The following is a 114360-nucleotide window of genomic DNA, read 5'->3' on the forward strand; positions in this document are numbered from 1 at the left end:
TGTCTCAAAATTAAAAATAAATAAATAAAGAGGACTGGGAATATTACTCAGTGGTAAAGTGCCCCTGGGTTCGATTTCAATTCCCAGTACCTAAAAACAGGTTCATTCACTACATGAATTGTTGAGACTCTTAAGGGTGTAATCAGAAGTTCGCCCTGTCCCCTGACCCCTCATCTCCCCATCTGAATGCCAATGAGTTGTTGAGACACTGGGTGAACTGTCCAGTGAAACCTCCCATATTCTGGACCTGCAGGTTGTCTTTCTTTGGTGCCAGCATGTCCTTTATGAGGGGTGCGGGCTATACCTCTATTTAGTCAGGTTTCACTTTAGGCAAGAGACTTTATCAGGCGATGCTGACACCACGCGCTGTGTTTCCTCAGGGGACATGTCGGGTCTGGTGGCTCACTTTTGGTGATTCTAAGACTGATGAGGGGCTTCTGGGACTGACAACCTGTGCTCTACTATGAAGACTTCCCCTCAACCTTGTATCCAATAGTTGGATCCATTGAAGATAACTGCCATTTTATTATGGGTTGCCAAATGATGATCTTCCAGTTTTGGGGGGGATGGGGATTGAACCCTGGAGCGTTGTGCCCCTGAGCTACATCCCCAGCCCTTTTTATTTTCTATTTTAAGACAAAGTCTCACTGAGTTGCCCAGGCTGGCCTTGAACTTGATGTCATCCTGGCTCTTGACATCCTCCTTCGGAGCCACTGCGATCACAGGTATGTTTCACGGTGCCCGTGTGATCTTCCAATTTCTACAATTCCTTTTTCGTATTTTTTACTTATTAACTGGAATTCTGTAAGTAACAACTCTCACCTGGTGTGAGTAATCAGTGGCTCCGGAGGCTGAGGCAGGAGGATTGCGAGTTCCAAGCCAGCCTCAGGAATTTAGCAAGGACCTCAGCAACTCAGTGAGACCCTGTCTCTAAATAAAAATACCAAAAAGGCTGGGGACGTGGCTCAGTGGTCGAGCCCCCCCTGGGTTCAATTCCCAGGACCAAAACAAACAGGGAAAAAAAACCTCCCCCCACCAACCAAAAAAAGAAAGACAGACCAGCGAACTGTGGCACTGTCCCCTATCAGCTAGGACAATCTGATATCCTGAATAGAGTTCACACTGAGAGAAGGGACAAACGTTCGGTTCTTTCTTTTTGTTTTTCAGAGTTCCGAGGGGGGGTCTCCAGCCAGGGTGTTCCTCCTGTTCCTCCGGCTTTCTCCTTCTTTGTAGCTCCCTGCTCTGAACTGATACTTTTTAAACATTCAAGGTTCCCAGGGCGACATCAGTCTCTTTGACGTTCAGATCGCCCTGTTCCAGGGGGGAGGAACCCGTGTCCTTTTCCTTCTACCTGTTCCTGGGTATCTACTTTCTGGCACAAGACGTCCCAGGATCGGCTTGTTCCGAGTATGTCCTGCCCTGGGACTGGAACCCACCTTCTTCCAGGAGCTGGGCACCACGAGATGACCTCTGGTGGTTCTTTGTTTCCAGGCTGCTTTCCCCCAGTGCTGGGGCCTCACATGGTAGGCAAGGACTTTTTTTTTTTTTTTTTTTTTGGACAGGGTCTCATTGTGTTGCTCATCTTGTCTAGGACTCCTGGGCTCCGAGGGTCCTCCTGCCTCAGCCTCTCAAGCAGTGGGACTAGGGAGCAGCCACCAGGCTTGGCAAGCTTCAAGGATCCATGCGCCCTCTCTTCTTCCTGTTCCCCCTCCCTCCCTCCCTCTCTCTCTCTCTCTCTTTTTTTTTCACTTTGGAGACAAGGTCTTATTAAATTGCTGAGACTGGCCTGGAGCTTGTAAAGGTCCTGTTTTAGGCTCCTGAATAACTGGGATTACGTGCCTGGGCTGTGGTTCCCAGCTACAAATCACATGTCTGACAGAGGACTGATGTCCCAATAAGAGAAAGCTTTTTTGGCTGGGGCTGTGGCTCCGTGGTGGAGCGCTGGCCTAGCATGTGTGAGGCACTGGGTTCCATCCTCAGCACCACATAAAAATAAATAAAATAAAGGCCCATGGACAACTCAAAAAAAAGTAAAAATTTTTGTTTTTTTTTCAATTTTTTTAGTTGTAGTTGGACACAATCTTTATTTAAAGATATCTATCTTGAAAGAAAGAAAGAAAGAAAGAGCACTTTTTATAATTCAATGACTAAAAAAAAATAAATACCCAATTAAAAACAAAGAATTTGAATTGACATTTCTCCAAAGAAGATACACAAATGGCCAGCAAATACATAAAGAGATATACAACATCATTAGCCATCAGGAAAATGGAAATCAAAGCCATGATAAAATTAACATCATAATCATTAGTATTGGTATGAGGATGGCCTGAGGGTATAGCTCAGTCCTAGAATGCTTTCCTTGGGTGCATAAGGCCCTGGGTTCAATTCAATCCCCAGCACCAAAAAAAAAAAAAAAGTATGGCTATGATGAAAAAAGATAGCAAGAAGTATTGGTGAGAAGGAGAGCTGTTGGAGCCTGAAGACACTGCTATTGGGATGTTGAAACTATGTAGCTGCTGCAGGAATCTGGCAGTTTTCTTACAAAACTAATAATTTGACCAAGCACTAATTCCATTCCTTAGATATATGCCTAAGAATATTGAAAATAATGTTTCTATACACACACACACAAAAACAAACAAACAAACAAACACACAAAACACACACACACACACACACCTTTTTTGTTGTTCTTTTTGGTACTTGGGGTTGAACGCAGGGCGTTTTACCACAGAGCCACATCCCACACCTTTTTTTTTTTTTTTGAGACAGGACCTCGCTAAATAGCTGAGGTTGGCCTTGAATTTGAGGTCCTCCGGAGTCCCTGGGATTACAGGATTCTGCCATCTTGCCTGGCTATTTAAATACTTTTAAGAGGACGTTGAGGGCAGTAGTATTCAAATAGCCAAAACGTGTAAACAGCCCAAATGTCCACCAACAGATGGATGCATTAACAAAAATAAGGTCCAGCCATACTCTAGAATATTATTCGGCCTTTCAAAGGAATGAGGTGGCAGGACATGGTGACCCACGCCTGTAATTCCAGCTATTTGGGAGCCAGCCTGGACAACTCAGCAAGACCCTGTCTCAGAATACAAAATAAAAAAGTGCTGGGGATGTAGCTCAGTGGTAGCACAACTGTGTGTCAACCACCCGAAGCAAAAAGAAAGAAAGGAACCCTGATACACGCTACCCTTGGATGGACCTTGAAAACCTTATGCTCAGTGAAAGGAACCAGATACAAAAGGCTTTATTTATCCGACTTCATTTATACGGAATGTCCGGAATAGGCAAATCCACGAGCCAGAAGATCAGTCAGGGGTCGCCAGAGGCTTGGGGTCGGGGGATGGATAATGACTGCTATTGGGAATTTCTTTCTTTACGAAAAGATTCTAAATTTGGGCGATGGTTGCACAGCTTTACGAATATACTAAAGCCACTCAACTCTACAGTTTAGACCTTGCTAAAAGGACAGACTTTAAAATATGTAAATTATATCTCAATTTTTAAAACTTTCTTGGGCTGGGCGTGTCGCTCGGTATAAAGTGCTTGCCTAGCGAGAGTGAGGCCCTGGGTTCCATCCCCAGCACCGCAAAAAAAAATGGAAAAGAAAATTTCTCTCGAGGGTCACGGAGGAGGCCCCCAGGTACTGCGGCCCCACCCCTCCTCTGGTTGCCCCGCGAGCCTGGGGAGCGCCGACAGCACACGAGTGCGCAGGCGCCTTTCCTGGGTAGGCGGTGCGGAACGGCTCGCCCCGCCCAGGCAGGATGACTCCGCCCACCTCTCCGGCCTGCTCCGCCCACCCGGCGCGCGGCGGGCCGGGCCGGCGCGGGTCTGCGCATGCGCCTGGAAGGCTTACTGGAGCGCCTGTCGTGGCCGGGTGGAACTCAAGGGGCGGATCCCGCTGCCCTCCGCCCGGAGGTGGCCGCGAGGCCGGTGTCTTACCGCTTTCTCCATTACTTGTGCCAGGTAGCGCCGAGGCTAGGGACGTTTTGCTAAGAGCCACCAGAAGCGATCACCGCGTGTCGCCGAGTGACCCTCCCAGATCTCTCGAGCCACCTCCGTGGTCCCTGGAGTCCACTGGGCGCGCCGCGGCATCTCTGGGCTCGAAAACCTGATGCCCAGCGGAGGCAGGACGAAGACCCGGAGCAGCCGGAGCCAAGTTTTCTCCTTCCACGCCGCTCGGTAGATAGTTAACGCCCTGCAGGCCATGCTGTCTGTCCTGGTCACTCAGGTCCCCCGGCTTGGCACAAAAATAGCCGCAACTAGAAAGGACACTGAAAATGGACTTCCGTTTAATTCCTTAAAGTTTTACGTGTCGTGAAACATTCTTTTGATTTTTTTCAACAACCTAAAATATAAAACTTTATAATTAGTCTGCTCCACTGGCCCTACAAAAAAAACCCGGGCCAGCAGAGTTTGTCAACTCCTGCCTGAGACTGGCTTGGGATGGGCCGCCCTTTAGCCTTACCTTTTGTTTACCAAGGACAAGTCGCCTAAAGTCCCCACAGAAGACTCTACAGAGCTGAGATCCCCTTCCCTGATTCAAGGACTCAGTGAGAGGTGACATGATCCTCCTCTGGCTGGACGGTCTTTGCACTGAAGGCGTCTCAGTGGTTGACCAACCTCAGAGGAAAGGAACTCACCACCTCAAGTCCAGCGCAGTTCATCTTTGCAATTTTCTCATAATCCCATTTTATTTTACTTCGATTGATTTTTTTTAGGGGGGTAGAAAACGTAATTCCTTTAAAATTTGTTTTTAGTTTTAATCGTGGTAACTGGAAAACCTGATTCTTTTGATCACAAGTTGCCGGCTTGGAAGCTTTGCATTTCCACCATAGTTGTAGCTGAGAACTGAAAGGACTGGAGGACAGATGGCCAGGTCTGCCTCTGGGTCAGCCCCTGTAACAAAATCCCCCTTCTCCCAGTTAGCCTTGCTAAAGGGCAGACAGTGGAGAGCGGGCATCTTGCAGGCACAACTGACATGGTACATTTGGTATTTGTGGGATTGCAGAGTGAGGTGTGAAGTCAGGATTTAGGCCATCACCACAGTGGTGCATTGTGGGAGACACTCCCCGGCTGGGTGCTGAGGCGCTCAGTCGCAGAAATGTGGCAGAGCTTTCCCCACCCTTCTTGGGTGCGAGGGTTGGTGTCCCGTGCATGGGTGTGTCTTGCCACAGCCCCATGGGTGGAGCTACGCTCACCTGTTCCTTTGTAATATAACCCCTTGCCCTGTTTAGGATAGAATCTTCCATGGAAGTGCCTTGTGTGTGTCCCCTTCTCTTACTGTGCCCTTGGGTGTGGCCTACCCAGGTGTCAGTCAACCTGCTGACAGTGGACATCATGAAGATAGACTCAGCCCCCTGAAACCTGACCCCTTGCCTCATTTGAATAGCTTCTCCTCAAAAAAGGGGTCAGCGCGTGCTCTTGCTCTCTCCTTCTGTGGACCCTTAAGGTCAGAGGAGCTGTCATAGCACCCCAAAGAAAAAGGTACTTGTGTCTCTTGTGGGGTTATTTTGCGCAGCGCAGTTAGGCCAGTTTACCTGGAGTGACCCCTGAGCCTATTACTCGCTGAGAATAGAAATATGGCAGTGCATGTCTCAGCTGCTGGGGAAGATGAGACAGGAAGATTCCAAGTGCCCCAGTAACATCAAATACATACATACATACATAAACAAGCAAAACTCAATGTTTTATTAAACCCAGTATATTCGAAACACTAAGCATGTAAGAAATATAAGACATTTACTTATTGGGGTGCTTTTTTTGGTGGGGGGGGTAACAGGGAATTGAACCGAGGAGCACTTAACTACAGAGCCACATCCCCAGCCCATGTTTAATCTTTCATTTTTAAAAGTATTTATTTTTTGGAGTGTAGATGGACACAACACAATGCCTTATTTTTATGTGGTGCTGAGGATCGAAGTCGGGTCCCGCCCGTGCTAGGTGAGCAGTCTACCACTGAGCCACAATCCCAGCCCCTAATCTTTCATTTTGAGACAGGGTCTCACTAAGTTGCTGAGGCTGGCTTTGAACTTGTGATCCTCCCACCGCATCCTCCCATGTACCACCAACACCCAGCTACAAAACAATTATTTTTATTATTGATTTTTGAAATCTTAACTTTTCCTTTTTACTGTTTTAAAGCTGTTGATGGACCTTTATTTTATTCATTTATTTATATGTGGTGCTGAGATTTGAACCCAGCACCTCACACATGCTAGGCAAGTGCTGAGCTACAACCCCAGCCCCTGCAAAACAATTATTTATAAAATGTCTTGATTTTTTTCTGCTAAATCTTCGACACCTGGTGTGCATTCTGTATTTACTACATCCCATTTGGACTAGCATTTAATAGTGTGGTGTGGTTAGCAGCTACTATCTCAGAAGGCGCTGATTTAGACCAAACGAAACAGGAAATATGGAGAAAAGAGCTTAGTGTGTGATTCCAAGACAGGCGGTGGCTGCTTGACCCTGGGCCTTGTGGGTGACATTCATGAGCCGTCCTCAGTCACCTGCCCGCCCACCCCCGGCACACAGGGTTCCGGTCTTACTGGAGCTCTCTGAAAGGTGGGCAGAGTGAGCCAGATCCTTAATGGCCTGGTGGGCGTGTGAGAATGTCACCTATATGTCAGCGTGTGCTCTTCTGTCAGCGAAGCTCAGCTGGTCTTGCTGGTGGACACGGGGCAAGATTCAAGTTGTGGAACTGGGGGTTGGCGATGGGGACCCAAGCTTGGTGGTGGGTGTCCTCTGATCTCTGATGTTGGGGAGAGGGGTTGGAAGGAGAGGCAAACCCAGGGGAGGAGCAGAACACTTTGAACACCTACAGCTCAAAGCAGAGGCACTTTCTTTCCTAGGAGACACAGGAGTCCCTCATGTAGACCTTTCAGATGGCAAACTTTCTGGACACTTCATTCATGGGCAGAGAAGTCTTTTTCCTTGGATTCTCACCATTCCCCATGCTACCACACTCACGGGCATTCTGAGCCCTACAGACTCTGCACCGGCTGACAGCGGGGACACTGGAGTCAGGAGGCTGAGGCACCCACCCTCACCCTTCTCCTCAGTGGCTGGCTTCTCAGCTGTGAGGAGGGGAGTCCAGACTATAGACTCCCCAAACTTAGTCTATCTCTGTGTGTGTGTGTGTGTGTGTGTGTGTGTGTGGTGCTAGGGACTGAACCAAGGGCCTCATGTGTGCGTGCTGAGTACTCTACCACTGAGTACATCCCCAGCCCATTAATCTCCCCCAAATCTTCCCCAGACCCCAGCCACACCTGGTATTGTGGGGCAGCCTTCTGGGTACCTCTGTCTACCTCAGCCATCTGAGCCAATCCCTCAGGACCCCCTGCTTCCCAGAGTGCAGCAAGGGCTCTGTACTAGGGGTAAAGAGGAGATGAGCGCTTGGTGGTGCACACACCTGTGATCACAGCTGCTTGGGAGGCTGAGGCAGGAGGACTACAAGTTCAAGACTAGCCCAGACAACTTAGCAAGATCCTGTCTCAAAACATAAAAACGGGATGTAGCTCAGTGGCAGAGCACCCCTGGGTTCAATCCCCAGTACCGAGAATAAACAAGCCAACAAAAACCCAACTAGGAGGGGTTCATAGGGCCACAAACAAACATCAACCACCCAGGATTTTTCCAGGGCCAGGATCAGACGGAGTCATCTGAGAGGAAACAGCAAGGTCCAGACGCTGGGCTCAGGGCACATGTAGTCAGGACGGGCATCAAGGAGCCCGTGGCTCCAGAGGAAAAGCAGTTCCACACAGGCTCAGAAGGCAGACACGCAGATCAGAAAGAAAGAGTCACATGGGCTTGGTCCCATTTATTATAAAATGACAATAAACTGATATAAAAAAGATCCCTGATAGCCCCTGGTGCGCCCACAATGGCGTGTCTCAGAGCACCCCCAGAGTCCCTCCCAAGGTGCCTCAGGCCTGGAAGGTCTCAGATTCGAAGGTCCCCAGCCAGAAGGGCATTGTACCGTGCAGGTGTGAGGGGCAGGTAGGCACCTACAACCTGGTCCAGAACGTAGAGGGGGTCAGACAGGGTGCTCGGGTCGAAGCCCTCATTCGCCATCCGAACCTTCTGCTGTTTGAAGGTCTCGGTGGTGGCCAACGATTCCTGCAGGAGGAAGGGCCCACAGGTGTGGAAGGAAAGTATCCTGCCCAGTCAGCTCGGGTGAGTGTCTGGATTGGTTAAGGGGCAAATCCAGGGGCAGGGCCATTAGATAAGGCTAAGCCAAGAGGTGACAGGGAAGGGAAGGTCCAGGCCTGGGGGGGGACAGGGAGAGGGGCCGAGGAGCGTGTGTCTGGGACGGCGCTGTTCGTTTCTTCAGTGTCTTCCGTGGGAGCCCTTTGTGGAGTGCAGGAATCACCAACTGTTGTGGTTTTGGGGGGCGGGGCTGGGCGGGAGTGGCGGTTACCTGAAGCCTTAGGAACCGAGGCCGGGCGTAAGGGGGCAAGTTCTCAGAAACGTGGGTGTAGAGCTGCCCAAGGTCTAAAGCATGCGGGGGACGCAGAACCAGGGCTGCCATCCCAGCCCTGCCTTCGTGCCCTGGAGGGATAAGGAGCGGATGAGCCACCCGCGGCCGGCCACCAGGAAGGCCTCGTGCTTCTCGGGGTGACGGGCCGCAGGACGCCCCCACCTTCCTTGCTTAGGTACCTGGCACAGTGACTCCGTAGACATTCACCTCCTGAAGGAAATCCAGGGCCTCAAAGACCTCCGCCACCTCAGTTGTGGCCACATTCTCCCCTTTCCACCTGTGGGAGGCAGAGATCTAGAGCTGGGAGTCAGATCAGGGCTGGGGAGCTTGATGGGGAGAGAGAGGTCAGAGGTCAGGTACCAGACTGTCGGGGACTGAGTGTTCGTGAGGTCTGAGAACGAGAGGCTGGATGGGAGTCCAGGTGAGGCAGGAGTTAGGGGGCGGGCTGTCCGAGCTCAGGGTCACAGAGATGTCCAGGGTAAGGAGCCAGCTTATGGGAGATACCTGAAGGTGTCTCCAGTGCGATCATGGAAGCGGAGAAAGCCTTGGTCATCACAGACCAGCAGGTCCCCAGTGTTGAAGAAAACATCTCCAGGCCGGAAGACGTCCATCAGCAGCTTTCCCCGGGCCAGCTCTGGCCCCCCGGCGTAGCCCAAGAACGGGGACTGCTGGCTTACAGGGGCCACCAGCAGCCCTGGCTCACCTGGCAGAGTCAGTGGGGTCAGGAGTGACTGTCCACCTCGCCCAGAGCGTCCTGGCCCCTGGCCCTACCCCATTCACCAATTCTAACCCTCCTTCACCACCACCACCCACCCCACCTGAGCACAAACCTGGAGATGTGGCTACACAGTGCCCCTGGGCATCCCGAACTGGCTCCCCTGTGGTGACATCATAGCGAATCAAAGAGAAGGGGAAGATGTGCTGGGGGAAGGGAGACCCAGCTCGGGGTCATTCCAGTGCCTGGGCCTCCCTCCCGCCAGCCTCCCCGTGATCTGTGGGGTTCCTCTCACCTTGTAAAGCCAGGAAGCACGTCCCACAGCACCGCGCTGCCCCGTGTAGTTGAAAGTGGCCACGTTGCCCTCTGTCAGTCCGTACGTCTCCAGCACCTGCAGAGGCCCAAAGCGCCGCACAAAACGCTCCCAGGTGTCTGGGCGCAGGCCGCTGCCCACTGCCAGCCGGACCTTATGGCCAAGTTCTGCTTTGCTCTGAAACGAGTGGGGGAGAGGGAGGGGTTTCACACCCAAACGCCAGTTCCCCAGCGCGAAGCCCCTCCCCTGTGACCTCTTTCAGAGGCCCTAAGCCTCAGGTAGCTTAAGCCATCTTGGGCTCCTTGTATGCCACGCCCACTTCCTTCTCCTTTCCCTCCAATTCCCAGACGACTGTCAGGGTGACCTGGCCAAACGCACCGGGGGCTGGTTGACCAGGTATCGGCACAGCTCCCCGATGTACTGGAACACCGTCACCCTGTGCTCCTGGCAGTCCTCCCAAAACTGGCCAGCTGAGAACCTGGACTTCAGCACCACTGTGGCCCCTGCCGGAAGCAGGAAGCGAAGAGGGAAGGAGGACAGGTCACTAGCTGGGCCAGCTCCCTGGGAAGAAGCCGCAGGGAGAGCCAGACCTCTAGCAGGTCAAGGCTCCAGGCACATTCCTTCCTTCCTGCCCATGCCTCTGAGAGGCCAATACCCTTCTCCGATTCCCAGCCCCAAATATTCCACCCCTGTACCCGGGCTCAAGTCCCACCCTCTTCTATGCCCTTTCTTAGACGGACTGACAGAACCCTTGCCCCACTTTGTCCCTGAGTCTGGAGTTCTGTGAATCCTGTGGTCTCCCTGGTCACTCAGTCTGTAGGCAGAGCATGAAACATGGTGCGTGTCCCCACTGTACCAAGATCTGGGGAGAGTGTGGCCCTGCTCCTCCTCCCTCTGGATTCTCTGCCCTCAGAGCTCATCCCCGGGAAGCATGCGACAGCTGACACTTAATAAACATCTGTTGACAGAAGGGCGGGGGGCTGACCGATGCCCAGGCAGCCCACGATGCCCAGCAGGGAGCCAGACATGTGGTAGAGTGGCAGGGCGAGGTAGATCACGTCCTCCGGGTGGATACCGCACAACTGGTAGAATCCCTGGCACTGTAGGATCTTCAGGTGACTGATCCGAGCAGCCTTGGGGAGGCCTGTGAGGTGGTGGGAGCCGGGTGATCAGGGGAAGAGCTGGGCTCTGAGTCCTAGCTCCCCGTTTTCCCCTGTTGGGGTCAGAATCAGAATCATCAGAAATCAGAGGGCGGTCCGGCCATCCAGGAGATGTGGGTACTTTGGGGAGGTGAGGAACGAAGAGGGAGTGGGAGGGCTGGAGAGAGAGGAGGTGCCCCAGGATAGGTGCCCCCTCTAGGAGACTTGAAGAGGTGCTCTCGGGGCTTAGGAGGTCCCAGTTCCTGTTCCCAGACCCTCCCTCCTCTGCCTTAGTTTCCTAAGGTAAGCCCGGTGTCCAGCCCTCACCCGTGGTGCCAGAGGTGAAGATGTACAGGCACGTGTCCATCGTGTTCTGGGGGGCAGAGAGGTATCCCGGCAGAGGCTCATCTATTTCGGCTGCTGCCTCAGCCAGAAAATCTCTGACTCCAGGAAGACGGGTTTCAAGACCCGTAGCCCACAGGTGGAGCCCCATGGCTCTCAGGGCCGGCAGGTCGGGCTCCAGGGACTCCAGGAATTCTAGAAGGGGTAGGAAAGCACAACTCGGCGACTGTGGAAACTTTCCTACGCCCTGGCCAATGCTCCACATCTGTCGCACCGCTCTTGGATGAAGGTGAAGGGCAGGGACATTCCATCACGGGTCTGGGACCTGAAGCCCCACTCCTTGGAATTGTTCTTGGGGAAAGAGATTCAGCACCATCTGTTCCAAAACCCACGGACTCAAATCCCACTCACTTCTGAACCCCAGGGAGACAGTTCGGCGGTTTCCCAGGCCCAGAGACAAGACCCAGCCCTCACCGGACTCCAGACATGTCCCTCCTGGGCTGGCCCCGCCTCGGTCAGTTCGGCGCTCCAGCCTTACCTGGCGCCAACACCAGCGCGCGCGCACTGCAGCTGCGAAGGCAATGCAGCAGGGGGCCCCGACGCAGGGCGGTGGGCACGAAGGCCGTGCACAAGCCGGCCTTGGCCAGCCCGAACCAGAGCCACAGGAATTCTGGGCTGGCGGGGAGGAGAAGCGCCACGGTCGCCCCAGGTGCCAGAGGGGCCATGGCTCCTTCATCTCCGGCCACCCCATCCTTTGGAGGCGCCGCGCTGCTTCCGGCTGCTGGGTCTCCTGCCCACGGGCTCCCCGCCGCCCTGACGCCTCCGCCGCGTCCCGGGTCCCAGCCCTGCGCGCGCAAGAAGGCGCGCGCAGCCCGGTTACTCTCACGTTCCGCCTGCGCGTAACTAAAGCGCCGCGCGCCGTGAATGAGGAAGGTGTGCGCCGGGCGTTGCCGAGCCAGTTGCGCGAGGCGCCAGGCCAGGCTGCAGCCCCCCTCCGGACTTTCTGGGTCGGCGGCAGCCGCAGCCAGCACACGAGCTCGCAGAGCCCTTTTGCAGCGGAGGGCGCGCACCGTGAAGGCCAAATCGGCCGCGAGCCAGCGCAACTGCGGCCAGAGGTGCAGCTTCAGTAGCAGCAGAGGCAGCAGCAGGAGCAGGGGAAGCAGTAGCAGGGCAGCCATGGTGCCCTCTTCCTTTCCTCGGCACCGACCGGCCCTAGACGCTCACAAACACCCCTGATACTCCCTCCGAAAAACTGGGCCCGCTCCTTCTTGCTCTGGGACCTCTCCTTTTCGGGAGCGCGCGCGCGTGCGCTGGCACACGCCCCTTCCCACCCAGCCCCCCACCCACCACCAGCAGCGAGCTGGCCCCGAGCGGAGGGGTGGGGGAGCGGCCCCCGGCCCTCCCCACAGCCTACGCCCCGCCCTGGGCGCGCTCCCTCCCGGCAGCTCGCACTGCGCGCCCGCACCCTATCAGGTCTTGGGCGGTGTTGTCCTTCCCTCAAGTCCCAGGGTTGTGTGTTCCGCTTTAAATTCTTTCTCCTCTTGGGAGGTTTAGGCCACTGGCTGGACTTTGGAGTCCCGGCCTGAAAGCCAGGGCGTTTAGACCGCAGTCCACCCTTCAGTCAGTATTGCTCATTTTCACCCGTGATGGGGGAGGACACCACTGCTCCTTTCCAAAGGCGACCGAAGAACTTGGCCCCTGGCCCATTCTGTCCTACAAGTCCAGGCTCGACAGCCAGTCCCTGCCCATCCTTCAGCGGCAACCCTCAGGGACGGGTGGGGGGCTCCAGAGTTAAGTAGGCGAAAGGTGGAGGCCCAGAGGGCTCGATTTCTGGAGGGGATATGGGGGAGACTCCTCCCTTTGGGCAAGGGTACAGTAACTGGGGCCAGCAGCGAATGCTTTCCATCCTGGTTTTAATTGGGGCAGAGGAAACTCGGGAAGGAGGGAGGAAGGAAAAAGAGGCCTCTGGGGGTTTAGATTTTCAAAGGAAGGAGTAGCAGTTCTGAGGGGGAGGAGAACCTGGTTCTGTGAAAAGGCAAGTTTTCAGGGTGTCCGCAGTGAGCCCAACCTCACTCCTCTCTGCCCAGCAGGCCTCCAATCTCCGAGGGCAGCAGAGAAACAAAGCATAGCCAAGTAGCTCTTCTGCTGTTCATGTGGACGGAGGTGAAGGCGGCCCCCCAGACCTGGCATTTGGACTTCTCTCTCCCAGGCACACCTGTCTTTCAGGTCGCAGACTGGAAGGTCCCTCCCGGATAGTGCAGCTGACAAGCATGCTAACTTAATAAATAAACTGAAATACCACAGACAATAACTTTGGAAGCCTTTTTTTTTTTTTTTTTTTGAGACTGGTAATTGAGCCCAGGGTTCATGCATGCTGGAAAATTGTTCTGCTGATGAGTTCCATCCCCGGCTTGACTAAATCTCTAGTGTCTTGAGGAACAACCGGCAAGGGCAGACCTCAGCCTGCAGGGAAATGGGGCCTCATCAGTTTCTGACCTGGACAGGTCAGTGTCTGGCTCACACCTCCAAAATGCAGGATGGGAAGGGCAAAGTTCCTCCTGCGGGTAGGCAGGGCAGGAAGGGAGAGGAGGGAAAGCTGTGACAGTGGGCAGGCCACCAACAAGGGCACCAATTAAACTGAGACCACTCTACATGCACAGAGTAAATGTGACTCCAATTCCGGCACAAAAGATCTTCTGGTTTGTTTTATTGTCATTTAAAAACAATTTTTTAAATGCGATTATCTCTGGAGGGAAAAAAGTCAAAAAGAAAAAAAAAAAAAAAAAAAAGCAAAAACAGAACCTAGGAAACCAGACCATTTGACAGTTCTGAGGAACTTGCCTCTGGGACTCTCCTGGGCTGTGGCCCAGCCTTAGGTGACAACTGCAGATCAACCCAAGCCTCCTGGGCACAGTCCCTTTCAGGTTCCTTCCTGAAGGTTTATGGCATCTGCCTGGAATAGTGGCCACCATACCAGGTCGATGCCCACTACACACTGGTGTGGAGAACGACCACAGAGCATGTGTTCAGAGCCAATCCAGAACCCGGGGAAGCAGGAAGCGGACCCACAGCCAGCACCTGCTCTCGTCCTAGCTTCTCAGCCCAGCGCCCCTTTGTCACGGCCCTTCTCTGCTAAGCGTTCTTTGGGAGATGGGGAGGGGGCTGAAGGAGGGGCAGGGAGCTGAGCAATTCCACCAGGGTCTGGTCTGGCACAGCCTCTGGCTGCCATGAGACCCAAATGTCAGTGGAAGTGGCAATGTGGGGAACGGGAGGCCCCAGGACAGAGGGGCAGAGGGGGGCTGCACGGCAGCTCCTCAGGCTGGTGTCAGAAGCAGCTCATCCTTTCCACTGGGCAAGCTCAGGGCAGGGAGGGCATCTTCCCTGTATCTCCCCAGCCCTGTTACCCTTTGATTCACCAGGGGGAGGGCAGTCCAATTGAGGGTAGGATGGGGAGCATAGGATCTCAGTCACTGTCAGAACCCACGGCAGAAGACCCTTTTCGTTTCCGCTTGGTGGGCTTTGGTTTTGTGTCTTCTTCCTCCTGGAAGAGATGGGGATGGGGAGAAGGGAAATCACTAGCTGGGCAGCTGCCTGCTGGCCCCCATTCCATCCGCCCCATTGCGCCCCTCCCCATGGTGCTGGACGGGGTCTCACCGAGGCACTGCTGGAGCCCGACTCTTCCTCAGTATTGGGCGGCTGAGTGGCATTCTTCCGACTTCGAGGGCTAGACAGAGCTGCCTTTCGCCGGCTCTTGGGTGGCTTAGTAGACGAGTCCTCATATTCCTCTGCCAGGGAGAAGAGGTCACTGAACCTAAGGGGAAGGAGAATAAACTCTCAGAGTGGAACATCCTGACCCCATGGCCACCTCCCATGCTGTTTTCTGCCCACAGGCCTAGGTCTATTTCTCTTATCAACCTTGGGGTTTTTTTGTTGTTTTTTGGCGGTGCTGGGGATTGAACCCAGAGCCTTGTGATGCAAGAGAAGCACTCTACAACTGATCTATATCCCCAGCCCAACCTCAGGGTCTTGATGGCTATTAAGCTTGTGTCCCCAGTGGGCCTCCTCTCCCCTAGGCCTTCTGCTCGCTACTTCCCAAGACCAGAAGTGGAAGGAGCCTCACTTCATCTTGTGGGCTTCATCACAACTTGCTTGGACATGCTGCAGTGCCTGGAGGATTGGGGTCTGGCTAAAAACTGGAGGGAGAAGGAAAGGAGAGCAGGGAAGAAAAATGATTAGATGTCTGGGAGCTTATTAAACCACACCAAAGCTTGTTTCCTCCCAAGAGTTTGGGCTCTGGTCCTGCCCCTGCCACCCGCCTGGCTTTAGGGGCGTCTGGGCTGGGCAGCACTCCACGCACTAGACCCCAAGAGGGTGAGAAGCATACAGTTCTGCTTGGTGTTGGTCAGGTTGAGCCGCAGGTTGTCCAAGTGCTCCAGGATCTGCTCTAGAGTCAGCTGGGCCAGCTTGCTGCTTGAGCTTCTGAGACTGCACAGGGAGGTGACAAGAGCTGGTCTGAGCCTAAAGGGAGGGCTCCAGTCGTGTGACACCTCCACCTCACCGAGATCCCTCCTCAGGACAGCGGCAGTCCATTCCCCAGGGGAGATGGGAGGGCTGGGTGTGCTAAGAAAGGTGTGCAGCTGCAGGACACGATGAGAGGGGAGTAGGAGCCACACTGGTCCTATAGGCCGCATGGCTTCAGACCACTAGATGTCACCCACCAACCGTGGGCGGCAGTCACTGTAGACTGCCCTAGTGATGGCCCGCTGACAGTGGGCAGGAAACAAGGACCACATCCCACCTCTGCCTCTTGCGAGGGAGGCTATTGTTCTTGATGAGCAGGGACTTGATGTGCTCTGCCAGCAGCTCATCGTGCTTCATGCACCAGTGCCGCAGGATGCTGGTGGTGAACTGGTCGTCGGGATGACAGGGCCGGCTCAGGACCATCTTTACCATCTCCTCACTGGGCCTGGGGGGGAGCAGGGTGCTGGATGCTGTGCCCACACACTGGCCTTCGGAGCCGCTTATTTACTACTGATTTCCCGAATCTGAGCCTCCCTACCCAACCCAAGCCTGGCTGTCGCTTCCTACACTCACATCCCTCCCCCACTTCTCTTTGGGCCAAGGAACACATGGCTGCACTCTCTGCAGAAGCCAGAGGAGAAGTGAGATTATTCTGTTTGATGGTGGAAAGTGTGCAAGTATGTGTCAGGAAGGAGGCCCAACAAACTCCTAGCTTCCCCAGAAGAGTCAGGAGGGAGACTAAGAGACAAAGGACAAGTCTGTGGTCCCCTGACCTGCTGGAGCTGGGGGTAAGCCTGGTATCCAGGTTGAGGGAGGGGCAGGAGAGAGGTTTCCAAACTTCCCACTTCCCCAGGAAATTCTGTACCATTTCTAGTGTCTCAGGAGAAAAGGTGGAAGGAAGACAAGAAGGTAGGAAGGAAAAGACACACAGCTGTGGCCCCATTAGCCTGGGGATGGTGCTAAGTTGCCTGTGATGGAAGAGGAGACTTCTGCTTTCTTGCCCTCCATGCCCCACCCCTGGCAGGGGCACAATGGGCCCAGCTGGCTCTGCACTGTGTAGGTTAAGGGAGAGCATGGGTGTGAGCCCTCTACTCTGACCCTTCCTCCTCCTGGATTAGCCTGTGGTGGCCTGCAGGAGCATGAGGGAGGGGAACATGAGCCACCAGGATTAGAACTGCTGTGGTAGCAGGAAACAGGGATGTCCGGTCCCCACCTCTGAGGACAGTTTCTGGTGGGCAGGGGGGGTAAAGTCAGAGGAAGCCCAGATCCCAGGGGACTGCTTATTTGTAAGTCACACTGGGGGGAGGGCAGAATAAGCAGATGTCAATAATAGGAAACAAACATGGCAAAAGGAGCAGGACAGAGCCCTTTATGCCACAGTATCTCTTAGGACATTGGGACTAAGGGCTAAGAGTCTCTAAGGGTAGAACTCACTTTTCTCTTCGGAGCTGCAGCAGCAGGCAGGACAGGGCCTCTGGGTGTTCTATGGGGGAAGGGTACAGGCTGCTCAGAGGAATGTGTTATTCCACGAATGGATCTGGGCACCTCTCCCACACCCCCACCAACAGCCACTGGAAGACCAAGGACAGTCCTTGACGAAAAGCCAGGAAGAATCCCCTACCCTGATCCTAATGCCAGAGGCATCTGAGCCACAGCCCAGGGGCCAGGCTCAGGATGGACCTGCAAAGCTCATCTCCAGGGCCCAATGACCAACAGTGAGCCTGCTCTCTGCACCATGGTGGGAAGGAGCAGGGCTCTGGTTCACCCTAGAAGCTGGCGGCCTCAGCCCTACCCCAGCTGCACTGGAGGTCTTCTCCCATCTTCAACCCTACTCACCCTTGTATTTGAGGTGCTGCAGGATGGGGATTATGGTCTCCAGGGGGATGTTGTGGGCCAGGAAGAGCTGCCAGGCACAATACTGCTCAAAGGTTTCCCAGTCTAGGCTCTGGACTGGAAGAGACAAGAAACCTCCATCTTTCTCTCTCTTACACACACACGCCCAGCTAACTGGCTATCAGCACTCCAAATAGGGACAAGATAGGGCAGGGACGGCGTAAGGGGAGGGACAGTGACCTTAAATCTAGGCCCTTGCCCTTTCCACATGACACTTGATTTCAGTCTTCACAGGGCTTCTGTATTCCCACCCACCCTGAAGTTAGAGGGACAGAGGTAAACCTTTCCATCTTATGAAAGAGACCAATCCAAGACCACATAGCAGGTAGGCTGGGGTGGCGTGCTACCCCTCCACTCCCAGCCCCAGAACCAGCGTTCTTGTCACTGGAAAACACATAGGCCGACACTCTCTCCTCTCCTGGGCATCTAAAAGGTCTGGTCACTTACTGAGTATGTTGAGGACTGAATCTTTTCGAAACATGACCAGGTTCCCCATCATCACATGGCAGACCAGCTCCTGGAGCTATGGAAGAGGAGGGAAAAGGCAGAGTCATCAGCTCTAAAAGAGGCCAGAGGCCACTGTGAAGGGAGAGGCATGATGCCATGAAAGCTACAGTCTCTGAAGGATGAAGGGGCTGGTCAAACAGCAACCAACTGAGTAGTAACCCTGGGCCTATTCTGGGGCAAGAACACTTGTGGAAAACTATTCACACCCTGATGGCAGAGTGAAAGGACAACTTTTCCTTCTGGTCTTACTTAGTTTAGCCTTGTGGGTGAAGGACCTGGGGGGCCAGGTTCTAGACCTACACGTGGGCAGGTAAAGGCAAAGAAAGGTGAACTGTTGAGTGCTAATTTCCAATGAGCAAACAGGAGAAAAAAGGATCCTTAGTCCAGGCATGAGATGAATCCCAGCATCTCTTGGGGCCCTATGCATGGTGGAAAAGACAAGTAGAAATGATGTGATGATTTTCATTCTGAGCCAAGGGGAAGGCCAGTTGAGAAAAAAACAAAAACAAAAAAACCCCTCACCAAGTGTGATGGTGCATGCCCGTAATCCCAGCAATTTAGGAGAGTGAAGCAGGAGGATCAAAAATTTGAGGCCTATGGCAATTTAGTAAGATTCTGTCTCAAAATTAAAAAAAAAAAAAAGGTTGTCACTCAGCAGTAGAGCACCTCTAAATTCAATCACAAGTACTGCAAAATAAATAAATAAAAATAAATAAATGAGCTGGACACAGCGACACATGCCTGTAATCCCAGTGGCTCGGGAGGCTGAGATAGGAGGATCAAGAATTCAAAGCTAACCTCAGCAAAAAAGAGGTGCTAAGCAACTTAGCAAGACCCTGTCTCTAAATAAAATGCAGAAGAGGGCTGGGGATGTGGCTCAGTGGTCGAGTGCCCCTGAGTTAAATCCCTGGTACCCACCCGCCCCAAACAAACAAACAGCAACCCCAGCAGAACTGGCCTTTGATCTGCACTTTTCCTCCCCATCCTCCATGGCCTAAAGTACGTCCAACTGCAGCCAGGAGGCAGTGTGCTGTAGAGCATGGGCTCCTGCCTGTATGCCTGAACAGAAAGCAGAGGCCCTGATTTCCTCAGTCCTGCCTTCTAGGCCATTCTGCAGATGCCAAAGTTCCATGTTCACCTGTGCAGAGTCAATAACAGCCACGATCATGTTCAGCAGCTCCCCACTCCTCAAGGTTTCATCTGGAAACTAGATAGAAGAAGAAGAGGGAAACTAGAGGAGTCGTCCAGGGTGGGCCCTTGGCTTTCCCTTTACAACTCATAGACCTTCCTGACCACAGGCCCAAGGTCTGGCTAAGCTGGCCAGACATGAATCCTAACATAAATCCCTACAAGATCCAACAGCTATGAAGCTGGGAACACAACCCTTCAAATGCCACGTTTGTTATCTGTGTATGCACACCACAAGGGGTGTGTACAAGGAGAGAAGTGGGAAAAACCAGAGCTAACCGGACATGCCAGCTGGCTCTAGGTGGGAGTGGCAACAGAAAAATATTTATACTCCTGGCAGCAAAGAAATCCAATTCATCAGCATCTCAAGACAAAGAGAAGGTGCAGAGTGAGTGTATCTAGGGGCTTGTGAGGGGTGGGTAGGGGAGGGAGAGTCCAGTCTAGGAGGGAAGGACAAAAAGGGGGTGTGATACCCCACCCCCTGCCCCTAGTGCATGGCTGAGATCCTAGTTCCTCTGGTTAGATCACACCCGGAGTCCTCATTTCCCTCTTCCTAGGAACTTCTACCAAGAGGAACAAGAGTTGATACCTCCTCCTCCATCCCAATTCTGAGAGAAGACGTGAATGAACTGGGGGAAATGAAAGTGAATCTCTGCTTCAGGAGCTCTGGTCTTCAGGAACCATTAGAGAGCATCCAAGAGTGAGCCATCACAGGGCGAGAGCGTGGGACACACCAATATGCATCTGACTGGGGGACCTGTTCTAGGTCCAGATGATGGGGCTGAAACCGGGAAGCCAAGTATATGGGTCCACACCCCAACTTAAACCACAGTTAAAACCAAAGGACAAGAATTCTCGGAGCCTCAAAAACTATTCAACTTTTAACAGAAAGCACTGGAATGAAGAGAATTAAACTGTGAGAAGCAGTGGCCACTGAGGTCAGAAGGGGTTGTATGTGATGTTCAGAGTGTACACCAAGGTAGGTGGTCACTTGTGAGCCCCCTGTACTACCCGCGACCATGGATAAGGATGGACACACTGACCTCTGTGTAGATGGAGGGTGTGAGATGGCATAGCAGCCGCACATCGTCCTCCTGGCAGGCCTTCATGTCCATCATTAGGCAGGTGTGCAGGTCACCCAGCTGGGTGGCCTGGGCAAATGACTCATACAAGTTCATCTTCCCAGCGGCAGCTTTGCTGCAAAACCAATTGGGCCCAAGTCAGTAGCCGGACCACAGCACCAGAATTTGAGATGTTCTGAAGCAGTCTGCTCCTACCCTGGAATGCCTTCGTCTCTCCTACATGCCCTGTGCTCATTTGTCCCCTTTTATTTATTTATTCCTTCCTGCCTTTCCCAAGGGCTTGACAACCTAAGAATCAGGAGACACTCTTGCTTCCCCATCTCTTCCCAGTACCCACATAGGGCTCTGAGATCAATGAAGCTACTCACTGCCAGAGTGACAGGAGAGGGAGGACTAGGGTCAGGTTAGAGACAGCTCTCTTCCTTCTGGGTTCTATCCATGAGGACAGTACCAACTCATACCATACACAAAACTTCACTCAAATGGCTAATAGGCTTAACTATAAGAACAAAAACCACACAACACTTAGAAGAAAACAGGAGCAAGTCTTCATAATACCAAAAACAAGTGACAAAAGGAAAAACAGATTTGACTTCACAAAAATTTAATACTTTCGTGTTTTTTGTTTGTTTTTGGTACTGGGGATTAAACCCAGGGGTGCTTAACCACTGAGCCACATCTCTAGCTCTCCCCACTCTGTTCTTTTAATGTTGACACACAGTCTCACTAAGTTATTTAGGGCCTCACTAAGTTGCTGAGGCTGGCTTTGAACTTGAAATCCTCCTGCCTTAGCCTCCTGAGCTTCTGGGATTACAGGAGTGTGCCACTGCACCCTGCCACTTTGGTGTTTTAAAAGGGTTATCACCAAAGAAGTGAAAAGAGGGGCTAAGGTTGTAACTCAGTGGTACAGCGCTTGCTTATTTATTAGCACATGTGAGGCACTGGGTTTGATCCTCAACACCACATAAAAATAAATAAATAAAATGAAGGTATTATGACCGTCTACAACTAAAATAAATAAATAAGTAAATATATATATGAATAAATATAAAAATTATATAAAGTGAAAAGACAGGCTTGGAAGGTGGCAGGTGAAACTTAGTGCTAGAACATGAGCTCAGCACACGAGAGGTCCTCGGTTCAATCCCCAGCACCAAAAAAATAAGACAACCTGTATCCATATTATTAGAATATTATGTGCCTATAATCCCAGCTACTCAGGAGGATGAGGCAGAAGGATCACCAAGTTTGGCTCAGGATGGACAATTTAAAGAGACCCAGCCTCAAAGTAAAAAGGGCTGTGGATGTAGCTCAGTGGTAGAGTGCCTACCTGGCATGTGTGGAGCCTGTTCAATCCCCAGTACCAAAAACAAGAAAGAGAAAAAAGGGCAGCAATAAAAAGACAAACAACAGGGTTAAAATCGAGAAAGACTAAGTATGGCAGTATATGTGTATAGTCCTAGTTCCCTAGGAGGCTGAGGCAGGAGCATCTCTTGAATCCAAGAGTATGAGCTTAGCCTAGGCAACAAAGAACCCATCTTAAAAGAGAGAGAGAGAATAAGGAGGTTTCCTTAAGAGTGATGAAGTGTTTTAAGTTACACAGCAGTGATATTTGTATAACTTTGTGAGTACCCTAAAAAACACTGAATGGTACACTTCAAAAGAGTGAATTTTGGGGGCTGGGGTTGTGGCTCAGCGGTAGAGCACTTGCCTAGCATGTGCGAGGCCCTGGGTTCGACCCTCAGCCCCACATAAAAATAAATACATAAAATAAAGGTATTGTGTCAACTACAACTAAAAAAAAAAAAAAAAAATTAAAAAAAAAAAGAGTAAATTTATGGTACAAAAATTTATACCTCAATAAAGCTGTTATTTAAAAAAACAAACACTTAGCATGCACAAGACCCTGGATTTACCCCTAGCACCAAAACACATGGAAGGTGCTGGTGAAGAGAGCCAAGGGAATCGATGTGCAGGGGAGAAAGGCTGGCTCTCCAGTAGCTTCCCGACACCCACCTGGCCCTCAGGTAGTAGAGCAGGTGGTAGCCAATCTTGGGCTGCTTCTGATAGAGCTCAGACAGAAGGTCCAGGAGCAGAGAGAAGCTGCTGTTGTCTTCCTGCATCTGGCACAGGTTCCTGGAGGTGGGGGAAGAGGAGAGGCAATACCCAGGGAGGCTCTGCCCACTACAAACCTCCTCCTCTCTGGAAACAGAGCCGTGTGACCCAGGACAGGGACAAATGTGTGCTGTAGGGAGAATGGAGGGGAGAGCAGTTCCTCTTACCACTGGGTGCTTACCTGAATATCAGGTAGAGAGGCTTCCCTACAGATTCCTCCAGGGACCTACGAAAGAAGGGTCACACATGAGAATCCACAGAAGAGGAGGGGCAGCTGCAGGCAGATCACAGGGGGACCACACAGAGGCCAGACACCAGCCTGCTCCTATCCTACCCAAAAGGCAAACTTCCTGTGGCTCCAGAAGCTTGGTAGCAGAGAAAACAAGTTCCCAACCTGGAAATCACAGTCTGAGGCTATCATTATCACAGAAAGGGAGATTCCTCTCTTCAGGGGGAATCTAGGATCCAATTCTACTTGAAGAAATAAAGGTTGGGGCTACTGGCCCAGCAGCAGGGCTGGAAGGACAGGGCAGGGATACTAGTCTACAACTCCAGTACACACAGGGTCCAGCAGGCAAAATAAACCCTCATTTTCAATCAGTACACATCAGGAATCAGAAAACCAAGTGAATAGATTCTTCTTCTCAAGTCTACAGCATGGTGCCTCTTGGGCTTGGGTTGTAAGAACATATTTCTGGCTCCTGAGGCCAAGGGCATCAGGGAAGATGAGCCTTACTCCTCTGTGACCTCCTCGGGCAGCACCTCTCCTCGGAAGTGGGCCTTGAAGAGCTCTTGTAGACAGGAAGCAAGGACAGACAGCTGTTCTGAGTCGAAGTCTTCCTGGGTGGTAGATAAGGGAAGGAAAGGATATCATGACCCAGGTCCAAACCTCACTGTGCCCACTGTCCCCACTGCCCCAGAGCCTCTGAGCTTATCTGCTTCCACCTACAGGATCAGCAATTCTCCAGCCCCCCTGAGAGGGACTCTTCTAGGGGAGAGGAAGGAGGGAGTCACATTCCCAGGGAGACACCTGCATGGGGAGCTCTAACTTGGACAGCTGGGCTCCTTCCTCCCTAAGGGCGTAGGTTCCTCCTCACCTCCAGGACCTGGTCCACAATTTCCTGCATGACCTCACACTGGGCCTCTGTATCACTGCAGTACAGAAGTGAGAGGAAATCCCAAGGACATAAATGATAGCAGAAGGCAGGACACAGAGAACACTATACACGAGCACTCAAACGAACAGAGACAAAACAAAGGAGCTCTATGTAAAATCCCAGCTTGGGTGAGGGAGGCAGAATTAGGGCAGAATTTGCTGTTTTCTGGGCAGAGGCCCAAAGAATAGGGAAATCCCCATCCATCCTACATGTGTTCTCTGAGGCTATTATCCTCAGAACCTAGGGAGTAGGAACCAAGGTGTTAGAGTACAGGCCAATCCACTCCCTGCCTGTACTCGTACTCCCCAACATAAGCTGCGGAAGACATCACTCATGAAGCTTCAGCTACCTTCCCATATACCCCATCACATTGCTCTCCAAGCCACATCATTCTGCCACACCTACTAGGCACAAGGGAGAAAGCATGGACTGGACATCCCCCCACAAGGTGAGGAGAAGGGTCTGTACCTACCTCCCCTTCTGTAGCTGGAGTACTTTGTCCCTTAGGGACTCATCCAACTGGTCGAGGTAAGGGGTGATATCAACTGGCTCCTCCACAACTGTCTCCTTAATAGGGTGGAAACGAAACTCTCTCTTCTTTCCTGAAGGGAGAGATTTAGAAGTCAATTTGCTCAAATGCCAGCAACACAGAGTCCCCTTAAATCATCTGTTCCTTCCCCACAGTCCTTGGGGACTGTTTACTCAATGCTGTGCAAATTCATGATTGTATACATGTCCTAGCTCTTACCCACAAGTGGGCAGGAACCACTTATTTTACCTCGTAAGTTAAATGCAGGGCTTACACCCTGAGTCTCATTCAGTGATGCTGTTACCAAGACGGACTCAGGCGGGCAGAGATGATAGGACAGAAAGACTGCAGACAGGCTGCTCCTGGGAAATGACCCTCCCAGGGCTGTCACAATCCTGAGCCACCTCCTGTGCCATCCTCACCTTTGCTGTTGAGATCCTCCTCGTCATCACTGAAGGCTGCCTCAGCATTGTCGTAGCAACTCTCATCCTTATCTGACAGATGGTTATCCATCTCCATGGAAACTGGCTCTTCAATTTTGACTTGGGAGTAAAGAGAGAAAGGTATCTGATGGCCTCCAGTATGTCCCAAGCTTCTGGGAAGGGGAGGCTGGAGTGTAAGTGGGAGAATACAGAGTTTATGTGCTAAATGGAACACTGAACCTGCAAGGACAAATCTCTTGTCCTTACAACCTTCTATGACCTGTAGGGAGATGCTGCCAGGAAAAGGAACAACACAGGACATGAATTTTCTATCCTTAGCTCAGGATGAGTGGAGACAATCTCTTGTGCTCTTTAATTTAAAACCAAATTGGGAAGTAGTGCTTGGCTTAAGCCCTGATCCCAAGACAAAAAGTATGTGGGGGATGGCTGGCAGGGAAATGGCAGACTGGGACCTACTGTGCAACCTCTCATCAGGGGCAAGGGTGGAGGGATGGGAAGAGAGAAGGGATGGGTACAGTGAGACAACAAACATTCCATGAGGGCCTCTACTTACTGGAGAGAAAAAAAGGGTTAAGAGATCAAGACAGATGAGGGAAAAATCAAGTAAGATTTGATGGAGCGAGAGAGAACCAAGGGAGACAACACAGCAATAATAAAAAGAGAACACTGAGACAGTGTTAAGAGGAGAACTCCCCAGGGACAACATCACAAACAGGGCTCTAGTCTACACCTTGGATGGCTTCATCCTTCTTCTAACACAGATGACAGCAGGACTACCACCATACCTTCCACAGGTGGGGAGGGTGAGCTGCAGAATTCAGGAAATTTCTCTCTCAGCATGGCCCGCAGCTCTTTATCCAATTTAGGGTTGTCAAACAGGGGAGCCAAGTGTCTAATGGGAAACATAAATGAAGGTCAACATCAGAGTTCCTCATTTCTAACTCAACATGGAGATAAAGAGTGAGACCTAGGTCCAATCAGTAAGACTGGGACATCCTCAGATCCTTCCAAGGGGTAACGGGAAAGGAAGGCATTTGAAGCCCTTTGTAATATAATGGCAGGAGAGAAATTCCTTTGAGACTCAACAGGACATATGCCCCGTAGTTTGGGGGTGGGGGAGAGGAATCCAGTACTTGTTATACCTGCCAGGGGAAAGGGTCAGCAGTGTTATGGCAATATCTGGATGTGCCTGACCCAGAGGGGGCTGGACCTAAGGAAAAATGGGAGAACCCCATACCTCCACCTCCCTACATATAAACTCCTTACGCCAAGACCCGTTTCTCCACAATGTGGTTGAGGGAAGAAAAGACACCCTGCCGCACATGGCCTTCCAAAGGTGGATAGAAGTTGGGAATGATCTGGAAGGAAAGAAGAGGAGGGAAGAATGGCACAGGACTCTGAATAGAGTGTTCTGCTGAACTAGATCTAAGAAACTGCTTTGGTTGTGGTCAGGGAACACTGGGGTAGTATGTCTGCAGAGGAATGGAGCATATCTGACTATTTCAGGCTAGGCAGTTGGGACACTTACTGGACCCAGCTGCTTCTCAAGGAGACTAGATTCTACCTTGAGTTGTCATCCTACAATTGAGAAAATCATGGAAACAAGGGATGATCCAACTGGAGCAGTGGTAATATGAAGGGAAGCATTCACTGAGTTGACCACTTCTGCTCCGGACAAGGGGGCCAGGAAAGACTCCATCAGTGAAAGACTATGGATACAGATGTAACTCTGCATCCAGGAACTGGGAGGAGAGGGGGCTCTGGCACTTACACGGCACATGAAGTCCAGGAGTGTGGCAGTGATGGCTGGATGGGGCTTCATAGAATGATGCATTACCAGGATGGCTGGCTCTAGAGAATGTGGAATTAAAGGGTTCCCCCCCCACATCAGACTTTCTGTTTCCACATCCACAAAATGGGATGTCAACATATACTAAAAGGCTCTGGGGAGTGCTCATTCCTATCGGGCAGCTCTGAGAGCAACCAGTCCCCCAACTGTTCTTAGCCCTCATTCTTCCTTCTTGTCTTCAGCATACAGCTTGAAGAATGGAGGTAGGAGGAAAGGAAAAGCAGGACATGGCACATCTTTTCCTCTGCCCAGGCCCTTCCCACCCAGAGCCCAGGGATGAGGCTATGGGGAGAAGGGAGAGGGTGGTGATTGCTTAGCCTCACCAAAGCAATTTTCTGTCAAGGAAGAACTGATGAGGAACAACGGAACTGCTCCCAGATAAACTGCTCCCACTCCATGCTGCCCTCAGATTTATGACTGCTGTCACCAGGACGAGGCAGTGGGGCCTGAGGAAGGGGAAGGTGGTGCTGCCTGGTCTGGGGCACATACCTATGTTCATAATGCTATCCTTGTCTGGACTAAAGAACAGCCAGTCGTAAAACAAAGCCAGCTTGGCATTAGAGGCAGCAACATTGGACTGGAAAAGAGAAGGACAAAAATAAAGGGCTAATTTCATCAACCGTCTCAATTCCCTTCTGAAGCCCAGGGCAGATTCCAGGGCTTACTTTGTTGCTGCACCTGTGAAATTCAGGTCCTAGTGAAACGTGGTGGAGCCCCACGATCTGCGTCTGTGTTACATGTGAGCACGAGAACCCTGTGGTCTTACCAACCAAGGGGATGGGACTGGTTGGGATCCTCACACACCCAGGAGGATATACCTCTCCTCCCCTAAGGGACAACACTTAGACTTAGGAGTTCACTCATTACTTCTGAGTCAAGGCAATACTCAGATGGCCCCTGGGCTGCCCTTGGTGGGCTCCCCCGCCCACATTTCTGAAGAAAAGGCCCTCTAGGAATAGTCTTTTGTCATATTTGAATCAGTACATTCTAAGGATCTAATCAGAGAAGAAAGGGGAAACCCTGTCAGAAGATGTCAGAGAATGGATGGTTTTCCATCTCAACACAGGAAGGAAAATGCTGGGAAGGAAATGGCTCCTTTATCCGAAGCTGATGCCAGAAGCACGGAGGTGAGGGTCTAAAGAATGCAAGCCCTAACTTTGTGGTATCCAGAAGCTCAAAGGAAAAAGGCAAGAATGCTTCAGAAATCCAGGATTTTGGGGGTTAGTAATAAAGAGATAGATGGACCTATTGAATCCCCAACCCAGATGAGAAATAATGAGTCTAACAAAATTTCTTGAGACACAAAGGTAATGGAATAAGAGCCTAAAACATTTGAAAGACAACAGTGAAAGAAGGGTCCTTATGGATCAAATGGCCCTGGAGAGTCCAGCAAGAAGCATGGAAATACAGAAGGCATCCTTCACTGTCCAACATCCTCTACCCTGTGGCCCAGCCCCCTACCGTGCATGTTGTCAGGAGCCAACCAATGATGGCCCACCGAGGCAAGATGTCAGAACTCAGCACTTCATTAGAAGGGTGGACTACCCCACAGATGTAGCGAATGAGGTCACAGCGCAGAGACTGACTGTCTGGGGTTGACAAATACTGGCGCTGGAACCAGTCTTGGTATCTCTTTTGTTGACCAAACCGCACCTGAGGAGGGAAAAGTTAGAAAAAGAAACTTGGAAAGCAGGGTGGAATCTATGAGCACTGTTAAACTCCATGTTTGACCTAGACCTTCATTTCTTCCTACAACTTACTCATTAGCTCACACTGTCTCTTGAGTGTCTTTTCCTTTTGGGGTTATTTCATGATTTTAAAAAGTGCTCTAAGTCTTTCTAGGCTGCCTTGCATGTCATGGGTGCATTCATTCTCAGCCCTGACCTGATGCCACATTTACCCCCAACAACTGTGGTCTATTTTTGGCTCCTTGCTCCAACACTGGTCACTGAAGATTTGGTCCTAAGTATAATCTTTTCTTATTTTCTGGAGCCTACTGGACAACAAGGAATGTTCCTTGAAAGCAAGAACTAAACCTGTTCACCATTCAGCACTGAGTGCTTCCTGCCATCCAGCAACCTAACAGGACCATTATCCAAGGCACAGACTCTAAAACTTCTAAACAGACCCAAATGGTTATAAATAGCAAAAAAGGAGGATCTGTTTTCCTCCTCTATTCCCCTGTCAGAAGAAATCCAAATGGCAGAAAGGTAAACAAAAAGTTACACTCAGACCACACTTCACAACAAAACTTCCTGCAATGATGGTAGCCATGAGCAGTTCAGATGTAGCTTCTGCAAACAAGATACTAAATTTTAACTAACTTATAATTAAATTGCAAAATATGGCTAGTGGCTATTACAAAGGACACCAAAGGTCTGGACAGTTCTCCTAGGTAACTTGGGGATCCAAAAGTTGGCTAGGGCAGTGGTTCTTTATTTGATCAGATTCCATCTATAACATGTTCCTCAAGCAGTTTTACCACCGTTCAGCCATATTTGGACACTAAAAGGTCATAGCTACCTTGAAAGCTCACAGTTTCCCTGGAAGAACCATGGACAGAATAAACATTCTCACTCTAAACTTTAACAGCACAGTTCACACTTGCATATAATTCTCTGCATAATGGCTACTTTAGATAGACTGAAAGCTTCACAGAGCTAGAACTGCATCTCTCTTATTCAACCCTTATCTCCAATTCTTAGCACTGAGCACAGTGTATAGGCACAGAATTAACAAAGGAAAGAAGCCAGTAGCCATGTGGATAAGGGCTACCACTTAGCTACCACTCTGTGGATCAGTACTCAGTAGTAACAGATCTGCAGACAGAAGCAAGAAGCCCAACTAGCACCTGCAATTCCTCTTCCTGTTGCAATAGGTGAGCTCACCCGGGATGTCATGAAGAGGAGCTTAGTTTCCATATCTGGGGTTAGACGACATGCTAGGAATTTTCGGGATGTTCTTGACTGAAGAAGCTGTAGGATACCTGAGCCAAGTGTTTTAGGGAAGAAAAAAGAGAGAAACCTGAGAACTACGGAATGGCAGACAGATGGGAAAACTGGGCCAGGTACTGATGGCCAGTGGTCTTGCTCATGAGGCAATTCCAAGCATCAACACAGATGGGGATTCTAACTAGCATCTGTGCGTTTTGTCCAACCAACTACATTCCTGTTACATTAATTCCCTTCCCCTGCTGGTTTTACAGAGTCCCCTACCCCCATCATTGCAATTGGCATCAGGTGGGAAAATTAAGAGAAAAATATGGGAAACTCTAGCTTGTCTTCCTGCTCCTGATCCTTGCATGGATGTGATGTGGCAGCATAACCATAAGCTCTGGAGTCAGGATAACCTGATCCAAATCCTGCCTGTCACTTACACTTGAGCAAATTAACCTGTTTGAACCTCAGTTTCTTTTATTTTCTCTCTTTTTTTTAGGGGGTGATACTGGGGTAGAGAACCTAAGGGTGCTCTACCACTGAGTCACATCCCCAGCCTATCTATCTATCTATCATTTTTATTTTTTGTGGTGTTGGAGATTGAACCCAGGGCCTTGTGCATGCACTGGCCAACTGAGATAAGCACTGTACCAACTGAGCTATATCCCCAGCCCAAGCCCTTTTATTTTTGAGACAGGGTCTTGCTAGGTTGCCCAGGCTGGCCTCGAACTTTCAATACTCCTACTTCAGCCTTCTGAGTCATTGGGATTATAGGTGTGTGCTACCATGTCCAGCTCCGTTTCTTTTTTTGAACCTCAGTTTCTTCAACTGTAAGGGAAATAAAATACTCATAATCTAGAGCTGTTCTAAGGTTTAAATTACATACATATGCCTAACATAGAGGTGACACTCAAAGTAACCTGACATGTTTGATGTAAGAATAGTGCATTATCAGGTAGCACCAGCACTTTCCCCACTTCTCAGATTCTAGAAGAGTGCTCTGTAGGTGTGCGTGCATATGTATGAATGTGCTTTAGAGGTGGGCCAGGGAGCAAAGCTGTAGAGTTATTGCTCTGGGAAAGGGAAAGGGACATTAAAAGGACCATGTCAGGGGAAAGAACACAGAGACTCTCTCCCCTAAAGATGATTTTGGCCAAGTTGGATCCTTGGAATTAAGAGGCCAGACTGCTTCCAGGGAGGGGCCATCTCTTACAGGACTAATTCTAGCTCCTCTGCTGACTCAGTCTCATGGAGTTGACCTCTGACTCCCTGCCAGACTCACTGAAGACAAAGACTGGTCATCAGCTCACCTCCTGAGCCAAGGAGCTTCCAGGAGAGGAAGAAGATCATAGTTCTCACTATTTTCTTAGGAGTAATGATAGCTGGAGTCTGCCAAGCAGGGACTATCTAGGAATCACATAAATTGTTCAGTACGTCTGCGGTTCCAATATCTAGCTGTACTTGGCAAAGCTTGCCCTGCCCCAAACCTTCTCTGATTGCCAAAGGCAGTCCTACCCACCAACCTCTGCCCTCTGAATATAGGACATATAGGCTAACTTGCCATCTCTCAAGGACAAGATGCCCAAGGGCTTACTTACCTGTAAATTGAGGACTCAAGGCCTGAGGGTTATGGATAATATCTTTCCAAAGCAGTTCAAATTCTGGTATCCTAGCAACATTCTGAAGTAGTCTTACAAGATCCCGGCCAATCATCAAACATTCCATGAACTTGATGTGAGGAGGTGAAGGAAGTGGGGACAGGAAAGAGAATAAAAACACAGACTGTTTACCTTCTGGAGAGAGGACAAAAGAACAGCATGTTCCAGGGAGGGAAGGAAAGAAGGTTGAAGGGACTATGTGATTTCTTCTAGAACCAAGGGATTGGTTCCTAGCTGTTTATGGAAGAGAGCTGGAAGCTAGGGACTGATACCAAGGAAGAAAAGTTACTGGGAAGTGCTGAAGCCCTGCTGACTTTCACACTAATCTATTCCCTTCTCCACCCAGAACTGTTCTGATTTAGTTCAAAGAGACTAAGATTCCAAAACTATTGGACAGGCAAGTGGAGCCCCAGACACCCTACCCCAAAATTCTTGTACAACAGAACCTCTTGTGGTAATGGAAATGATCTACATTTATGCATTCCAAACAATACCATTAGCAACATGTGGCTAACGTAATTAAGGAACTTTAAAATCTGACATTAATTAATAAATTACCAAATGTAGTCAACAGCCATTATATTAACTTAATTCTAGGATCTCTCTCTTGGGAGATCTGATAGCAGACAATTCATAATCCCACATGACCATGGCAATTACTTGGGTAGGTGGTAGGATGACAGAACAGCTTAAGTGGGTATACAAAAGAACAGCTTGGGTCTGTTGTACAACAGTGTCCTTGACAGTGACCAGGAAAATCCCCAGGATGCTAGCATTTCTAGGAACAAGGGTTATTCCACACTGATTCTCCCTCCTTAGATTCTACTCTTATCTAAGGACAATGAAAAATGCTAGATTTTAAACCACTTCCACATCTGAAAAGGCATCTCCAGTCCTGGTGCATGAAACCTATAGGGGCATCCCATCCTGGGTCTCATTTCCCCATACTGATCTTATCCTACTTCCTCACCCGTTCCCGAAGCAGCGAGATGCAGAAGTCCACCTCCTTCTGCCGCAGGGCCTGGAGCTGGGCAGTCCCATGGTGGTCAACGATGAGACGGAGATATGTGTAAACAGCCATGGCAATGAGGATGCTGCTCTTCAGTACCCACTCCCTGCAGGAGGGAAAGACACTGCACCTGTACTCTGTCGTAGACCTACGCACACTCCCAATCACCCACTTAAACTCGGCTCCAGCACCTCAATAATGTTTGATGCTCACACACTGGGAGGAGGTTCTTTGTTTTTTTGCTTGCTTGCTTAGGCTGTTATCTCAAAACTATCAACTAGCTAAGAGAAGGACAACTTCCTAATTTTCTCTATTTGGCAACCAATAAAAATAGATGCCAAAAGGAAAAAAATCTTTTCTTACCATGTAACCACTTATGTAGCTTCCAATAAAATAACTTTGTACATTGACTCACCTATTCAAACATTTACTGAGTGCCTATCATGTGCCAAGCAATGTGTGAGGTACTAGGGTCAGAGATGAACCGTTTCTCCCAGTTCATCTGTGGGGAAAGTTCTGTTAAGTCAATAGTTCTTAAGTGTGGTGCCAGGATCTCTGGGGATTTCCAAGACCCTTTTCAGGACCAGGAGTTCTCAGAACACACCATGCTAGCCCTTCTGTCACACTTGTCACTAACAGTTTACCACACCACAAACCTTTCCCTGAGTTGCTAGCTGCTGACCCCACCCTCAGACAATGAGTCACCTGCTCTAAATCATAATCTGAAAAAAGAACCTGATTCTGGATGGCAAAGCTCATTTTCCCAGGAGTTTTAGAATTTCCCTGGGGAAAACAGGGTAATGAAAGAATTACTTGTTCCCTGCTGCTTTAAAAGGGGTAGAGAGAAAAACACAGTGGGAAGATTCCTAAAATCCCCAATGCTGTTTCTTGTGCTACTTCTGTGGAGTAGTATCCGCCAAGCAAAGAGTTTGTAATGGCTTTGGCATCCCTGCTGGAAGGCCAACTGGAGGAAGACGACAGTGAGTTTAATTAATCCAACCAGGCAACATCCTGATTCCGGAAATGTGCTCAAGTCACCTAATTAAAAGAAGCTGGCATTTTCCTTTCAAGAAAAAAAAAAAGAAAGAAAGAAAACACTAGCCAAGGACATGAGCCCTGCTCCCAGTTACCTTTTACCCCTACAGCCTGAAAACATTTGGAAGGGTGTGAGAAGGAAGGTATGGAAGAAGATAGTTTAAACTTTGAAGTACTATCTTTTACCAAAAAATGTGAGTTTCTGGAGAGTAGGGAAAGTTACCAAGCTGTTATTTGACACCTATATGGGAAATTCAGCTTTAAGGCAAGGGGACAGGATACATCTGGAACCAGGAATAAAAATGAGAAAAATCGCTTTTCAAGAACATTATTAACAGGAATGACAAACATATCTGAATTGTAGAATGGCATAAGAAAGAGAAAGAGGGATGCAAGTGAGGCCTTCTAATCCAGGACATTAAATAAATACTGATATTTGCTGGGTGCAGTGGCGCACACCTGTAATCCCAGCAGCACCAGAAGCTGAGATAGGAGGATCGTGAGTTCAAAGCCAGTCTCAGCAATGACAAGGCGCTAAGCAACTCAGTGAGACCCTGTCTCTAAATAAAATACAAAATAGGGCTGGAGATGTGGCTCAGTGGTAGCATGCCCCAGAGTTCAATTCCTGGTAATCCCCGCCCCCCGAAAAAAATAAATATGATACCTAAGAGAAGCAGAAACCTGGCAAGAAACTGTTAAGATCTTGCCCGTGCTGGTGTCATGTTGCCAGATTCAGTGCAGCTGCACATCTGTGCCAGGGCACTAGGTGGCACTGCACAGCTGGCCTGCGTGGCTCTCAGGCTTGGCAGTAGGCAGCACAGGGTCATGGCTTTCATAAGTGTGAATCATGGGGGGAGGTCCATTCTTTGAAAATGTGGACAATATGAACACTATCAGCACTCTCAAGAATCTTACTACTATGGTGTTCTTATCCAGAGAGACTCAAAAAATAAGCAAAATGAAGACTGGGGCCACAGGACCAAGGAGGAAGACCTCATTCCCAAACAAATTCAGAAATGGAATAGTCCTCATAAAATTTCTGGTCCTTCAGTTTGATGAGGAAGGGAAAGAATCAGCCAGAAAGCCCTATATGCCTCTCTCTACCACTGGAGGCTCCAAGCCCTCTATGGGGGATCAGGATCTCTATTACCTCCCTACCCCTGCTGCCATCCGAACCACTTCAAAAACAGTGTATGTTTGAGAAGTTTGGAAGGGAGAAGAGGTACCTGCCAAGCCTGGGTGGCTGGCTGGTCCCACTCTGTTGAGCTCATTCTTCCCCTACCTCCCCTCCAAAGATAAACATTCCAAGGAGGTCTGGATCAAAAATAAACCCTTATCAGATGAAACTGGTTTTTCCTGGGCTCAGAAAACAGGCCCTTCTTTCCCACTCCTTTATCCCTTGGGCCACACTACAGCATTAATTTCTTTACTTGCCATCAATATGGTCGCCTCCCCCACTTGATGCTGGCTTCCTCCTCTCTAACCTAAGGTGTTTTAGGGTCACACAGTCCTCTCTTCTCCACTTCCCACACTCATATGCTTTCTGGTCATATCTGGTTCTTGCCCCACCCTTCACGATGGACTCTACCTCTGCTCCGTGAGGATATCCAGAACACTTTCTGCCAACCAGATATTTTTGGCTGTAACATCTCCACCTGATTAAAAAAAAAAAAGGAGGGGGGGAAGAATCAGAATACAGTAGCTCTAATTAGCAACTTAGCTAATCCATCTCTTCACTCATCTTGCTGGTCTACCCTGTTATCCCATCACTGTTATCCTGAGTGTTAGGATAAATTGTCTTCTTTTCCATCCGATTTTTTAAAAATTCCCTTTGCCTCCAGAGAGAAGAAGAGAAGGGAATGTTCTGAATTTTTCTTTTCTTTTCTTTTTAATATTTATTTATTTATGTATTTTTTTAGTTTTAGGTGGACACATTATTTTATTTTTATGTGGTGCTGAGGATCGAACCCAGTGCCTCATGCATGCTAGGCAAGCGCTCTACCACTGAGCCACAACCCCAGCCCCTGTTCTGAATTTTTCTAGAAACCAGAGCTGTTGCTTTTCCAGACTGGAAACTTGAGTGGGAACACGCTGGCCCTTGAAAAGGAATCCCATGGTTGGAAAGAAAGGATGATGTCTCAAAAAGGGCCTGAGAGGTGCAGGCGGCTGGCAACAGCTGCAGTCCAGCATCTGGATGTCCCCTGTGCTCAAGCTCACAACAAGCCAAGGGTTTCTTGTTTCCAGGTATCAGTCTTCAGTTCTTGCTATGGAACTTCCTGGGGCAGAATTAATATGCAGCAATGCCAGACCAAAGTCTTGGGATAAGAAGTGGGAGCTAGGAGGCCCAAATAGGGAAGAAAGTGCTGGAGAAAGGATAAAAATAACCAGCACAACACTGCTATACCTTGCACTAAGTCCCAATTAAACATTTCGATGTTCACATAGTCACATATCACACAGACAATGGTTCAAACACACCAAACAGGGGCATCAGTGTTATATAAAATCCTAAAGAGAAAGCCAAGCAGCAATGGGCAAATAATGAGGTAAAACAGGAGGGTAGTTTTTTAAACACACACACAATCTTGAGAGTAAAAGAAGAAGCTCAGGCAGGCCTCTTCCATATTCATTGGCTCAGACAGATGTCACCAATGCCAAGATGATAATAAAACCTAAATGTCAGGGTCTGTTCTGTAACATCCTTTGTCCCTCAGACGGGTCCCAATCAGTTGTCATAATTATTAGGGAGCAATTGTTCAGAACACAGGGGTGGAGCCAGGGAAGATGTCTAGATTTCTGAAAGCATAATAATACAGGGATGAATTATTTCCCCTTAATTTTCTCCTCATTCCTTCCTGATTCAATATGCCACAAAAACCCAGAATGAAGCCTGGCTAAAATAGGTCAAATATTCTGCTAGGCTTTAGATTTGACAGGAAAGAAAACAAAGCAAAACTTATTGCTTCAAAAGGGCTCCTGTGATTTTTCAACCAATTTCTTCCTGAAACACATGAAGCCAGATGTCTGTATCAGAAAGAAAGAGCCTAAGTAACCCAGGAATCAGGTTCCATGGGTGCTTAATCAGTCTTTATTGCCTAGCCTTAGTCTCTGGGCTCCTCTCCTTTCTTCTTAAATATTTTTAGTTGTAGATGGATGCAATACCTTTATTTATGTATTTATTTTTATGTGGTGCAGAGGATCGATCCCCGAGCCTCACAGTGGGAGGCAAGCGCTCCACCACTGAGCCACAACCCCAGCGCTCTCTTTCTTCTTTATGCTCTTGACTTTCAACTCACCTGCAATCTGCTTCATAAATGTCATGCAAACACCATCAGCTCCCAGAACCCCACTCTTCACTAGTTCCCGTACCAACCACACCAACTAGAGAGAGGAGAAAATATGAAGAGCATGAACTGTGAGTTTGAGAAAGGAGCTAACTTAACCATATTACAAATTAGGTACACAATGGTAGGGGTATGTTGCCTCAATTCCTCCTTCCCTTCTCTGTAAGGGATCCCCCCCCACGGTTAATGTCTTTGAGCTGGATCCCTTCTTATTCTTTTCTTTTCTTTTTTTTTTTTTTTGATGTTAGGGACAGAACCCAGGGCCTTGTGCATACTAGGCACACACTTTACCACTGAGATAACGCTCCCAATCCCTGGATCCTTCTTTTCTTCCTATTCTTACCTGAGTTCGGCACGTATCCTGCAACTTTAGGTACTTCTCCATAAGTATTTGGTTGATTTTATTCAGGACAATATTCATGCCATCACGACTCACCAGAGCCAAGTCTCGGTAACACTGCAAAAAGCAAAGTTTGTGAGCAATTAGTAAGTTGAGGAAAAGGTTCCTAAGCCCACTCACAGTGCACCTCTTGCCCTCTAGTCTCTTAAACTTAACACCAGTGAGACACCAAGTAGCGATGAAACACTTTCCATTCTGGATATTTTCCTTCCACAGGGCTCCTTTATCCCATATCTACCCCTTGGTCTGTCACACAGGGTGGGGGGAAAGCACCAAGCAATTCTCTAATAAGACTGGAAAGCCTGCTGGACAAAGCTCCTAGTCCTATCCCTTTCCCCCTTCCTCCCTTCTCAGGAAGTATCCTACTGTTTGATGCCACAAGCTGAGCTAAACCAGGTGGAGGCCATCTGCTTTTCATCTGCCAGTAAAAGGTCATTGCAGAATGGGTTTAGTTGAATGAGCCATAAAGCAACCAGAGGTTTTTAGACCCGATATGACCCAGACAGATGCCACAAAGAAAGCACTAAGGGATCAGGGCTCCAGAGAAACAACAAAACCCAAACTGAATTTTCTTACTAAATGTCTATCTTCTTCTTTCTGGATACCCTTTGCTTTTGTCAAGTATTGAAAGAAGAATGGTCCTTCAATATCCCCACCCCAGGGGCAGGGATGGTAGGACAGTTTTTTCTGTGAGAGTTGTTGTTTCCTTTCCTCTTTGAGCTTTTCTCACTAGTCTTTCCAGTGAGCCCAAACTCCTGGGGGAATACCTTCAGGGATCTCGTTAGAAGCCCCCTTAGCCTGCTCAGTTCTGTCCTGTTAAGGTTTCATCCAAAAGGTATAATGCAGGCAGGTATCAAGGATGGCATCAAGAATAATAACAATAATAGCTAATATTCATTTGTCTTGTATTATATACATTATTACACTTGACACACATAACAACCCTTTGAATTAGGTATTACGTATGATTAGATAGGCAGAAAAGTTAAAGCACATAGCTCCAGGTTACATAAGAGATTAGAAGAATAATCAAGATTCAAATCCTGGCAGTCTAATTCCACATTCCATGCTTAACCACCTCTTATACTAAAGTGAGAAATAACTAAAAAAAGAAAGACCCTGTTGGGGAATCAAAAAAAAAAAAACAAACAAGGCATGAGAAAAGCAGGAAGGTGGTAGAGGGGTGAGTGGGTGGCAGGGTAATGAATTACTGCCAACATGCTGGCCAGCAAATTGGGCAGATCAGTCAGAGGTAAGTCACAGAATGGGTAAAGAGAATGATCAGGGAGGCGAAGGCAGAAGGAAAATCTGTGTTGGGCCAAGGACAAAGACATTAAGTATAAAGGAGGCTTGTCTGTTCAAATCAAAGTCAAAACCCCAGAAATGCAGAAAAGACCCAGGACAGGGAAATAAGACAATTCTCTCAGGAGATACAGGGTCAGATGAAGAGGGCAGATAATGCCTGCCTAATTTCATGCTCCAACTGGGACCTTTAACAACCACAACTGCTGGTAACACATGGCAGCTGGGTACCAAGAGGCTCATATTCCTGATGCTGCCAGCTGTCTTACCAACCTCTGCGCCAGTTTGCTGACTGCCTTAGAAGAGAAGCATATGGGAGAAAAAGACAAAACTCAGCAATGAACAGAGAAGAAAAGCAGAGGGTCTCAAAGAAAGGAGGGGGGACAGGATGGTGCTGAGGTAGCACATCTAGCCTGACCCTCTTGAGAGCACTGATGTTTTAGCCTCAGTCCCCAACCTTCTTTCTGGAGCTGCCTGCTGAGAGAAGTACCTAGACCAAGAAATGCCTTGACTCTCTGAGGGAGTGAGACCTTGGCACTGATGTTACACCCTTTCCAATCACCTTCATCTACTGACTTATAGAGCCTACACAGGCGTTAGCTTCCCTCCTTACCAACTTCCCAGCCAGGCGTGCTCACAGCTGTTTAGTTCAGTTAACAAATACGAAATAAGCAAAGTCAAAGAATACAAACATTCCCAAGAACTGACAAGAGGGCAGGTCAAATCAAGAAGGTACTATTGGAACAGAACCCACCCCATGAATATTCTACTTTCTACACAAAAATTACCACTCATTCCTTAACTGTGTTATCCTCTCTACCAACTAAGAAGTCCCAGAAGGAGCTGATCCTGACTCTATGAACTTGCCACCAACTGACAGAGGCTTCCCAGCTCATGCTTTCCTAGGGCAGGTTGCTTTTCTTTTTGGTCCAGGGGGTTGAAAATGCACGGGTGCTTAACCACTGAGCCACATTCCAAGCCCCATTTCGTATTTTATTTAGAGACAGAGTGAGTTGCTTTGGGCCTCATTTTTTACTGAGACTGGCTTTGAACTTGAGATCCTCCCACCTCAGCCTCCCCAAACTGCTGGAAGCCAAACCTAGGACAGGTTTTCTAATGAGTTCAAAACTCAGTTTCCACCATCTTTTCTTCCCTGCCTCTTAACTCTTGGCCTATGGAGATTCAGGAAAAACTAAATCTCAAATCCATCCTGGGATTTCTGTTCCAAAGGTAAAATTAACCTCAAATAAACATTCAGAAACAGTTCTCTTGCTGAAGCCTGAAACAATGTCTTAAGATCAGTCCTTATCAGTAACTCCCGCCTAAAATGTTTGCAGGACAGAACTATTTCACAAGACAATTACCTTTTTAGGAAGAAGGATCAAAGCTCAAGGGAGATATATCATCAGTTCTCCCACCACTCTCTGACTTGGCTCAAAGTCTCTGAATGAGTCACTACCTGATACCTCCTCACTCACCTAAAATTGTGTCCTCCTGATTCTATCTCTACCATTTTCTGAAGAGGCCTGATCTGGGGACTCAGATTGAGTCTCACTGGTAAAGGATTTACTTGGAAGTATTTAGCATGTGAACATGAATCCTGGTGTACCTGTCAATCAGTTATGAGACCCAAAGTGAGATGTCTGACCTCCCCAGGGAGCACAGGGCCTCCCTCAGGGGCTGTCCTAATACAAAAGAGGAGTGCTCTAGCCCTTGCTGGGTTTGGACAGCCTAACTATATAACAAGCACTTACAACATAGAGCCCAGTGGCCTTGTTCACTGCCATGTCAGGTTAAGAACCAGAAATACCAGATATGTCTTCCTCTCTTCACTGAGGTTTATTGATTTACTCTGTCTGATTTAGAACTCACCTGAAACAAACAACCTTTTCCAGCAGGCAAGAGTAAATTGTACTAAGATGACTAAAAAAGGTTTTGATTTTGCTGCTGCTCTTTTTTTTTTTTTTAAGAGAGAGAGAGAGAGAGAATTTTTAATATTTATTTTTTTAGTTTTCGGCAGACACAACATCTTTGTTTGTATGTGGTGCTGAGGATTGCACCCGGGCCGCAGGCATGCCAGGCAAGCGCGCTACCGCTTGAGCCACATCCCCAGCCCTGCTCTTTTGTTTTAAGTGCTAGGGATCTAACCCAGGGCTTTGCACATGCTAGGCAAGTGATCTACCATTGGGCTGCATCCTTAGTCCTTTAATGAGATTTTATGAATAAAATTTTATAAATAAAATTTTTATAAAATAAAATTTTATTTTATAAATAAAAATTTATACAAGATGGAATAGAGCAGGGTATGATGGCTGAGACAGCAGGATCAAAAGTTTTGAGTCCAGCCTGGCAACTTAGCAAGACCCTATATCACAATAAAATAAAAAGGGTTAGGGATATAGCTCAGTGGTAGAGTACTCCTGGGTTCAATTCCCACTATTGTGGGAGAGGGGGCAAATTAAAATTAGAACTATCATATGACCCAGCTATACCACTCCTGGGTATACATCTCAAGAAAATGATATCAGCATTCAAAAGAGGAAATGCATACCCATGTTTATTATGGCACCATTCACAATAGCTAAGATATAGAATCATCTATGTGCCCATTAACAGATGAATGAATTAAAAAAATGGTACATATACACAATGGAGTATTATTCAGCCATAAAGAAGAATAAAATCCTATCATTTGCAGGAAAATGGATGAAAGTAGAAGAGGAACCATCAGGGTCAGGGAAGGGTAAGGAGAAACAGTAGAAATGGGAGAATGGGGAAAGAAAGAGAGAGGAGGGCAAGAAAGAGGGTAAATATTATTAAAGCCTGATATATGGAAGTAACACACTGAAATTAATTAACTTGTGTAATGTTCATTAATAATTACAATTTTAAAAAAGGAAAAAAAAAATCCATACAAGAGAAAATTAAACCTTCTACTCTCATCTTTGCCAACAATTTCTTTAAAATGAAGGGGATCTGTTGGGCACAGTGGCACACATCTGTAATCCCAGTGCCTCCAGAGGTTGATGCAGGAGGACTGCGAGTTCAAAGCCAGCCTCAGCAATTCAGCAAGACCCTAAGCAACTCAGCGAGACCCTGTCTCTAAATAAAATATTAAAAAGGGCTGGAGTTGCTAGGGGCGGTGGCACATGCCTGTAATCCCAATGGCTCGGGAGGTTGAGATAGGAGGATCATGAGTTCAAAGTCAGCCTCAGCAATGGCGAGGCACTAAGCAACTCAGTGAGACCCTGTCTCTAAATAAAATACAAAATAGGGCTGGGGATGTGGCTCAGTAGTCAAGTGCCCCCGAGTTCAGTCCCCGGTACCCCACCACCACCAAAAAAAGGGCTGGAGTTATGCTCAGTGGTTAAGCACCTCTGGGTTCAATCCCCCATACCCACTGCCCCTGCCAAAAATGAAGGGGATAATATACTGTTTAACACTACCAAATGGGAAACATTCATTTTCTAGGGTCTTGATGAATTCAGTATAAAAATGAAATATCAACTTTACAAAGTCCTAGTCCAAAATCACCTGGGCTCTCCTGGGAACCAAGGAGGCTGAGGCAGGAGGATCATAAGTTCAAAGCCAGCCTCGGCAATAGCAAGGTGTTGAGCAACTCAGTGAGACCCTGTCTCTAAATAAAATAAAAATAAGGCTGGGGATGGGGCTCAGTGGTCGAGTGCCCTTGAGTTCAACCCCTGGTACCCCCAACAAAAAAAGGACTTTGAATACTTGCTGGATCACCATCTGCCTAACCTCAGACCCTTCCTATTACAGCTAACATCAGGAAAGTACAAACAAGTCAGGTTGCCACACCCATAAATCCTTCCCCCAAGGTTAATCCAAACTGCTATGCCAGAAGACCATAGCATCCTATCCTTACCCCTGGGAGTGAGTTTCCTTTGGTTATCCCTAACAAGGATGACATCTCTAATCACCAAGTACCACACAGGTAAAGTGAGAGCAGGTTGCGGGGACAGAAAAAAGCCCCCACCACATCCAATTTTTTGGAAGCATCAAATGAGATATTCTCTGGCAAAGTCTAGAAGAATGCTACACAAAGAGCATGTCTGCTTCCTTCCACACCCACCTTGTTCATGAAAGAGCCAATGAGAGGCTGAGTTCTCCCAACTCTGGGGGTGTCAAACTCGCCCAAAGCCAGAGTCTTATGTCAAACATTTTAAGCCAGATTCCAGACACATTTTATTTTTTTGATACCAGGGATTAAACCCAGGGTCACAACCACTAAGACACATCCTCAGTCCATTTTTATATTTTATTTAGACAGGTTCTTGCTGAGTTGCTTAGGGATGCTATAAGTTACTGAGGCTGGTTGAGAACTTGCAATCCTCCTGCCTCAGCCTCTCAAGCTGCTGGGTTTACAGGCATGCACCACCGCGCTGGGCCAGACACATACATCATCATGCCGAGACTCAAAGGACATGGAATTACTGGAAAGGGGAAATCTAGGCAGGCAGAAGACTTAATTTTGCTATGTTATTATAAAAAGAACAGAATGCACAGAGATCATACCGCCTAGACCTTCACTTTAAGGAAGAATCCCAATTATATCATTCTGTGTAAAGACTCCTTTTCTGTTTACAAAGAGCTACAGACTAGGTTTACTGTATTCCTCAGTAAGTTGGACTCCAGCACTCTCTATAATCTGTTTTCATTGAAAAAAGGACCAGGAGTTGAACCCAGGGTCTCCTGCATGCTAGGCACCAGCTATATCATGAGGTATATCCTCAACTCTCTTTTATTTTGAGGCAGAGTTTCATTAAATTGTCCAAGCTGTTCCTACCTCAGCCTCCTGAGTAGCTAGGATTAGTTATCTACTCTAAATTCTACTTGCCACCAATTTTTTTTTTTTTTTTTGATACTGGGGATTGATTGTAGCGGGGCTTAACCACTGAGCCCCATGCCCAGCCTTTTTTTATTTTGAGACAGGGTCTTTCTAAATTGCTTAAGGCTCACTAAACTGCTAAGTCTGTCTTTGGATTTGCAATCCTCCTGACTCAGCCTCCCAAGTTGCTAGGATTACAGCTACTTGCTGCAAATTTAAGCCTGCTTTCTATTCACCTGCTAATGGGGATGCTCTTCTGAATAAGAACTTTCACTGATATCATTACAGTGGTTTTCTTCTCTCCTAGGATTAGATCCCAGCCCTTTGAGCCTCACCTCATACACCTAACATTTCAATCTGTAAGTGCTTTTCACTCTCACAACTGCCTTTTCTTGCCTTTTAGCTTTAGGGTCTGGGAACAGAAAGAACTTGGAGAATAATCAATTCACTGAGAATAAAAAGGGATTAAAATTACATTTGGAGAACAAATTGATTCAGCACTAGTCAAAGAGTCTGACATGTCCCCAGTTAAATGGTAAATTTCACCATATTCCCAGATCCTGTCTGAGAGGGTCTGTGGGTCCACAGCAGGTATCTTACCTTCTGGGCTTGGGCAGGTTCTGTGAGAACAAGAGTAAAGAGGCCCAGACAGATTTCCTCATGTTGGGGGGGACCTTTGCAAACCTGGAAAGTGAGGAAGGGAAGAAAGTAGTTGGTGGTACTCAAATTCAAGCACAGTATCACCCAGAAAACTAAAGCCTCCTAACATGCAATGGAGAATGATCAACTCTTGAATCGGATTATTTTCTTCTCTTAAAAGGGATGAAGCTAGGTGGACAGTGGCCCACACCGGTATTCCAAGGAACTGGGGAGGCGGGAGAATCTCAAGTTTGAGACTAGCGGGCTGGAGATGTGGCTCAGGCGGTAGCACGCTCGCCTGGCATGCGTGCGGCTCGGGTTCAATCCTCAGCACCACATACAAAACAAAGATGTTGTGTCTGCCGAAAACTAAAATAAATATTTGAAAAAAAAAAAAAAAGTTTGAGACTAGCCTCAGCAACTTAGTGAGACTCTGTATCCAAAAAAAAGGGGTGGTTGGGTGGGTGGGGTGAGGCTGGGAAGTATACTCAGTGGTAAAGCACCCAGTATCAAAAAAAAGGATGAGACATCTGTTTTAGGAGAGAGGTGGAGGGAAGGGATAACCTTTATTGCTTTCTCGAGCCACCTGAAGTAAGCCAGAAATAGAAAAGAGAGTGTTTAAGATAGGAAAAATAAAACCAAAAAGTCCTCCTCCCCCGCTTTATCAGATCTTAGCAGCAAACAGTAGAAAGGCAGCTGCTAGACTGAGGTTGTGGCTCAGTGGCAGAGTGTTCACCTAGCATGCATGAGGCACTGAGTTCAATTCTCAGCACCACATAAAAATGCTGTGTCCACCTAAAACTAAAAAAAAAAAAAAGGCAGCTGCTACCAACAAGCTTACCTACCAACCATAACTATGGGCAAAAGAATAAGTCTCTGAAATTCCTAAAATGAAGACATAATAAGAGATTGTGGCTCAGCGGTAGAGCGCTTGCCTAGCATGGGTGGAACCCGGGTTCGATTCTCAGCACCACATAAAAATAAAGGCATTGTATTGGGCTGGGGATGTGGCTCAAGTGGTAGCGCGCTCGCCTGGCATGCGTGCGGCCCGGGTTCAATCCTCAGCACCACATACAAACAAAGATGTTGTGTCTGCCGAAAACTAAAAAATAAATATTAAAAAATTAAAAAAAAAAAAAAAGACATAATAAGAATAATATACAGGGGTGGGGGTTGTGGCTCAGTGATAGAATGCTTGCCTAGCATGTGTGAGGCATTGGGTTCAATCTCTAGAACCACATAAAATAAACAAACAAACAAATAAATAAATAAATAAAACAAATAAAATAAAGGTATTGTGTCCATGTAGAACAAAAAAATAAAAATACAACAATAAGCAGGTAATACCTACTGAACATTTACTGTGAACCTGAGATTACTCTAAGTCCTTCACATGTACCATTTATTTTGACCACACAGTTCAATGGAAACGTAAAAGATAAAATATGTGAGAATAATTTGCAAAGAAAAAACTACTACTGAACTGAATTTATTAAAATGTTGTTATTTAAAAACATATAAGACTCTAGTAGGTAGCTTTCCACCCTAAAAGAGGAGTTAAAAAACCCTAGATCTTACCCACTTAATCTTTCCATATTTCTGGTTGTATCTAAGAACTTTCCAGAAGCAGAAATGGATACAAGGAGTGCTGTACTTACATAAGCATTAAGGGCATCATTGGCCTCTCTCTCAGAGACACCAGTTGTCATTGACGTCACAATGTTCATACACCTTTCCAATCTCTGGGGAGAGTGAGAACAAAATAACAGTGTGTCAGTATCACCTATGAAGTATTGTTACTTTTTTTTTTTTTGGTGCTAGGCATTGAACCCAGGACACTTACCCATTGAACCACATCTACAGCCCTATTTTTACATACTTTATTTAGAAACAGGGTCTCGCTAAGTTGCTTAGGGCCTCGCTAAATTGCTAAGCTGGATTTGAACTCATGATCCTCTTGCCTCAGACTCCCAAACAGCTAGGATTTTAGGCATGTAGCACCGTGCCTAGGTGCTTCACCATTGTTCTACATGGACACAATACCTTTATGGCCCCAAAAAAGTTCTTAAAAAATTCAAACCTGATGATGTCTCTAGCTCTAACTGCCTTTAAAAAAAAAAAAAAAAGGAAAAGGAAAAGTCCTTCCTTATAGAAGAGCACCATCTAACAAATATAGAAAGAATAGCAAGAATAATAGTTGATTTAGGCAAATATTTTCAATAGATGTTTACCAGTAGGTAAAACTTTCAAGAGAAAGAAGATTCACTCAAACTTATAAACCTCAGAGGGAAAATAATAAATGTAAGAAGACCTGGAGGGCATCACCTTAACCAAGGAACCAGAGTACACCATATGCATCTGATAAGATGCACTGAAGATAGGTGGTGGCATGTGGGGGTCCCAGCTACTCAGGAGTCTGAGACAACCCAAATTGAGAGATTCCACAAAATAACTGGCCTGTCAAAAATATGCCTTAAGGGGCTGGGGACATAGCTCAGTTGGTAGACTGCTTGCCTCACATGCACAAGGCCTTGGGTTCAATCCCCAACACCGCCAAAAAAGAAAAAAGAAAAAAAAAAAAGCCTTAACGTTAAAAAAGCTAAGGTAAGGAAAGACAAAATGGATTACGAATCTGTTACAGATTAAAGAATAATAAAGAGTAATACAGAGATATGACACCTAAATACAACGGTGTGATCCTGGACTGCTATAATTGGGATGACAGATAAAATGTGAATACTTGAATTACTGACTTGAACTAGCAACATGTCAATGTTAAACTATCCAGCCCCACTCCCAGGGTACTGAAGATTGAATCCTCGGGCACTTTACTACTGAGCTCTGAACCCTTTTTGCGACAGGGTCTTGTTCAATTGCAGAGGTTGGGCTTGAGCTTGCAAACTACCTTGGCCACTTGAACTGCTAGGATTATAGGTGTGTGCCACACAGTGCCTGGCAAATTATCCAGTCTTGACAATGGAATGGTGGATATGTGAGGGAAGATTCCTGTTTTTAATAAAATCAGGATACCAAAGAGATACTTGCACACCTTTGATTATTATGGCACTATTTATAATAGCTATGGAACAAACCTAGCTGCCCATCAATATATGAATGGATTAAAAAAAGTGATAATATACACAATGAAATATCATTCAGCCACAAAAAAGAATGAAATCCCATCATTTACAGTAAAATGGATGGGACCATACGATGTTATCTTAAGTAAAATAAGCTAGATATAGAAAGACATGTATGTAACTTCCCATGTATGTAGAAACTAAAAACAAGTCAATGTGAATCTATATACTGATTATTAGAGGTTGGGAAAGGCAGTGGTAGGAAAGGGTGAATAAACAGAGGCTGGATTGATTAGTGCATGCTGCATGCATGTGCAGAAATATCATACATACAATTAAGACAGGTTAACCAAAAAGAAAGTACTTTTAAAAAATCTTTTGTTATTGGGAAATATATGTGGAAGTATTTAAATTTAAAGGAGCATCAATGGTTGCTACTTTCAAAAGAATAAAATATCTGTATATATATAGAGTAATATAGCAGATGTGCCACATACTAATAATCAGCAAATATAAATGAAAAGCATACGAGCGTTCTATGTATTATAATTTTTCTTTAAGTTTGAAATTATTTTGAAATAAAGTTATTAAACAAATTAAAGAATCTAGGCTGGGAAATGTAGCTCTGTGGTACAGCACTTGCCTAGCATGCACAAGGCCCTAGGTTCAAACCCCAGCATTGCCAAAACAAACAAATAAAAAAATTTAATAATAATATTAAAGAAAAAAAGAGTCAGGCTGGAGATAAAATTCAGTGGTAGAGTGCTTGCCTAGCATGCACAAGACTGAGTTCTATCCCTAGTACCTCCCCCCCACTCCCTCTCTCTCACACACACACACAAGAAAGAAAGAAAGAAAGAAAACTGAAGACTTAAACAGAATACAAGGTATGGATCTTGGATTACTGACTTGAAATACTGATTATATAGTAAGAAATTGTTAAAAAAAATTTTTTGGGGGGATGGTAAGGTAAATAAGAGAAAGAAGCAGGGATAAGAAAGAGAAAGAAAAAGCAAGAAGAGAGATAATCATGAGACTTCCAGAAAACCCAACAGAGGCCAGAGGTAAAGCCAGGAGATGGCTTAAAGGAGAGTACTGTTAACATTCATAGGTAGGATATTAGTACTGAGTATTTGCTAAAACATATCCTTCTTTCTGGTACAGTGCTTGCCTCGCATGCACAAGGCCCTGGGTTCAATCCCCAGCACCACCAAAAAATAAATAAATAAGAGGGGTAACATAGACTTGGGGCCATAGCTGGTATCCCAAGAAGCAAGGTTTTTAAAGAAATATACGTGTATATATATATATACACACATACATACATACACATATAAATATATATTAAAAATACTTTCTTTTTTGTTAACATGTCTTAATTGAATGTATGATATTTCTACACATGCATGCAGCATGCACTAAATATATAGACACAGCTATATGGAGATACTGTTCTACCTAACGTCCCTCAAAATGCTAAAAACAAACTTAAAAAATAATGAGAGTATGAGGAGAGAAAAGGAGTGACAGAATAAAAGGCCAGACTAAAACTTGCCAAGGTCTCTAGTTAAACAAAAGTAGGGACAGCTATATTAAAAACTATCCAAGGGCCATTCTACTTTCAAAGGCCACCCAAACATGGCATGTGCTCAACATTTTCTAAAGAGATCTTAGTCACTGGTTCCTTGTTTCAAAGATGCATTTGATACTAAACATTTAGATATTGATAATATATCTCATATATTTTGCCAGAAAGCTTTTCCACTATCAACACCTAAACCTTAGTCCTTTAAAACTTTTATCATGAGGATTAACCCAAAAACTGTTTAAGGAAAAATGATCCCCAATGATAATGCTGCTGGCAAAATTGTGACAAAGGCAGGCTGGTTTACTTCCCTTTGACTATAGATGCCAGAACAAAACATCTTGTTAATAACTGAATATAAGGACAATGGGAAAAGGTCTAGGCATGAAAGATAATCATGCTTCTCTTCTAACCACCATCTTGAAGTTGTGTATGTCTATCCTGGGTAAGAACATAAGGTGGCAGAGGGTAGAATTATGTGTTAATGTAAGCAGCTCTGGTAGCTACAAAACTTCAACCTAAAATAACCCAAAGCTGCCAGGTTTGCAGGTATTACAACTTCACTGGAAATGTCAGGTCTATCTCCCAAATTAGGTCAGATCAGCAGGTTCCACCTTAATAAACAGCACCTGCGTACTTGTGAAAGGGAACTGTGAGATCACATGAAAGCTGAGCTGTGACTGTCACAAACCACCTCTCCAACAAACTCTGAGATACATCATTACCTTGTACACCTCATACATAAAAAGAGAAGGGAAGGAAAAACATCACACTGGGCTTCCTTTTAAAAAAAAGTTTCATCCCTTTCTACCCAAGATTCTTACCAGGGACTGGAGAGAGTGTTATTCTAGCTGCCAAGTCTAGACTATTCTTGGTGGTACCCCTGTATCCAACGGAGGTTAACAAGCAGAGTTGAGGGACATAGTGAACAAGCAGCAGCATAGCATCCTAAAATTCTAGATGTTGTTTCCTATCAAAGGAAGAAATCTCTGCTGAATCAACAGAGAGAGGAAAAAATCAAACAGCAGCTAACTAATGCAAACTGACAGGAAACCCAGCATAGAAGGAACCGCACTTGCTAGTTAGCTTTAGGTTCATGTTGGGTGAGTTATTTACTCTTTCTAAACCCTGGTTTTCTTATCATATAGAGATAATTCCTATATCACAAGGTTGCTCTGAGAATTAAATAAGATAAAAATTTGAAAGCATCTAGCATACAGCCTTCATTGAGCTAGAATCTATCCAATTTGTAAGGAAGCTCATCAGTTGCACAAATCTACATCTACGAAGAACAGACTCTTCAAACCATTTGCCACTATTTCTAATTGCATGTCCTTGAAGATCCCTGAAAACTAACCCCCTACCACAGGCCATGGATAAATGCTTGAGTAGGCTGAAATGCTTCCTCTCCTACTTACCTCTGTAAACCTTTGACTTCTAGAAGAGGCCTGCCTGACGGGCCCTGTACCAAAATCCTACAAAGCTGGCTACATAGCCCTATGAGCGGTAGAGTTTCTCGCTATGATTTAACTCTCAGAGATCTTGGGTGGAACAGTTTCTCTAGGCCCCTCCTGGATATTCTAAGCTCTGCTCAGAGGCCTGAGTCAATTTTCTATGGGTCACTGCCCAGTTAAGGACAAAGTGGCCTCTGGAAACAGGGAGGCCCAGCTAAGGATGTAGAAAGTAGGAGAGTCCAGAATCTGGAAAAGTAGATAAACACAATGGAGAGAGAAATGTGATGGGAAGTCCTTTGCAGGCAATGGGAGTATAGAAGACACTACTCCTCATGAACTATAGAAATTACTTCTCCATACAGGATGGAGAATTAACGATTCAGGATGTCAAAAGCACCACATTCTGGGCTGGGGTTGTGGCTCAGTGGTAGAGTGCTTGCCTGGCACATGTGAAGCCCTGGGTTCGATCCTCAGCACCACATAAAAATAAATAAAATAAAGGTATTGTGTCCAACTACAACTAAAAAATAAATATTAAAAAAAAAAGCATCGAATCCCCTCAAAGAGGGCCACAGGAAACTAGATTCCTACAATCCAGTAACCATATCTTTCTTCCCCCAGTCTCTGGAGGCCCTTAGTAAAGATGAAATCATGTATGTAGCTGCCAACAATTGCTGGCAGAATGGCTCTGTTCAGAATAAGCACTCTACAACAGCATCTCAGAGAGGTGAGTAAATATTTATCATCTCTAGGAGCTCCTCAACTAATTTTTCTAGTACTAAGACTGCCTGACCATAACTACCATGACAACAGCAACAGATATCTGCCATTATATACCTGAAGCTGAAAACTGACTTTGGAGTCTCAAGTTAAAAGGATCCCTCTAATCTTTCATTTCCCACCCTAAGCTAAGAAAATATATAGTGTGGTAAAAAAGTGTACGATAAAATTTCAGCTACTCAGGATGCTGAGGCAGGAGGAACCTAAGTTCAAAGCAGCCTAGTCAAATTACCAAGGCCATCTCAAAAAAATAAAAAATAAAGGCTGAGGTTGTAGCTCAGTGGTAGAGCACTTGCCTAGCATATGTGAGGTACTGGGTTTGATTCTCTGCCCCATATATAAATAAATAAATAAAATAAAGGTCTATTGACAACTAAAAAAATTTAAAAATAATAATAAAAGAAAGAACGAGCTGCGGGGGTATAGCTCAGTGGTGCAGTGCTTGCCTAGCAAGGTAGGACCTTGAGTTCAATCCCTAGTTGGGGTTGGGGGGGAAGTGTAATAGTATACACTGCTCCTTTATGGGACATTTTGGCCTTGAAGGACTAAATTCTACGGTCTTCAGGAAAGGAAGAAATGATCCAATGGGCAAAATCCTCAAGAACCCACATCAATGAGGAGTTACTCAACAGCGGGTTCCAAGCACAGCTAGCCCTTCCTTTCCCCGTACACAGAACTGACATAGGGCCTTGAGCATCTCAGATTCTGGCATCCTCTGATGGGCCTAGAACCAATCCCCTATGGATACTTAAGGACAACCTATATTCAACAAAGAGTCCCTTGTATGTGAAATGGGATGATTTATGGAAAAAAAACTGGAAATGACTCAAAGCCCATTCCCTAGCGATTCCATGGAAAGGATATAAATTACTCCCTGGGGAAAATATGGCAGGGACATACTTCTAATCAAATGCAATGCTAAGACCTATCCATAACTTCAAGAAGTTCTGACTTGTTTGGGCCACAGCTCCTGCTTTCAGTCTCACTTCAAGGTGGCTGGCCCCTCTTTGACAAAGGAATAACCAGGAGCTGCAAAGGCTCATGCAAGTAGGAACTACATGTTCTAACTCCTCCAATCTCTGGCACTATTTTTATCCCATTCCCTCCCCAAATTGGGCTGGGGATGAGCAAGGAGACTGGTCTTCAAAGGGAGGAATGAGGTCAAAGAGAAGAAAGGATACAAGGAACATTCCCTGGGGTAGAAGAGTCTCAGCCCCTGACCTTGACTAATGCTTCATATTCCAGGCCTCTAAAGAGCCTTTCCAAATCATACCCAACTATAATGACCCCATCCTCTTCATTATTCTAATCAGATCTTCTTTGTTTTAAACCTTCTTTTGGGTGTGTCTTCAGATGATAAACTGTGGAAGGCAGACTTTGGGTCTCACCCATCTTATTTCCCTATAATTCTAAACACACAGTAAGTGTACATGGTCAGGGGGCTACCTCTGCGTACCTGTGAATAGATAGACCTGTAAAGGAAAATTACCCAGCCAGAACAAGCACAGGTCAGTTGGTCAACAACCAGGTTTTGATAACTTCTGTGTGCAGAGATCTGTGCTGAGGCCCAGATGAAGAAGTCAGAGCCCTTAAAATCACTCTGGTCTAGTGGGGTTGACAGAACCACAAACGGGGGGAAAATAGTGTTGTAAGGCTAGCTGGAAAGTTTGAATGCAAAGGACAAAAGGCCAAGAAGGAAGGAGAGTAGAGGAGCTTGAGGCACAATAAGAAACATCTGCACCATGAAGGAGATTAGGGGGAAAAAAAAAGGACTCTCCCTTCCTCTTCTCCCTGGAAACAGTAAAAAGTTCATTCTCAGTCTAAAAAAGCAAGAAAATAAATGCTTCCCTTCTTTTGTGGTCTCCTCCTGCCATATCATTTTGTTTACTGAACAGGATGCTGTCTTACCCTGTGGTTTAAATTAAATCACAGGCACGATGACCCCTGTAGGAATCAGGATGAGGAATAAACAGATTATCATCCACCATTAGTCTTTTCCCTTCCATACAACTGATAGAGGAACCAAAGGCAGTAGTTTTACTACTGACATAAAAGTGGCCATTTCTTTCTCTCGTGGTGGTGTAGTACTCAGAGATGGAACAACGGCCTCACGCATGCCAGGCAAGCACTTAACCATTTGAACTACATCTCTAGTCCCCAAAATGGTCATTTCGTTAAAAAAAAAAAAGGATAATTTGAATATCCAGGTAATCCTAAGCAAGATTTTTTTTTTTAACTAACTCAATTTAATTTTTGGAAATACATTATTTTTGCAGTATTATTTACATTTCTAATTATATTTATTTTGATTTTTAAAAAAAATAACCACAAAACAAACTTTATCTAAATGTTCAGAGAACTACTGGGGGGAAGCCAAACTACAAGTAGACTTTTGCCGGTAGGTAATCTGCAGTTGCTATTTAACCACCTCTTGATTCACACTGTCTCACTGTCTTGTGTCTGAACTAATAGTTTTTCAAATAAACTTATGAGTTTCACCTATCTGCCTATCTACCCTCTAATAACTGATAAAGGGCTATAACAAAATCAGAAGCAGCAGAATGAACAGTGAAGAGCCAGGGCCTATTAATTTCCTCATCCTGTCTCTAGATAACCACTGAGTTGAAGCACTGAATAGGCTTTACAAATAGTTCAGGAATCATGCCTCAGTTCTGGGCTGGGTCTTATATTCCTATGTCAATAACTTTGTGTACAGCATAGGAAAGAGATATGTGATCAACTCCAAACCAGCAGGGGAAGAACAACTGGGGGAAGAGAAGGGAGGAACAACTACCAAGTTCCCTAAGAATTCCCATTCTGTTCCATGGTATTGCCTCACTCCATCCTTTTTAAAAATGAGGTACTAGGAATTAAACTCAAGGCATGGGGCATGCTTGGCAAGTGTGCTACTACTGAGTGAGCTACCTCCCCTGCCCTACATTCTTCTCAGCAACTCTGTGTTCTCTATCTCTTCTACGGAACATGGTCCCCTAGGTCACATTCACTTGTTCACCCCATTCCTGTGGCTGAGGCTACTGAACTAACACTATTCACGTGTCCTCATTCTAAATGCCTAGTTGACTGGCAACTGGCTGTGTCTGCCGACGTCAATAATACCATCTAACAGGAGGGTCCAAGGCCTGCTGCAAGCTCCTATCAGCCCAAGACACCTACACACACACAAACACACACACATTATTCTCAAGTCAATATGATCTGGGTCTGAAACAGAGTGGACATTAAAAATAGCTGTGATGTGTATGTGGAAAGGAATAAAAATAAATAAATTCGGTAAATCTGGATGCTGTATCCCTTCCATCACCAACACCCCTCACCCATTTTCAGACTAGTGGCTGCTGTTACTATGACAACCTATCCAGGAAGTTGGCCCACACTTCTTCCTTCAGGAGCAGGAAACTAGAGCAGTGTTTGTGTTGCCTTGGAAAAAACTTGAAGGCCTTTCCCCCCACCCCCACCCATATCCGCTCCGTATCCCTCAACCCAATTTCTTAACTCCCTTCCCCACCCGCCACACCTACCTCCTCTAACTCATCCTTGGCATCCAAACTGGTTGAAAGTAGCAGCCTCCCCCCTCCTGGGGCTCCTGCTCCCGCTCCTCCTCCACCTCCCGCCGCTCCCGAAGCAGCTGCTGCTGCTGCCCCCTTTCCCTTCTGTAACTCCATGGCAGCAGCCAGGAGACGGGAAAAGGCCGGGGAGTGGGTGGGTGGGAAGTCCTAGACGTGGGGAACTCGGGGTCGCCCGGGAAGAGGGGCCGGAGGCCGTGGGGAGGGGAGGGCGCGGGCCCCCGTGCTCGGCACTCCGCCCTCCTCTCCGAGGCCGCGCCTGGGAGGCACGAAGGCGGCCGGTCCTGCAAGGCAGCTTCCGGGGTGGCAGGGCTGTAGGGAAGCCGTTAGCTCAGAGTGCGGTAGCCGGGGTCTGCGCCCCGCGGTGGCTGGGCGAGGCTCCGGCCCTGGGGCCGTGGGAGGGCAGCCCTCTCTGGCTTCTGACCCTAACCGAGGGGAAGACCCTAAGTTTCTGCCCCTAGCGGTGGGGGCGGGGGAGTCCTGCCCCCGCGGTCGGGGCCGGGAGGTCTTCCCAGCCGGCGCCCAGGGTTTGCGGAGCGAGGCTCCTTTGGATCCGGGCCCTAGAGGGTGAGGGTGAGGCAGTAGCGCTACAGGAGGACACGGATGACCAGCTTCTCCTCACGCCACACAGAGGCGGCCATGGTGGAAGGCCGAGGCGACGTAGGGGGCGGGGGAAATCGTGGCGACCCGCGCCGGAAGTGAGCAGTTGCGGTCTCGCGCCTCCGCCAATGGCTGCTTCCGCCGTGGCGCAGGCTCTCGGGGTGTGTGTCGTGGGGCGGGGGGAGGCCGACGGCGGAGGACGGGTCTTTTCCTTGTCTACCAATGGTATTTGAGAAGAAACGAGCCCTGTCTGATGGGCAGCCAGCTTGCTCAATCGCCCCCTCTCTGTCCCCCAAGGGGCGGGACTACGAAAGGATCCAGGAAAAAGAGAGGCTGCGCGTGCGCGGACTAGAGAGCACGCGCGGTGCTTGCCTGGGTGCGCTTGCTCCAGGGGCGAGGGTGGGTTCGGGCACCTGGACACTGCCTCTGCGTGGCTGCGGGGGACACGCCTGTCCGCAAACGGGCAGTGTAGGGGAGGGAACCGAGCACGACTCTTAGGTGGCCCCCGAGCAAACGCCCGCGGATGGCACGGAGTCAGCTCCCTGAGCTGAGTGCATCCCACAGGCAAGTGCGGGCACCTCTGCAAGTGCAGTGGTCCCTTCGCCCAAGTGCCTGAACTCAGGTGCGCAAGCCAGTGGGGCCAGCACGAGCTCTAATAAAAATCTGCAGACCGGAGAAGCCATCTTCATATTCCCCCCGAGTCTCTGGGACCGACCCATGCCGCTGAAATCATTGTACTCTCACTCAGCAATTCACCGAGGAGTAGTGTGAGAGCAGTGTGGTTACTGGGTTATGTGTGAGTTCATTTTTACTTTGTTCCCCATCTGTGTATCTCGGTAGCATTTTCCATTCTTTAGAAACACTTTAAGGATTGCCTTACACACCAAAGCAAAATCTCTCTCTTTTTTTTTTTTTTTTGGCCAGTGCAGGGGACGGAACCCAGCACTTCACTCTTAGGCAAGTGCTTTGCTTTGTGCTTTATCACTGACCTTCATCTCTAGCCAACTTTTGCTGTGTGTGTGTGTGTGTGTGTGTGTGTGTGTGTGTGTGTGACTGGAGACTGAACCCAGGGACACCACACTACTGCTGAACTACATTCCCAACTCTTTTCTGTAACGTGGAGACCAGGGCAACCTGTTAGCTTTAAGAAGACTATGGAACTAATGTATATGAGGTCATTTTTTTAAAAGCTGGAATGCACTGTACTAGTTATTCCTACACCAAGCTGGCTGTAGTAGCACATACCTATAGTCCCAGTGACTTGGGAGGCTGAGGCAGGAGGATTACAAGTTCGAGGCCAGCCTGGGCAACAAGCAGACCCTGTTTCAAAACAGGCTGGAGATGTAGCTCAGTGGTAGAGCACCCCTGAGTTAAATCCTTAGTTCCACAAAACAACACACACACACACACAAACCTAGTCATCACTATTCTACATATAGAACTAGTTTTTAAATTTTTTTCAGTTGTAGATGGACACAATACCTTAATTTAATTTATTTATTTACATGTGGTGCTGAGGATCTAACGCAGTACCACACACATGCTAGGCAAGCGCTCTACCACTGAACTACAACCCTAGCCCTAGAACTATTTTCACATTTGCAGTATCTTATTTTAACTATACCTTTTATTATGTTTTTCTTATTTTAAAAAACTATATATTTCTGTTGAAGTCCTGTGGCTGTACCTTCAAGCTGGCTCAGTCATTCATCATTTTGTTTGTCATGCTAGGTATCATTTTGACTTTGTGTGTTTTAATTATCCATAAAATAAGACCTAGACTGGATGATCTCCTAATAGCTTTCCAACACTTAGTCTACAGTTCCACTGTATGCTTTGGATTCCTTCTAGGTACAAAGCCCTGCTTTAGCCATTGATGAACACAAACTTAAGTTATTGCAATAGCATTATTCTGTGTAAGTGGAAACACACATATTAGATGAAAAACAGGAAGTAAGTTGTAGAACATTGTGTATATGATGGTTCTATTTGTGTGTGGGAACCTGGATGATATACATATGTAAATATACATATGTATATGTATCTCTGGAAATATACACAAAACCTGTGTAATATTATGTAATGTTGTTTTTCTCTGTTTTTTTTTTGTTGTTGTTGTTTTGTTTTTTGACACGGGATTGAATGCATGGGTACTTTACCACTGAGTTATACCTCCAGCCCATTTTTTTATTTTAAGATGGGTTTCTGGGCTGGGGTTGTGGCTCAGCGGTAGAGCGCTTGCCTAGCACATGTGAGGCCCTGGGTTTGATCCTCAGCGCCACATAAAAACAAATAAACAAAATAAAGGTATTGTGTACAACTAAAAAATAAATATTAAAAAAAAAAAAAAAGATGGGTTTCACATTAAGTTGCTGAGGCTGGCCTCCAATTTGTGATTCTCCTGCCTCAGTGTCCTGAGTTGCTGGGATTACAGGCATGTACCACCCTCCCCAGCATGATGGTTTTAAAAATAAGTTCCATTTAGGGGTTGGAGGTATAGCTCAAGGCTTGCTCATTGCCTAGAATGTATAAATCTCTGGGTTCATTCTTCAGCACAACCTAAATAAATAAATAAATAAATGGAGTGACTATGTAAATATAGTGTTTGTTTTTTCAGAACACACCTGACTTAAAACTTTCTATAGCAAAGTTTACTTTCCCCTTCTCTAACACATTGGGTCAGGAAACAAGCTGCAGTTCTTCTTATAGATATTAATTAAATAATACTTAGATCAATGGCTTGCTATATGCCATGCAACATTCCAAATATTTTACATGGTTTTGTTTTCTTCTCTTTTCTTTTTGTACCAGGGACTGAACTCATGGGTGCTTAACTACTGATTCACATCCCCAGCCTTTTTATTTTTTATTTTGAGATAGAATCTCACTAAGTTGCTTAGGGTCCTGCTGAATTGCTGAGGCTGGACTCAAACTTGCGATCCCCTTGCCTCAGCCTCCTGAGACTCTAGGATTACAAGTGTGCACCACAGTAACATTATTTATTGTAGCCGAAACTAGAAATAATTCAAAAATCCCATCAATACTAGAAAATATAGTGCTAGGCGGGGGCTGTGGCTCAGCAGTAGAGCGCCCGCCTAGCACGTGCGAGGCCCTGGGTTCGATCCTCAGCACCACATAAAAATAAATAAATAAAATAAAGGTATTGTGTCCAACTACAACTAAAAAATAAATATTTAAAAAAGCATACTACATATAAAATATAGATTTATTTACATAATGAAATTCAGCAATAAAAAAGAGCAAACTTCATAACACCCACAATACTGGATTTGTCTCACAGACGTATTGCTGATTGAAAGAATCCAGACACATTAAGTACATATGTTTATAAAGTTCAGAAACAATAAAACTTAGCTGTGCCAATAGAAATAAAAGTAATAGTTACCTCTGAAAGTTTGAGGGTTGGGGGAGATATTGAATGGGAAAGATATGAAAGAGTCTTTGAGGTGCTGGTAACAATCATCTTTTTCTGGGTGATAGGTCTATGTTGTATATAAATGAAAAACTATGGAGCTATACACATTAGGTTTGTTTTACCTCCATTTTAAAAAGTGAAGTATGGTGTGTGGCTTAGTGGTGGAGCATTTGCTTGGCATGCATGAGGCCTTGGGTTTGGTGCCCAGCACCACCAAACAAACAAACAAAAACCCAAGAAGAAAAAGCACATAAGTCTAAACTGAGAAACCACTTTTCATCTGTCAGGTTGGCAAAAATTCCAAAGTTTGAAAACATTGTTAATGTTTACCTGTTACTGGGGTTGAACCCAGGGATACTCTACCACTGAGCTGCATCCCAGCCCTCACCCCCTTTTTTTAATTATTAGACAGGGTCTCACTAAATTATCCAGACTGGCTTTAAACTTGTAACCCTCTTGTTCTTAACATTTCGGAAAATTAGTTACACTCATGCATTACTGGTAAGTGTGCAAGTTGGTAAACCCCACATAGGAAAAATAGATATAAAAACTGGAATAAATATAAAAATTACAAATACATATTACAGTCAGGTATGGTGACCCACACCTGTAATCCCAGCTGCTCAAGAGCATTACAATTTCAAAAGTGATCTAAATGAATTCTCGAGACAGTCTCTCAAAATTTAAAGCCAGGCACTGTAATTCCAACGACTCAGGACTCAGGCAGATACCTGTAATTCTAATTATTCAGGACTCTGAGGCAGGAGGATCACAGTTCAAGGCTAGTCTAGACAATTTCATGAAACCCTGTCTCAAAATAACAAAGAGGACTGGGGATATAGCTCAGTGGTTGAGCAGTCTTGGATTCAATCCCTAGTAGTAACCCCCCAAAATGCATATCCCACTTCTAGGGGTATATCTTGAAGATATACTGCTTGAAACATGATATAGATATGATAGTACACATTAGGTATGGGTATGAAATTAAATATTTCAGCACTGTATATAATAATATAAGATCATTGAAGAAGATACACCCAAAAATGGAAAGACATCCCACGTACATGGATTGGAAGAATGAAATGTCCATAGTACTGAAAGCAATCTATAGAGTAAATGCAATTCCTGTCAAAATACCAATTAAAAAAAAAAAACTGAAAATTTGTATGGAACTAAAAAAGATTTCTAAGCCAAAGTAACTCTGCATAAAAAGAACAAAGATGAAAGTATCACACTCCCTGACTTCAAAATGTATTATGAAGCTGTAGTATCTAAAAATGTGCTACAGGGCAGGGGCTGGGGCTCAGCAGTAGAGCACCTGCCTAGCACGTGCGAGGCCCTGGGTTCAATCCACAGCACCACATAAAAAATAAATAAATAAAATAAAGATATTGTGTCCAACTCCAACTAAAAAATAAATATTTAAAAAAGCAAAAAAAAAAAAAGCATACTACATAAAAACAGACATGAGAACAATGGAATGGAATAGAAAAACCAAAAGCAAATTCACACGTTTACAGCAAAGATAGCAAAAACATACATTGGAAAAAGGATAGTCTCTTCCTTACATGGTGCTGGGAAAACTGGATACATGCAGAAGAATAATACTAATCAACAGTACATGAAAAAATGCTCACCATCTCTAGTAGTCAGAGAAATGCAAATCAAAACCACCCTAAGATACCATCTCACTCCAGTGAGATTGGCAGCCATTATGAAGTCAAACAACAGCAAGTGCTGGCGAGGATGTGGGGAAAAGGGTACACTTGTACATTGCTGGTGGGACTGCAAATTGGTGCGGCCAATTTGGAAAGCAGTATGGAGATTCCTTGGAAAGCTGGGAATGGAACCACCATTTGACCCAGCTATTCCCCTTCTCGGACTATTCCCTAAAGACCTTAAAAGAGCGTACTATAGGGATACTGCTAATCAATGTTCATAGCAGCACAATTCACAATAGCTAGACTGTGGTACCAACCTAGATGCCCTTCAATAGATGAATGGATAAAAAAAATGTGGCATTTATACACAATGGAGTATTTCTCTGCACTAAAAAATGACAAAATCATGGAATTTGCAGGGAAATGGATGGCATTAGAGCAGATTATGCTAAGTGAAGCTAGCCAATCCCTAAAAAACAAATGCCAAATGTCTTCTTTGATATAAGGAGAGCAACTAAGAACAGAGCAGGGTGGAAGAGCATGAGAAGAAGATAAACATTAAACAGGGACGAGAGGTGGGAGGGAAAGGGAGAGAGAAGGGAAATTGCATGGAAATGGAAGGAGACCCTCATTGTTATACAAAATTACATATAAGAGGAAGTGAGGGGAAAGGGAAAAAAACAAGGGGGAGAAATGAATTACAGTAGATGGGGTAGAGAGAGAAGATGGGAGGGGAGGGGAGGGGAGGGGGGATAGTAGAGGATAGGAAAGGCAACAGAACACAACAGACACTAGTATGGCAATATGTAAAAAAGTGGATGTGTAACCGATGTGATTCTGCAATCTGTATACAGGGTAAAAATGGGAGTTCATAACCCACTTGAATCAAATGTATGAAATATGATATGTCAAGAACCATGTAATGTTTTGAACAACTAATAATAAAAAAAAAAAAAGAAGAGGAATACTAGAGTTTTCTGAGGCTGGCTTCAGGTATCACTTCAAAATGGATGGAAGACTTAGACATGAAACCCAAAAGAGAAGCCAGGTACCATGTGGTGGTGCAGCCTGTAATCCCTGCTATTTGGGAGGCTGAGGCAGGAGGATCACCAGTTCAAAGCCAACCTGGGCAATTTAACAACACCCTGTCTCAAAATGAAAAATAATAATTTGGGGATGTAACTCAGTAGTAAAGCATTTTGTGTTCAAACCTGGGGGTGGGTGGATGGGTGCTGAAACAGAAGCTACTAGAAGAAAACAAAGGAAACAATTCAGGGCAAGCTTTTTTTTGATATGACCCCCAAAGCACAAGCAACAAAAGCAAAAATTGACACTATGGGACGATATCAAACTAAAAAGCTTCTGCACAGCAAGGGAAACAAGCAGAGAATTTAGAGACATCCTACAGAGTGAGAGAAAATACTTGCAAACTATTTAACAAGAGATTAATATCCAGAATATAGGACAGGATATATAGCTCAGTGGCAGAGGGCAGAGTGCTGACCTAGTATATAGGAGGCCCTGAGTTCAATCCTCGGGGGAGGGAGACTGACGTGTTAATATGCAACTTTTTTTTTTATTCTGTAGTTGAACCCAGGACCTCCTGCATGCTAGGCCAGTGCTTTACCATTGAGCTGTACCCCAACTCTATTTATATTTGAATATATTTTAAGAGGACATTTTCCCCCCAGAACTACATCCCCCACCCTTTTTATTTATTTATTTTTTTATTGTTGTACATGTGGCCACAAGTGGCCAATTGTGTGACACATGTAGGTAGGTGACAGTTTGTCTGCTTTCTTCAGAATGTGTACCTGGACCATTCTGCTCTGGGGGAGTGGGAGACAGGTTGTTAAAGGGAAAAGTCAGCCAGGTGTGTTGGCGCATGCCTGTAATCCCAGTGGCTCGGGAGGCTGAGGCAGGAGGATCAAGAATTCAAAGCCAGCCTCAGCAAAAGCGAGGCACTAAGCAACTCAGGGAGACCCTGTCTCTAAATAAAATACAAAATAGGGCTGGGGATATGGCTCAGTGGTCGAGTGCCCCTCAGTCCCTGGTACTCCCCCAAAAAAAGAGAAATATGAAAAATCCCTAGAAATGACCACATACTCATTATTTATCTATGTGTTTGTCTTTCGTCATGAGTAATGATTTCTTTTGCTTTTTTTTCACCTAATAGCATAATAAATACTACTTTCTATGATAATACAGTACAATATCCCTGTATTTCTTCTCCCCTCCCACCCTCCCTTCCTCTCCCTGCCCCAGGAGGGATTGAACCCAAGGGCACTGTACCACTGAGCTACAACCTCAGCCTTTTTATTTTGAGTCAGGGTCTCACTGAGTTGTTTAGAGGCTCACTGAGGCTGGTTTGGAATGTGGTCCTCCTGCCTCAGCCTCTGGAGTTGCTGGGATTCCAGGTGTGCCACATGCCTAGGGATATCCCTTTATTTCTTAAAACTTCATGACATCAGTCCCACATAATTTAACCATTTTTCTATCAAGGAAACTTGCTTTTAAAAATTTGTATTTTTAAAAAATATTTATTTTTAGTTGTAGTTGGACCCAATAGTTTTAATTTATTTGTTCATTTTTATGTGGTGCTGAGGATCGAACCCAGTGCCTCGCCTATACTAGGCAAGTGCTCTACCACTGAGCTACAGCCCAGCCCTAAAAAAATTGTATTTCAATAGAAAAGGATGCATTGTCTACCCTTCCAGGTTATAAATTCTAACACAGTTCATTGTCTTTGAGAGATTTGTACCTTTTTAAAATTGAAACTGTAATTGTATATATGTCAATTCTGTCCATCTGGTAATTAGTCTTTAGGTTCCCCCATCCTGCCCTACCCCATGGAAAACCAGTTTTGTCTCACCTCAACATTCCTTTACTTCAAATAAATCTATGACATTTTAAATTTTCCTTTGAAATTTTCATAACATTCGCCTGATTCCCTCATATCATAAGTAAAATAAATTCCTTAACACATGTTCATTTTTTTAAGAGAGGGAGAGAGAGAGAGAGAGAATTTTTAAAAATATTTATTTTGGGGGCTGGGGATGTGGCTCAAGCTGTAGCGCGCTTGCCTGCCATGCGTGCGGCCAGGGTTCGATCCTCAGCACCACATACAAATGAAGATGTTGTGTCCGCCGAAAACTAAAAAATAAATATTAAAAAAAAAAAAATTATTTTTTAGTTTTCGGCGGACACAACATCTTTGTTTGTATGTGGTGCCGCACGCATGCCAGGAGAGCGCACTACCGCTTGAGCCACATCCCCAGCCCCAACACACACATATTCATTTAAAATATATAATATAACAGGACCCAGGACTGAGGCACAAGCCTGTAATCTAACAATTTAGGAGGCTGAGGCAGGAGGATCACAAGTTCAAAGCCAGCCTCAGCAATTTAGCCAGGCCCTGTCTCAAAAAATAACAAGGGCTGGAGACATGGCCCAGTGGTTAAGGACCCCTGTGTTTGCTCCCTGGTACCAAAATAAATAAAATTAAAAAAACAAAAAGGACTGGGGACGAGTTCAGTGGTAGAGCACTTGCTTCGCACACTGAAGCCCTGGGTTTGATTTCCAACACTGAAGAAACAAACAGCAAACAAACAGGCAGGCATCATCGCACAACTGGAGTCCCAGTGCAGTGACTATGACATGGCTGAGACGGAGGGATGCCAAGTTCCAGGCCAGCCTCAGCAATTTAGGGAGACCTTGTCTCTATAGAATAACCAGAGGTGGCGATTCGCCAGATTAGAATTGCGCTGCTGTGGTGAGATCACTAGAGATCATGTGAGATCACATGTGCTGAGCTGACCAGAGGCACCGAGGGAAAGAATCTCAAAGTGAAAGGACTTGTTCCTATGGCCACCAACACCGTGAAAGAACTACTATACTTAACCTTGTGGTTAAGGTTCTAAGATGAAGGATGGTTTCCAGGCGAGAATCCAGGGGCGCTTTACCACTGAGTTGCATCCCCAATGCTTCTTATTTTATTTATTAAATTAAGTTAAATTTTATTTTACTTTTTTGAGACAGGCTCCTAAGTATTGTTGAGGCTGGCTTTGAATTTGCTATCTTCCTGACTCAGCCTCCTCCGTCTGGAATATAGGCCCACCCGCTGGCTCATTCTGAGATTGTTAAACAGACTACTTACCTCAGTATTGAGCCAGTAGTGGAGGTTGAAGTCATCATTGCAAAATACTAAGCCCAATTGATTATCTATTGTTTTTTTGAAAGAAAGAAATAAAGAGAAGAAAGGGAAAGAAAGAAAAACAACTGACCCAGTGGGGCATGCCTGTAATCCCAACTGTAATCCCATTTACTTGGGAAGCTGAGGCAGGAGGATGGCAAATTCCAGGCCACCCTTAGCAACTTAGTGATGTTAGGGGACAGACAGATGTGAATGGTTGAAACATGGGATTAAGGGAACCGTTCTATAAAAAGAGCCCACAGTGCTGACCTCCAGTGCTTTCTTTTCCAAAAAGCAATTTACCTGCAGACTGCCTGGCTTAAGTGGACGGGCTATGTCACATTCCTCAGCAAACTATCTGTTACTGCAGGAGAAAGGTAGGCTCCAAATAATGTCCATAAGAGCAGCACAAGTTACCCTGAAGGGGGAGCCTTCTGTGACCCTTTTCATAGACCTGATCCCAAAACTTGGATAATTCCTCCTAACCACAAAATCAGTGAGAATTTATGGTTCAGAATCCAGTTAGAGCCAGGCACGGTGACTCCGCCTGTAATCCCAGCAGCTCAGGAGGCTGAGGCAGGAGGATCATGAGTTCAAAGCCAGCCTCAGCCATTTAGTGAGGCACTTAGCAACTCAGTGAGAAGCTGCCTGTAAATAAAATATAAAAAAGGGCTGGGAGGCTGAGGTTGTGGCTCAGCGGTAGAGCACTCACCTAGCACATGTGAGGCCCTGGGTTCAATCCTCAGCACCACATAAAAATAAATAAATAAATAAAAATAATGTGTCCATCTACAACTAAAAAGTATATTATAAAAAAAAAAAGGGCTGGGGATGTGGCTCGATGGTAAAGCACCTCTGGGTTGAATCCTTATTACTGTCCCCTGAAAAAAGAATCCAATTAGAACTGGTCAGCCAGGGCCACAGTGACCTAGAGTCGTCATGGCAGTGGGGACTTGAAAGTCTGAGGTCATCCTGCTGTCAGTCAAAAGTTAAGCGGTGAACACCTGGGCAGGACTCTACAGAAACTTCCCTGGGGCCCCCAATAGAACTGGGGTGCAGGACAGGCACCACAATGTCCCTCTCTTCTCTGAGGACCCACTTTGTCCCTTGAGAGTGTCCCCTTTCCCTTTTCCTATCCCTTCAATAAATTCATGCCTGTTACTTTGAGTGACAAATCTGAAATATTTATGACTCAATGGCAATAACTGGGGTTTGAAAGGGGGTGTCTTTGTGCTGCCTCAGTTTCCCAGAAAGCCCCAACTTTGTAATAGTGAGATCTGTCTCAAAAAATAAAAAAAGGACTGGGCATGTAGCACGGTGTAAAACACTCCTGGGTTAAATTCCCGGTACCAAAAGTAAATAAATAAATAAATGTCAGGCAGTTAATTTCTTTTCACAATATAATTAAATATTTATTTCACACATAATTTTGTATTCTTTTTAAAGAGGATCCATCAAATTGTATAAGCCCCAGACCCCACAACACCTGGATCCACCTGGCTGGGAGTCAGCTAGAGAGGAAATTTTTGTAAAGCTGCGTTTACTCTGATGCCCAGGCTAGTCTCAAATTCCTGGGCACAAGGGATCCTACTATTCAGATATGGTGGTGGTGCACATTTGTAATCGGGAGGCTGAGGCAGGAGGATTGCAAATTCAAGACCCTCTTAAACTTAAAAAAAAATTAAAATAAAAAAGGTTGGGAATATAGTTCAGGGGAAAACGCCCCTGGGTTCAATCCCCATGTTGCCATTAAAAAAAAAAAAAAAAGGGAGCCAGGCATGATGGCCCACACTTGTAATCCCAGAGGCTCGGGAGACAAAGACAGGAGGATTGTGAGTTCAAAACCAGCCTCAGTGAAAGCGAGACGCTAAGTAACTCAGTGAGATCCTGTCTCTAAATAAAATACAAAACAGGGTTGGGGATGTCGCTCAGTGGTCGAGTGCCCCTTAGTTCAGTCTCTGGTACCCTCCAAAAAAGAAAAGAGGTCTCCTTCTATGGCACCTTCCCAAATAGCTGGGTTTACCAGCATGTACCACCGTGCCCAGTATGTGTGGTAGTTTTAGATAGAAAAAGAGCGCAAACCCACTTGTTTTTTTTTTTTTTTTTACATTCTGTTTGAAATCTGTAACAATGAAGGTATATGTTAGAGTCTGTAAACAAGTCAAAATAACACCTGGCATTTTGCCAGGGGAATGTTAGAGTTCATAAACAAGTCTGGATGGTGCCTGGCAAAATGCCAGAGGGAGTGGTTTGAGAAGTAACAAAAGCGAGCCATTAAGTGTGGAGATTCCTGATTGGTTGACTGCTGTATCTAGTTTATGTTAATTAGATAAGCTGTGTGGCATGTATAAATACTGCTCCTGTCCTGCAATAAATGGCTCCTACTCCTGCTGTATCAACGTTCACAAGTTGTTCGTCACCCCCGGTTATTTTGCTGCAGCCGGACTGCGGCAGGTATATTTCACTTTAAGAACAGAGAACAAGGTGAAATAAAGGGATTAACAGCAGCAATGTGAGAAAACTGGGGAGTGGAGGGAGGCATTGTTGTACCTGTGGCCACAAGTGGCCCATTGTGTGACAGATGTAGATGGGTGACAGTTTGCTTTCTTCAGAATGTACCTGGATCATTCGGCTCCAGGGGAATGGGAGACAGGTTGTTAAAGGGACATTGATAAACTAGAGCAGACCATGAGAGCCCACCCAGAGTGGTGGAATTTGGAATCAGATCTTGGCAAAACCTATAAAGAAATTAGTGATGTTACACTGTGGAGACTCCAATATGGATCAGTGACAGGCAGATACCATTGTTAGAAAAGAAGGTAGACTTCTGCATAGTTAGAAAAGCCAGTGTTAGGGCTGGGTGTGGTGGAGCATGCCTGTAATCCCAGAGGCTTGGGAAGCTGAGGCAGGATCAGGAGTTCAAAGCCAGCCTCAGCAACTTAGCAAGGCCCTAAGCAACTCAGTGAGACTCTGTCTCTAAAAGAAATACAGAAAAGGGCTGGGGATGTGACTCAGTGGTTAAATGCCCCTGATATCAATTCCTGATACCAAATATAAAAATAGCATGATCTTAGTTCCAAGTCCTTGAAAGTTTTCCAATAGATCATGGAAGATTATAACTCTTTTTGAAAGGATTTCAGCCCTGGGTGTGCAATTTGACTGTATAACCTCTACGGTTTCTCCTAATGCTAAGATTTTTAGATCTAATACCTCTCACTAAGGTGTCCAATCATGAGCTTTCGTTCTAACTGCTCTGTGGACATCAGGAACTCCTAATATTTAACATTAGAGTTTGTATAATGTAGACTCTTAATGCTAACAAACTTTTATCCAGTTCTTACACCTGCCAGCCAGAGTCCTAAGGATGTGTCAGCAAGAATTAACTCTGATAATCCTCAAAACAAACCTATAAGGGCTGGGGTTGTAGCTCAGTGGTAAAGTGCTTGCCTAGCATGTGTGAGGTCCTGGGTTTCATCCCCAGTACAACATTAAAAAAAAAAAACACCCTAAATAAACAAAAGTAAACTAAAAATATTTTTTAAAAAGACTGTAAGGGGGCTGGGGATGTGGCTCAAGCGGTAGCGCGCTTGCCTGGCATGCGTGCGGCCCGGGTTCGATACTCAGCACCACATACAAACAAAGGTGTTGTGTCCACTGAAAACTAAAGAAAAAATAAATATTAAAACTCTCTCTTAAAAAAAAAAAAGCCTGTAAGGAATGTCTTATTATGATCATTCCTGTGTTCTAGAAGAGCAAACTGAGGGCATAAAAAAGTCAAATAGTTTGCCCATGCCTACAAGGATTGTAAGTGGCAGAGCTAGGATTTGAATTGGCTGATTGCCAAGTCCAACCTCTTAATTAACATTGTGCCACCTGTCACTTCATAGGGGTGTGCAGTTATGCCATTCTGAACACTGAGACCCCATGGGATTTTGTCCTAATTTTTGGCTTCTGGGACTTGGTGTGCTGAGAGACACGGCAAGATGACCTGATCTTTGGATGCCAGCAGCCAAGGCATACCATATGCTGTGCACATTTGGAAGCGAAAGGCAGCAGTTAATATGGGGACAGCATCTAGCCCAGAAGGATGCTGCAGTCACTAATCCATGTCCTTGATTATGGAATCTGTGCTTCGCAATGGGTCTTATGGGCAACCAACCCAACCTCTCAACTCACTGGAGCCAATATGTGTCCTATGGAAGTGGGCAGGTAGGTGTGTGTGTGTGTGGGGGGGGGGGTTGCTTGTTTTTGTTTTCTATCTAGAATGGCTCACTGCTTCTCTAACCTTGGGTTTGAACTATAGTTAAGCAGCTTCTCCCCTCCCACCTCCTCTTTTCCTGCTGGAATGGCATCTGGCATAGTCAGGGCTTGGATGTCCTGCTCCTCAAGAGCATCCTTGCCTCTGCTTAGTGCAACACCAAATTCATCAGCATCCTGACCCTTGGGGTAAACACCCCTGGAATCTTACTTGCATTCCAACCCACTGAGATTAAATCTCTCTGGACAGCATTAATTTTTTTTTTAAATGGCTAATTTATTTATTTTTAAGGTATTTTTATAGTCTCTGCAATTTAATTAAAGAATGACTTTCAGGCTGCAAAACTGGTCTCTTGCTAATGAGGTTCTGCGGATCTGTCCTAAAAGGTATAAATCATTTTTTAAAAGATAACTGAATGTCCTGCTGTGACAAATAAATTACCCGAGTGCTTTGACGCAGAGAAAACAGGGGCTGGGAGGGATATTTGCCTGATTCCCTCAGCTCTATTTTTTTCCAGGCCCTGTCCTTGCACAGGGGGTTGGTTGGGCTGAGCAGCCTTCTCTGTCCCCCGCCTTCTTCCAGGAGTGTCACATGGCTGATGAGATAATGTATGTGAAAGCCTTTGTAAACTGCAGGCCAGAGCCGAATGCCAATTATTCCAGTTGTTATTATTCCTCTCGCACTCTAGGGAAACCCTGTTGCCCCCACCACCACCCCTCCCAAAACTACTGGTCAGGACAGCCCAGGGAAACTGACTGCCCCTCCCTCGTGGGTGGAGGCTCCTGGCACAGTCGTCTCCCCTGCTTTGGGGGGAGGGCTTCATGGCTCCCCTCCCCTCCATTGGTAATGGCTTTCCCAGTTCTTCCTGATTTCAGGGGCCTTCCTCCGGAAGGAAATCTCCTCAGTCCCAGTGAAAGTTCTGAAGCGGCTGAAATCATGACTCCTGGGGCTTCTCCTCAGGCCCACCTCCCACTCCCTCCCCTCCCAGGGCCTGCCCTGGAGCCAGGCTGCCCCGGAAGGATCTGACCGGCCACTTCCTAGAATTGTCTTGCTGGAGCTCCTCAATCACCCCCCCCCCCATCACACAGTCTCCCTTCCCCTGAGCCCAGATCCCTCTGGATGTCCCAGCCCCCTCCCCCCACGTCTCACTTCTCAGTCCCCACACTTCCCTCTGTCAGAGCCATTCTCTTTGGGGGCCCTCTGCCACTCCTGGGAGGAGGACTTGGGGCCTGGGAGTCAACATGGCCACCAGGGCCCACAGGAAGTTGGGTAGGCTGTGGTTGCCAGGGCAACCATCTTTCCTTGGGCCTTCCCAGTGTTTTTCATCCTGAGCTTGGCTGGTGAGAAAGGCTTGACCACGGGAGCGCTCTCTCCCAATAAATCAAGTCTGGCCGAGGCCAAAAGGGGTGGGTAGGAAGCACAGAACATCCACAAGAGTCACTGACCAGGAGGGAGAACAATTGACCCTTTCTCCATCCCCAACCACCACTTGTGTACCAGGGAGCAGTGCCTTAGACCCACCTCTGAGCTCCGTGGAGCCCACCCCTACCTCCAGATCAAATTTGGCAAGGACTCCAGGAAGGGGCCTGGGAGGTCAGGGAGAGGCCTGTCTGCACTTGATGGATGATACTGAAGAAATGTCTGGCACTTTCCTTCCCCATGGGGGAGGTGAAGCTGTAGCCACCTCTCCCCCGCATTCCTGCCTGCCTGCCTAGGGAGGAGGTGGGGTGGGTGGCTCAAGCAGGAAAAGCAGGGTCCTTAACCCTTTGGAGAGGCATTTTGCAAACTATCACATTTGTCTACACTGACATGGGAAACGGAGGGGTAGGTGGACAATCCCCAAATCTCGGTGAGTTTAAAAGGGATCCATAGCCGTGCATGGTGGCACATACCTTGTAACCCCAGCTACTTGGGAGGCTGAGGCAAGAGGATTGAAAGTTTGAGGCTGGCCTCAGCAACTTAGCAAGACCCTTCTCAAAACAAAATAAAAAGGACTGGGGATATAGCTCAATGGTACCCCTGGGTTCAATCCCCAGTACTGGAGGCAGGGGGGGAAGGTTTAGGGGTAGAGCTCAGAAGTAGAGTGTCCCTGGGTCAGTTTCCAGTACTACCCAAATCAGTCAATCAGTAGGATCCATATGATACCACTTCTTGATTCCCAGGCCTAATTCAACCCATACTAATTATGTCATTCCTGCTATATACCAGCCATTGGGTAATATAGCATTTCTCAAAGTGTGCTCCACAGATCCTGGGAGTCCCCAAGACTATTTCAGAGGATAGATGAGGTCAATGATTTTCATAATGATACCAATACATTATTTGGCTTTGGATTGTGTTGACATTTGGGTCAACACAAAAGCAGTGAGGGTGAACCCACTGATGCCTTAGATAAATGAAGACAGTGGCTCCAAATTAGTCATTGCATCCTTCACTACCATGTACCAAAAAAGGCCAGTTTCTCTTAAGAATGTCCTTAATAAAGTAGTAAAACATTATTAACATATAATGGGTTTATTATTGTTATCCTGAATGACTCAATCAATAAGTATTGATTTCACTTTCTTCGCTGTGGTTATTTTTATGTCTAATACGACCGATATCAATAAGTATAACCCACATAAACAAAGGTTCTGCACTTCTGCAAAATTCACAGAGGGTTCCGTGGTCTCCTCAAAGCTGCAGGTGACTGCCGGCTTTTTCAGAATCTACATTCCCAGTTGGAGAAACAAGTCTTTTCGAAGCAGAAGGTAGAGAACATGGCTATGTTTTCTGGCAATGCTCTCTCCCTTAAGAAGAGACACTGTCACTGGAATAAAGGTTTTAATGGTCTGTTCACAGGAGAATAAGGCGCACAGGACCACAGCCTCTCCCCATGGCCCCTCTTCACACCTGTGCATTGTGCCCACTGTTGAGTGGAGGGGTGGGTGGTGGCTATGGGTGGGATGGTATTTGTGATCCCTGTGGCTCAGGCCCACATCTGGACCTTCTACCCCCTCCTTTCACTAGAGTCCCTTTTCATATCCTCTATGGTAATTTTAATAAAAGTCACAGTGTAGCAAGGCCGAGGGAGGAGGAGCCCGTTAGGGGAGGCGGAGGGGACATGTGCCTACACCGGTGCCATTTTGTGTGAGTGTGTGATTTGGTCGGTCCTGTGAGCTCTGGGTTCTTCCCTATGCCAGTCGTCTCTCAGAGTCACACCCGGGGTCTCTACTGGGGTCTGGGGGCCTGAGCTGTTCCAGCCACGGCTCTCTCATCCTTCTGCAGTGGTGGGGCTGCTGGGGAGAGGTGGAGACCAGGCATTGGAGGTATGGAAGGACAGCAAGGGGGGCCGGTCAGCCTCTGGTGCTACTCCCCCGCTCCCCCAGGAGCCAGTAGGTCCGGACCTTGCCTTTGCCCTGGAGGAAAAAAAAATAAAAAATAAAAGGTTGGGGTGGGGAGCGGCACAACTACTGCCCCGAATCAGATAGGAGGCCTAGAAATGGGAGTGGCATTGGCTGCTGGAGAAGGGTACCCCCGCTCCAGGACCCCAGGGACCGTGATGGCAGGGACTTCTTTCTCTACCTTCATTTCCACATCCCCTCGAAGCTCCAGCTCAAAACCATCAAACTCCTCCAGGACAGCCTTGGTCTCAGAAGACAGGTGGATCTTCAGCGCTGAGTAGGACAGGGGAAGGGAGATGGAGTGCGGGGACGGAGGAGGCAGAGGAGACCGGGGACTGGGGTAGACAGATGCCCTCCTCCATCCTTTGGCCCCAAAGCCTCTTAACTCAGAGAAGTCCCACCCTCTCTATGCATGTGTGACTATACTGTGTGACTATATTGGCTCCTTTAGAATTTTAGAGCTGTGCTGCCTAACATGGTCCCATTAGTCACATGTGCCTGTCTAAATTAACTGAAACGATATACAGCTAAAGATTCAGTGCCTTGCTGGGCTCAGTGGTGCACGCCTGTAATCACAGCCACTTGGGAGCCTGAAGCAGGAGGGTCACAAGTTCAAGGACAGCCTCAGCAATTTAGTGAGACCCTGTGTCAAAATAAAAAATTCAAAGGTCTGGGGATGTAGCTCAGTGGTAAAACACCCCTGGGTTCAATCCCCAGTTCAAGAACAGAACCCAACCAAAGATTCTGTCCCTTGGTTGTATTAGACACACTTCAAGGGATCCATAGCCACATGTGACTAAAGTTCGCAATACTGGACAGTAAAAATTGCAGGACATTTTCATGACTGCAGAAAATAGTATTGGAGCCAGGAGTGGTAGCACATGGCTGCCTATAATCCCAGCAACTCAGGAGGCTGAGGCAGGAGGATCGCAAATTCAAGGCCAGCCTTGACTTTTTTATATACCAGGGATTGAACCCAGGGGTGCTTAATCACTGAGCCACCTCCCCAGTCCTATTTATGTTTTATTTTTTTAAATATATTTTTTAGTTGTCAATGGACCTTTATTTTATTTATGGATACATGGTGCTGAGAATCGAACCCAGTGCCTCACATATGCTAGACAAGTGCTCTGCCACTGAACCACGATCCTAGCCGTTATGTTTTATTTTGAGGCAGTGTCTCACTAAGTTGCTTAGGGCCTTGCTAAATTGCTGAGGCTGGCCTCAAACTTGCAATCCTCCTGCCTCAGCTTCCTGAGCCACTGAGATTACAAGCGTGCTCTACCATGCCTGACTCCTCTGCCTTGACATCTTAGTGAGACCTAAATAAAAATTTTAAAAAATTAAAAGAGCTGGGGACATAGCTCACTGGTAGATCATCCCTGAGTTTCATTCCCTGTACTGCACAAGAAAATACTATTGGAGATTGCAGTTATAGCTCAGTAATAGAGTACTTGCCTGGCATGAGTGAGACACTGGGTTCAATCACCACATAAAAACAAATAAATTAATTAAATAAAGGCATTAAAAAATACAATAACATCTAAAAAAATACTACTGGGCAGTATTGTTACAGAGTATCGTTCAGATCCAGAGGGACAGTGTAGCATAGTGGTTAGAAGCTGTGGATCCTGCTCTGCCTCAGCATGAATCCCTTAGACATTTGCTTGGGTAATTAATATAAACTGTGTCTCATTTTCTAAATCTATGAGATGCTGATAGAGAAAGCACCATCTCAAAGGGATGCGTTCCTGTTGTGAGGATTAAAATTATTCATCTGGGTTGGATCCCCAGCACCATAAATAAATAAATGAATAATTCAAACAAAATGCGGCCCATAGGAAGCTTTACGTAAGTCCTTGCTATCTGTTAGGTGACTCCATCCTCTCTCATTTTATGGCTGAGGAAATGAGACCCAGGGCAGAAGATCTGCCCCAGCTGCCGGAGGAGATCAGTGATGGGCCCACCAGTCCCATACTCTTTCTCTGGCCACTATCTGACCTCATGATACTTCTCCCCGGGTCTGCATCATGTGGCCTCTTGTTAGCCATTTCTGAGAATATGCTCCTTGAGGACCTCAGGGAGAAGCTCTCTCCTACCCCGGAGCCTCAAACACAGGGCCCAGGGAATATCTGCTGAACCAGACCCCACAGGGCTCCCAGGGCTGGACCCTTGGATGGGGTCCACATAGACTCCTCAGCTAAACTCTGGCCTGGCACAGGTATTTATGGCTCAATAAATATTTACTGACTTGAATTGTGTCAAATACAGAAGAAGCTGGATAGCAGAGAAACAGAAAGCAAGATGAAGGGAAAGGGTGAGAGCAAGCATTTATAGATACCTACTGTGTGCCAGAAGCTGTGCTAGGGTTGTTTGGTTTTTGATTTTTTTTTTAACAACCCTGAGATACAGATAAGCAGCTGAGTCTCGAAAAAGTTGAGTGACATTCATGTGCTAGGCATTTGTACAGCTTCTCACATATTCCTTACGAGGTAGATTTTTTTTGTTTGTTTTTTGGTACCAGAAATTGAATCCAGGGGTGCTTAACCACTGAGCCACATCCCCAGCCCTATTTTATATTTTATTTAGAGACAGGGTCTCACCGAGTTGCTTAACACCTCGTTTTTGCTGAGGCTGGCTTTGAACTCACGATCCTCCTGCCTCAGCCTCCTGAGCCACTGGGATAACAGGTGTGTGCCACTGCGCCCCGCATGAGGTAGATACTTTACCTTCATTTTACAGATCAGGAAAACCAGGACTCAGAGAGGGATAGCACATTGATACAGCTAGCTCTGGAACTGAGAGTTGTCTGCCTTTGCAATCATCTTCACCACACCAAAGATGGAGCAGAGGGCCTTAAAGGTGTGATTCCTGCTAGGCACTGTTGAACACTGACCCAGAAATACTTTTTTTGGTACTGGGGATTGAACCCAGAAGTGCTTTACCGCTGAGCTACGTCCCCAGAACTTTTTATTTTTATTTTTTAATATTTATTTTTTAGTTGTAGTTGAACACAATACCTTTATTTCACTTATTTATTTTTATGTGGTGCTGAGGATCGAACCCAGTGCCTCACGCATGCCAGGCAAGCGCGCTACCACTTGAGCCACAACCCCAGCCCCAGAACGTTTTATTTATTTATTTATTTATTTTTATTTTGAGACAGGGTTTTGCTAAGTGGCTTAGGCTGGCTTTGAATTTGCAAGTCTCCTGCCTCAGCCTTGCACAGGGTGCACCACTATGCTCAGCTGGTCCTTGACTTTTATTATAGTCCAATCTTTTGACTTGTGATCATGTGAAAGCCACATACATTCAATTGTTTGAATTCTGATCTTTTCCTGGGCATATGTGCAGCACATGTCCTCCTGCCCTTGTGGGTGGCAGCAGCACTGGGCCGCAGCTCAGGGTCTGCCACATGACTCCAAAGGTGAAGAGCCTGTGCTCCAGGGTACATTGTGCTGCTAGCATCTTTTGGATATTGCATTTTGTTTTCACATCCCATCATGTCTACAAACACTCGCCTATGTGTGAACATGAGATATTCAATACTTTATTACAACACAGGCTTTGTGTTAGGGAGTCTTGCTGGCTTTGGGCTAATGTAAGTGTTCCGAGAACGTTTACGGTGGGCTACATAAGCCATGATATTCCCACAGGTCAGGTGTGTTACTGTATTTTCAACCTAGGATATTTTCAACTTACAATGTAACCCCATCCTAAGAGGAGAGTCATCTGCATTATGAGAAGGGCATGTGGGAGAAGAAAGGACTAGAAGCCAGAACAGGGACTGCCTAAATTAAGCTGCCACAGTGCTGCCATTCCTTTGGCTACCCGGCCCTCCTCCTCCCCTCTAGGAGGGCCACTATACCTTCCCCATTGGACTCCATTCTTGAGGCAGTGTTGACAGTGTCCCCAAAAAGACAGTAACGGGGCATCTTCAGCCCTACAACGCCAGCACACACAGGTCCTAGGAGGGACAAGGGAGGGAACAGAGTCCATCAGCAGTAGCAGGGGTGAGAAGGGAGTTAAGGGAGACTGGTAGGCGCCCCAGGAGAGGCAGGAGGTGGGCTAAGAGGGGAGGAGAGGGAGAGAGGGAGAGGGAAGGGAGGAGAGACGGGGGGAGTGGGGACAGGGAGGGGGAGACAGAGATGGGGCCGAGGTGCTGGTCCCAGGGGTGTTCTCCTCGCGGAGCTCCACCTCCAGGAGACCCCTCCGGTCCCTGCTCCGGGCCTCGGCACCTGTGTGGATGCCGATGCGCAAACGCAGCTGCTCCTGGGGCCGGTGGCGGATGCGGAAGGAGCGCACCGCGTCCAGCAGCGCCAGGGCCATGCGGGCCACCTCGCGCGCGTGGAGCCGCCCGTTCCGCACTGGGAGTCCCGACACCACCATGTAGGCGTCGCCGATTGTCTCCACCTGTGGGGCGCGAGACAAGGCCGGGCAGGAGGGCGGGAACTCCCTTCCCCGGCCACCTGCCGGCCACACCCACGCGCACCGGCTCCCCGCCCTGCGCTCACCCCGCCCCTCTGCCTGTGGGTGGGTGGGTCCCGGGTGGGTCCCCGGTGGGTCCCCCCCCAGTCACTGCTCGTGTGCCCTGGACTTCTCTTTCATACGCCTGAACCTCACCGTTTTTTGACCCTGTCCACGTCTGTCTGTCCCTTCCCATCCCTACCTTGTACACATCAAAGTTGTCTATAACTGCATCAAAGCAAGTGTACAGGTCATTGAGCAGGGTCACCACCTGGAAGGCACAAGAAGCCACTGGGACTAGAAGGAAGGGTGCTCCCTGGGGTGGGGTGGGAGGAGGGAACCAGAAGGCAGACCTTGGGGACGGAGAAGTGACACCAAGCTGACCCACCTGGTCTGCCACCTGTGACTGCCCCTGGCTTACCTGCATGGGTGTGCTCTCTGCTGACAGGGCGGTGAAGCCCACGATGTCACTGAAGTAGATGGTCACGCTGTCAAAGGCCTCCGCCTGCACTGTCTCCCCGCGTTTCAGCTGCTCAGCCACTGAGCTGAGGGGTCAGGGCAGGTGTAGACCAGAGTGTGAGGTGGGGTCAGGGGCTGAGTGTGTGTGTGGGGGGCGGGTCTGAAGAGATGGGCACTCACTGAGGCAGAATCTGGTAGAGCAGGGCCTCTGCCTTGCGCTTCTCCTCCAGGTAGGCCTGCGTGCGCTCCTCCACCAGCTCCTCCAGGTTGTTGGCATACTGCTCCATGCGGGTCAGCAGGTTGTCCAGGATGTTGCTGCTGTTCTCTCTGAGGGGCCAGGGCAGCCGGGTGAGAGCCGAGCTGCAGGGTCTGCCCTGGAGAGCCCTCCCCCCAGGCCCTCCCCCTCCCTAGGCTTACTGTCAGCCCACCTCCAGCTGCAGCAGGTCCCTTGTGAAGGTGAGAATTGGGGCACAGCAGGATAGGGGTGAGCAGGTGAGAAGGATGGGAGGAAAGTTCAATTCATCTCTGAGAACCCAGGGTCAAGAAGGAAGCTTTAGACATTTTGACAGCTTGTTTACCTTCATTGAACATGAGTGAGTTGGAAGGAGGTGGGGTGGGGGCACGGTGGCACACACCTGTGACCCCAGCAACTTGGGAGTTTAACAAGTTCAAGGCCAGCCTTATTATTATTATTGTGGTGGTGGTACTGGGGATTGAACCCAGGGGTGCTCTACCACTGAGCTACATCCCCAGACCTTTTCATTAAGACATGGTCTCAAAGCAGGGTGCATGGCACATACCTGTAATCCCAGTGGAGGGAGGAGGACTGAGTTCAAAGCCAGCCTCAGAAACTTAGCAAGTCCCTAAGCAACTCTAAATAAAATAAGGGGCTGGGGATGTGGCTCAGTGGTTAAGCACCCCTGGGATTCAATCCCGGTACCAAAAAAAAAAAGAAAGAAAGAAAAGAACAAAAGAAAAAAGACATGGTCTCCCAGGCTGGTCTTGAATTTAAGGATCCTCTGCCTCAACTTCTTCAGTCACTGGGATTATAGGTGTGTGCTATGGACCCAGCCAGCTTGGGCAATTTAGTGAGACCAAGACTTAAAATGAAAAGGGCTTGGGGCTTGGATTGTGGCTTAGCGATAGCACACTTGCCTAGCGTGTGTGAGGCCCTGGGTTCATTTCTCAGCACCACGTATAAATAAAAAAATAAAGTCCAATTAAAATTAAAAAAAAAATTTAAAAGGGGTTGGGGTTGTGGCTCAGTGGTAGCGCACTCGTCTGGCATGTGTGAGGCACTGGGTTTGATTCTCAGCACCACATAAAAACAATTAATTAATTAATTAAAGGTATTATGTCCATCTATAATTTAAAAATATTTAAAAATAAATGAAGAAAATAAAAAGGGCTGGGGTTGTAGTTCAGTAGTAGATAGAGTGTCCCTGGGTTCAATCCCCAGTGCCAAAAAAAAAAGGTGGACAGGGACAAGGATGAGCTAAGGACAAAGTGACAGGCACACAGGCAGCAGACAGGTGTGTCTGGGGATCTCTGAGCTCCACTGGGAAAGGGAGACCATCGGGCTGGGGCAGGAGCTCATGGGGAGGGCTGAGGATATGGGGAGCGAAGGGGAGGCCAAAGCTGTGTGGCCCATTTATTCTGCACACCACTGTGCCCAGTGTGGGAGAGTGGGCAGGGCTTGGGGTGTTGCTGTAGGTGGAAGAAAGGGGTCTGAATGGTAGGGGGCTGAGAGGACAGCCGAGTTGTACAGAGGGCTGAGAGGCTGCGGTGGACTGGGGTGAGCCATGTGTGGCTGGAGTGGCTCCCTCTGTGGCTGCAGATAGACTGAAGTGTGGGGTTGTAGTGTCTGGAGTGGGGAGGGAAGGCGGCCATGACTAACACCAGTGACCTGTTAAACTTGCGGAGTGTCAGGCGGATCTGCTGAAAGGGTGGCCGTTCCTGTGGGTCCTCGGCCCAGCACCGCTGCATCAGCTGCCCCAGTTCCTCCAGGTGGCTCTGCAGGGCCAGGGAGGGCCGGAAGGGGGGCTGCTCACCCCGAGTCACACGCTCAATGATCTCTGTATTGGGTGGGGCAGAGGGGTTAGCCAGGGGCCCAGTGAGAGGCTGAGGCAGCCAGCTGGAGTTGGTTAGGGAAGCCTAGGACCAGCTGGGCTGGCATCAGTGGAACAAAGGGTGGTGGCCGGGCCCCATCTCAGAAGGAAGGGTTAGGGATGCTTCCAAGGGTCCCTCTCCCTGGGGCTGGGGTTAGAGGTAGGGGACATTGTGGCTCTTTCACCTTTGGGACTGAGGTCTAAACCTTCCACATGGAAGACCCCACTCCTCAGGGCAATCTCCTGGAGGATGATCCCAAAGCTGTACACGTCACCAGCCTGGGAGCCCCGAGAAGGGGGCGAAGCCATTCGCAGAAGCTCAGGAGCTGTCCATAACTTTTCTGTGGGTCAGACATTAGGAGTCACGTGGTGAAGGACCCCAAAGCGAAGGGATGAGGGACTTTATAGTCTAGTGGGAAAAGAAAAACTAGCAATGAATATAAGCTTTCATGGCCAAAAAAAGCAATAATAGAAATAAAGAAGAATATGCAATGATGCTGGGAAAGAGAGCTTCCGGTGGGGGAGGGGTGGGGGAAAGCTGTGAACCAGCTTGTGGCTGGGACTGGTCTGAACAGCACACTGTGTTTAGAACGGGAAGAGCTCTGTCTTCCCCTTTTTGCTAATGAGAACTGACTTTGGATTCAGTAGAGGCATGCCCGAGCCAGGCAGATCCCAGGCCACAGTCTCCCTACTAAGCTATCCTGGTGGTGCTTGTCGGGTAGGGGGGTTGAGGGTTAAGAGTTGGGCTCACTGGCATAAAGGATGTGTCCTTGCTCTGGCTCCGGGTCCCTGAAGCTCTCCAGCCCATAGTCGGTGATCTTAAGCACAAAGCGCCCATCTACCACACAGTTGGATGACTTGAGGTTCCCATGGGAGCAAATGGCCCCATTGTGTAGAAACAGCATTCCCTGGGAAATTTGGGGAGGCAGAGGTCTTGGGCATGAGGGGACCTACAACCAGGGCCAGGGGAGAAGCATACTCATTCCTCATCCCAACCCTCAACACCCAGTGGCCCCTCTGGGCTTACCTTGACAATGTCATTGGTGAGTGAGTACCGGAACATCCAGTCCAGGGTGATGCTCTCATTCTCCAGAATGTCCTGCCGGGGAGAGTCAGACCTGTACCCCACAGACCTCCATAGGGGTGGGAGGAGGAGGCAAGGGTCCTACTGACCACACTGGATTTACTCTAGCTGCATTTCCCCCATTCCCATTTTACAGATGGGGCCACTAAAGGCCCAAAAGAGGGAGGCTTGCTAGGCTCCTGTGGCCAGTCAGGGACAGAGCCAGGGCTAGAACCCAGATTTCCGGATTTTTTTTTTTTCCCAGTGGTACCAGGAATTGAACCCAAGGGTGTTTCTATTACTAAGCCACATCCCCAGCCATTTTCATTTTGAGACAGGGTCTTGCTAAGTTGCTGAAGCCGCCCTTGAGCTTGCAACCCTCCTGTCTCAGCCTCACAAAGTAGCGGGGATTACAGGCATGCCCAGCCATGCCCAGCTTGGAACCCAGGTTCACTAACACTCCCTTGTCCCCTCACCTGCAGGCTCCCTCTGGGACAGTACTCTGTGAGGATACAGATGTTGGGGGGGTCAGTGCAGGCACCCACAAACCTGGTCAGGTGTTCATTCTGTACATCCCGCATCTGCAGGTGAGAAGCAGCATCAGGAGCATCACAGAGACCTCACTCCTCACCAGATTGCTCTCTGGCCTCAGGGACCCTCCCCCTTAACTCCCTATTCATTGTTTGCAAACCTGTCCACTGGGCCCTTCTCCCCCACAATCTGCTTCCTACACCCTCTGCCTCCTTGCCTTTTATTCCCCAGGTCACCATGTAAGGTCCCTCAAGGGTCTTCCTCCAGGGTATCTCCAGAGATCTCATCTCTCTTCTCATGATGGGTCCCCTAATCCCATCCCCAGGATGCAAGGGCCCATCCCAGGTCCACAGACCCTAGCTTTCCTAGGACACTCTGAAAACCAAAACCTCCACAGACAGCTCAGTTGGCCATCTCCCGGCAGGGGACTCTTCCCCAGGCCACCGCCTCACACCCCCACATTACATGCTTCAGTTCAAACAGGACGTTTCTTGTCAGCTCAATGCGTTTACGATTCACATGTTTCACAGCCACCAGGTTGCCCTGAGAAAGGAATGGAGACTGTCACTGTGTGGAGCATGACCTGGTGCCCTGGCACCTCCACCTGCTCCCGACAGCTCACGCCGCCCTCCAAGACCCCCAGCTGCTCCCAATGGCACCCCACTCCCCTGAGGATCTCCAACTGCCCCTTGACAGCCCACCCTGGCACCCTCTGCCACAGAGCACACTTCCACAGTACCCAGGACCAGAAGTCTCCCCAGGCCCACCTTGTAGTACGCTGTCTTGGCAAACACCTGGAACTGGCCCTCTGTGGTTATCAGGGAGCCATAATTGGAGCCTCTCTGAAGGGGTGAAGAACAGGGGTTCAGCCTAGAGGCCCGGATGCCCCTGGGTGCTTGTGCTCTGGTCTTTCCTACCCTTCCTTAGCTTTGTGTCACCCTCCTTGATGTTCCACATCATGAAACCTCCCCTCGCTTACTGGTTTTATGTTTGTGTTGTCCCATATGCTGCCTCCTTTGATCTTTCCAAGAGCCCCTGGAGGGAGGCTCTAGAGATGCAATCACCATGAGCCCAGTTCAGAGAGGCAATGGCCTTGCTCAAGGTCATCATGAAGTAAAGGAAGGCAGAGGTGGGCGTGGAGCCCTGTTTTCTACCCTACTGCTCTTGGTACCCAGGTCCCCCTCGCGAACACCAGTGACACCCCCAGCCCCCTCAGACACCAGCATTCTCACCCCGCTCAAGGTCAGCCGGCTGCCCGCGCTTCGGAGGTGCCTCTCCAGGCTGCTGGGCTGCAGGTCCTCCCAGCGCACTCGCCACAGCTCGGAGGCCAGCTCCTTCTCCAGCTGCATCTTCCTGGGGTGTGAAACCTACACCTGAGCTCATGTATGATCCCCCGACCTGGTCGGGAGTGGTCAGGAGTCCCTCCTCAGAGCCCCGAGACTACTTCAAGTATTAAGAGGTGAATGAGGGAATTCTATCTCCCAGGCTGAGGGTCAGAGCCTGGTGACATTCTACCTTAAATGGGGACATTGGGGTAGTCACAGTCAATGTCCTTTTACACACACGGTATTAAACCCAGGGATGCTCTACCACTGAGCCACATCCCGATCCCTTTTCATTTTTTATCTTGAGACAGGGTCTCAATACATGGCCCCAGGTTGGCCTAAAATTTGCAGTCCTCCTGTCTGAGCCTTCTGAGTTGCTGGGATTACAGGCATGCACCCCCACACCTGGCTTCATTCTTAACTGTTACAAGAATAAAAAGAAACATTGTGTGTGGAAGTGCCTGACACGTGGTCTACTACGCTCAATCAGCATTGATTGTCCTCCCTCCCTTCTCTCCTGTGCCCTGGATTTCCATTTCAGCCTCACTGGAAGGCAGGAGTGGGGCTCATTCATCTCTCTTATCCACTCGAGGTCCACCACTGGTCACAGCAGGGCTCATTAACAGGGCCCAGTCCCCAGAGCAAGGAAAACCAGTTCCATGCCAGGAGCCACTCTGGTATGACATCACTTCTCAATCTATCTGCTCCTTCTTGCATCTCCTTGACCTTCTCTGGCCACTTCTATCCCTGTCCCCTCTTTCCTCTCACTCCATTCTCTGTTTTCTTCTCTGTGTCCTAAGGCTATTTATTATTTATTGTGATACTGAGGATTAAACATAGGCTCTCTCACAAGCTAGGTAGATGCTCTACCACTGAACTACATTCCTAATCTTTAAAAAAAATTAACTATTATTATTGTTATTATGGTACCAGAAATTGAACCCTGGGGCACTTAACCACTGAGCCACATCCCCATCCCTTTTTATTTTTTTATTTTGAGACAGGGCCTTGCTAAGCTGCTGAGGCTGGCTTTGAACTTGCCATCCTCCTGCCTCAGCCTCCCCAGTTGCTGGGATTACAGGCATGTGCCACTGAGCCCAGCTTTTTTTCCCCCTAAATTTTGGCACAGGGTCTCCCTAAATTGTTGGGCTGACCTCAAACTTGTGATCCTCCTGCTTCAGTTTCCAGAGTCCCCGGGATTATAATTATGGCCACTGCACTGTGGCATTTTAAGGCTTTTCGTTTCTTTTCTCCCTCTCTCCTTCTGCCTTCCCCCGCTGTCCCTTCACCCCTCCCCTCCCCCCTTGTCCCTACACCACCTCCCTCTCCAAGTCTCCCCATGTCACCGCCCCCCCCCCCCCGCCCCGGCCACGGCTGGGCTCACCTGTATACAAAGAAGGAGACGATCAGGATGCTAAGCAGGGCGAGGCTGCCTACCAAGGCCAGGAGCTCCAGGGTGGACAAGTGGTCTGCGGGAGAGAGTCAAGTGTGGCAAGTGATCTGGGCTCTACGGAGGAGGAAGGGCCTTCCCTTCATCATGGTCAACAGCGGTGGATGAAGGGAAGCAAAAGGCAGGAGGAGGCTCTGAATCCAGAAAAGGGTGGGAGAGGAGCACCCACTTGATTCCCCTTGGGAGGAGGCAGTGTCTCCAGATCAGCAGCCCGCAGAGCAAGGGCCAGTCACCTTGGTTGCAGGATGGGTCCTCGTTGTCAAAGCCACATTTAGGGATGTCAGGAGGAGGGTACCCCAGGGGCCAGTATAGTTCGCACCCTGACACAGCCACCAGCTCTTGGGAAGTCCCATTGTAGTTCAGTACAACCTAAGGGAGAGCAGGAATGGTCAAGGGCCTGGCATGTGGCCTCCTGTCCAGTGACACAGTCCTGCTTCCCACCTCCTCATCAATACTTCCAGGGCCTGTATCTGGGCTGCCGAGTAGTCACCAAGCCCCTGCTGTGACTGCCTACATGGAGACCTCATACTTGTTTCCATGGAATTAAGGGGCAAACATTTGAAAATGACTCAAGGGCTTTATAAAGAAAGCTGCATATAGAACCCCACGCCTACACTCAAGGACTTTATAGCCTCGATTAAAGCACAGAAACAGGGAAAGGTAGCATCCATCTCAACCCACATTCCCAAGCCTCATCAGTGCATTTCTCTTCCAGGAAGCCTTCCTGGATTTGATCCTTGGTGCCTCTGGCCTCAATCCCTGCCAGTATCTACTGAGTTTACTGAGCTGTGAGCTGTGCGTATGCATTCCTGTTGGCTCAGAGTCGACCTGACTGCTGCGAGGAGTCTTGCTTTCCTTAAGAACTCCTCAAGGAAAGGGCTGTGCTCCCTCCTTAGACATGGGGTTCCCCATGCGAATCCCTATCATTCTGGTTGCTCCCCCAGAATGGAACGGGGCCTGTTTTGTCCAGGGCTTTCATAGATGTCCAGGCAGGGTAGGGTGATCACAGAATAAACAGATGCCCGGGCAGGGCTGTGGGGGAGGGCAGGAGGGTGAGATGTCATCCTGAGTAGACACACGGTGGTCTTCTGAGTGTGCACACGTACCCTGAAGGCACCGGTCTCAGGGTCCATATCCCAGAGGGAGAAGTCAGTCTCACGATCTCCATTGCTATCAATTTTCAGGTATCCTGTCACACCTGTGGGCCGGGGCAACATAGCTGTGTTGTGAGAAAATTCCCGTGCAGGGAGGTCCCACTTCCATGTCTCCATCTCCTGATCTTCAAACATACGTAGGCACAGAAGAAGAGCCAACAGGACAGCTGCGTTGGCAGCAGGAAGGACTGAGATGGGACACGTGGGAGGACTGGATGGATCTGGGGGATGAGGGAAGGAGAGCCTGAAAGAAGCTGTGGAGGTTCTTATAAAAGAAAGGGAAAGACTGGTAATGGGCAAATGGCTACCTGAGTTGCAGGGCTACAGGCTGGGGCACATGGTACTCACCCCCCCTTCCCTAAAAAGCCCTTTCCAGTCTCTCCCAGGCCCTGACCTGGGAAGCTTCGGTTCCACATCCTCTGAGTGATGGTCTCCCCATTGGCGACAGTTCCCCCGTGTGCTAGCGTCTCTGTCACTGCCTGGACATAGAGCAGAAGCCCATCATGGAAGGATGCAGGGATGAGGTTCTCCTGCAGGGACAGAGAGAAGTCAGCTGGGGGAAAAGGGGATGGATGGGGGGTACAGCGCAGGGTGCCATGGTGAGAGGACAGGAGGCACTGGGAGCCCAGACAGGATACATAAAATACACCCACAGTATGGGACTGGGCGGACAGGACAGGGTTGGTAAACCCCATTTTACTGATGAGGACCTGAGGTTTAGGGGTTGAACTTGTCACTGTCACCTCTATCATCCAGAGAGATAAGGAGTCAATGGGAAGGGAGGGAAGGGGGAGACCCGGAAACACTGAGATGTGTGAAAGAACACACATCTGGAGGAGAGTCTGGAGGAGAGCCATGAAGCAAAGTCTGGAGGTCCGCACTAGAAGGTTCCAGGACCCCCTCCTACCAGGCCATCTTCCATGGTGAAGTTGAACTGCTCACGGGCCAAGACTTTGAGCTGCTTCAGGAATTCCAAGTACTCAGGAGTATCCGGTTCTTTATATGTAATGATTTTGGCAGCCTGAGGAAGGGGTCAGAGAGCGAGCTAGGAGCTGATTCTTGTTCTCCCAGTACCCTTGGCACCAGTTGTCAGGGAGCCAACCTCACAGGCCAGCCTCTCTGCTAAGGTCAAGGTCAAATTATACCCTATTTCCTGCAAGAAGTGGTCCCTGCTCTTGAGCAAGGGACTGGAGTCTTCGCCCAGCGGGTGGAACTTCAATGTACTCCCTCTTCGAGCCCCATTGTCTTATCTTTTTAGCCTTCTGGCTCTGAAGTCCCTCATGAGCACCAAGAACACCTTTTTTTTTTCCCCCTCCTTTCAGATACTTAGGGACACAGTATCCAGAAACCAAGTGTCAACAGCTCAGTCCCTCAGCATGGGCAAACCCTGGCACTCACCTGAAAGGCCAGGCGGGCACTGACATCCCGCCCGTCTCCTCTCTCCCAGGGCCTGCGGGGAGCAGGGCCCTGTGCCCCTTGTAGGCTTTGCCCGAAGACATCCAGGTGGAAGAAAACATAGTCTTCCCCACTGAGGCCAGCGTCCAGGGCCAGGAGCATGAGGGTTCTGAAGGCATCTGGGGAGCTGCAGATGTAGACGACTGGAAGGAAAGGAGGAGTCAGCCAGGGAAAGGAAAGGGCAGGGAAGCCGGGGCTCACGGGGAGGACGAGGGGACCTGGTGGCGGTTAAATGGCACTGGCTCAGTTTAGGCAGTGGCAGGAGAAAGTTGAAAAAGGGTGGGAGGAGGAGGTGTGGAGGGCGGAGAAGAAAGGAGCAGAGCTAGGCAGAGCGGGAAAGGAGAACCGAGGCGGGGGCAGGTGGGGCAGGAGGGGAGGAGGCAGAGAGGGGCCAGCTGTAGAGGGATGGGTGACAGGGTGTGTGGGAGCCATGGGAGGAAAGGATGGAGGAGGGGAGAGGGCAGTAAGAAAGAGAGGAAGACGGGAGGGAAAAAAGGGACAGGACCTACCAGGTAGAAGGAGAGCAGGCACTTTTCCCCTGGGGTAAACCCTGGGCAGTCAGGGAAATAGGGGGAGGTGATAGAGTAGGAACGTAAAAGGGGAGGGGGGCGCAGGGAAAGAGAGGGAAGTAGAAACCCAGAAGTTGGGGAGCGGGGGAGGCTGAGACAGGAATGAAGAGCCTGGAGAAGAGAAAAGACTGGCCCAGAGCGGAAGGGAGAGGAAGGCCAGCGCCCTGCACGCTGTCAAAGGTCAAAGGCGTCAGGACGAGGTGGAGAAATGGGGGTGGGGGCCTCTCTCACCTCGGCCTTTGCGCCGAACGGTCCGCAGCAGCTTGGTGTAGTGGTCGTGGTCGCCCTCGGCGAACTCCAGGTGGTCCACTGTGATGTTGAGGCGGTCGCGGACCCGCATGTACAGCCCCTCCACCACGAAGAAGCAGGGCTGGTCGTCGCCGGGCCGGTAGGCGTAGAGCACCAGCGCCCGGCGCTCCCAGCCCAGCCGTCGATGCAGCGCCGCCACGAAGTCGCCCAGCTTGGCGTGGCTGGGTCCTGCGCGGGTGGTCAACGCGTACTCGTCTTTAGCCCCGAAGCCTAGCGCCGGAGCGCCGGCGGTCAGCAGGGGCACCCGCCAGTGCGCGGTGAAGCGCCCCACCGGAGCGGCCGCGTACACGCAGCCGGGGCCCAGGAACACGGCGGGGTTGTGCTCCCACTTGAGGTCCACTGCGGCCAGGGGCGCAGCCGTGTCGGAGCAGGCTCCCAGCGCATTCTCGCTGCTGCCTAGCACCGTGCGGACTGTCCAGCCTGGCAGCAAGTCGGGCTGCGCTTTCACCCGGGTCAGAGCCAGCTCCACCGCGGGCCCCACGCGCGCCCACGACCACGGGTACGAGGTGTTGGCCAGCGGCAACACCACGGCCACGGTCAGGTTGCCCGCGTGGCTGCCCTGGAGCAGCAGCAGCAGCAGCAGCAGCGGTAGCAGGAGCAAGCGCTGGCCGGCGCCGGCCGGGCTCTGGCTCGCCGGCATGGCCTCAGTGGGTACCGCCGCGGGCAAGCGCTCCCACCATGGTCTCCTGGGCTCAGCGGCGGGTCCCGGGCATCAGGCGCGCCTCTGCGAGAAGGAGCAGGGCGAGTCCGGGCGCTGCCCGCTGAAGCTGCGATAGTGACAGGCGAGAGCGCCAGGGGCTGGGCGCGCCACCGGGGGTGCGCAGAGCGAGACTTGGAGCAGGTGGGAGCGAAAGAGACCGCCCGAGTGGGAGTGAGCGAGGTGTGTTAGGAAGGGAGAGAGAGAAAGCCGGAGCAGGCGCTGGGGAGACGGGTGAGCGCGCGAGGGAGGGACGGGGAGTGTGCGTTCGAGGCGTGCCAGAGGGGCGTCTGGCCGGCCCAAGTCTCCGGCTGTCCAGGGGGAACCGGCCAGGACCCGAGCCAAGCTCTGAACCCTCCCCCGCGGCCGTCTCCCCTCCCAGACTTGGTGACATTAGAGCCCGAAGAGCCAATCCTAGATCTCTAGCTCCTTCCTCCCAGCCCGAGGTCTGCGGCTCGCCCCCGCCCCGGGCTGGCGCCCTTTCCGCAAAGACCCTCTTTCCGCTGCTCTGCAGCCGGACGTCTTCCTCCTGAAGGGCAGCACCCGCCGACCGGCGCCCTCGCCGGGACAGGGAGGAGCTCGGGAGAGTCCGGTGTGGAGGGAGCCAGGGGCCGCCGGCTCCCCACCTAGTCCCGCCCTCCTACCTGCTTCCCTCCGGGGAAGAGGGAACCTAGTGTCGCCTCGGGATCTCGGCGGGGAAGGCGTGTTGGGACGTGGGTATTTGGGAATGGGGCCGGAGAGCGACGGGTTTCTGAAAAAAGGGGCTGAAGACCGAGCCCGAGTCCGTTTTACCCAGTCCACCTGATTTCCCTTCCCGTCCCTCCGCACAGCCGCCCAGAACCTGCAGATTAGCAACGAAGACGGACCCGGTGGGAGGGAGGCGTTAACTCCTCAGTTCCCAAGTGGTAGTGGGAAGGTGGGAAGAGCAGGTGGTGGACTGGGGACTGGGCCGGGGGAGGGGCGAGGAGCGTCAACCTCAGGGCCACTTATACAATGTAGGTCTATGTTGGGAGGACTGCTTAAAGGGGTCCGTGGTGGCAGTGCGAAATGATGTTGGAAATGACCTCTGGAGGTGTAAATTGAAGAAGAGGGTTTGGGGGCACTTGACCGCTGGCCCCCCTGGCCCAGAGGGCTGTGGAATCAGTCTGCCCTCTAATGTTCTTAAGGAGTCATTGACGGTATTGCTCCGCCAGCCTCTTCAGAACCTGGAACCTAATAAGCAGGACCTAAGATAAGCAATCTTCTGTTAAGCAAATAATACAATATACATTAACCACTGCAACCGAGGCATGAGTGAATTGCTAAATTAGGGCCTAGATAAGGGCTATTAATTCTGCCTGGATTGGGGCCAGGAAAATCTCCAAAGAGAAATGATTCAACAAGGGTAGAAAAATGAGAAAGGTATTTTGTGTAGAGAGAACACAGTGTTTTTTTTTTTTTTTTTAATTTGTTCTTTTTAGACATACATAACAGTAGAGTGTATCTTAACCTAGTATACATACATGTAAAATAAGTTATTCTAATTAGGATCCGATTCTTGTGGTTATACATGATGGGAAGTTACACCAGTTGTGTCAGATTTATTTTACTGTCTTTCCTGTTCCTATCTCTTCTCCCTTATCTTCATTCCCTTTTATCTAACACAATGAACTTCTATTCTTCCCTCCCGTACCCTTATTGTGTATTAGCGTCCACATATCAGAGGGAACATTTGGTCTGTGGTTTGTGGGGATTGGCTTATTTCACTTAGCACGACAGTCTCCAGTTCCGTCCATTTACCACCAAATGCCATAATTTCATTCTTCTCTCTGGCTGAGTAATATTCTATTATGTATGTATGTATACCACATTCTCTTTATCCATTCATCTGTTTCAGGGCCCCTAGGTTGGTTCCATAATTTAGCTATTGTAAATTGAGCTGCTATAAACATTGATGTGGCTGCACCACTATAGTATGCTGATTTTAAGTCCTTTGGGTATAGACTGAGGAGTGGAATAACTGTGTCAAATGGTGGTTACATTCCAAGTTTTCTGAGCAATCTCATTCTGCTTTTCAGAGTGGTTGCACCAGTTTGCAGTCCCACTAGCAATGTTGGGTGTACCTTTTCCCCTACATCCTCACCAACACTTGTTGTTACGTGGATTCTTGTTAATTGCCATTCTGACTGGAGTGAGATGGAATCTTAGTATAGTTTTAATTTGCATTTCTCCAATTGCTAGAGATGCTGAATATTTTTTCATACATTTGTTGACCAACCAGATTTCTTCTGTGAAGTGTCTGTTCAGTTCCTTTGCCCATTTATTGATTGGCTTATTTGATTTTTTAAATATTTATTCTTTATTTTTTTCATTTTTTTTAGTTGTAGATGGACACAATACCTTTATTTATTTATTTATTTTTATGTGGTGCTGAGGATCAAACCCAGTGCCTTTCATGCAAGAGGAAGGAGCTCTGCCACTGAGCCATAATCCCAGCCCCTAAATATTTATTTTTTAGTTGTAGTTGGATACAATACATTTATTTTATTTACTTATTTTCATGTGGTGCTGAGGATTGAATCCAGGGCCTTGAACATGCCACAACCCAGTCCCTTATTTTTTTATTTATTTATTTTTTAAAGTTCTTTATATATCCTGAAGATTAATGTTCTATCTGAGGTGCAGGTGGCAAAGATTTACTCCCATTCACATTCTTGACTGTTTCCTTTGTTGGGAAGAAGCTTTTTAGTTTGATACCATCTCATTTATTGATTCTTGATTTTACTTCTTGTGCTTTAGGAGTCTTGGGTGGAAGTTGGTTCCTAGGCTGACATGTTGGGTGTGCATTCTCTTCTGTTAGACAGCATGGTCTCTGGTCTAATGTCTAGTCCTTGATCCAATTTGAGAATTGAGTTTTGTGCAGGGTGAGAGATAAGGGTTCAATTTCATTCTGCTACATATGGATTTCCAGTTTTCCCAGCACCACTTGTTGAAGAAGATATCTTTTCTCCAGTGCATGTTAATGGCATCTTTGTCTAGTATGAGGTAGCTATTTAATGTGGGCTTGTCTCTGTGTCTTCTATTATGTTCCTTTGGTCTCTTTTTGTTACTATAGCTCTGTAATATAATTTAAGGTCTGGTATTGTGGTGCCTCTTGCTTCACTTCTTTTTTAAAGTATTTTTTTTTAGTTGTAGTTGGACACAATACCTTTATTTTATTTATTTATTTTTATGTGGTGCTGAGGATTGAACCTAGTGCCTCGTGCGTGCTAGGTGAGTGCTCTACCGCTGAGCCACAACTCCAGCCGCCCCCCTTCACTTTTCTTGATAAGGATTGCTTTAGCTATTCTGGGTCTCTTATTTTTCCAAACGAATTTCATAATTACTTTTCCGATTTTTACAAAGAACGTCTTTGGAATTTTCATAGGAATTGCATTACAATTGTATAGTGGTTTTGGTAGTATGGCCATTTTGACTATATTAATTCTCGTATCTAAGAATATGGGAGATCTTTCCAGCTTCTAAGGTCTTCTTCAATTTCTTTCTTTAGTGTTCTGTAGTTTTTATTATTTATTTATTTATTTAAAGAGAGAGAGAGAGAGAATTTTTTAATATTTATTTTTTAGTTTTCGTCGGACACAACATCTTTGTTTGTATGTATGTGGTGCTGAGGATCGAACCCGGGCTGCACGCATGCCAGGCAAGCGCGCTACCGCTTGAGCCACATCCCCAGCCCCTGTAGTTTTTATTTTTGAGAGGTCTTTCACCTTTTTTTAAAAATCAAGTTTTTTTAAAACCAAGTTTTTTTTTTTGAGGCTATTGTGAATGGAATAGTTTTCCTAATTTTTCTTTCAGTTGATTCACCTTTGATATATAGAAACAAAATTGAGTTATGGATGTTAATTTCATATCCTGCTTCTTTGCTGAATTCATTAATGAGAGAACATAGTATTGAAGTATATTTCCTATACAGGCAGTTTTGGGAGACATATGAATTTTCTTGTTGTCTATAGTTAGTGGCCAAGAGGTAAATATGCTTTGTTTGGCTTGCATGAATCCAAAGTCTTGCACAGTGCTTTAACACTGAGCTACATCCCCAGCCCTTTTTATTTTATTTTTAGACAGCCTTACTAAGTTGTGGAAGGCTAGCCTCAACTTGCTATCCTCAGGCTTCCAAGTAGTTGAGATTACAGGGGTGGGCCACAACATCCAACTATGTTCTTTCTATATATTTCATTAAATTGCCCATATTTAAAAATCAACAGATGGTACATGAATATTGGGATTTCTGACTTTTATTGAAACATTAGAAGAGCTGGTAAATAGGCCCCTCCATGGACAATCAGATGGAGCAAGAATCTGTGACCTCGTAGAATTGACTAGTTCATTACGGTTCTGTCTTACTCAGCTTTTTCCACTGCTGTGACTAAAAGATCATTGTATTTGCGGGGCACAGTTTCAGAGGTCTTAGTCCACAGAAAATCAGCTCCATTCCTTGGGGTTCCAGGTGAGTAAGAACATCATAGCAGAAGAGTGTGGCGGAGGGAAGCAGCTCCTATGATGATCAAGAAGCAGAGAGAGGGGCTGGGGCTGGGGCTCAGTGGTAGAGCACCTGCCTGGCACATGTGAAGCACTGGGTTCCATCCTCAGCATCACATAAAAAATAAATAAAGATATTGTGTCCATCTACAATGAAGAAGGAGGAGGAGGAGGAGAAGGAGGAGGAGAAAGACAGACACATACACAAACACACACTCCACTCTCCAGATACAAAATATAAGCTGGGCATGGTGGCCCTCACCTGTAATCCCAGCAGCTGGGGAAGCTGAGGCAGGAGGATCGAGAGTTCAAAGCCAGCCTCAACAACAGCAAGATGTTGAGGAACTCAGTGAGACCCTGTCTCTAAATAAAATATAAAATAGGGCTGGGGATGTGGCTCAGTGGTCGAGTGCCCCTGAGTTCAATCCCTGGTTACCCCAAAAAAGAAAAACAAACAAACAAAAACAACAAACTATATACCCCATAGCCATGCCCCCAATGTCCCACCTCCTCCAGCCACACCCTACCAGCTTCAGTTACCAGTCAGTTAATCCCTATCAGGGGATTAATTCACTGTTGGGTTAAGTCTCTCATAACCCAATCATTTCCTCTCTGAACCTTCTTGCATTGTCTCACACATGAGCTTTTTGGGGACTCCTCATGTCCAAACCATAACAGGTTCCTACCCAATGTGCTTTACTCAAGAGCATTACCTGCCTGGCTGCAGTGGGAGCTTATTTTCAACTCTGATCTGAGATGTAAGGGGTGTGCATTAGGAATGACTGACGAGGAGAGGCAGGAAAGAGGGCAGAGGGGACACCAGGAAAGCCTTTGTGTGATAGGCATGTCTTTGTCCTGCGGTGGGGAGGGGAGAGGCCAGACGTTGTAGAGGTGGATAGGAGATGGGGAAATGTTTTGTGGTATCACATGGACTTTGCGAAGTGAAGGGTTGAGGTGACATTGACACTTTGGTTGAGGAACTGAAGAAGGAGTTTTTTGGGGGGAGACTGATAATTTTAGTTTGAGTTTGAGGTGTCTATAGGTACCCTAGTAGAAGTGTTCACTAGGCTTCTGAATTAGTGGGAATGGAGCTCAGAAATAATGACTGAACTGGAAATACAGTTTAGTAATCAAACTCTCAATAATGGAGTAACTCCAGTAGCAGAGAACTAAAAACTGTTTTAAAAAATATTTTTTTGTGTGTGCTGCTACAGATTGAAGAATCCTGAGCTTCAAGAATGTTCTACCACTGAGCCATAGCCCCAGCCCTATTTTGTATCTTATTTAGAGACAGGGTCTCACTGAGTTGCTTAGCACCTCTTTTTTGCTGAGGCTGGCTTTCAATTTGTGAACCTAGACCCCAAATATTTTAAAACAACAGTTAAGAATTGTGTTGGGGCTGGGATGTGGCTCAAGCGGTAGCGCGCTCGCCTGGCATGCGTGTGGCCCGGGTTCGATCCTCAGCACCACATACAAACAAAGATGTTGTGTCCGCCAAATACTAAAAAATAAATATAAAAAAAAGAATTGTGTGGTGGTGCAGGCCTATAATCACAGTGACTCAGGAGGCTGAGGCAGGAGGATTGCAAATTTAAGGGCCGCTTCAGCAAATTAGCAAGGCCCTAAGCAACTTAGTGTGAGACCCTGTCTCAAAATAAAAAAAAAAAATTTAAAAGGGGCGAGGGATGTGATTCAGTGGTATAGTGCCTCTGGGTTCAATCCTGTGTACAAAAAAAAAAAAAAAAAAAAAATGTGGATAAAAAGGTTAAAAACATAAGAGGCTAGGTGCAATGGCATTTGTCTGTAATCCCAATGATTTGGGAGGCTGAGGCAGGAGGATTGCAAGTTCATAGACCAGCATCAGCAATGAGGCTCTGTCTTAAAAATAACAAATAAAATGGGCTGGGGATGTGGCTCAGTGGTAAAACATCTCTGGGTTCAATTCCTGGTACAAAGCAAACAACAAAAAAACCAAAAACCATAAAAGATAGGCAAGAACTGGGTGGGGTGGTGCACATCTGTAATCTCAGCAAGTTAAGAGGCTGAGGCAGGAGGATCACAAATTCCAGGTCAATTCCGGGCAATTGCCAGACCCTGTCTCAAAATAAAAAGAGCTGGTGATGTAGCTCAGTGGTAGAGCACCCCTGGGTTCAATTCCCAGAACCACAAGAAAAAAAAAATCAAACATACAAAAAAAAAAAAAAAAAAAAAAAAGTGAAATAAAGTCATATTTAGACAAACTAAAACAATGGATGTTAGTCACTAGAAGTGGGAAACTAAATTTTCAAGGGGACTATTATTCCAGATGGTAGGCTGGAGATGCAGGAAGGAAGAAATAAAGAGCATTAAAATGATTAGTCTAAATGGCCACTAAATTAATAAACGTTGCTGTTTTGTGGAATTCAAGTGTACATATGTATATAATTTGAGTTCTGTATGCATATACACCTACACCCACACCTACACGAGGAAAATGAATGCACCCAATCACAAGAAACATGTACAAGAATGTTAACAACACAGACGGGTGTATGTGTGCCTCAGTGAGTTAGAGGCCCTGAATTCATCAAGAAGATAATGGATAGAAAACTGGTTATGTTACTATACAAAACACACGACTCATAAATACAGAATAGCTGGCCTGGGGATGTGGCTCTGGGGCAGACTGCTTGCCTGACGTCTGCTGGGCCCAGGGCTCAATTCCCAACATGGGGCGGGTGGTGGGGATGAAAGAGCAGATTGCTCATAAATGTAGAAAAATGGAAGAATCACAAAGTCAGATGAGCCAAAGGAGCCAGACCTAGAAGAAGGAGAGAAAGTACATATGGTGTGAGTCTATTTATGTGAAGATCAAAAACAGACAAAGCTGATGTATGATAATGGAAATCAGAACAGCTGTTTCCGCAGTGCAGGGCACAGGAATGAGTTGGTGGACGTGTTCTTTATTTCTCATTGGGCGGTGATTCTATGGCTGGAGTCATTTACCCTTCAGATCTATGCACTCCGTCGTAGTAAAGGATAAGGAATCACAGCAACTATAGAATCTAAGTCGGGAGGAGTAATGGAGGTAAATGGAATACAATTATTCCTGCATTTTCCACAGGGGGGTGAGGCTGGGCTTCTCCGCTCGCCACTGCTCCGGCTCCTGTGCTCGGGCATCTCGATTTGCCTCCCAGGCTCCTGCCTTAGGTCTCTACACGAGCTGTTCATTGCTGTCTAAAGTCTCTTTCTACTTCCCTCCACGTTGTTTGTCGGTGGCAAAAACAGCTCCTAAAAATTTAATTTTGAGGAAGAAAGAAAGAAACTAGAATAATTTAGCTCTACAGAAGAAATGTAAATTACCTGCTCTAGAAAGAGATAGAAAAAGAAAACAAAACATTGCACTCCGATAGCAGAGGATGGTTTCGATCCATCGACCTCTGGGTTATGGGCCCAGCACGCTTCCGCTGCGCCACTCTGCTACCTGCTACAGAGCTTTCTCATAATGTCTATACAAAGTTCTCTCCGTGTTCGCCGTCCTGGAAATTTTTTTTCCTAGAGCCATCTAGTGTCCAGTCGAAAACTGTCACTACTGTTAAACCTATTTTTATTGGCTCGTTCCTGATACAGTAGGCGTTTTTTTATTTGTTCCTAAGCCTGATTCGCCAAAGTAAGCCAATGAGCATGAAGGGCGGAGTAATGAGGGAGCCAATCGCGCCGAGTTTTATTGGGACGCGCCGGCAAGACGCCTCTCCGGTTACCCGCGCCTCGGAAAAAAGGGGCGGTTGGTGGGGCCTCCATTGTCCAGGATTAAGGGAGCCATGAGGTAAGGGGATCTAGGTGCTCAAGGTGTTTCCCTGAGAACTTAGGAAGGTGGGTCGCGGGGAGTCGGAGGACCCAGGGCGGTGTGTCCCGGGCCTGCGCCCCCAGGCCCGGGGGAGTAGGGTGGTCCGAGGCTGGGAGGCGGGCCGGGCCGGGCTGGAGTGGGGAGGCGGGTGCGAGAGTCCGGCCTGGAGGGCTGAGGAGAGGGAGGGTCCCCGGGGCCCGGAGTAGCGCCCGCCGTCTGGACTGAGGCGGCCGGGACGTGCCCTGTAAATGCACGCGCGAAGCCCAGGTGAGCGGCCGCCGCAGCCCCACGGTTCCTTCTCGCCGGGAGCTGGCGCGCCGTGGTGGAGGTCTCTGCCGTGAGCTGAAACGACTCTGTTTTCAGGGGTGACCGAGGCCGTGGTCGCGGTGGGCGCTTTGGTTCCAGAGGGGGACCCGGAGGAGGGTGAGTGCCCGCCTGGACATCCCCGCACTTGCCAGTGCCTGTCGTCGGGGTGGGGGTTGGAGGTGGCCCCGGCTGCCCCCCTGCTGGAGGCAGACCCCTTCTCAGAACCTGCCCGTGCGGGTGCCCTCTGCCTGATTTCTGTTTGGACTGTTTTTCTTGTTTTAGGTTCAGGCCCTTCGTGCCACATATCCCATTCGATTTCTATTTGGTGAGTTCTTGAGTTAATATCAGTTTCCTGGTCATTGTCACTTATACATGTAGGTGGTTGGAGCAGGGATTCGTGAATGATTTGGGATTTTAAAGATTTTTACTTATGTGTTTATTTACTTTTGGCACTTGGAGATTAACCTTAAGGCCTCAAGCCTACCAAGCAAACTCTCGACTCTGAGCCCCTGATTTTATTACAATTAATACAGATTAGTAGTACATATAAATGGTTCCGTGTGATACTTCAGTACATGTATACAGCATGCACTGATGAAATCCAGCCTTCTTTGTCCACTCTGCCCCTCTGTAGAGTTGGAGTTTTGAGTCAACTGTGTCATTTCACGTACCAAAACAATGTAAGCAAAGCCACTTGCAGTGGTGCATACCTATAAACCCAGCTACTAAGGAGCCTGAGGTAGTAGGATTCAAAATTTGAGGCCAGCCTTGGCAACTTAGTGACACCCTGTTTTAAAATAGAGTTCTGGGGATGCAGTTCAATGGTAGAGTGCCAGTGGTTTCAATCCCCGGTACTACCAAAAAAAAAAAAAAAAACGTAAGCAGGGTAAGGAAGATGATTTCTTGCCTACATAGTTGAAATCCGTCCTAAACAATTAATTGTATCTCTGGCTTAGTGTTTTTTTTTTTTTTGTTTGTTTTTTTAATACAAAGGTAGTGAGAGCTTAAATTATGGCTCTTCTATTCTTGTTTGAACATCTTGATTGAAAACAAGTAGAATTATCTGCTTTTAATTTTTTTTCTATCATAACAGGAAAAAATATCTGTTGTATCTTATTTTTGGTAAAAGGTATGTTGTTTGTTTTTCTCTTAGTGTGAAATGGCCTTCCCTCGAGTCAAGCCAGCACCTGATGAAACTTCCTTCAGTGAAGCCTTGCTGAAGAGGAATCAGGACCTTGCTCCCAATTCTGCTGAACAGGTGTGTTCTTTTGGCTTTCTTTCTGAGATTTCACTAAAAACAGAAAAGTGACTATTATAGTTAAGAAGAGTGTTATGTGGGCTGAGGGTGTAGCTCAGTGGTAGAGCACTTAACCTAGCATGTGTGAGGCTCTGGGTTTGATCACCAGCAAGAACCTAAACTCCACAGAAGGTTTACTTGTCCTCTATATAGAGAGTTAAAGTGCTAGGTGAATATATGAGTGGTTATGTGGCATCATATTTTCATTGGGGAATCTATTATGGATTAAATAGTTGTTCTTTTCTGATATATTCAAGGCCAGAAGGGGGAAGTGTTTTCAGACCCCTATTGCATGAGTTTGTATAGAAGAGATTAGGGAAAAATGTTCCCCTAACCTCAAGTAACTCTTGAGAAGTTACTTGTGATTTTTGACTTTAGGGTATTTTTGTTTTGTGATGTTTTTTAGGCCTCAATCCTTTCTCTGGTGACAAAAATAAATAATGTGATCGACAATTTGATTGTGGCTCCAGGGACATTTGAAGTGGTGAGTTTTTTGATGGCTTAGTTCTAAGATAGGGCAGCCTTGTTAAGAGGAATTTTCATTGGCTTCTGTCTCTTTACCTGTTCCACATTTAACTTTAAATGGAAAAGTATAGACTTCTGAAATTTCCCTGTAATACTGTTGTTGGAGGCAAGATTTTTATCATTACTATCAGCTATCATTATTATCTGTAGCCACGTTGTATAGCCATGCTTTCATGCTTTTGAGATATGAATTTATCACTGCTGCATTTAAATGTGGGAAATAAGAAGTTGTGTCTTAAGAGTTCTGAGAGAAGGGCTGGGGATGTGGCTCAAGCGGTAGCGCGCTCGCCTGGCATGTGTGCGGCCCGGGTTCGATTTTCAGCACCACATACAAAGGTGTTGTGTCCGCCGAAAACTAATAAATAAATATTAAAAAAAAAAAAAAAAAAGAGTTCTGAGAGCGCCGGTCACCCGCCTATAATCCCAGCGGCTTGGGAGGCTGAGACAGGAGAATCTCAAGTTCAAAGCCACCCTCAGCAACTGCAAGGCGCTAAGCAACTCAGTGAGACCCTGTCTCTAAATAAAAGAGAGATCTGAGAAGAGCTTGGCACCTTTTTTCTTCTAATTTTTTCCCCCTGAAATCCTTTTTCCAATAGCAAATTGAAGAAGTCCGACAGGTAGGATCATATAAAAAGGGAACAATGACTACAGGACACAATGTAGCTGACCTGGTGGTAATACTAAAGATTCTGCCAACATGTGAGTATACCTCTTTTTCTCTCTTTTCTGGTGCTAGGTGTCAAACCCAGGCCCCTGAGCTTGGCAGGCGAGTGCTCTACTGCTGGGCTACATCCCTTAGCCCCCAGTTCATCTTTCTGACCGAGGAAAACAATGTAATAGTTTGATTTGGGGCCTAGGGATTTTTAAGTGGGGGGGGGAGGGAGAGAGAGGGAGAGGTGTGTGTGTGTGGAACATAAATAGGAAATTTAATTTTTTAAGTTTACTGGATTATAAGGGACTGTTAGGTCAGCTTATTGTCACTGTGATGAAAATACTTGATAAGAACAACTTAGTGGAGGAAAAGTGTGAGGCTTTCAGTTTCAGAGATTTGAGTCTATGATTGGCCTATTCCATTGTTCTGGCCTGAGGTGAGGCCAAATATGATGGAAGGGTATGGGAGGAAAAAGCTATTAGCCCATGGCTGCTGGGAAGCAGAGACAGCAGTGAGGGACAAGATAAAGTCCAAAGCAGATCCTCAGTGACCTACTTCCTCTAGCCATGCCTCACATACCTAGTTATCACTCAGTAGTCCATTTAGATTATAATCCATCAAATGAATTAGTCTACTGACAAAGCTTCATTTCTCATAATCCAATCGTTCCACCTCTCACCATTCTTGCATTGCCTAACACATGAGCTTTTTGGGAGATACCTCATATCCAAACCATAAAAAGACAGACTCTGTAATGTGTGTCTGAAAGAATGTATACCCAGTACTCTGGGACTGTGTTTCTCTCTTGGATATTTTGCTCCTAAGGGAATTATTAGCACTGCCTGGAGATGTTTTTGGTTGTCACAGCTAGGGGGTACTCCTGGCATCAAAAGGGGCTAAAGGCTGGGAATGGTGCTAAACATCCTACAGTGCACAGGATTAACCAATCCAGATGTTATAAGTGCCACTGACCTGAAAAATTCGGCTTTAGCTCAGTGGCAGAGTACCTGCCTAGCACTTGTGAGGCGCTGGGTTTGATCCTTAGCATTGCGTAGAAAAATAAACAAAAATAGATAAATGCATGGCATGCTGTCTATCTACCACTACAAAAGAAAAAAAAAATTAAGTTATTAAAAAAATCTAACGATTTTAGTATGGAAAAAAGATGTGAGTATAGGAAGTGTCCTATTCCTGAACCTTCCAGTTTCTGTGTCTAGGACTTAGCTTTCCTTTGTAAAAGTATTCTGTTACACTTGTTCCACACTTGAATGTGGGGCAGAAATTATGGTACTAAGTATCTCAGAGATATATAGGAAGTCTACATAAATAGATGATTTATAATGGTATTTTTTTCCCCCTCAATCTAGTGGAAGCTGTTGCTGCCCTGGGGAACAAAGTCGTGGAAAGTTTAAGAGCACAGGATCCATCTGAAGGTTTGAATTTATTGCTGAATATATATTGAGTGGCAGTAGGAGCCAGGTCCTGTAATCATACTTTCAACAAAATTAGGTCAGACTAGATTGAGTAAATGCAGTTTCATGTTGTAGGAGTTTTTGGAAGGGGTTTGAAATTCCATTTTATCTCCTTTCTAAAGCTCTGTATTTTGAATCCTTAGTCTGAACTCTGGTTTTTAAATGCCCACCTGTTTCCCACAGGAATGATTTAACTTTGATCATCTAATGAAAATGTGAATTACAACTTTTGATTATTTTGTTCTTTTAGTTTTGACCATGCTGACCAATGAAACTGGTTTTGAAATCAGTTCTTCTGATGCTACAGTGAAGATTCTCATTACGACAGTGCCACCCAATCTCCGAAAACTGGACCCGGAACTCCACTGTTAGTCCTTTTTTCCATTGCTGAAAAGTGTGGGGGAAATAAAATGCATGGTATCTTTGCTGAGTTTTTTTATTTCACAGGAAGCTTTCTGGAAATTGAAGGACTTAAGTTTACCCTGTACTTTGGAAATAACTTTACAAGCTTCCTAGTGAAATTTTCAAAGATAGGATAGCCAGGAAGAAAATTTGGAACAATTAAAAAGGATGGTGGAAATATTTGTGAAGAAAGGAGGATAGATTTTTGGAGAATATCACAGATCTTGCATGCTTCTAGATTTAGTTTGGAATAGGTGTAATAATTTTGGAATAAGTGACTTGCTGATCTGAGGAACATGAGATGGTTTAACAAAATTGTTAAAAATTAGCTTGCTTCTCCTTCTAAGTTTCTGAACCATGGTGGTGGCAGGACTGGATTGCTTGCTTAATACCAGGATTGTTTCACGTTGGTCTGTCATGCTTTATCTAGTGGATATCAAGGTGTTGCAGAGTGCTTTAGCAGCCATCCGACATGCCCGCTGGTTCGAGGAAAATGCTTCTCAGTCCACGTGAGTCGGTCTCTGGTCATTTTCAGATAACCTTTCTAACTGAATAGCAGGATTTCCCCATACTTCCTCTGATAGAACTGTTTTGGCCATGATCTGTTGGATTTTCATTTTTACTTTAAATAAGCAAATTAAGATTGAAAGAAGAGCACATGCGGTTTTATAAATAGTATAGTCAGCTTCAACTCTACCTCAGGTGTGGAAATGTGATCTTATTACCTTTTTTTGTGGGGTGGGCTACCAGGGATTGAATTCAGGGGCATTTGATACTAAGCCACATCCCCAGCCCTATTTTATATTTTATTTAGAGACAGGGTCTCACAGAGTTGCTTAGTACCTCGCTTTTTCTGAGGCTGGCTTTGAACTCTAGATCCTCCTGTCTCAGCCTCCAGAGTTAATGGGATTACAGGCGTGCACCATTTTGCCCAGCAGTGATGTTAACTACTTTTAATCCTTGGATCTCTTTTACATTCAGAGTTAAAGTTCTCATCAGACTGCTCAAGGACTTAAGGATTCGTTTTCCTGGCTTTGAGCCCCTCACACCCTGGATCCTTGACCTACTTGTAAGTAAACAAGGACAATAGGAATTCCTACGCATTCATATTGGTAGTACTTACTGTGAAACCTACCAGAATCTGAAATTCAGTAAAGCTTAAAAAGAAATTCAGTGGACAGGCGATCCAGTAGATTCAAAGTTTATTATTTCATTGGGTTCTGGGAGTATTTGATTAAATGAGTAGTTACTGAGTTACAGTGCCCCTTTTGTTTTTATTACTGTTATTTCATTATTGTGATACTGGAAAGAAATGAACAAATGAGGACCAATTTCAGAATTTCTTCTGGATGTGTTTTGGCTAGACTTGACTTATTTTCCTTGTGATGATTTATTCAAGTTTAAATTTGCTTACCAGACTTACTCTTTTCTAGGGGCACTATGCTGTGATGAATAACCCCACCAGACAGCCTTTGGCCCTAAATGTGGCATACAGGTACCACATATTTCTTCTCAGTTTGGGGTTGGTTATAAGGTGGTAGTGGGGGTGTGTTAATACTTCCCTATGTTTCAGGCGTTGCTTGCAGATTCTGGCTGCAGGACTGTTTCTTCCAGGATCAGTGGGTATCACTGACCCCTGTGAAAGCGGCAACTTCAGAGTACATACGGTCATGACCCTGGAACAGCAGGTATTGGGTCAGTTATGAAGTGGTCTATTCTGAGAGGACCTAGGGAACATGATCTTTAGGGATCAGGGTATCTGGGGGTTTTCAAAGACTGTGGTCCTAAGATTAAAAAGTTATATGCATCTGTTTTCACAAGGGTGTCAGAGAAAGTACTGATTTTCTTTGCTAATTTACCCTCGCTTTGCTCTTCCTCAGGATATGGTCTGCTACACAGCTCAGACTCTGGTTCGAATCCTCTCACACGGTGGCTTTAGGAAGATCCTTGGCCAGGAGGGTGATGCCAGCTGTGAGTACTCACTGTGTGTGTGGGTCAGGGGTTTCTTCTGGTGCTCAGCAGGCTTTGTGTGGTGCTGTGACATAACTCTGGGGCACTCCAAGGAGTTACGTCCCCAGCCCTTTCTTTTGAGACAGTCTTGCTGAAATTGCAGGGGGTTAGCCAGTGCATCCATCTTACTCAGATGACTTCATGTTTCTGCTGCGTTCTGCTTGTTTGCTGGGGTATTTGTTTGAAAGCACTTATTTTTTTTATTCTAGATCTTGCTTCTGAAATATCTACCTGGGATGGAGTGATAGTGACACCTTCAGAAAAGGCTTACGAGAAGCCACCTGAGAAGAAGGAAGGAGAGGAAGAGGAGGAGAATACAGAAGAACCACCTCAAGGAGAGGAAGAGGAAAGCATGGAAACTCAAGAGTGATCTTCCTTCCCTTCAGTCCCGTTCCTACTCAAGGGGAAGACCAGATCCTAAGCTATCTGCTACTGGGCTTTGTATGGTGCATTTCTGTGGAATAGAGGAGACATCAGGAAAGAAACTCTATAGAAAGATTTGTCATTCCATTGGTTTTGATACTGGCCTAGCAGCCCAAAATCTCCTGTTTATAAATCTATGCCATCCATCTATAATGAAGCAGGATACCAACATTTCTTCCTTATACTCCCAAATCCCAACTCCTAAACACCCCACTCAACCATTACTCTGTTGTTGAAATGTGAACTGTTAGGTGTTTGAACTTTTTTTTTTCTAAGAAAAACGATTAAAGTACTTCCTAGTAGGGCTCTTGGTTTTGTTTTTCCTTAGTAGGTGGTGGCCTCTTTTATTTACTCTTTTTCATTGGAAGTGATACTGAGTCATAAACACCAAGATCGCAACTTGAAACATCAGTAAATGAGAATACTGTTTAAGCATTTATTGAATTAAATGGTTCTAGCAGTACTGCTGTTGTATTCAAGCCAGTGCAATCAACAGAAGAGGGTGGACAGAGTTCATTCATCTTCTCTTTGTAAATCCTCGTGTAAACAAAAGGAAAAAGAGAAGTCACAGGTAGAGGACATGTTGCCTGGGTCCACTATAACCAGACATGTAACAAACGAAGCTCCAGCCTGGTTGGCGAGGCCTGAAAAAGATGGGCGTTAACTATGTAGTTAAGAAAAAAAACCTCATTTCGTTCTTGGAAGGGAGCAAGAGCTGTAACGAAAGTTCCTCTGGGAACTTGAGTCTACTTCACGCAGGTTTCTTGGGTTCCCACGAAGTGAGAAAGTGCTTTAAATAAACCATTTAGGTGTCCCAAAGTCTGCAGAAATTGTTCCCTGAATCTTCTCGTGTGTTGAAACAAGGCAGCGGGGTAACAACTATTTGTGCTGCTCAGTCCCCTGCCATCTTGTTACTTGCTTGGGGAACCAGGGGGATAAACTCCCGAGTCCAGCATTGCCCTCCTGCGGGCTGTTTCCTTGGCAACGCTGTGGTTTAGCCGCCTCAGCCGCTCCTACAGGACACAGGAAGAGGTGGAACCTAGTGACTGCCCCTGTGAAAGGCTTTGGGGTTCAGCCAGCCAGGTGCTGGAAACACCTGAGGACGGTCCTGCGTCAAAGTTCACGTAGGATGTCAATGGCTGCAAGTGGATATTGAGCACTGAGTCTTACTGATGCTAGTTGACCACTCCCTTCCCCCCAATTTTTAAAAAGTCGTGACTCATTGTGTTGAGGACTTGAAGCAGGGACTTCGTTTACCTGGGCATTCTGTAGGATGTTGTTGACCAGAACAACCCGTCGCCGGGCGTTGAGCAGCTTCTTAACGTAGGGGTCGAGATCCAAGGCCACCTTCTGGTCCTCGTTGATGCGGCACAATTCTGGGGATGGAAGAGCAACAGACGTCTGGCAGCTCACCTCCTGCTCTTAGGAAGGCGGAATCGTCCCGTCCTTCCCCCACTTCCTTTCACTCCCTGTCCCAAGGGCCCCGACGTCCTGGGGCCAAGGGGCAGAGACCCGGGAGGGCACGGGGAACCGAAGGTCCTGCCTGGGTCCGCGGGCCGCCCACTCACCCGCGGCGAGGTTGTCGATCTGCTCGCGGAGCTCCACCTGGCTCTCCCTGCAAAGGCCGCAAGGCCGCACGGTCAGCGCGCCCGCCGCCCACGTTTCCCCTGCACCGGGACCAGCCGGCCCCGCCTCCACGGCCCCGGAGCCTCCCCGGGCAGGCCGCCCCGCCCCGCCCGCCCCGCCGGCCCCCCGGGCACCTGACGGCGTGGACGTGGGAGTCCAGCTGCTGCACAGCCGGGCGCAGGAACTCGAGGAGGCCCTCGGCAAAGAGGTCGCGGCCTGTGGGCCCGGCCACCGGGGTCCCAGCCCCGGACACTGCAGCAGAACCTGCACCCGCCATCCCGAACTCGGCCAGTGCCGGGAACCTGCCGCTAGGGCCGCCGGGAACTGGGGTTCGCCTAAGTGCGCCGCGAGGGGGCGCCGCGGAGCCGCGGCGGCCCGGGGGTTGCTGGGAAATGGAGTTCCCGGCGCGCGGCAGCTGCGCACCCGCGGGCCCCGGGAGCGGTGGTTCTGGGCGGGACTGGAGGGCGGGGTTTGCAGAGCTCCGGGTTCCAGGAGCGCGGCCGAGGAGCTGCTGTTTTGGATTGAGCGCTCTTTGTTTTCCTCCCATGGAATGGAGAAAATAACTGCTGTTCTCCCCAGTGTTCAGAGCCCTCTTTCAGGAGGAAACCAGATGATACTCAGGGTATTGTTTTATATTTCTAAAGAGTATTTTAACGATATTTTTAGTGGAGATGCACACAATACCTTTTTCTTCTTTGTTTATTTTTATGTGTTGCCTGTGGGGATGGAACCCAGGCCTCGCGCTCGCTAGGGAAGAGCTCTACCACGAGCCACAGCCCTGGCCCTGAAGAGTGCATTTTTAATGTCACTAAACATGTGCGAAACTTTATGTCCTTAAAAAACAAGGGATTGATTACTGAGACTCTGATACCTGCTGAGACCTCGGTGAGCCTTGAGAAGGTTATGCTAAGCAGAATGAGCCAGGCAGAAAAGGACAGAGGGTGCCTGATTCCCTTAGTAGGGTGCCCGGCCTAAAGTGAACGACAGAGGCTGGGTGTAGCTCGGGACAGAGCCTTGCCTGACCCGTGGGGGCCCTGGGTTATCCCCAGCACCCAGTGTCCGCAGGGTCTGGAGGGAGAGGAGAAAGGGGAGTCACTGTCAATGGGTACAGAGTTCCAGTCTAGGAAGTTGAAAAGTCACAGAGATGGATGGTGGGGATGGTTGCACACCATGGGAATGGACTTCAGGTCGTACACCTGTACATTTACAGGTACATTTTTGTGCATATTTAACTACGATTACATTTAAAAAAAAATTACAGGTGTTTCCATATTTTCTTTTTTTTTTTTTTCCTCAGAAAAGGTCCCTTAGAAGGCAGGCAGGCAAAGTGCAGCATGCATGTGATCCTGGCGCTGTAATCCCAGGTTTGAGGCCAGCCTTGGCAACTTAGTGAGACCCTATCCCAAAAAATGAAAAGAAAGTGGGGCTGGGGATGTGGCGCAAGCGGTAGCGGGCTCGCCTGGCATGCGTGGGGCGCTGGGTTCGAGCCTCAGCGCCACATAGAAATAAAAAAAATAAAGATGTTGTTCCGCTGAGAACTAGAAAATAAATATTAAAAAAAAAAAAAGTTGCTCAGTGGTAAAGTGCCCCTGGATTCAATCCCTGGTGCCAAAAAAAAAAAAAAAAAAAGTCCCCTAGGACTGGCTCAGTGGTAGAGCCCTTGCCTAGCACATACTCTAGCCCTGGGGTTTGATCCCCACCATGGAAAGTTTAAAAAAAAAAAGCCCAGGGGCTGGGGTTGTGGCTCAGCCTTAGAGCACTCACCTAGCACATGTGAGGCCCTGGGTTCAATCCTCAGCACCACATAAAAATAAATAAATAACATAAAGGTGTTATGTCCAACTACAAATTAAAAATTGAAAAAAGCCCAAAGTTTACTTTGGTTTTTCATAGCTCTCCAGAGACTCTACATCTCTGCCCATTAAGGCCTAATGTATTCTAGGTGCTCACAATTCCCTAGGCTAGGGCAGAAACTGAGTGTGGAGAAACACTCCTGAAGGACAGAAAAAGGGGATCCCTAGAGCTATGGGGGCACAGAGTGCTCATATTCATCTCAGAAATACAGGAGGACAAGGCCCTGGAATGGCTATGGGAGGCTGGTGATGGGAAGGTGCCCCAGTTGAGACCCCCGTTGAGACCCCGTCTTTTTAAGTCTTGTGCACTTGTTATTGTTGACTGTGATTCCCTGCTCCCTTCTCTCTGGTGATGAAAGGTCAAACTCTCCTGAGAGGCTGGGGACTTATTTTGAAAGTCATCAGCAAGGAAGGGGATAGCTAGGAAAACTGCACCCTGCTTCCCAGCCAGCCCTTGGGAAGAGGCATCCATCCCAGAGGACACACCAGTGACAGTGTTGAGGAGGAAAGGGGAAAAGTCCAAGTCCCTGAGGCCTGATTGGAAAGAGAGAGCAGGAGCTGGCCTGGCCCTGGAGCTTGGTGGACCCGTGTGTGGACAAGGAATCTCCAGAAAATAGATGAAACAGAAAACCTGCAACACGAAGTGAGTTAGAATTCCAGATAAACAAGAAATGACCTTCTAGCGAAAGTATTTTATCAGGTGATCCTACTTCAAAAGCCGGGTCTCTGAGGGAACCACTGCTTTCTTCTTTCACTCCTTGTCACCTGGAGTGAGCTGTCTGCTCTCCCTCCTGTTGCAACAGCTGCTGTCTGGCCTTCTGGCCTCTGGTCTCTCCCTCCTGGAGCTTGTTGGCACTCTAAAGTGTCCGTCAATGCCATGATACCTTGCTGCGGCTGAAAGGAGTTTTAGAAACCATCTCTTGTTGGATCCTTGGATGCTTGTGAAGGTAGACTTCAAAGGTGGGTTGCCAGATTTAGAAAACAGATCAAACAAAATACCTGGGGAACCAATGAATTTCAGTTGCTGATAAACAGTAAGTAACTTTTTAGTGAAGTATTTTATCGGCTAATCCTACTTCCAGAACTGGGTCTCTGGGGAAAACGGCTGGGCCTTGTTCTTGTGCTCTCCTTTTTTACTCCTTATTACCGTGGATTAACCATTCTCTCTCATGAACCTGCTCCGATAGTTCCTGCCTGATCTTCTGGCCTCTACTTTCTCCCCTCCTGGTCCATTTGGACTCTAAAATACCAGCCAGATGACACAAGACATAATACTATGCTCAGGGCAAATTAATGCCAAAAAAGATTTTATACTCCATCCCTTGTTGGTTCCTTGGACGTTTGTGTGGGAGACGGGGAAAGGCTTTCATAGATGACCTGAGGTCCGACAGTAGGCTGGAGGCCCGAGCTAGTTCAGTTGTTCATTCTCCAAGCACTTATCAAAGTCCAGGCATCATGGCCCCCTGAGGGATGCGGCACAAAAGCCCTCTTCTCCCTGCTGGTTCTTGTGTGATAGAAGCAAAGGTGACTCCATTTTGTTTTATGACTCCATCCTGTAAAACAACCAGGCCAAGTAGAAGGGTCTTGACTGGGGCAAGATATTCTTTTCCTTTTGCTACAGAAACCTTTAAGAACACAGAACTACCTAATGGGACATTGTTTCTGTAACTAGGGTAACGGGGCTCTGTTTCTGTAACTGGGGTGACTGGACTAACCGTGATTGGTTAGGCTTACCACCACTTGACTGCACTCTCCTGCTTCTGTAACCTGGCTTGCTTGCATTGGCTAGACCCCCTCGCCCCCCGAACATCCCCTTTGCGGTTTTCAGGCTTATAAGGAGTGCCCTTGCAATTGTTCAGGGCTGATCAGGGGAACAGCTTTATGTTGTGGTCAGCCACCACCAGTGTGCTTCAATAAAGGCTTGATTCGATTATACGTGAGTGGTCTGGAAGTCAGTTTATGAAACCCCGGGATGAAGCTTTAACTGTAACACTTGTATCACATAGCACTGGCTTCTCCAGAGACTGAAGGAGATGCAGTTCCTAAGAACATCTCCTCTCACCCAGGTACGACATGCATCACCATCATGCTGCTTGTATCAGTCAGGGTCCCATCACTAGAGAGAAATGACATGATGATATCACAGGAAGAGTTTTGTATGAATAATTATTAAATATGACAAAATTGTAATCATGAGGGATTGACTGACAAGTCAAGAGAACTCTAAATCACTTGGGAAAGAGCAGCTGTTGCCCCTAGAGATAGAGGCTGCAAGGAAGAGACCCCCCTCCCCGCCCCCATCTGATATCCAGACACTTGGGAGCCAGCTCTGGTGTGCTCACTTTCCCACGATTTGGGAAACAGTCTCAGACTAAGGATTGCGGGGTTGAAGATATTCTGGGCAATTTAGGGAGACCGTGTCTCAAAAAAAAAAAAAAAAACACAAAAATAAAATTAAGTGGTAGTGCCATGTGGGTGGAATGTGCTGGAAATCTGCCTTCCAGAACTTGCAGGCATTCTCTCCTCTAGAGTTTCTGGAAAGGCTGTTTATAGGAGATGGCTCACCTCAGGAATTCTGCTATTAACAGCCCGAGGCTACATGGCACTACCACTTCTGTACCGTTCAGTGAGCCACACCAGGACCCTCTTCCCCATACTAGGGATTGAACCTAAAGGTGATCTGCCACTGAGCTGCATCCCAAGCCCATCTGATTTTATTTTTAATGTTTTTTAGTCGTAGTTGGACACAATACCTTTATCTTATTTTATTTATTTTTATGTGGTGCTGAGGATCGATCCCAGCTGCTGGCCACTGGGTCCTGCTGGCTAGGCTGTGCCGCAGGATGGACACCTGGAGAAGCCAAGCTCTAGGGTGCCTACCAGAACGAGACAGCATGGTTCCTCCTGAGGCGTGTCTCCAATGTCCTCTACCACCGCTGGCAAAGGAACCATTTAAAGGGTCTAGAACCATTTTCAGAGAGCAGGCAAAACGGATGAATTCAGACCTGTGTGGCTTTATTCCTGGTTCTCTGACAGCTGGGAATCCACTAGTCTGCTCCTGCAGAAAGCTCTAGATCTAAAGGATTACCTGGGTTCTAGTCACAGCATAATATTGGTGTCTCCAACTCACAGGCCTGATCCAAACAATTCTTGTTTTCTAACCTCCCCATTTTTGGTTCCAAGTGGAATTTCTTAGGTGGGATTGTATCAAAATGGAAATGTATGAACAAAAAAGGGTCGAGGTACCTGAGGCCAGAGGAGGGGAAGAAGGAGAAGATAGGAAGAGAAGAATTAGAAGTTTTACAGAAAAATTCAGAGACCATACTCCTCCCATATCCCAACAGCCTCCTTGTGACTCTCTGAAAGCCAAGTTTGCTTTCTTGCTTCCTTCTTTCCTTCCACCTATGCTGAGAGCCACTGCGGAGTCTGTATGGCCCCTGGCATTTTGCCAACAGTATTGATTGACAGGCGAGGCATTACTATCCGCCTCTGCCGCAACTTTTGAGTTCTGGCACTATTTTGGAGTTCTCCTGGGGATTTCCGGGGATTCCCCGAGAGTTCCCATTGGTTGGGGAAGTGCAGGAGGAGGGATTTCCGGGAGAGATATTTCCGGCTGGGGGTTCCTGGACAAGCCTCGTGGCGTTTGGGAGGATTCCCCGGGAGCTGTGTGAAGTGTTTTCCTGCAGTTTAAAAATAAAGTTTGTTCCTGCTTCAGTGGCTTGTGATTTGTGCCCAGCCAGACTGCGGCACACCTAGAGGCATTTACCACTGAGTTATGACCCCAGCCCTTTTCATTTTGAGACAGAGTCTCACTAAATTGCTGAGGCTGACCTCCAACTTGTGATCCTCCTGCTTCAGCCTCCCAAATTCCTGGGATTACAGGCGTGCAGCCAAGCCTACTTTCTGCTGACAGACTTCGGAAGGCCTGTCTTCGGTCTCTTGTTTTCTCCACAGGGTAGCAGAGGAGATTCACAGCATTTTTTAAAAATATTTTTTTAAATTTGTTTTTAATATTTATTTTTTAGTTTTTGGCGGACACAACATCTTTGTTTGTATGTGGCGCTGAGGAACCCGGGCCGCATGCATGCCAGGCAAGCGCGCTACCGCTTGAGCCACATCCCCAGCCTCAGATTCACAGCATTTTTCACTTCTGAAGTCTCTTTGGTGCTTATAGCCAGCAGACTGATGCCCAGTGGGCACTCGGACATGCGCCCCAAGGCCTGGGCCGCTAGAGCTGGGGATCAGGCTGAGTTCTAGCATAAAGTGCACTCCCTGGTCCCACAGCAGCGGCGCCTGGTGTAGCCGCATCTCCATTTGGCCAGTGAAGTGGTGTGGTCAACCTGGCTGCCAGCCGTTCACAGATTTCTAAAGTGGATGTATAAATCCTGCCCATCACAGTGCCAGCAGCCTCTGTCAGTCATAGGTGGCAGAGAGAAATGTGGCTGTGTCTGCTGCAGGCCAACTGGAGCAGGTAAACCCTTGGCAGGAGGCTGGAGGTCAGGATGTCCTGCCAACTCAGAGGTGCTCACATTGCCAATCCTCAACCCAGCAGAATCCTCCCGCAGCCGGTTTTCTCGGGGTGCCGGGTTGGGTGCTGTAGGAATTTCAGTGCCCGTAAACCTTCCTGTTCTAGATTTCAGGGTCCTTCATCAGCTCCTGGAAACTTGAGCTCTGTCCTACTTCTGAAGCTCCTTCCCCTGACTTCATTCTCCCCATCCTCTGGGTGGTGCTCTGGTTGAACTATCTTTTTCTTGCTGACTGCCTTCAGGTGGGTCCTGGGGTAGGTCCCCGAGGAAGCTCTGCAGGGACATACTTGTCTTTGTTCAGGCAGCGGGTCACATAGTGCCCTCTGCCTGGAGGTCACCTGTACCTATACCTATTGAGGAGCCTGGGGAGGAAGTCAGGATTGGCAGAGGGTTTTTTGTTTTGTTTTTTGTACCATGGATTGAACCCAGGAGTGCTTAATCACTGAGCCACATCCCCAGCCCTTTAAAATATTTTATTAGATAAAGGGTCTTGCTAGGTTGCTGAGGCTGGGTTTGTACTCTCAATCCTCCTGCCTTAGCCTCCCGAGTTGCTATGATTACAGGTGTTCACCACCCCGTACCTGGCTACTTTTTAAGACAGAGTCTCCCTAAGTTACCTAGGGCCTTGCTAAATTGCTGAGGCTGGCTTTAAACTTTAAGCAGCTGGGATTACAGGTATGTAGCATTGCACCCTGTAGCTGAGGTTCTTTTGGGAGAAGGGGGCCACAGAATGGTGACTTGGTAATGCTTCAACTGGGAAGGATCACCTGAGTCTGGCTTCTTGGGCCTCTGTCAGATCCAAAGGACAGGTTTGAGATATTCCTTCCTGGTCCAGCTTGCTTTCTGGGAGGCCAGAACCCTGGGGAGCCCTAGAGTGTTCCAACAGAGGAACTGAAGGGGCAATGTGGCAGTGGGCAGGGGAGGGTCAGGGTGGGCAGCAGGAAGCCTGGTTTCCAGCTTATCAGCTGGTGCTTCCAGAGGGCTACCATCCCCCACGTCCCCCCAGGTGAATTCTCAGGTCAGACTCCAGGGCTCCTGCTCATCACAAAGGAGAGACTAAGGATGTGGTCCTGGCCTTGAGTGCTGAGGTCACTGAGGGCCTTTGGTCCACTTTTGTCTTTCTCATCATCGTTGTCTTCTCTGTTCTATGCCTGGCTCTTCCCCTGAAATTTTGGAAGGATGTGCTTTCAGTTAAAATCCAAAGGAGGGCTGGGGCTGGGGCCCCGAGGTAGAGCGCTTGCCTAGCATGTGTGAGGCCCTGGGCTCGAGCCTCAGCACCACATAAAAATAAAAAGGTACTGTGTCCACCTACAACTAAAAAAAAAAAATCCAAAGGAGAGCCAGGCACTGCAGCACATGCCTGTCACCCTAGGGACTCAGGAGGCTGAGGCAGGAGACCCCAAGTTCAAGACCAGCCTTGGCAACTTAGTGAGACCCTCTCTTAAAATTTGAAAAAAAAAAAAAAAAGGTCTGGGTACCAAATGGACTTTAAATCAACATACTATAGTAACACAGCTACATCAATTCACAGTAGCTAAGCTATGGAACCAACCCAGGGGCCCTCAACAGATGAATGGAGAATATGTGGTGTATAGATACACAATGGAATATTACCCAGGCATAAAGAATGAAATTATGGCATTTGCTGGTAAATGGATGGAATTGAAGACTATCATGCTAAGTGAAATAAGCCAATCCCCCAAACCAAAGGCAAAATGTTCTAATATGTGGATGCTAACATGCAATAAGATGGGGGGATAACAGAAGTTCATCGTATTAAACAAAGGAGAATAAAGGGAAGGGAGAAAAGATGGGAATAGAAGAGAAAAAAGAATCTGACATAACATTCCTATGTTCATGTACGAACACACGACCAGTGTAAACCCACAACTCCACAATGACAAGAATGGTAAGTTATACTCCACGTATGAAGAATGTCAAAGTATACTTTACTGTCATGTATCATATCTAAAGAGAAAAATAGACATCTTCAACTAAAAAAAAAAAAAAAAAAAGACAAAAATAGGGGTGGGGATACAGTCCAGTGGTCAAGTGCCCCTGGGTTCAATTCCCAGTACAGGAAAACAAAAACAAAAACCCAAAGGAGAGATTCAGGACATTTGGGGGAACCCCTTTCACCCAAGACTCTTCCTGATAGAATTTTTGCTGTGTCCCCTTCTTGCCCCCGGGTGTTTTTTCTTGAGCAGATAATAGCCTTACAGCGAGGGTACATAAATTAATGTAATATGTCCAACCTACGTGTAAAGTGAATACCCTAGGGGGGTCTCCTGCAGGCCTCAGCTGTCAGTCTCGGGCCCTGACCCAACACAGGCTCACAATGGGCCTGCTGCCCTCGTGGGTCCCAGAGCCATCTCAGACCTCTCTCCACCTCTGGGTGTCATTCTTACCTGCTACAGATTTCCTCTCATCTTTTCCCTCTTGCTCCTGAGCCACATGTCAGGGCCCCCAGCAGGCCTGGTGGGGTCTGCAGCCTGGGTGTGGAAGAGGTCCGAAAGCCCACTCAGGAAGGAGTGGAAGCCTCCACCCCTTTCCCTGCTGGGTCCACACTGCCACCCGTAGTGAACAGGGTGCAGTCAGGTGGCACCTGGACCATTCTCTCAATGGCATTTCCAGTTAAAACCTTAATAAAGAAGTCTGGACCGTAGAGATCCCTTGTAAGAGGTTAAAGGGTGGTTTTGGGGAAAGGTCGAGAAATCAAGAGGTCAAGTGTCTGTCAATGAAATTTGGGGAAGAGGAGAGCAAGAGGTGAGTCCCTAGAGGACCCCAGGAAAATGGCGCTCGGGCCCTTTTGCCCTTCCCATGCTCATTGGACAATCAATGAGAGGTGGGCCTGCAGTGGTACCAGGGGTAGCACCAGGCCAGGCCCCCTTCAGGTTCTGGTCTCTTTGGACCCCTTGCTTCCCTCCAACGCCTGCCCCACTTCCAGAGGCTCTGTGGGCTGCATTCCTGGGGGGCCTAAAAAGGCCATAGGAAGCCTGAGACACTGCCATTAAGACTTTAGGCAGTGTCAAGTGGGTAGCTGGGACCTTGCCCCGCTGTCATACTAGAGTTCTAGGAATCATCCTGTGTGCTCTGCTTATTAAAACCACCCAAATTACAAAGGCCAAGCCCTTCAGTAATCAGGCTCCAGGACAACCACACACTGAGACCTCTCCTACCCTGGACACCCACTGCTCCTCCCCCTAGTTCACATACAAACACCCGACCAGTGTAACCCCATGACCACAAGAATGGTAAGTTATACTCCGTGTATGCAGAACGTCAAAGTACTCTGTTATAAGCTGTCTCCTCGTTCTATGAACTGGGAATATCATCCCCCCTTGTCTTTACATTTTCCATGTTCCCAATGTTCTTCTATGAAACAATGCCTTGCTGGCCTCAAAGCCTTCAGCAGATGGCAGCCAAGTGGGTGAAAGCAGCCAGGCATACCCATCCTACTCTTCCTGGGGCACTTACCTTGGACTGAGGATGGCAGTGGGGACAGGTCCCGGGACAATTAGATAACTGCAATGAACAGCCAGTGAGGAGCTCCTAGGGCAGAGCTTCCAGTGCCTCTCCCTGGGGGAGGAATTCCTTTGTGAGTTAAGAGGCCCAGAAAAATGGGACCTGGGCTACAGTGGCCACCTCTTTGCTAAGGCCTTCAATTAAGCATCAGCCTCCTCTACGGGGAGGGGGACCCCAACATCCAGCTCTTCTTGCTGCTTGTGCTTCTGCACTAGAAAAGATGAAGGAGCCAAGCTAGGGGATTTAACTTTGCCTAGTCACTATTCAATTTCTCTGGGTTCCTCGGATGTCCCATCTCAAACAGGTAAGAATCCAAGTTCAGGTTGTCATGACCAAAATGTCC

At 47.4% G+C, this 114360-nt stretch overlaps 5 protein-coding genes and 1 non-coding gene across 9 annotated transcripts; 1 reads left to right on the forward strand and 5 right to left on the reverse strand.

Moving 5' to 3' along the window:
• Positions 1–7813: 7813 nt before the first annotated feature.
• Slc27a3 (solute carrier family 27 member 3) lies at positions 7814–12309 on the reverse strand. The gene is made up of 10 exons (XM_027921008.3): positions 11536–12309; positions 10983–11192; positions 10502–10660; positions 9895–10019; positions 9499–9693; positions 9319–9409; positions 8993–9191; positions 8668–8765; positions 8429–8559; positions 7814–8127 (listed from the first exon to the last, which is right to left on the reverse strand). Exons 1-10 carry the CDS (start codon positions 12173–12175, stop codon positions 7951–7953), a joined length of 2025 nt encoding a protein of 674 aa, XP_027776809.2. The 5' UTR covers positions 12176–12309; the 3' UTR covers positions 7814–7950.
• A 1365-nt stretch (positions 12310–13674) lies between these two features.
• Ints3 (integrator complex subunit 3) lies at positions 13675–54608 on the reverse strand. The gene is made up of 30 exons (XM_027920779.2): positions 53892–54608; positions 45112–45195; positions 43415–43498; positions 36607–36720; positions 36216–36300; positions 34508–34574; positions 31846–31990; positions 30816–30945; positions 29170–29267; positions 27743–27934; positions 26771–26858; positions 26204–26283; positions 25699–25790; positions 25218–25324; positions 24412–24531; positions 23933–24062; positions 23401–23455; positions 23040–23143; positions 22485–22529; positions 22205–22324; positions 20150–20303; positions 19057–19125; positions 17859–17934; positions 17355–17468; positions 16953–17001; positions 15796–15963; positions 15382–15482; positions 15118–15190; positions 14652–14808; positions 13675–14538 (listed from the first exon to the last, which is right to left on the reverse strand). Exons 1-30 carry the CDS (start codon positions 54033–54035, stop codon positions 14461–14463), a joined length of 3123 nt encoding a protein of 1040 aa, XP_027776580.2. The 5' UTR covers positions 54036–54608; the 3' UTR covers positions 13675–14460.
• A 15929-nt stretch (positions 54609–70537) lies between these two features.
• On the reverse strand, positions 70538–87618 carry Npr1 (natriuretic peptide receptor 1). 2 transcript variants are annotated; one of them, XM_071618413.1, is made up of 22 exons: positions 86282–87618; positions 85425–85624; positions 84934–85047; positions 84421–84505; positions 83979–84070; positions 83106–83241; positions 82807–82891; positions 81330–81450; positions 80865–80939; positions 80563–80640; positions 80043–80147; positions 79531–79602; positions 79255–79411; positions 78689–78844; positions 78302–78470; positions 76576–76722; positions 76358–76481; positions 76139–76207; positions 75708–75882; positions 75338–75436; positions 71651–71742; positions 70538–71484 (listed from the first exon to the last, which is right to left on the reverse strand). In XM_071618413.1, the coding sequence occupies exons 1-22, from the start codon at positions 86997–86999 to the stop codon at positions 71422–71424; spliced, it is 3132 nt and encodes a 1043-aa protein (XP_071474514.1). In that variant the 5' UTR covers positions 87000–87618; the 3' UTR covers positions 70538–71421. The 2 variants fall into 2 exon arrangements, with proteins under 2 accessions (XP_071474514.1, XP_027776724.2); XM_027920923.2 differs by having other exon boundaries at positions 70539–71484; positions 84421–84556; positions 86282–87617.
• Positions 87619–94963: 7345 nt separating this feature from the next.
• Positions 94964–95035, reverse strand: Trnam-cau (transfer RNA methionine (anticodon CAU)). Its single transcript has one exon. It is a non-coding gene; the product is annotated as a tRNA-Met (tRNA).
• Positions 95036–95280: 245 nt separating this feature from the next.
• Positions 95281–102791, forward strand: Ilf2 (interleukin enhancer binding factor 2). The gene is made up of 14 exons (XM_027920869.2): positions 95281–95379; positions 95764–95823; positions 95989–96031; positions 96860–96964; positions 97410–97487; positions 98125–98227; positions 99548–99613; positions 99903–100019; positions 100485–100563; positions 101036–101123; positions 101488–101549; positions 101628–101742; positions 101935–102025; positions 102274–102791. The coding sequence occupies exons 1-14, from the start codon at positions 95375–95377 to the stop codon at positions 102432–102434; spliced, it is 1173 nt and encodes a 390-aa protein (XP_027776670.1). The 5' UTR covers positions 95281–95374; the 3' UTR covers positions 102435–102791.
• A 118-nt stretch (positions 102792–102909) lies between these two features.
• On the reverse strand, positions 102910–104436 carry Snapin (SNAP associated protein). 3 transcript variants are annotated; one of them, XM_027920872.2, is made up of 4 exons: positions 104248–104436; positions 104056–104102; positions 103745–103863; positions 102910–103131 (listed from the first exon to the last, which is right to left on the reverse strand). In XM_027920872.2, exons 1-4 carry the CDS (start codon positions 104388–104390, stop codon positions 103084–103086), a joined length of 357 nt encoding a protein of 118 aa, XP_027776673.1. In that variant the 5' UTR covers positions 104391–104436; the 3' UTR covers positions 102910–103083. The 3 variants fall into 3 exon arrangements, with proteins under 3 accessions (XP_027776673.1, XP_027776672.1, XP_027776671.1); XM_027920871.2 differs by having other exon boundaries at positions 102910–103500; XM_027920870.2 differs by lacking the exon at positions 102910–103131 and adding an exon at positions 103407–103626.
• Positions 104437–114360: the final 9924 nt, after the last annotated feature.

The sequence above is a fragment of the Marmota flaviventris genome, chromosome 10 (genome assembly GCF_047511675.1).
Source record: "Marmota flaviventris isolate mMarFla1 chromosome 10, mMarFla1.hap1, whole genome shotgun sequence".
Classification (NCBI taxonomy): domain Eukaryota; kingdom Metazoa; phylum Chordata; class Mammalia; order Rodentia; family Sciuridae; genus Marmota; species Marmota flaviventris.

Coding starts and splice junctions, on each gene's coding strand:
- Npr1 (XM_027920923.2), bottom strand. CDS start 86,999: ATGCCGGCGAGCCAGAGCCCGGCCGGCGCCGGCCAGCGCTTGCTCCTG. Junction 78,845..79,254: donor AGGACACATCCTTTATGCCA/GTGAGCCCAACT, acceptor TCTGACCCACAG/AAAAGTTATGGACAGCTCCT. Junction 78,471..78,688: donor TTTAGACCTCAGTCCCAAAG/GTGAAAGAGCCA, acceptor CACCCAATACAG/AGATCATTGAGCGTGTGACT.
- Slc27a3 (XM_027921008.3), bottom strand. CDS start 12,175: ATGGCTGCCCTGCTACTGCTTCCCCTGCTCCTGCTGCTGCCTCTGCTG. Junction 10,661..10,982: donor CTTCACCTCTGGCACCACGG/GTGAGGGCTGGA, acceptor ACCACCTCACAG/GCCTCCCCAAGGCTGCTCGG. Junction 9,410..9,498: donor GTGCTTCCTGGCTTTACAAG/GTGAGAGGAACC, acceptor CCCTTCCCCCAG/CACATCTTCCCCTTCTCTTT.
- Snapin (XM_027920870.2), bottom strand. CDS start 104,390: ATGGCGGGTGCAGGTTCTGCTGCAGTGTCCGGGGCTGGGACCCCGGTG. Junction 103,864..104,055: donor GATCGACAACCTCGCCGCGG/GTGAGTGGGCGG, acceptor TTCCATCCCCAG/AATTGTGCCGCATCAACGAG. Junction 103,627..103,744: donor ACATCCTACAGAATGCCCAG/GTAAACGAAGTC, acceptor ATCCACTTGCAG/CCATTGACATCCTACGTGAA.
- Ilf2 (XM_027920869.2), top strand. Junction 96,032..96,859: donor TCCCATTCGATTTCTATTTG/GTGAGTTCTTGA, acceptor TTTTTCTCTTAG/TGTGAAATGGCCTTCCCTCG. Junction 99,614..99,902: donor AGCACAGGATCCATCTGAAG/GTTTGAATTTAT, acceptor TTGTTCTTTTAG/TTTTGACCATGCTGACCAAT.
- Ints3 (XM_027920779.2), bottom strand. CDS start 54,035: ATGGAGTTACAGAAGGGAAAGGGGGCAGCAGCAGCAGCTGCTTCGGGA. Junction 24,063..24,411: donor GGAGGATCTCAACAGCAAAG/GTGAGGATGGCA, acceptor CTCTCCCTTCAG/GAAAGAAGAGAGAGTTTCGT. Junction 15,964..16,952: donor CTGCAGCTCCGAAGAGAAAA/GTGAGTTCTACC, acceptor GCTCCCCCCCAG/GCCCAGTGAGGAGATGGTAA.